Genomic DNA, 144179 nt, shown 5'->3' on the forward strand with positions numbered 1-144179 from the left:
TATTACAAAATCTAATGTATTTTTGTGCTTTGACCATTCATCTTGAAGTTTGGATAAAGGTATTTGATGACTATACCATGTGTTTGTTTGCCTTATTGAGGATATTATTTATATTGTGAGAGTATTATTATTAGCTTGGTACTTCTTTATTCCAGGTCCTCCTGAAGGAGTGGCTTTCCGTCTCTAATTATCTGAGTCCCTGTTAGCTCTTACAAAGATCTATCGGAGGACCTTATGGTGTGATCTATTGTAGAATTTCAATGGGCCAAACTCTGTGTTATTGTGAATAGTGTTGCTGAGGATTGAGTTTACGATGTGGTAGGTAGCTCATGTCTGAGTTTACAAAATGTATTTTCTATTTTTTACTTCATACTTGGCTTTTTATAGTGAGGTATTAAGTTGTGTGGGATTCTGAATGACTGGTCTTTTAGATATGCCTAGAAAGATTTGTAGAAGTGGACCATCTCTGGGATCTGCATTGGACTATATGATATGTCTTAGTTTGAGACAGATGTGTAGGTGGCATGCTTCTTGGGGGATGTGAGTCTTCCTGAGATAGGTATGGGGTTGTTTGTAAAGTGATTTGATGACTTTGTTCTTACTTGATATTAGAAGGTTTTGGAGCAGCATCTATCTGTAGGCAGACGAGCCAGAAATTTAGATCATGTAGATTCTCTGTTGGACCATGTTGTTAATGAGCAGGTCCTAACCATTCCTCTGAACTCTAAATGATTTCCAGTAGACCTGAACTTTGCAGGTAGGTAATTCTATTGTTTTGCATCTTGAACAGAGAAAGTAGTACCACCAATGTTTATTTTCCCGAATGAAAAAATTATTAAGCGCAGTGCCAACCTGGAGCTTAAGTTCCTGTGTTTGGAGTATTTGATGATTTTTGCTTAAATGAATTTTTGCCCTTTGCCATTTATTGCTCTGTGAATGATGTGTAGTAGCTTGAAAGAGGATCGACTTGCAACTGTCATCCTTTGCCCTTACACCTCCCACAAAATGTGGCTAGACAGGGGGGTTCCACAGGGCTCTTGTATGAGCCCCACTCTGTTTAATATCTATGTGTCCCCCCTTGCTAAAATCATGGAATCTTTTGGCTTTGAGATAATCTCTTATGCGGATGCCACTCAGCTGATGTTTACATGAGAGTCAGATCTAGCCACTACCAAAGGCGATTTACTTCGAGTATGCTAGCTATCCCAACTGGATGAATGACAATTATCTCCAGCGCTAAACGCTGACAAGACAGAGATCATGTTATTTGGTAAGGCCTCCTCTGTCTGGACAGATGAATGTTGGCCTTTTCAACTGGGACCTACCCCCATCCCTAAACAATTGATTAAGAATCTTGGGATGAAAGCTGATCAGGGTCTTACAATGAAAGACCACATTCTGACAACTGCCAGACTATGTTATCAGAACATGCGTCTTCTGCGCAGAATATTTCCCTATCTTCCTATTTCCGCAAGAAGATTGTTAGTCAAAGCCCTAGTAGTGAGCAGATTAGACTATGGCAATGCTCTCTTGGTGGCAGCTAATGATACACTGGTAGCCAAACTACAGGTAGTTCAAAACACGGTAGCCAGCCTAATTTTTACCCTCCCTGCCGGCACCTCCTCTGCTCCAATGTTAAAGGAGCTGTATTGGCTGAAAGTAAAAAAAAAAAAGGTGCATTTGTAAGCTCTGCAAACCTACTTATAACGCGTTTCGAGGCAAAGGACCAAGATAGCTGAAATTAAAAATCAAATCATACATACCCAGCAGAAGATTACCATCATATGATAAGGCCCTGCTGTGTGTCTCCCACACACTCGCCTCACAAGAAGTGGGGTAGAGCTTTTTCTTACTTTGCCCCCTTTTATTGGAATAAGCTTCCAATATATGTCTGCACTTGTGCTAGCTACTGCAAATTTCGGAAATTGCTGAAAGCCCACTAATTCCAATTCCCAATCTTCTCTCGCATGGACACTTGCTAACCTGGCTCAGCACCGAAATACCCATGGGTGAGTTGTGCACTATATAAAATCCAAATAATATAACATAACTGGGAGCCAGTGCAGAGACTTCAAGAGTAGAGAGATGTGGGTTCGCATAGTTACATTTCGGAGTAGTCTTGTTGCTGCGATTTAGATTCTTCATAGCCTTCTGGTAGTTGTGAGTGGAATGCTGTTGTATACTTCGTTAGCATAATCGTGTTTGAAGAGTATGGGAGATGTTGTCGATAGTTCCATGTGAGGAAATCTAAGATGTGTAAAGATGCATTTAAGTGTTTTCATTGAAAGATGCTGAGACAGTCTGTCCACTTGAGCATTCATGGAACGTTCAGATTCAAACAAGATTTCTCACTTCTTTAGCCAATTTATCTGACTTGAAGGATAGAGGGTCTTAATTTATCCATTCCCTATGGGTCAGCATATCAGTTTATGAAGTGTGAGGTGATTCCTTGTCATCCATTTATCTACAGCTAGGAGTCAAGTGTTGAGTTTTGATATTCCTATGTTCTTAAACTTTCCCAGTTTGACACTTATCGGCCACCTGCATAGTTGTAGCAGATATGTTTGAATTTCTTATACATTTTAGTACTGGTATCATGTATATGGAAAAAGGTACAGTTGAGGTGACGGATATTTGGGAACTCCTGTTTTTCTGTGGTAAGGATTTTAAAGAAAGGGGTGTGCATATCAAGTAGGACCTGCTGTTTAGGAAAGAACAAAGTCAACTGAGAGTGTACAAAGGTGCAGTCTTTTGGTTTTACCAATGCTTGCTTAAATATGTGACCTAGCCCAATGTCCAAGCTTTCATCTAAAAAAAAATTGTTTTAAAATTTTGTATCTCATCTCTCAGATTTCCGTTTCCTTTGTATTGTGTCCATACATGTATTTGCTAGTTAGCCTATTAGGCTTTTACACAGCCAATCATATACTATACAGTGAACTATCCTAGAGCCACAACACAACACTAATGCGGATGCAAAATAAAATATATACACTTTAATATCATTTTATGAGGAGCAAAAATATGAACAAGAGTTATCCAATGTAAAATACATTGAGCGATTTTTGGACACACTTGTCACCATATGCAAAATTCAAGGAGGCCTTTGGTTTCACAAGGCCGGTTTGAGCATAGCTCTATTTCCACTTTACGGCCAAGAAAAAAACACAAAGATCAAATGTGTTTTCTTTCCTGTTAAATTAAAGCTTAACATTGCAAGCAACCATTTTGACACCCATACAATAATAAATTGTTTTTATACAATGTTTAATACCACAGTTTATGCCCTTTGATTAACTGCAATTAACACGTGTTACTATTACCCAATTTATTGATATTCAATTTTTCACCTTTAGAAGGATGATAGGCTGAGCAGATCATTCTGGAATCTGAACTAGTGAATTATAGGTCACACAAATGTCAGCCATGAGCACCCATCTTGCTGAGCCATTTTGCCACGCCTGGTAGGATGTATGCTTCTTCATTACAGTTGTAAAGAAGGTGGCACTTTATAATCTGGCCTTGGCGGTGTATGGTCTGGAGAGACATCTTCCCATCCTTGAAGGTACAGACGGTATTAGCTACTCCGCCCACTGGGGTCAGTGCATTTTTTGGGGGGTAATTCACATACAGTACTGTAATAAAACTGGCCGGTATAACGTGAATTATACAGCTTTCCTGTTCATATTTGGTAATCATTGATGACACACACCACATTTGAAATAAACTGTAGACACAGAACTTTTCTGAAGATCCTGTTTCCTTATATTAAAAACATAAATCTTGTATTACTATTTTGACAAGTACTTTCCATAAAATATTTTACCGTTTTCTGGCTATATAAAAACACATTACACAGAGATAAATATTTTAAAATAAGCAGTTTCAACGACCACCCATTCCATTAGAAAAAAAATATATATATGCATGTATTTGTAGCATGGCATTTGTAAAAATGTAGCAATAACGAAACTGTTAAAGCTTTTTTGCAAAATCTTTGGTATAAAAGTAGTGCAGTTAACACAGGTTATTGAGCATCATTGATTTCTGATTCAGAGCTATTTGTCTGGTTACGGCTTTTTCTTTGATGTGTCCTCCACGTACGATATCAAAACATTTCTAACATGTCTTCCAAAGCCAATGGCAGAAAATCCCACAACTTTCTTCACCCCTGTTGCACTTTTATCTTCTGCAGGAAAAAAAGGAGCAATTGTCAGCATGAGATGGCAGATAGTGCCGGTAGTGCACCTAGCTTTGCTATGTTATGAATACTGTGAAAGCAATGTTGATCTTAAATACCTAATGCTCCCTTAGGCAATAAATAGCATTTTGAGATTATGATATATGGATTTCATGTGTGGTTCTTTACTAGAATGGCTGCTATCTCCTGTAATATTGATTATCCACCTATCACTCTGATTGGAAAAACCTAGCACTAGGGCCCAATTAGTCAGGTAAAGCGTTCCCATTGGGGGGGGGAGGGGGGGAGTCTATTTTTACTGCTGAAATCCAGACTACTTACACAGTCAGATTCCATTAATATAATTTTTCAGATCAATGTATGGACGGCATCCACAGGTATAACTTGGGATGCATTCAAAGCCTATTTTAGAGGAGCCCTGGTATCATTGAAGGCAAGAGGAAAAGTGAGAACAAAGATGTAAATGTTAGAAACAAATACATTGCACAGAAAGTAGTTGTCATTGAGCCCTTAAATAGCAAGGGCCACCTGGTGACAATGTTTTGTGGAGAAGCAGTGAAACTTCAGAGCTCAGATGATATACTACCAAAACCTTTCTGGTACAATATGGGATAGCATTTATAGGAAACCTTTTTAAATTGGAGCAGTTGAGAAAGTACTTCTCTGGGTGTGGCAGAAGAAAGTTCAGGGTGTTATATGTGATTACTTTGTGACAGTTGCCAAGCTGTGAGCATTTAATACAAATCTATGAACAACTCTACTCCTCAAACAAAATACAACACAAAAACTTTGACTCAAATAGAGACCGCAGTGCACCGCCTATAATGCTAAATTTGTGGGCACTATTCTAAAGGTGGTGCTTTCATATTTGCATGGGACATACCCCATGAAAATGTGGAGATCTCCTTGGCATTTGTAGAAGTCCCCAATATAGAATCATGCTTGGGGAAAAGAGGCTCTAAGGATTATTCTGCATCTCAGCACCTGGTTGAATGGGACTTTGTAAGGAGGGGTGATTTACGTTAGACCGTTGAAGGGTAGCCGAGGACCCCATTTGGGTGGTTCTAGTGTGGAACTAGCCCAGTCAGAGGAAGCACAGTGCAAATGATGGCTATTGGTGCTGATCCACGTCACAGTGCTCCCCCCCTTGTGTACTGTGGCAAGCATGGCTCCTTTCCATGTCTATCATGGCAGGCAGCACCAATTTCAGCATAGCACTGCCAGGTTGAGTACGCAGGTGCATAAATTGGTACTGTGTTTTGTAATAAGTCAAACATCCCTCGTCAGGGGTAACTTCAGCTTTTGTCCTTTCAAAGCCAATAACAGAACTACTGAGTGGAGCTGCTAGTTGCAAATGTCCTTGTGGCTCACAATGTCAACACAAGGAAGCAGCAAGGTGGAGTTCCTAAAGATGAGTTAAGCTTCAGGAAGCAACTAAAAACTTTGGGGCATATTAACAAGGAACAGGGAAAATTAACGCTAAGGGCGCTTAGCGTTAATTTTTTAAACGCCCGCTATCACTATCGCCTGGTTATCGCGTTATTAACAATGCTAACCGCCTAGGCGATAAAATATCCAGCGATAGCGGCATTTTGGGAGGTTATCGCTGGTAAAACTACAAGGAGAGGGATATCCTTGTTGATAGCCCATGGTGGATTTAGCCATGTAATCCACCTCCCATTGGATTACATGGCAAAGTCTGAAAATTAGCAGACGTAAAACAGCAGCGTTAACCGTGGTTAGCGCTGCTTTTTTTGTCTCTAACAGGGTTAGCGTAAAGCTTGATAATAGGAGAAATGTCGCTTAGCGACATTTCTCCTATTATTTTGCTCTGGAACGCCCACTTTGCATCTCATTAGAGATGTAAAGGGAAGCGTAGTGAAAAAGGGTGCAAACATACGATTTGGAATGTTAGCACCCTGTTGTTGATAGGGCGATATTTTTATCTCTGCTTCTTTGGCTTTTAAAGCCAAAAAAGCGGAGATAAAGCCCTTGTTAATATGCTCCGTTGTTGTTTATTTAACTCTGTGAGGATGTAGGTATTGGTATGATTTGTTAGCGCTGGGAGGCCCTTTGAGTAGCCAGGCGCTTTTGAAAAGCCAAGAATAGAATTGATTAGAATACAATAGTCCCCTGTGTGACAGCTTCCGCTGAAGAATGACTACTTGAGCAACTGAGAGGTGACGCACCGAGTTCTCATGGGCTGCTGCATGCTCCCTCATTCATATCCCTTTATTACTTTGCCATGCTTTATTTATATGGCAACCCTGTCTCTTAAAGGGGCATACCATGTCATAATTGCTCTTTGCAATACGAATGGTTTTAGAGATTTGCAGAAGGAACCATGTCTAATGCATGCTGACAAGGCAGGGCTTCTGTGAATCCTTGGGACCTGCCTGTTTGGGCTGTGCTGGACAGATACACAAAGAATTGACGACTTCACAATGTTAATGCTACACAAACACAGAAACGCGATGTGACCTGGGTAATAATACACTGGGCCCTCGATATATTGTCTTTTTTGGGACGCACCTATAACAGGTTTATGTGCACTGACTCGTGTACTTCATTCTCTTGATACTTTTAAAAGACAAAAACATGACGTACCTGGATTGCAGTAATACATCAAAAATGCAAGACCTGCAGCAACACTAAAGCAGGCGAGAAAGAACACCGGCCCTAGAAAAGAAACGCATTCAACACTTGTCAATTGTATACATTTTTGGTACTCCATAATATCCGACTTAATTAAAAACATAAGACATTTAAACGGAGATTTATTTTATATTCCATGCCTATATTTATGCCAAGTAAGTATCCAATTTAGTTCCGCTGAAAAACGTAATGCGACAAAAAATAAAATATGGCTTATACTACATGAACAAACCACGATATTAAACATGAATACATGAGCGCTAGCCCCACTTACTTTCCATTTTCTTTCTAATATGCATCCAATTAAAGTCATGATGATTGCACGTGTTTCTAGATTTATTGTAGGGTAGGTCATTTTATGTCAGGCAGTGCAATCACACACAACGCGCATCCCCGGGCGCCAGCTGTAATTGCACAAGTCGAGGTTCATAAATCTTGCATTTTCCCATTTACACAATTTTCTTGTACTTCAAGGCTACCGGCAGTAGGTAGACTATGGAAGTAACGCCAAGTCCATGCTACTAGCGAAGAAAACAGAGTAAAACTGAATCATCTTATGACTGTATGTCAAGTCTTTAGTGTCCGAGTAGTGAGTACACAAGTTATTTATTTTTTATAATTCTGATTGCATTTGTAGGGGCATATTAACAACACGTAGCGTTTTTTTCCATCGCCGGCTATCGCTGGATTTTTTCGCCATGATAGCGCTGTATTAACGCTTTGTGAATTGGCGATATAAAATCCAGCAATAGCGGCGAAATGCAGAACTATCGCAGGAAATCCAGCGATAAAACATCAGCGATAGGGAAATCCTTCCTGATAGGCCATGGTGGACATAGCCCATCAATCTACCTCCCATGGAAGAGATGGCTAAGTCAGAATTTTTGCAGGAGTTAAATCCTGCGATAAAGGGGGCTTAGCGAGCCTTTTCCTCTCGCATCGCGGGTCAGGGGAAGCCTTGTTAATATGGCGATGCAGAGTTAGCGAGTGTTTTCCATTTAGTTTTGCTAAGGTACGCCCACTTTGCATGTCATTAGCGATAATAATCATTGACATGCAAAGTGGAGAAAAAAAAGGGCTGCCAACTCAAGGAAACACGCGTTAGCGTGGCCTTGATAATTGAGCGATATCTAAATCGCCGCTTTTCAGCCGAAAACTGCTGCAAAAGAGGCGAAATTAGGCTTGATAATATGCCCGGTAGAGCGTTAACAACCGTTTGCATGCATCGTAGCACATTCTAAACGTGGGTGCTCTTTGTTGCGGGACTAAGAAGAGCATTAATGGACTGTGTCTGATGTTTGTTGGTGTTTGTGTGAAGGTGCTAGTGAGCACGCTCGGTGGTTGGTTTAGAAGTGGCTGTGCAGATTAGTGTGAAGCTAAGTTGCATTTCACCTTGGCAGTTCATTGTACATTTTATGTGTATGGGTGGGTGCATCGAAGGACCTTCATGTTTTTTTTGTATTGTACGGATGGTTGCCTATTCTTCGGCTGGAGTAGGTTGGATTCTATCTATGAATCACAATCACGGAAGGTGATAATGAAGTGGTGTTATGCGCATGGGATTGAGATGTGTTTATACTAGATTCAGTGGCGGCTCCTCCACTATGGCGGAGGAGCATGCCCCCCCCCAGCTGCCTCAAAACGTCAGAAAAGGACAAATAAAACAATAATAAACACGTTTTATTATCATTTTATTTGTCCTTTCCTATTGAGTCTTTGGGGGCTGGGCCATGCGGGGAGACAAGCACAGGCGGAGTGGTAGTGTTTTGTGATCAGTGCGCATGACGATTTGGCCGGCTGTCTCTACAAATGTGGAAAAACAACCACATGCAGGAAGCAGCAACATGGATGGTGGCCCAGTGGGATCAAAGTTACAGGGCCTCGACTGTGTGAAGCTGCCTTGCAAGCGTTGTGCAGCAGAAAGGCATATTCAGAGCCGCCAGCTGGGCCAGAATCACAGGGTTGGGACACCAAGGTATAGTGATAACAAAAAATGCAAAGGGAGGACGTGCAGAGTCACAGCAGGTGCAACACCGAGATGTTCTTTAGCAACTTCAAGAGCTTTGGAAGCATGCATGATCTGCTCATAGGATAACTGACCATAGGGTCGTTTTCTGTGGTCTAATAGCACATGGCTACTTGCCCCTCTGTTAAGGGTCTTTCTGTTAGTTTTTTAGCCTGACAGCTTCTACAATCACTAAAGAGTTTCCGGTTTCCTCTCCCGATATTCTGGGCAAACTCTCGTCCACCAGTTAATTTCATGAAAAATGTGCCCACTAAGATGTCTATTAGACAGAAATAGTATTCCCCTTTTTTATTAGAAAGACAATTTTGTAATCAGATTAACCTATGCTTTGTCTTGTAAGCCAATGTGACGAATAAAAGTTATACTCTTTTAGTAAATTATACTTTACTTACCTCTTTCGTTTAAGATATATTTTTCCTGGTCTGTGCATATCTTTGTAGACTCTGAGGTATCTTGGAAAAAAAGAAATAGACTCATAATGTAATGTTCATCAAAGGCACTCACATTTCTGCAGTCCAAACATTAAAACTATGATTCAGTGTTCACGACCCAGAAGTGGACCTTCTGAAAATCCATCGTCTAAGCCTGTCAAGTTGTCAGAACCTTACCCACTGCACTAGCGTACACATTTGAAATAACACATTTAAATAGACACACATTTTTATTAGATGGGCCTTTTTAATTCAGGTGTAGATATTTTAGAAAAACCGCAAAATAAAAAATCTATTCATATTTATTGTTCGTTTACAGACAGTAAACTTTGGCTGTGAGCACTGAGGGATATCCTGCGCAAAACCTGCCAAGGGCAGACAACCTCTGCTTTGCAAGTTCTTTGGCGCAGCAGGTGGTTGCTGCAGGTCATGGTCTTTGACTTTAAGTTTGTGGGCTCTTGTTGGAGCAGCTGCAGGTTCTGCCAACCCAGTACAGGGTCAGTTAACCCTGCGGGAAGTATGATAAGAGCCTACAAGCCTGTTCGGGTTTGCGGACCCTAAAGGAGGCCCAACATGGGTCAATGGGCCCTTGTGGGAGTTTGCAGAATCCAGGGAAGGATGAACAAAGCTTGGAGCCATGCTGGGGTCCATGAACTTGGTTCTAATTTTTTAATTTTTCATTTCAACTTCAGCTGGGTCCTTATCGGGCTCTCATACCTGAGTAAAAGAGCCATGTGATGCTTCCCCTGCCCCCCCACACCTCCGTGTGGCTCTTTTAATTTATTTTGCAGGATGTGGGGACCAAGGGCCAGATGTACGACCATTCCAAATTGCGACTCGTAATTTGCGCTTAATTGCGAGTCGCAATTTGGAATGTACAACGGTATCAGAGACACTGATTGCGATTACCAATGGGGCCGGGAAATGCGAGGCTCATGAATATTAATGAGCCACTCGCAATTTGCGACCGTATTGGGAAAGGCTTGCCCTCCCAGGGATGGTGGCCTGTAGGGCTCAGTAGAACTCCATGTCTGGGACTGCTTGCCAATAAAGCAGTTTTTTAAAAAATGCAGCCTGTTTTCCTTAAAGGAAAACGGGCTGAATTTTTTAAAAAATGAAACGTTTTCTTTTCATTTTTAAAGTGCAGGTAGTGGTCGTACATCTGGCCCCAAGTCCCATAAGCTCTAGTGGAAATCGCAACAGATTTTTCTCTGTTGCAGCTACTCAATATGAAACTTTGATTCTGTAGATCCTGATTTGAGTCTACATCCAAAACTGGATGACATAAAAAAAGCTCAGTCATCCAAACAGGTTTATTTATTTTAAACATTTAAACTAACAGACAAGCAAGCTCTAAAGGGGGAGCGTAGGCACGTACCGCAACAACATGGTGCACTAAACCTGAGCTCCCACTGAGGACAGTGAATCTGCCCTAATCCTGACTGATCCTACATGGGGAAGATGTCAAGGCTCCAATCAACACTCCCAGTGACTAGAGGAATAGATTGCCATGCCGGAGGACCCGTGGAAGTCAGATGCACCCGTGTCGGGTGCTGCAGAGAGGAATGGCTGCGTGTGCCACGTCGGCCGCAGAGACCGGGTCTTGTGGTGCAGGAAGGGCCCAGCAGACTGCCCGAGGCTGTGAGCAACTGAGACGCCAGCGTGTGGTCGGGCCCAACCGGTCCTTGGGAGTCGAGTGCCCATCAGCGTGGTCGATCAAAGAGCGGACCCAAAGACTGAGGTCTGCTGCAGTTGCAGACTCGGGGTCAGCGGCCCAGTGGCCAGTATATTGAGGAGAAGATAGCGTGCATCGCAGGTGACATGGATCTGTGCTACTCCCAGGGTGGCGATGACAGGAGATGGAGTGGCCCATTAAGGCGGCACAGCTACATAAGCCCTTGGAGGGACAGCCTAGTTTGACCGAGGATGATAAGCACCACATGGCTTGGGCCATGTAGTTTTTACCCCCACACAACGTTTTGTAAAAAGGGGGTGGACTGGATGTGCTGTGCTAAGCCACAGTGTGCAGGGTGCAATCAGGGACTGATGTTCCCTAACACAGATGTAATCTTGCTCCTCAGCACTGGACAATGTCTGGCCTTGATCAGATATAGGCGGAGTTTTCCTCCAGAAGGAGGTACCTGGCCCCCCGGATGGAATGAATGACCTCCAGGGTCTGATCCTCAGAGGCTCTAGATCCTGTTGTATGATACACCGGAGTACCCTGGGGATCTAGCTGCTTGTGACTGGAGGTCCGCCTTAGAGGCAGAGTGGGACACAATGCTACACTACAAAGGCGAGAAAGCACCAGCTTTGCACAAACTTCAGAAATATGCATTGCACGACCCATCGTTGGGGGATGACCAAGAGCATGGTAACCTCCCAAGGATCGTGGAGAAAGATACCCCTGAGCCCTCCATGAATCTTCTTGTTGGCCATGCGGGACACCAAATCAACTTTGGAATAGAAGATAGACACAGTAGCGGTGGACATCACTCTCCTGTGGGTGGACCTGAAGATGTCAATGCGGGTGGGGATGGTGGAGGCTGCAGTGGAGCCTTATGCCAGATGCAGTAGGATGTACAGCACCTCAGACGGACATCTAGCCACCTGCATACTCGGATGGAAGATGCGGAGGGGAGTTCGAGAAGGAATAATGTATGTCTGGGACGGTAGGAACATGGAAGAATTCGTTGAAAACTTGCTTCGCTCCTTTACACGACCACAACAGCTCTCTTCCCAGTTTGCAGTAGAATGGGCCCATTGCGTTCCAGGGGTGCCCCTTCAGCCAGGGGTGCAGCCTTGACTGATCATTGTGAGACTTTTGAACTATATGGACGGGGAGGCAAAGATGTGTGCTTTCAAACTGCATGGGACCCTCAGGGTTGAGAACAACATGGTCATGATCTTTCCAGATTTTACACAGGCGGGACAGGCACAGTGCAGAACATTTGACAAGGCTAAAGAGGAGCTGCAGACATGGAGTCTACAATACATTATGCTCTTCCCTGCAATGCTGTAAGTCCTGGTGGAAGGGAAATCCTGTTTTTTCCATACTCAAAGCGAAGTGTGGGATTGGCTGGTGGCCTGGAGACCAGTAGTCCGAGGACAGAGAGGGACGGAGACACAGAGGCGAGACTAGATCAACTGGATCCAGTCCCCAGCCTTGGATAGTGATGATTCGCAGATGCAGTCGGAGAATGGAGAGACCCAGACCAATGACCTGGAGGCGGGCATGTAAGACTCCTCCCAAGGTAGGAGACAGGCAGAGCGGGGGGGGGGTTCAGCAGAGTTCGGGGACTCTCTATGGGTGACACACAGACCCAGCACACTAACATACACAAGGGCTCAGTTCGTGCACTTTCTTATTGTTCTTTAAGTAGTAGTTAATGGAGAAGTGGTGACAGACACCTCGAGCATTGGGGGGTGTTTAGTTTGGACCCCACCACATGAGGTAGTAGGGTGGGGGGAGTTGGGTGGGATTAGGGGTTTGTAATGGTATCTAGAGGATGATCGAAGGCTGGGATGGGTGCAGGCAGGTTGGCTCAAGCAGGATGACAGACATGACAGGTAGGCCAGAAAGTGAGACTGGACCACTTGATTTGTCCTTTATATTCTGGAGAGTGAATGGGTTGGGCCACAGGGTCAAACGAGGTATGGTGTGTAGATTTGTGGCTAGACATAACCTGGACATACTGCTGCTATAGGAAACACACCAGAAAGGTAACAATTGTTCTTTACTGGGTCAGGGGAGATACAGGACGGTGCCAAACTATGGATTGGCATTTGGCACCAGGGGGGTGGGTATCCTGGTACATAAGTCTCTTCCCCTGATGGTGACACAGATATGGACGGACTCAGAGGGTTGCTATGCAGCAATTCTGGGGATGTGGAATGGGGAGACAGTTGTGCTATGTCCTCCCGGGGTTCATAGTCCCGAGCTCTGGAGCAGATGGAACTGTGGATCATTCAGGCCCCAACCGCATTGTTGTTTTATTGGGGGTGACCTCAATATGGCTATGCTTGCAGAACTAGAGAGACTAACTTTTGCGTATACTATGGGGAGGGACGATTAGAGACTACGTAATTTTACCGGGGTACTGGGGCTGCAGGACCTCTGGAGAGCTAGGTATCCTAACAGAAGGCAGTTTTCCTAAGCATCCTTCACCTCACGGGCAGGCTCGCGGTTAGACTACTTCCTGGTCCCACAGATTCAGGCACACAGGTATCGAGACACCACTTTCTTGCCAACAGGGGTTTCAGATCATGCGCCGCTCATGATGCAGACCAGGTTCTGCCATCGTCCCTGGTGTTTGGATTCTTGGTAACTCAAGGATTGGGACATGAGGGAGGGACTAGGGAGGTATAAGGAGAATTACTTTACTGATAACAGGGTCTCCGTGGTGTCGGCTGTAACAATGTGAGAGGCATATAAAGTAGTGGCATGGGGGTACCTGATCTCTAGGATCTCAGGGATTAGGAAGGAGGTGACTCCAAAACTGGGGGACGTGGAGCAAAGGCTTTTGCTAGCAGTGGAGGTCTATCTGGCCAGTCCGACTACAGCACTGGTGCATCGCCGTGAAATCCTGTGGGAGAAGAAACGGCAGATTGAGGAGGAGGATGCGCTGAAGGAGAAGGTTACTTTGGATAGGGCTCTTGAGGTGACAAAAATTATGGATGCAATATGCCACCTCAAAGGGGGGAAGCTCCGGGCCCGAATGGTCTGCCGGCAGAATTTATTTAATGTTTGGTACGAGAGTTAGGGGAGCCACTCCTTTGGATGTATCAGGCATCGTTGGCTGCAGGGGCCCTACCCCCAGACATTCATACGGCCCATATTGCCCTAATACACAAGGCCAGAAAGAAGCCAGAAGACTGTGCTTCCTATAGGCCTATCTCCCTACTACATATAGAGGCAAAACTGCTGGCACGGGTGGTGGCCACCTGTCTAAATGAGGTGGCGACAAATTCATAGGGAACAATCTGGGTTTATACCACTCCGTGCTACGAAACACAATCTGAGATGCCTGGATGGCATTCTTGGAACAGCGAGCACCATTTGGGAGTCGGTGATGATCTTGTCCTTAGATGAAGAAAAGGCATTTGATTCGCTCGAATGGCCATACCTCATGGCAGTGCTGGAAAAAGCGGGGTTTAGGAAGGATTATCTGACTTGGGTTCACCTGCTTTACATGGCACAGCTGGCTAGGGTGCGTGTTAATGGGACGTTGTGTAGGGAATTCCATTTGGATAGAGATACCAGGCAGGGATGGCCGCTATCCACCTGTTGTTTGTCTTGGCCATTGAGCCACTAGCGGAATAGGTCAGGAGAGATTCTCTGCTGCAAGGCTTGCGTTAGGACTCCGATTGAGAGGTTGTGAGCTCACTTTATGTTGATGACCTTTTGTTGTACTTGGCTGACTGAGGCACTCTATTCCACTGGTGTTGGGAATCTTCAATGTCTTTGAGAGGGACTCATAAGTCAGTTGTATTCTCGCCTTCGGATTGGCGTCTGCCGGAGTATTGGGATGGTCCCTGCAGTAGTCCAAGTCCTGTTTTCAATACCTGGGCATCTATATTACTATTGACCCTTGCAACTTTTATGCTCGGAATATGGAGAACTTACTTGGTGCCTACAGAGAGGATGTGGACCGATGGAGGAAGCTGCTGCTGTCCCTGATGCTAGAGTGGCACTCTGCAAAATAATATAATTACCTAAATTCCTCAATGTAGTACAGAATACACCGTGAACTTTCCCTTAAGGGTTTTTTTCAGGCGGTGCAATTGATAACTAGGACATTGCTATGGAATGGGGGCTGCCCTAAGACATTGCTGGACACCCTCATGAGAGAGCTTATGATAGGGGCATTGCTTTGCCCAATCTGAAGTTCTTCTACATTTGCAGACCAGCATGATCCAGCCTTTGTGGCGGACAGAGGGGCTCGACCTCGGTGGGGCTCTTTGAGGTTGCTTTACGGCCACACAGCGAGGTAGGAGGGTATGGCCTCCATGGCAGTGGTGAGCCAAGCACGGAATAAGGAGAACAAGGCGACCGGATGGGAGGGAAAATCACCATGGAAATGCCACTGTGGGATGCAGCCAGGTTGGGCGGGGGGTGGGGGGCTGGATGATGGGTGGGCCAGCATTGTGACTGTTGCCTGTTCCGAATGGGGCATTTTTGTGGACAAGAAGACTGCCAGAGGATGCCACGATATAATGGTGATTAATGTAATTTCTTGTACTATGTTATTTGCGAAAACAATGTTTACAAAAAAATAGAAAGCTCTAAAATGTTAAGCCATTTAAGCAGCCACGGCCCGTATAGGGCGTGCCACCGGGCGGTGACATGGGGCGGGGGAGGGGCAGGGGTTGTAAAATTTGGCAAACGGACGATTTCAGGTAAGTAACGGAAAAATAAATAAACTGAATTTCGTTGCGCGCGCTGCATTGCCAAATGCGATGCAGCGCGCACAACAAAATTCGTTTTTTTTTTCCCGTTACTTACCTGAAATTGTCCGTTTGCTGAATTTTACAACCCCCCCACCCAGCGCCTCCCCCGCCCCACGTCACCGCCCGGTGGCACGCCCTATACGGGCAGTGGCTGCATTTAAGTCCACCATGACGCCTCTTTTCTCTAGAATAATTTCTCTCAAAAGGGGCACTTCTTTGAGTAAAGTTCTACTTTCTTGTCAAATCTGGTGTAACTCCGTTCTGCAGTTTTTTTTATGTAGATGAAAACAAAGAATCACACGGGAGTTAAAACGGGAAAATGACTTTTTGACCCTCCCTCTCCCTTGACAGATCTACACAAAACTTGCCATGGTGAACCCAAATCGGATGAACGAACCTTTTTTGGGAAAATGTCGTCGAAAGTCCAAGCTTATTAAGAAAACTCTAAATTCCTTTTTAATGCTGACGTGCCTAATTACAAAGTCACTATTGCAGACTCTGAGAATAAAAGCTAAATAATAATTAGATCTGGCTGCTTGTTATTTTTTGTGGTAGAATTAGGACTTTTGTCTGTTTAATTCTCATTTTCATTTTTAACCTAGGAGGAAAACTGATGGATATTTTTTAACCAGAGTAAACTTGGGGTCGCAACTGCTTTTCTGTTTTTGTTCCATCAAATCTGCACAGTTCTTTTAATTAAGAATTCCCTGATTACTATTTTATTTTCTTTCCTTTCCCTCATACCTTTCTATTTTCATCATCTTGCTCCCAATTTTTCCATCTCTTTTCTTTTATTGTTATTTTCTTAGCTTTTTCTGATATTTTTGTATCGTATCTGAATGTTTATTAAATGTTCTTTTTCTCTTCTATTTTCCTCTACTCTGTCCGTGGGAGTGACAAGTAAAGGGTGTGATTGAGAACTAAAAGATAGATTTTGGGATGGGAATTGCAAGCAAGCAATATAGTCAATCAATCAAAGCTTTATTTCGACAACTCGTTTCATAAACGCAAAAAACAGGAAAGAATATAATAGAATTAAAAAGTATAAAAACAGGATACAAAAAACACTTAAAAGCACATAGAAAGGATGATCTATCTTTAAAAAACATGGGCTTTGGAGCAATATAGATGAAAGTAAGATTCATGAGTCTGGGGAGATGTCAGAGGCAGGAGTGTGGAGAAGAGGTGGAGAGGTTAGAGTGAAGTAAGAGTTGGAAGAGAGAGATGTAAAGAAAATGGGTAGAGGGGAGAACTGGAAGGAGTGTTGAGTGTTGGAAGTTAAAGGCAAGTGGTGGCGGATGGGGTAGTGCGATCACAAGGTTGGATACTAAACATGGATCAAGGCTGCAAGGTAAAACGCTGAGAGTGGGGGGGGAGTGGTGTTGGTAAGAAGAGTAATAGCTTAGAGACAGGACTGGTGATGAAAGGAAAAAGGCGATGTTGAGACAATACAAAACTAGGCATGGCTATATTGGAAGAATACAGGTGAGAGGCAATAAGCAGGAGGGTGAATTTAAAGAAGCACAGAATGCACTACCCACAAATTCTAAAAAGTGGAAATAAAGAGTACATTTTGAAAATAAAACATAGTCCATGCAAATGGCAAAATAGGAGCTAGTTAGTCACTTAAACATATTTAGACGGGCAATTTAATGAAAATATGATAGGGAATCTAGTTACAATATATCTACCCTTACTCCCTAACATACAGCATTCGAAAAAATAACCACCCCAAGGACAAATAAAGTGTGATTAGCTTTGGGTTTTAAGTCACCTCTCTAAATCTTTCCCAACTTCAATTCAAGACAATTTAAGACAATTTCATGTCTAAAAGAAGAGTAAACTTCAAAATAGCTATTATAATAATTCAAGTATAATATCCCACAAAAGGAAATACAATCCCAGAGTTAATATCATTTTCTCTTCCATCACATGCAAACCATACCGAGGGGTGGTTTTAGTCTGTGAGCGAAGACCTCAGTAAAGCATTATGTCACTGCGATATAGAACAATTTGTGATCCCTGCATTCATTATATTTCACAGACACATGCACACTTATGTAAAAGGGCACATGCTAATTAGTCCATCCAAAAAAGAGAATCTTACAGATATTACTTCTGACAACCTTAACTTAATTGGCTATGGCTTATCATGCTACTCTTCTTCTAGAAATATCACAACAACAACATCAGAGTAACTGACTTAAGTACAGTTTGTATTTTTTACAAGTAACTCCCAGCCCTGTTGAAAATGGTTTCAGATCTTGTTCACTGTCCCCTCCAGCTTTGTTTTAATCCTTACATAAAGTCGCTGCAAAGGGAGGTGAGAAACATGAAGTCATGTTTTAAAAGCGTCTTCTTTCGCAGAGGAAAATTGAATAGATACAGCGTGGGCGTGATGGGCCTTCTTACAGCAGCTGCCCCTGTTCTCCTTCATGGGGCAAGGGTTACACTTGACCGGCTGAGTAGGACATCCAGGTCCCCTATCAAGGCCATCCATGCGTTTGTTTAGAGTCCTGCTGCTATGCTATGATGTGCAGTCATGGACGTCAATACACCAAATAGCCATGGGTAGCGGAAGTGACATCACACACCCTTTGACCTCCATTTTGACTCACACACACATACTTACACATGCACACAAATTCACACATATACACTCTCTCACACATAATCACACACTCCCCCGCAAGCATGCACACAACACACATTTGAAAGCATTTTTTACTTACCAGAGCTGCCATGGAAGGACATATTCCAGCTTATTGTACTTCATTTTTTTACACTATTACTGAATAATGTATTTTAATTATTCACTATCAGTGTAATAAAAAAATGACAGAAAATAATTAGAGTGGAGCCCCAGCTGCCCCTGTGTTCCTGGCACTGAATTTGCCACCTCTGAGGCCAGGGGTCGCAAAGGCAGTGCTAGGTGTAGCAAAGGGCAAGCCAGGGGTCGCAGTTGCGACCCCTAAATGACGTCCATGGGTGCACTCAGAAGTCTTACGCGAATACAGAGACCTTTGTCAAGTCATTACAAGAATCACAGAATGGTGTTTGCACAATTTAATGTCTCCTGTCGATGACTGCAATAGACTTCAAGTACAAGCCATTGAACTTTGAAGATGTTGCTGTAATTAATCTGAACGTAAAAGGCAGCCATAGCAGGGTTCGACGACCTTTTTCGGGGTATACAGATTTCCTGCCAACATGCTGCAGAAAAGCCGAGGTTGTCTATAAGTATGTACACTCAAAACCTAACTTAGGCCACTTTCAACTGCATATTCGCATGGCAAAGTTTAATTCTGAAAAATAAACGCAAAAGATATGGGAGGATACACGACTAAGTGGTTTACTTCTATTTGTGTACTGTCAGAGGTAATGTTATGTGTCCTGTTCTGAAAACGAATACGTAATGCTGGCTATGCTTTGTTTGTTGAGGACCATTTCAGGCACATGGTCATGGGGCCATCTAGAGGACAATGGGAGAACTGCTGGAAGGAGGGAGATGCTTGCACTTACTCATGGTGTTCCTCCTGCTCGGTAGGATGATGTACAGCCAGTCGGCGTTGTTCTGTAGCGCTCGGTAGAACTCCTGGCACTCCTTGTCCCCCTTCTTCTGCAGGTGCTTCAGCAGGTCCGACAATCTGGTCTTCAGTCGGGCTTTGGGGTTCCGGAACTAAAAAAAGAAGCTCCGGTGAATCTTTGAGCTGCACTGTTCACATACACGTGCCTCATTCTTTTTGTTTATTGTAAACGCAATTGCATTTATGTAGCGCTTACTACCCCTGACGAGGCGTCGAAGCGCTTTTCGGGAAGTAGCGTGAACCAACAAATCATTAGATTCGATCATTAGTGGTTAACAATAAACAAATAAACAGTATTGGCAGTCACAGAAAACATAGCACTATGCTTGCCCTTAAGAACTGTAGACGCTAAATGGAATTCAAAATATCTGAAAAAAACATGGACGCCTTCCGTTAGTGCTTTGTAGTCTCTCTGCAGGAGGAAACAGATTATTAAGGTGTCTTCTCAGATCTTTAAAATCCAGAACCGTGAGAAAAAAAATTATTATGGTCAATTATTCAATCGTTAAGCTCCACCTCACACGAGAATATATAACATCCATCCATGTATCATCAGCCTGGTCTACATACAGCACAGTTTCTCTTCGTATGCTGCAACAGTCCAAGGCCATGTCATCCACAGAAGTGACAAATCACCGAACCTTCTAGGGATGCATTGTGTCAAAGAGCGACTTTCCAATGTATTGTGTGATGCAAGACTCGAGCTTCCCCTCACCCTGTTGTAGGGTGAGGGGAGGCTCCTGTGAGCTGGCAGAGTATGTGGGTTGAGATGAATGCTTTATATATTAATGCAGAACCAGTTCGGAAGGACAAGCGTTCTCTTACATCGCTCCTAAAATGTGGAACAACCTCCCTCTGAACTTTCGAGCCTCTTCCTCAGTTCTGCAAGAAGCTGAAAACCTGACTTTTCAATTAACCAGCCTACCACAGGCAGGGCTCGGCACAGACCGGCTCAGCACCAGGATACACTCGCGGCTGATAGTGCGCTTTACAAATACACATAACAGAAGTTTTCAAAACCAAAGACCTTACAGGAAACTTGTAGGCAACGTGCACAACTTTTTGTGGAGCTGTTTCAACCACTGGCATTAACTTGTAAATGTAAGTATTCCTTAAGAAAAACATACATATTCTGCTGTGGTACAATAATCTTTGCTACAGTGCCGGGTTGATAGCAAGGAAATGGCAGCCTCTGGGAAGTGTAGTTGTGCGGAATTGTCTGCGCTCTGGAGGTCCCGATCTCTTTGACCAAATCCCTGCATCCCCACTACTGCCATGTGTGAGCTATTCATTTATGTACTATCTAACTCTGCTCGTTTGAAACACTATACAACTGGGTTGACAAAGTATCCCAAGCACCGCTACACACAGATCTGTGTAACCTGATGACCCTCTTTCATTTATATTCAGAAGTTGGTATCTGCCCAGTCCTGCCCAATAGTGAATGTGTGCATTAGCCACCCACAAAGGGGATGCCAGTCACTGTGATTCTATGTGACTTCAAAGACAAGAAAGGTGAAGCTGGACTTACCCGTCGCGTCACTAGGAACCCGGGTCTTGAAAAACATGAACTTGTTCACAGCTTTCCATCTATTATGTTATCTTGTGTATGGGTTCCACAACCATCTGCTATCACTGTAGGTTTGTGATTTACACGGCAGGGTATTTTTCATTTTCTGAAGCTTTCTATGGAAAGCGTTATCCACTAAGGGTTTTTGTCCTTTCCTTGCATGGTAAAGAATGTTCTGTTTTGAACTGTGATGGATGTACGCAGGATGTATCAGGCTGCTAGCTGCATTGTTCCATTCAAATGTTTGTGTTCTCGCTATCGAAAGCTAATCCTGTCTGTTGTAGTCATTGTCACTAAATTTATATAGTCTTAGAGTGGACTTTGGGTCTTCTCCTTGCTCATGATTGGACAGATATTTCCAAAGTTGGATTGGTCTGTAGAGCACATTGGCCCTCTGGTACTGTCAGAAGAGCTGGCTTGAAAGGGCAAGTCATGTGTGAACCATTTTCTTTAAAATTATGTCATGGCCCATGGGACCAAAACAAAAACCTCTTTTTGGATGTTTCAACTGCCTTTTATCTTGGTTGGGAGAGTGCATGTCCTCTTTCTATCTCTCTCTCTCTCTCTCTCTCTCTCTCTCTCTCTCTCTCTCTCACTCTCTCACCCTGCCCCATTGTCTCTCTATCTGAGCCCCCTGCTGAAGCTCTGCTGCTGCTATTGGTTTTTAAGTTCTTGCAGAATTGTGGTGCAATCACTGAGAAAGCCCCAGCAACAGGCAGCCATCTTAAAATTGATTTAGTATGTTTTCAGGATGGCTGTAACCTTGTGTCTAGATGGAGAGTGACAGCCATCTTGGAATGGTACACTCTCTGGGAGTAAACATCTGTAACTGATTCCTAGTTACTTGTGTCGTTGTGCCTCATGGGCTGTTATGTGGAGGCACCTTCTCTAGTCACACATTCGTCACGGAAGGCTAGGATCCTACCCGTCCACTCTCAACAGTTGAGAGGGGATGGGTAGGATCCTAGCATGCATTTCTCCTTGACGAAGGTAGTTAGTAATTAACCCTAACAAATTCCCAAGACTGTAGTGTTTCCTTCCTTTCTCTTCCCTCGTGAGGGTTCTCGTGGGGCCTGTACCTTTCTGGTCGAAGTACTTCAATAAACTTAGTATTTGTACTTGTGCAGTCCGGATCTTCACTACAAAGACCTTTTTAGGCTAGGAGAAAGGGCAGAATCATGTTGGTTAAACCCAAGAGTATGCCAGGATCATACCATCCGTATTCATGCTCCACAATTACCTAACGGTATCTTTTAATCATACCCAGGGTACCACGCAAATACAAATTTGTAATATCTAAGAACTCCCTAAGGGCCAGCTCAACCAGAGGTTGAGTCTGCTGTGGTAGTACCACCTTACCAGGGTGGGACGCGGTGGCCTATGATGACGCATTTCAAATGAGTGAGCCCACTTCGTCCAATTTTTGGAATTGTCATCCTGAGTAGGAGACACTAGCATTACTATTTAGAAGAATGCCAAACAGAATATTCTGTACCGCTTCTGGGACTTTCCCCAGACGCTCCGGATATAAGGACAGCACGCCATCTTTGTGGTTTACACTAGGCAGGACTGCCCATTCTCTCCCCTCCTTATCGCCCTAGCGGTTGAACTACTGGCTATCACACTGTAACGAAGTGGTGAGGGTTGGGGTATCCCTCTCAGAGATGGAATGCATGCTGTATCACTCTATGTCAATGAAATCCTGATATATCTTAGGGACATTACTTCAGTCCCTAAGACCACAGCAGCGACGCTCAGCGCTTTTGAGGAGGTGTCAGGCCTGAGGGTAATTTGGTGTAACTCATGTTTGTTTCCCTTGCTCCCTACTATCCTGGAGATACACTTGAATATTAATAACATAACGTTGCAGTGGCAGGGCAGCATATTTCTGTATTTACCACTCAACCCAGCTGCACCCAGTCTGTAATGGCCTTCTATTGGAGAGGGTTTCTACCTTTGAATATCTAGAGTACACTCTCAATGAACTTTGTGGCTGGTCTCCCTAGATCAAAAAGTGCAAACTTAAACATATAGAGGGAAAGTAATACGAAGATCAAAATCCAAAGGACATACGCTATTATTTGCAAATTAATCTAATTTTAGCGTTACTATAGGCTGACCATCCATAAAATGATTCAGACATGTCATGCGGTCAAAAGCTAAGTATATAACAACCAACCATTAAGACAATAATTTGAATACAGTAAATAATTTAAAAGAAACCATGAAAACCAGTGTTGTTCACTGAGCAAAAAGGCCCTGAGACCCCTGGGTTTAAAATCCATTAGCAACTCCCACTGCCAAAGAATATTGTCCCATCATCTGGGTGGCTTACATCAGTATCATTTAGGAATATAGGGCTGAAGGGAATAGGATAAAATAAATTGTAATTGGTAGTGCCCGCGGACGTTCCATTTCCAGAAAATGAACCCATCAGCCAAAAGACATATGTGCGTGATTGCGTTCGGCTACATGCATATAGTTGTCGCAGTCACTCACAGTGCAAAAGTGCTCTCTGTTAGACGCCTTCAGTACTGTGGCAAGGAAAGAAGATGTTCGAATTCAGTTTGGCATGGTGTACAAGGGGCATCAACCACACCCTTGCACTTTGGACTGATGTTGTACACAGTGTGCTTGAGCCCGCTGCATCTTCTGAGACATGCCCCACCATTTCTGGGACGTCCTCGTACAACACAGCATTAACCAGTGATTAATATTTAGGACCTTGACTCGTTGTGAGGAGATGGCTTGAAGGATGTGGCCCATTAGAATGAATGTTGCACTGTGCCAGATTCTTGCATACATTAACCATTGTAATAATAATATTAATAACAGCATGTTTTTAAGTAGCACTTTGAGGCATATTCTGCTTGCCTCTGAGCTCTTTCATTAAACTGTTGCTAACATCACTAACATCACCCTACTAGATACTACTTATTTTTTCCACCTAAGATGGAAGGAGAGGCTGTTTGGGTCGAACAGGGCATTACATCCTCAAGTAACATAGGTCTTTGTAGCAGTTGCCTTAGGGCTGTCATCAGCTTAAGAATGTAGAAGCCACATGTACTAGAAGCGTGGTCACCAAAAGCAGTCGAAAATTGCTTGCCAAGATTTTGTGACCACAAAATTATTTTGCAAACTACCCTACGTACTATTAGGTCAGTTCATTAAATAACAATTCAGAGGGAGTCGCAGAATGACTTCCCTAATGAACATTCATTTCGGCAATTTCTGCTCCATCTGATTGGCTGCAAAGACAGGGATGGTGGCCGGCAAGGGGCAGCAGACCACCATGACGCTTTTGTATTTCAAAACTGAAAACTATTTTTATTTAAGTAGCCTTATTTCCTCAAAGAAAATGGAACTGCCTTAAAAAAGTCAGTTTTTAAAAGCTTCTGTAAGAGTTGGCAATGGTCCGCTGGACCACTGCCTACGCCTCCCGACGCTGCCACTCCAATATTCACAATGAGTAAGAGACCCCTTGGGAGCCTTTCCTTTTGAAAATGAGTTACTACCACAACTTGGGGGTTAGTAACCTAATTATGGTTTCAATGGTTGCAACCATTGATATGTAGGGAATAGGGAAAGGATTCGGAATTTGGAAGAGAGGCCCAAAACACACCCTTCCAAATACTGAATCAGTACAATTTCTAAACACGTTCAACAATTCAGAAAAAGGTTTTCTGAATTGTAAAAGATATTTAACCTATTTATAAACAGCTTTTTACCAGTCATGAACCCTCTTATTTTAGCAATTTAGAGGGTTTGCGACTGGTAAAAAGTTTAGTACATCTGACCTCTAGTCTGGTACCTAGTGTAGGAACCTGATGTGCCCTTAAGTTTTCTTTTCTGGTGTATAGATCCAGGTCTAGCTCTGGGGCTGAAGTAGAGCTCTGTACTTCATACATTGATGGAAGAACTCAGAGAACTTCATCAAGACACAAAAATCCTGTCAATAAGCATGCATAGGCAGCATGCTATTGTGCCATGGACATGAGAAGCTCTAAATAAGCATATTGTGAAGTGTGGACGGTTTTGGAAGGTAGCTCTTGCTATTTTCTAACTGTTGAAAAACATTTTTAGAAGTCAACACAAAAGCATGATATAAATTATAGTTGTTTTTGCAAAGAGTCGTGAAGCCAAACCTTTTGGAAGCAGTATTGTGGTTCTCCTGATCAGGAGGAAAGGGGGGACTGGAGGAATTTAAAACCACATTAAAATCCTTAAACTGGAAACTGTACAAGAGTAAAACTCCTTTATTGGTCACAATGTGATGCTGGAGTTAAGGAATCATTGAAGCAAAAAAACCCTGGCATGACATGGCTCTTTGGGAAATAAGCACATCTTCCCTCCCAATCGGACACATGTTCTTACTGTCCAATTAAGCATTTGTTGTGAATCCTCCAGTCTAAACAGCTACGTTGCAAGACTGCAAAACTGTAAAGTGTATGAATGCCTTGTTCCAAACCTTAGCACAAACATTGCAAGTCATAAGATTTTTATTTAGGTCTGTGTACGTTCAAGGGGTCATCAGATCTACTCAAATTGCGAGCAACCACAAACTCCGGGTTTGAATCACAGGGAGGCTTGGGCTGTTACACACAGAGTGGGAAATTGAGGCTTAAGGCCCGACATCCAGAGTATCGGTCTGACCGCCAGATAACAATGCCAGCAGTCAGAGCAATTTCCGCGTAAATGCAGATGGAAAGGGACTTTTGGGGCCCCTAGCAGGGCCCCAGTATGCCTCCACTATGGGGTAAGTGGGCACATGTGGTGCCACCCCAAACATCCATGCACCGTGTGCCAGGCTCCATGTGGTGCATGGATGTTTGAAAGCATTTTTCTATTGCAGCGTGTGCTGCAACCTGGGGTGCAGCACAAGCAGCAATAAAAAAAGGCTTGTTTACGACCGCCTGCACAGCAGTTGTATCATAATTGAACTGTTTGTCCCGCCAACTCCTTGTTGGACGGTCCCGTGCTCGAAATGATGTCCGACCGCCATCGTAATGAGGCCCTTATTGTCTAAAGTGTGGTACAGTGCCATGCAAGAATATGTGCAGCTTGCTCTTCTGGAGCCTAGTCATGCTGCAAAAAGACCGTGTCATGACATTGGCGTTGGTGGCTATCATGACAGCAATAATAAGATTGAAGCCTTTGAAGTGGTTTATAGCTCCTGTCATGGAATGAAATGCCGAGAAACAGGAATACCCTCAGGCCGGTCTGCATTTTGGTCTGACCTCTAACCTGTCCCCTCTCCTGTCTCTTGCCTCATACGCATGGTAACCAATACTTTCCATAACCGGTGCCACAAGATGTGCCTCAGGCACCTGTTCTGAACTACTTTCAGTGATGGCTTGCCGCCTAGAAATGATGGCTTTGAGCCATAAGTAACAATAACTGATTGATTGCTGCATGACGCATGGGGCAGATGTGTTATCACATCTGTGCCAGCCACTTGCACACTGCCTTATCGACCACCAGCTCTGCATCATCATTGATCTGAGTCCTTGTGGCCACGTGGATGGGTGGGATGTGGTGGTGCTTCATCCTGATATGGGGTCAACAACTTCATGGGTACCTGCCATTGCTAGACTAGGTGATGTATGTTCTTCCTTCCAGGCAGTTTCATTCCCATGAGACAGCTGCCCAGCAACCTGTGCTTGAACTTGAATGTATAGTGAGGCTCCAATCAGTTTGTACACGCATGCATACTTTAGTACATATGGGCTAAATATAGGGGCTGAACGTTTTGTGATTATGCAGTATTCCATTACTCACCTTCTGTAGCTAGTGCAACAATAATAGTCTCCAACTTCTACAGTGTGCACGTCCCCATGACAAATGTAGGGTATTCCATTGTGATGATCTTTGTAACAATTGTGGCTCTGTGCCCCCTGCAGTTGGCAGTGCCTAGATTTGGTATGTATTTCGTATCAGGATAGCGCAAACTAAGTCGAAGTGCATCTCAGCACAGTAAAGATTTGGGTTTTGTCATCTTATGCTATTTTACATGAGGTGATTTTAATATCTTTTCATACTGTCCATGCTGTTGGGATAAGAGTAGACAGTGTTTAACTAAGACTTCACATTCTCTCACTATGCGTCTGTTGATCACAGGGTTGCTTTTGTCTTTAGTCTCCAAAAAGCCTGGCCTTCTGCTCCAAAGTTTACCCTCCAGCACATGGAGCTTGTCATCAAAAAATATCATTGTATAATTTGTTCCTAGTTTTTCCATGTATTGAGTGTCTCAGTAGCAAAGGATTGTGGGTATATCTGCCTCCTGGTTGTTGGAGCCGGTTTTCAGAAGTAGTAAAGGGGAGTAGAGAGTATTTCCAGTCGTAGCCTGTTCAGGGACTGCAGATGATGCAGAGAGGTGTTGTTGTAGTCAGGATACACCGCAGCCTAGGGGCCAGATGTACGACCTGCTTTTGCATGCACAAACGAGATTGCAAACCTGTGTGAGCATGCAAAAATATGTTGGGCCATGTACATAGTCTATTTAGCGAGTCGCAATGTTTTTCAACTCGCTAAATAGGTTTAGCGACTCGCTATTTGGAAGGGGCGTTCCCTTCCAAAAAGCGAGTCTCAAAACAATGTACTAACGTTTTGCGTTGTAATTGTAAATGTATGCAAAATAATTATTTACGGGCAGGCAGTGGTCCCAGGGACCACTGCCTGCCCTTACAAAATTAAATGAAAACGTTTCATTTTTCATTTTTTTTTTATTCATCCCATTTTCCTTTAAGGAAAATGGGCTGCATCTAAAAAAAAAAAGCTGCTTTATTTAAAAGCAGTCCCAGACATGGTGGTCTGCTGAACCCAGCAGGCCACCATCCCTGGGAGGGCTGGCATTCACAATGGGCTCGCAAATTTCGAGAGGCTCATTAATATTAATGAGCCTCGCAAATTGCAACCCCATTGAGAAACACACTGTTGTACATTTCATTTAGCGCCTTGCAATTTGCGACTCGCAATGTGCCGCAAATTGCAAGGCACTAAATGAAAGGGTCGTACACCTGGCCCTAGATGTCCTCCTTGCCTTTGACATCATTAGTGCTGTCTGGATACACTAATAAAAAGTGTGTGATTTTTAGATCATTTGCCATATTTGTGAGGGGAAGGGGTTTCTGGCATAGGGATCTGTTTAGACATTCATAGTGCAATTACTTAAAACAATTGCTATTTGATCTTCACAGGGTCAGACAAGCGTGGCTCACCTGTAAAGCAAATTCATGGAATATTTCAATATTCTGTAGATGAGGTAGTTACTATTTTTCATGGGATTTTTCATAGGCAATAAAATAATACACTATATCTGTCAAATTAAAATAAGAAGCCCACAATGTATTATTCATTTTCTCAGGCAGTACAAAAGGAAGAGACTAAGGCAAAGATTTAGTAAGAACCTATGTGGTCCATGCTTGACGCAAGTCGCTGCATGGCAACGCACGCCCTTAACTGGGATTTAGTAAAACACACAAGGGGGTATTTGTGCCACCTTGCATGGCTTTGTACAGAAAAAGTAACATAAGGCAGCCTCTTGTGTTGCATTGTGTTACACAGTGTCTGGGAGTTTTTTCCATGGGTGGAACCTGGGTGTTCTCATGCATCCACCCATGGATGGTGGCCCATTCCCAGATTTATTAAAGCTAGTAAACCTAGGAATGTATCAAAATGGTACTCCATCCCCAGTGAGGTGTAACAAGAAGAAATATCTTTATTTTTCCATGTTGCTTCCTCTTTGTATGCGTGATGCATCTGCATCATGGACAGAAAAAGGAAAATGCATCTAAGGATTGTTCTTTTGCAGAAAGGTTTCTTTCCTCCGCAAACAAAAACTTCCTACCCGTAACGCTGGCACACTTGCTCTGTGGCGCAATAGTGCCTGCATTGCCGCTTGGCAGCACACAGTTCACAGTGCATGAAGACATCATATATGCTCCATATGTTTGCATGTATTGAGCATATCACTTTGGTTCTTAGACAGCCTGATTTTATATGTATTGTTTTGGTGACTATGTTTCGGATTTTCTGCATGTTTATGGGTTTTATTAGCTAATAAATTAAATTTTGATTGATTGATTGGAACATATCTGTTCTTTCCTTTTCACACACAGCAGCAAATTTGCTTTGCTGCCCTGCATTGTGTGAAAGATAAATATGCCCCTAAGTGTAGCCAGAGGAAATGCCTGCCCTAAAACAGCCACAGATCCATCCTGTAGGAAACGTCTGCAGTACTATGTACTATGTGTCAACCAAGCACATCTTAGTATGCTCAAGGTTCAACTATATTCTAAAACAAATCAATATTTGGACTAAGGCAGGTGGGTATTGTCCTTGGTCGACGCCTAGAACTCCGGCAAAAGTGTGTCCCACCCTAAGTACTAAGATGCACTTGCAAAGTCCACAGCCCTCTTCTCTCCAGAGTGCCTTGCTCTCCACTCCACTCGAGGAAGCTAGATGGATTGTTGGCCTTCCATGGCTTATGATAGCCCTCTTTGCGAGTTAAAAAGCCGGATCATAAATTGTGCTGCAAATTTATGTTTTTCAGAACGATGAAAGTTCCCCAATGCACATGCTTGCTAGGTTTTTAGAGTACATCCTGTAAACTGTGCAATCCTGAAGATGATCTCAGGCCAGTAATTGGACAGTGATGGGCAAGACCACAACATATACATCATATTTGCCTTTCATGATTCCGCAGCGGGGGCAGCAGACATTCGCTCCTGGAAAGAAATGGTTGATTTTGGCAGGTGATAAGTTGGGCCTTTGCAGGTTGATCATTTGTACAAATTTAAACCTAGCATTCATGAATATGACTTAATGATAGGCCAATATATTCTCCATTCCTTGTCGTATAATACCGTGCCTACTTCTGTCTCCCAACTGTCACTCTGAGAAGTTAGGGGGTGTACGTGTGCTTGCCTAAGGCTTTGGTTAGCCAACCAGTTAACCTGCGTCCGGCATCCATGGTACTCGATGAAAGTGTGTGTTCGCAGTTCCTGGGTTACTATGCACCAATGAGTCCAAAGGTTATATATCAATGCAGTGAATGCGAAGAATTGTCCCCTGAGTATACCAGGTTGTTCCATGTGGTCTTCGAATGACAAGAGTTGACCTAGTGAAATTGCTCACCTATTGTTTGGATACCTGATGCACTCCATCGTGGTAGAGGGTAAGGTAGTCTTTGCTCCCAAGAATGCCCAGTAGACTGGCTGTGGCATGTGGAGTAGTCTTTGCTGTAATACACAAACTTTTTCGTAAATACAGGAGTGCTGTGTTCACCAGGTATGAACTCAGGGGAGGCAGTCTCGGTGGTGGGCAGAACATTCAGAGCAGCTCCACCAGATGCCAAGGAGCTTCTGTTGTGGCCATCTCAACGAGTTGGTTGACCGCCAACCAGCGGTATATCCATTGGAGTTGAGCTGCAATAGTGTTCAAAGTTCGAGGCTCCTAAACCTCCTTAATCCACCGAGAGCTGCAATTTCAGCAGTGCCTCTCTACAATTTATCTTTGCTCCAGAAGCTTTTTCTAAGTAGGAAAATCAGGGAGCGAAAAAATTGTGCGGGAAGGTATAGTGGCAGATTAAAAAAATAAATGGGGATGCTTAACCATTTTAGAAAGTGCAATGCGGCCCATCACAAATAAAGGTGATGTTACCCAAAAGGCCATTCTGCTATGGAGTGCAGTCACGGCTCTTGTAACATTACCATCCAGTCGGTCTTGCTCTAGGAGGTAGATGTTGATCCCCAAATACTTTTTTGCTTTGACAAACATTATTTCAGCAAATTGCCATAAAAGCACATACAATAGGATACATCAGTATGATGAAACATTAAAACCTCTCAATAAATAATGTTAAGAAATCCAAAGGAAAAATATATAATAGCACAGAAAAAGTAGTAATCATTTATTGTCCTCGAAGAATGAAAAATAATTCATGCTTTAGCTAGGGATCCAAATCCATAAGACCAAACAGCACATAGTACATGTATTCACAGCCATTAAACATATTATACAACCAAGTCACCAAACCTAGTCTGATAACAGTAGGGCAACCCTTTTCTGCCTGCATCTCCACATGATCAGTAAAAAATGAGAGACAGCGAGAACAATTGGTTGAGCTGTGTTGAATCTTGGAATCCTTGAAATAGATCTAAAGTCCCTAACACCCATGTTGCGACAAAACGGCAACAGCCACGACCTTCAGGGAACCTGATATGGCGTACAAAATAATAGGACAGGGTCTAAGGATGCCTTGATCTCTGGCAGAAGGGGCAGCTCATCTCTGATTCTGAAGAGGGACAATGCCATCTGGCAGTAAATGTTTGATGTGGCAAAGTCCCTCTCCGGAATTTAATGTACAGAGTTCTAGCAGCCGAAGGCTCAATTTCATCCTCCAGGTGGTCAACATCTTTAAATTCTAAAAAAACTGGAGTCAAGGAGCCTACCCTCTCGGTCCTAAAAAAACCCACCATTTACTTGACTCCAGAACGTCCCCTTGAACATGGACTTGGATACGATACGAGCAGTCTCTGGGTAGACCCAGAGATTCTCATACCCAATCTCCATTAAGCAATGTTTAATATACCCCAGCTATGGGATCCTAGCAGCCCCGGGAAGCTTTAAGATTTCTTCTAATCCCACCCGATAAGATGTAAAGTCAACCAAGGACCAGATCCTCCTCCAGTACAAGGATCTGAGTCTAACTCTGTGGAGGAGAGATCTGATGCCAAGAGCTAGCCAAATCAGGACAAGTGAGGTGCAAGCAGGGAGGCTAGGAAGGAGACATATAAAGCGATTCTTCACCAGCTCCATAGCATTTACATTGTCATGGCCCTAAAGCTCCCTACCATATAGTAACCCCCCCAAGGCTTGTAGACTGTAGATTTGCAATGCAGAGGATACCGGACGGAAGCTAGAGCCTTTAGAACTCTCAAAATTCCTCCTATATGGCCATAAGTGTGCCAAAGTAGAGTTGCATCCATCTTGGGTCTTGCAATCTTATATCCTAATCTTCAGGGGCTGGATAAAAGTAAATATATAGAGGAAAAGTAATACAAAGATCAAAATTCAAAGGGCATATGCCATTCTTTGCAACTGAATCTCATTTTAGCGTTACTACAGGGTGAGCATCCATAAAGCGATTCAGACAAGCTGTGCAGCCAAAAACCAAGCATATAACAACCAACCATCATGACAATAATTTGAATACAGTTAATAATTTAAAAGAAACCATAACAACCAATGTTCTTCACTGAGCATAATGGCACTGAGACCCACTGGGGTTAAAATCCATTAGCAACTACCACTGCCAAAGAATATTGTCCCATCGTCAGGATGGCTTACATCAGTATCATTTGAGAATATAGGGCTGAAGGGAATAGGATAAAAAGATTGTAATTGGTAAGGCCCGTGGACGGTCCATTTCCAGAAAATGAATTCATTAACCAAAAGACATCTTTGCGTGTTTACGTTAGGCTGCTATATGTTTACTTTGATCCAGCCTCCGAGATGAGGATGTAAGATTGCAAGACCAAAGATGGATGCAACACTACATTGGCACTCAATGCCCTTATACTCCAATCCACTATCTGGAAAGGCCCTTTTCAGCCCAAAATAAAGGCAACATCAGGCACTCCTAACTTTTGTCTCAGCTCTGTTTTATAATTCCATTCTCTCTGCATGTGCCCTCATGTTGCAAAACTATTGTCGTCCAACCACCACTAACTACCCCACCTCAGCACTGATGTTAAACAAACCATTTTATCTCCCCAATCACTTCCTAGCACACCTAAGACTGTTATTTGGATTACCTATTGGAAAGCTGCAGTTGGCTTACTCTCCAGTCACTCATGCAAGAACAAATTACTTACCTTCGGTAAAGTCTTATCTATGGCTAAACAAGATCTAGCCGCAGATTCCTTACCTTTGATTTGCCCTTACACTGAAACACTTTATGTTGCTGCCCTCACAGCAAAGTGCACCGTCTCTGATGTCACATTCTTTCCCTTTGAGACTGTCACACCATGCAACTTGACAATAAACCAGAGTGTATTTTTGAACTTCAGTAGGCACCTAGAAAAGTTTGTCTTCACCACTGGATTACAGCAAGATACGCAGTAAAGAACATTCAAAATAACTCCCTTTATTCCCTTAACAGAGATTAAAAGCCTTCTCCAGTGTTAATAAGAAGGGATCAGGCATTTAATGGCTGGTACAGCCGCTCCGATGGACTGTATGGCTGTTAGAACACTCCCCCCATAAAGACAGAATGTCCTTACTACAAATAGCCTCCTCCAGGGAGACGCAGGGGGTTTAGAACCTATCACGCCTCTGAAGCCTCAGTACCTTTCACCGCTATTGCTGAGTGTGGCTGACAGCTGCTAAAATATGTGCATAGCAGGGGCTGGGAACGTGGTCAACAGTCCGCCCCCGATTCTCCTTGACCACCTCCAAAACTATCTTTCTTTATTTGACCGCTCCAAGGAACCAGGAGCTGGGGAGAGTTCCCCCTCCCTGCTTCTGAGATTCCTGTGACACTGAACGCAATGGGAGGAGCAAAAGGGTAAGGCTTGCTTTGTGCCTTCCTCTACCACCAGTAGCCCTCCCATTCCTCTGACAAATCCACAAAGCGCGTGGAGAGGCAGTGGAGACAGAGAGTCAGAGGGAGTGTATTAGGACATTGGTGCATTGACAGCATCATGTCTATACCAATGGTTATAGCCCAGTGCTACTTCCTTGTCTTTAGTGGAGAGATCAGGATACTAGAGTTCTGATTTACTTTTCATACTTTTTTGTTGGCCTACTATCCGTGTGTCAAATCAGTTTGGAAAAATAAATGCTTTAAAAACACTTTTAGTAATAAAACTGCATATAAACTAAGAGCAATTGAATGAAACAGCACTCACTATGCCCCATACTGTTAGTGAGGTACATGAATGCAGTATTATTAAGAATTAAAAGTTAATATGACATTAAAAAACTTGTATTTACAACAATAGCTTGCATGTATTACAATAAACAGAAATATAGTGCAATACCTTTTCCGCTTCCTTGTTGGAGAGAATCTGGGGGTACACTCTGTTCAGCTGTAGAATGATTTTATCCACCAGCTGCTCGTCCAGCCTGCCGTTGCTTGTTAAAAAAGGAGCATCTTGTACCAGTCTGTCATGGTAAGGCTGATCTAGGAAAGAAGAAGTCCAAGTCAGTAACCATGACCTTGTGTCATTTAAATCAGCATCAGACTTTTTTTTTTATTGTGCAAGTCACCTATGTTTACAACCACTAGCAGAGGCATTTAGTCTCGTCTTTGGCATTGCCTATGCAGACCTACTGGATCTGCAATTTTCTTGACAAGGATGACCAGCATCTGTAAACCACTGAACGAAAATACTTCTTGCTGATGCGGAACAGCATGGGCAAAAAAAAGGTGCATCATGGTATGCCCAGGTATGCCTCATGACACTACAGCGGACACCGAATGATGACGTATAGGCATGCATGTGTCATCTTGCATGCACACGCATATGTCACGACACACCAGCCATTTGTTTCTCTTAATTTACTCTTCCAAGATGGCAGGCACCAATCATGGAATGGTAAATGCTGAAAAAAAATATGCAAGCAAGTACATTAAATGAAAGGATTGCCCAGTGACAAATTGCAGCTGATGGGTTCCCAAAAATATGTTTTTATAGAAAGAGCGTGATAGGCAAGGGGTGGGGGAACAAAAGAAGAGCAAGCTGGGGTGGAGGCACTAAGGTGCACATGCATCAAAAAAGCCAAATGCGATTCTTTATTTGCGATTTTTAAGGCATCGCAATTAAAGAATCGCAATTGCCTATGCGTGTAGGAATTGCAAAAAAAATTGCGATTCCTACACATTCCTTAATTGCAACTCGCAAATTGCGAGTCGCAATTAAGGGATTGCTACCCATTCATTCCTATGGGCCTAGAGGCCCATAGCAAATTGCGCATGCAATTTCAAGGGTGAAAGGGTGCCAAAAGGACACCCTGTTGCACCCCTGAAATTTCAATTACACCACATGTTGCGCACACACATGCCCCAAGGGCATGTGTGTTTGTAACATGGGACTTTGAAAAAAGCACTTTAGTGCATTTTTCAAAGAAATTGCAAATTACCATCAACTTGAGATTGACGATAATTTATGATTCCTATTTGCCAAATCACAATTTGTTTTTGGTTAACTCATTGCATTTAAAGAATCGTAATTTGTGATTCCTTAAATGAAATCGCAATTTAAGTAATCGCAAATTTTGCAATTACTTAAATTGCGAGTTTTGCATCTGGGATGATGCATCCCAAATGCAAAAATACCGGTCGCAAAGGGGCAGTTTCTGCGAATCTGCCCGTTTGCAACAGTTTTTTTCGTTGATGCATGTGGCCACAAGTCAGTACGACCATGGAGGAGTGGGAGAGAGGATTTTTTTTATTTTTAAAGTCAGACAGGGAGGGGCATGTAAAGCAATGGAAAAGCTTTGGGGGTGAGCAATACTGAGAATGCAGGAGAATTGAGGGCAGAGGCAGAAAAATGGCACGAAATATTTCTTAAGATTTGCATTGCCACAAAGTTGCAAAAAGCCACCCAAAGTCTAGCAAGTGTATCAGCTTTCCAGCGCAAAAAGCTATTTTGCGCTTGGAATGTGCTCCTTTCTCCGAGCAAATAGCGCTTAGTGGAGTCGGGCAGCATGGAGAAGCTTACCTCTTACCTAGAGTTAGACTGTTTTAGGTCATCAGTGAAAGCACATTCAGAACTACATTCTGTTGTTTAGGGACAGTGGAGGTGTGCTGCACAGAAATTAGCACCGCTCCACTAATGGAGCAATCCAGAGAATGCTGGATGTTCTGCTGTTATATTACAATTTGGTAATACTGTTACCACAACCAGTTATCATGACATAACTGCAGATTGGAGATAATTTGCAAGCACTTTTTCTGTCTCTTTTCCCCCAGTTACTGATGTAAAATTAGTACCATCTTTGTGTATATGGTCTGGTACTAACAGGCAATACATTTGAAAAATAAATTCAACTATATCACACTAACTTCTTTTACACAAATATGCACTCTACACAGCATGCACTGCTTTTTGCTACTTTTCCCCATAATTGACAAAGGCACTATGACAGGCTTTAATGTGAATGTGATAAACACAACTTGTGCATAAAATATATCCGAACATCATTTGTGACTGCCTTTGTTTACATTTGTTGGTACATTAAAGCCAGACTTATTCGTTTAGCTAATTCTTGTTTTTTTCAAATATATCCTCATTGTTTTTTTCATTTTGCCAGATTTCACAAGTAATGTACAATGCATCACTGAACTTGCTTTATATAGAATTCGTATTAACCTCTTCAGTGCCCCGCCCTTTCCACGCCCTGTGCCGGGCGTTTCATTAGCGGGCGGGGTTCATGACGAGATAGTCTCGTCATGGGCACAGCGCAACCGCGCTCCATGACGAGACTATCTCGTCATGGGCACTGAAGGGGTTAAAACTACATAAATATCCCAATAAACAAACATTGAACTGTAACTTGGATCTTCTTTGGCTGTGCCCTTATTTTGTGTGCTATGTTGCTTCCACATTTGGTTTTATAGTGACTGTGTATTCAACGACATTGGCATATCCACACACAATGTTTAGGGAAGTTTAGAAATGGTAATATAAAAAGTGCACTATCTCAAGTGCCTGTTTGCTATTGTGAAGTGCTGCTACTTTCTCATTAAAAGTATTACACCCCAGCTGAGAAGTGCTGGTGCTCTTGCTTTCAAATTAACGAAGAAGTACAGAACCTCACAGTACCTACCTAATAATAGCATTGATTAGGGCAGTGTGTCAACATTGGTGTGCTTCTCTACACCCTTCTATACAAATCGACAAAAGGCAGACTAAGGGCTGCACATTCCCTATCGGGCATCGTCAGCGGCGGCCGGCATGGCTCCCGGGTGTTGGGAGGGGTGGATCGCAGGGGGTCACATGGGGGTCGCACATATTTAAAGAAAAATAACCTTAAAAATAAATAAATAAATAAACTTACCGTTGCACCGGTTCCCGCTCCTGCTTTTCTCCATCTTGGATGGAAGTACAGTCAGGCCCCAGTGACCAATAATAACGCTGCAATTGAATGTTATGATTGGTTTTAAGCATCCTGGTTGGATGCTCAACCAGGGAATGGGAGCCTGGGCTTGTTCTCCATGGAGACTGTAATGCAGCCTGCTTGCATGGAGAACTGGGAAAGTGCGCATGACTGGTTTGGGCGGCCCAAGAGGGCCGACCAAACAGTCATTGTGCACTTAGAAGTGGCAAACCACTCCTCCCCTGCTCCGACACCAGAGCAGCCAAGCCCACCCGCCCGCAAAGCAGCAGGAAGCATAAAATGATAATAACTTAAAGTTATTATCATTTAATGCTTCTTCTTCGCACTGGTTAAAAGCAGTCGGGCGACGCTCCTCCTCCATAGTGGAGGAGCCGCCACTGGGCAACCTACTTCTGCAAATTTATTTGCTCTACGAGCGGCTCCAACTGAGTGGGGATGGGGAGTTTCAATTCTTCTACATAAGTCGCCAATCTAAGTGGATCAAGTATCAGACCTCTCTGCTAATTCCAACAAATAGTGTCCCATGAAGTGACTACTGTGTGCCTCCCATGACAACGCTCTTGCACAGTTTTCACTGCACTCTCTGAAAAAGCCCATTTTCTCACCTCCGACAGGCCATCATTCACCTAATATCCTGTAATTCATTTGCATACTCACATCGGGGCAACAAACTACAGTTTTTGGGGTGGAGACCCGATCCTAACAGTCCCATGCTAGTTATAATCCACTGGGGCTGTTAATCTTCACTCTATAATAGTGGAGAATGTCAGGGCATGGAGGCTGGGCTACAATAGTATTGTATTGTATTGTATTTATATTTGTAAATCTCACTGTAACCCAAGGGCATCCTGGCGCTGCAGTAAGATACTTCTGCCGATCTGCTTACAAGCTAGCTAATTAATGAGCTAAAGTCTGCATCCTAGGGAAGAGCCAAGTTTTTATTTTTCCCCTAAACTTCATCAGATCTTGTATCTGTCTTAACTCAACTGGCAGGCTGTTCCAAAGGCGTGCTACAGCATAGCTGAAGGCTCTTCCTCCTAATTTAGCTTTCTTAATTCGGGGTATATTAATCAGCCCAGTCGAGGAGGACCGAAGGCTGCGGGTAGGGTTATACCAGTTGAACTTAGACTGCATCGGTATCGGTCCCATCCCATGCAGGGCCTTAAAGACGATGCACAGTGATTTGAACTGTATTCTCTGGAATACCGGAAGCCAGTGCAGCTCCGTCAATGCCAGGGATGTGGATGATTGTCTTGGTCTGGCTAAGGCCAGTTTGGCTGCTACCGTTTGGACTCTTTGGAGTCTCCCAATCAGGTACCTAGGGGTACCTAGGGGTACAATACTAGCAGTGCCGCTGCTGAGTACACGTGACTCAGGACAAACTCCCCTTACCCTTCAATGAATGAAACAAGAGGATAACAGGCAATAAAGCAGTAAAACATGGGATGGGAAGGGGAGGAAATAAACCCAAAGAGCATCTACAGGTCACAAATGCTGACAGGCCTCATGGTGGAATATTAATTCCCACCCACTGCTTACACAAGAATGGGTAGAAAGGTGGATTAAAGGAAAAAGATTAAGGCACCCCAGTTCTAATAGCCATGCACCGTTGGTTGGTGTGATATGCTTGCGGCCACGTAGGGAAGGAGTGGCAGATCCTTCCCCATGTCTGGACCTGTAAATCAGGTGTATCTATATTGCACAAATTAAGACTACTTGCATATTTACTATAGAAAAAAATCCCACCCTTTCTGCCCCATTTACCTTGTCCATGCCACTTAAGACCGACAACTTCTGCAGAACGTCTACACCCAAGAGTTTGTTTGCATGCTTATTGACTTTGGGTAATGTCTATTATGGGGTCCAACCCTGTTCTGGGACAAGAGAACAATACGGGTTGGGTAAATAAGACCAGGCAAGACCAGTGCTGCTGGGACCAGACCATTCCGTATTCTCTCACCTCATTTCAATGCAAGAGGAAAACATGAATCAAAACAATAAAGCCTGTCAAAAGAAGGAGAGGAAATGATGCCAGCGAGTTGCTGCACCAGCCACACCTGCTACTTACTGATCCACCTCTGCAACCAACGGTTGACCCATAGCTAGGATAGGATAACATTTATATAGCACACTAAAACCAGCAGGTGCCAAAGCACGATAGCAGGACAGATAGATAAATACGAGCAGAGCAGCAAAGAATCAAGGATTCTGAGATGAGATGGACTGGAAGGGGGATTACGGCATCCCAGGACATTTATTGTGCCAAGCATGCATTATATATGTACAAATATCAACCATCTGGTCTCATGGGGGAGCAGCTTTCAAAGGCGAGTTGGCACACTCACTCGCCCGCGACCTATCAGTGGTTGGCCTTTCTGCACAACTCTGCAACCACCTCCACCCTCTTTATTCATGGTGGCGTAGTGCCTAACTAAAACATCTTTTTTTAAAATATGAAACAGATTGGCAGAGATCTTTAAGGCAGTTAAATAAATATTGAAACTCCATGCAAAGTAGCCCTGTCAGGTGCGCATTGAATCCATGTGTCAAACATAACCAGTGCTTAAAATGATTTTTTCAACAGGAGATGGCATAAGATGTAAAGAAACCACATATAAATACTACTCACAGATATCCAAAACAAATCTGAGCCCATGTAGAGTAGCTCAGCTTCGTCATAGTTACATATTACCTTATACAACTTACCCGTAAAATAGATACACAGCGTAATTATGTTGCTAGTCCAAGGTTAAATTATGTTTTTAGCACCTTAATCTCTGCAATAAAGTTCACTGATCTCTAGCGTTGGATCTTTGCCAAGCCTTTGATTCCATAACATGGGGATACATGTTCGCGGCTCTGCAACGCTTTGGTCTCCCTCCAGACTATCTTAAATGGGTACGTTTACTATACACTAATCCCACCGCAAGAGCAGGCACCGGAAGTCATATTTCACGTGAATACACTATACACAGGGGCACACGACAGGGTTGTCCCCTTTCCCCACTGTTATTTGTCCTTGCTTTGGAACCGTTAGCGATAGCACTGAGGCAATCTGCCGATCACTTAGGGATACCGATCGATGGCACCTCCCACCTAATATCATATGACATCATCATATACCTACGTGACCTGGCAGCCCAGGCGGAGCCTCTTCCCAATATTTTATCCACCTTTGAATGTATCTCTGGCCTTGCTAGTAACGAAGGGAAATCGAGTGCCTTCTATCTCTGGGACAGACCCCACCCAAACATGCTCCAATTCGGTAATTATAATCTGCTGGTAGCACATCATACATTCAAATATTTAGGAATTCAAGTATACAGAACACAGTCTGACCAACTTGATGGTAATCTATCAAAGGCAATCACTGCAATACGCTAGAGTGTATCTTTTTGCACATCCCTGTCATTGTCAGTGATGGGGCGGATTGCCATCTCCAAGATGGTGGTGCTCCCCCGTCTCTTATATTTTTTTGTGAATCTACCTCCAGTGGTTCCGCAGTCCACCTTTCGTACTCTCGACACAATCCTATTAGAGCTCATTTGGGGGACAGGCCGACGCAGGGTGAACCTCAAGAAATTGCAGTTGGAACCTCACAAGGGTGGATTGGGGGTCCCTGACTTTAGGGCCTACTATTATGCCTGCCAACTCCAATGGTTGTCTTATTGGACAGCAGGCAGGAACCTGCAGAAAATAGGCTACGAAACCCGAGACTTAGAACGTGGAACCCTACATACTCTATTGCTACCAAAAGTAAAAATCCCCCTTGCTGTGCCTCCATTACTTAAGACGGCACTCCACTGCTGGAAGTAGGCTTTACTTTACACCTCGGGTGAGATTCCATACGCTGGTTATATCCCACTATTGGGAATACCAATCACCGGTGGCAGACTCATGAAGGCTCGACTACATGACTGGGCGGATGCCGGCGTGGAGGTGCTTGGATCTCTATTTGGTGATGGAACCCTCCTTGATCACGACACCTTTGTACAGACTACGGGCGTACCAGATCAACTTTACTTAATACACGCAGCAGTTTTTCACTACGTTAGGAAGACATGGGCACCTCAAAGCAATGAACCTCCGCAACATGAACTGGTCCGATCACTTAATTACATGGGGGAGGGCAGCCATCTTATCAAATGGTTATACATTGGTATTCGAACACAAGCGTCCATCTCACTCACTGACCTTAGAACAAAATGGTCAGAGGCCACTGACGCGGAAAAAAACGATAAGGCCTGGGTGAGCATTCTAGAACACCCCAAACGTGTATCCCGCAATGCCAAATTTAAATTTAAACAAACTATGGTATTACACAGATCCTATTTAACCCCAAAGAGAATACATCAATGTTCCCAGAAGCCCAACACTGCTGCCCATGGTGCAAGTCGGAAGAGGCGGGCTTTATCCACATGCTATGGGCTTGCCCTCGCGTTCGTGACTACTGGGAGGGGCCCGGAACGCAGTTGGGGAGATCACACATTTGCCAATCCGGGACAATATTCTGAAGTGTCTACTAGGTCTCTGCAGATGCGTGAGCACCTTGAAGGTCCAGCTGTGCTTCCTGGACCTTGCCCTTATACTGGCCATAAGAGTGATTACTATGAGATGGAAATCCCCTAGATGCCCTCCACTACCCGTGTGGCAGGAAGAGGTGAAACGATGGTGCAGTGCCGAAAGCGCAGCAATTAGGCGGGAGGAGGTGCGCGGATTACGAAAACATCCCATTTCTATGGAGTGGGATCTCATGCTAGAAGGTTTTCAAATGGTAGATCTTCTCCCTACACAAATCACTCCTACCCCGTAATATAACCAGTTCTATGTGGTACATGATCCACAGGGATATTACAGGTCCTATTCACATGTCCTCTGCACACTAGCAGTAACTTACAGAAAGTGGTATATACACGAATGCAACAGGTTTAGTGCTTCACAAGCAGCGGCAGGCCAGGAAGGGGGGGGGGGTGGGTTGGGGGGTTATAAGTTACTGGAGTTGTTTAGAACTACACTGTACAATTACTCTGCGAGATATTATTGCATCTTGTATGCATGCACTTATTGTTTCTTAGTCACAAAGATTGTCTTATGTTTCCTTGGCATATGCAGACAGACCATTTAGTCTGTACAAAGGTGATTTTTGTATACAATCGTGAAAAGTAAATGGCATGTTATATTTGCTATGACATATTGAATCTACATTGTGGCGCTCAATAAAGTTTGTTAAAAAAAAAAGTTTACTGATCTCTTTCCCCACACGGGAGCAATTTCAGTTACATAACATTTCATGCATATTTCTTTTGCATATTTTGTGAGCCCCACCTCTCATAAACAGTAAAGTGAGCATCTGAGAATATACTTTAAAAAATACCAAGAAACAGGAGAATAAAAAGCCCTATTCACAGATTTTTAAAAATCTTTACATCATAGATTTCTGCCTTTGATTTGCATACATTTCATAATTTTCCAGGTTGTACAGATTTCCAAGGAGGATACTACAGAAAGTATACAGGAAATGTTAATTTCCACATTTATTTAACATTATTTTATCTTCTTACGTGGCAACTACAAATATGAGCGTTCTGGGCCCTTTTTCATCCTATTTTTACACTTCATAAAACTTTTTCAGGCATAAAGATGAGAGGAGAGGAGGTAGCCTTACAGCTAGAGCGGTCAACTTTGATGCTGGGGAACCGGGTTCGACTCTCTGCAACGACGCTCAACATCCTGTGATTCTGGGCAAATCACGTAATCTTCCCGTGCCTAATAAAAACAATGAATGTGTCCATCTGTAACAAAACTGATGCTCATGTAAAGCCCCATATATAACTCTAAAATACATTTAAAAAAGGGGTGTACGTGAATTTGTGGCTGCTCACCACATTCACAATTACCACCTCTTCCTAGAAACACCAATGTTCCTACACCTAACTGTAAACATGCCTGCTAGAAATCAACACTATTCAAATCAGGGTTTCAGAATTATGACCCCAACTATTTGCAGACATCTGTACAACATTTTGTGACAGGTAGTCAGTAGGTGTAATGTCTGATTACAACCAGTGCAGACACTGGGTGAGCCGTCTCGTGGGAGCGAGATGTGAATTACAGAAGCCGATTCCCTATACCACCTAGAGCCCTGCAACCACCGGCAAATTAGGAAAAAACCTCCAAGTGACAACAGCACCCAGGGGAAAGGGGAAGTGGAGAAAACACAAGGATGGCGGTCCATGGTCCCTTGAAGATAACTGCATCAGTCCATGACACTAGAGGTCCCTTCAGTGTTGTATGTGCATTATGTGTCTAAAAGCAAAGTATAACAAATGTTTATAGCCTTCACCTCTAATGCATGAATAACTTAGAATAGCATAATGACTGGTAGTGTGTGTGTCTTACCTAAAACCTCACACTTTCTCAGTTGTATCTAGCGGCAGGAACCCAATAAATGCAGTGTAATCCTAAGAGAAGGAAGCAATACAGGATACTAAATTAATACGAATACCAAATATTCTAATTCTACGAACCCACAATAATACCCAAGAAAGTTAATTAAGGGATTTTTAACCCCTTCTGTGCCACGCCCTTTCCCCCTCCTGTGCCGGGCGTTGCATTAGTGGGTGGGGTTCATAACGAGATAGTCTCGTCATGGGCACAGCGCGACCGTGCTCCATGACGAGACTATCTCGTCATGGGCACAGAAGAGGTTAATGGAGTGAAATAGGACTGAAATGACTTCATTCCTTCAAGGCCTCTCCAAAATAATCCTTAATAACTTCAGTGATTAAGAATGGTCCCAGAAATGGCTCAAAGAAAAAGTCCTAGAAAACAAATAATTAACTTTCACTCTTAATCATGGTATTCAGCAGAAAAAATATCCATTAGCTGTCTTTTCCTTCTTTTGCTGACTGTAAATGTCAATATCCATTAACAGTCTTTGGTAGAATCGAAATGTCTATCAGGCACATGCATCAACGTAGACTTTTGCAATTCCTTAATTGCGATTATTAAGGACTCGCAATCAAGGAATTACAAAAGCCTATGCATGTAGGAATCGCTATAAAAATAGCGATTCCTACACATTCCTTAATTGCGACTTGCAAATTGCGAGTCGCAATTAAGGAATGCTGTCCCATTCATTCCTAAGGGCCTTCAGGCCCATAGGAATGAATTGGAGATTGCATGAGCAATTTGCGAGTACCAGTTGGTACTCGCAAATTGCACATGCAATTTCAAGGGTGCAAGGGTGTCAAAATGACACCCTATTGCACCCCTGATATTGATCTGTGCACATATGTTGCACACACACATGCTCTAAGGGCATGTGCGTGCGCAACATGAAACTTTGAAAAATGCACAAAAGTGCATTTTTCAAAGTTTTTGCAAATTACGATGAAGTTCAACTTCATGGTAATTTGCTCCCCCTATTAGCGAAAACGCTAATTTTTTTACTTTAATGCATTGCATTTAAGGAATCTCAATTTGGGATTCCTTAAATGCAATCGCAATTTAAGTTATCGCAATTTAGAGATTCCTTAAATTGCGATTTTTGCATTTGGGATGATGCATCCCATATGCAAAAATACCGGTCGCAAAGGGGCAGATTCTGAGAATCTGCCCGTTTACGACCGGTTTTTCCTTTGATGCATGTGCCTGTATATCTATTAAAGTCGTGGGATCCCAATGCAGGACGGTGAGTCAATATCCAAAATTATTTGTATGCATGCATTTTACCAAATTGGAAGATCAGTCAGCTGTTGGTAAATGCTTTTATGTCCTTGTCTCTACAGACATAATGAGAAAGAAAAACATCCCAAATATAGCAGGCAACCTGTACACACAACAGCACAGCAGAAGGCAGTGAAGATAACAACTGAACCTCGCCAAGGGTCGCAGGACAGAGAGCAGCGGGACCAAAGCAGAAGGTAAGTCAGCAGAAGCAAGTCCGTCAAGCAAACAAGGTAGTGTGGTGTCAGAAACACAATTACAGGCACCAACGGGTTCCAGACTGTGACTTTTATGCCGCTGCACTCAGAAACAAGACCATGACTAGTGCGACTTCCGGGAGGCGGACTGACGCAGGGAAGTGCAAAATGACTGGGCGGCGCCCCCCGCCTCAGTCCCTCTCCTCATTTCCAGGTTGTCAGTTGTGCTGCACGCCCAGAGCAGGTGATTGCAACCATGACAGTAGGCCCATAAACAGTGCACAGAATACTTCATTCACTCCAAACCTAGGAGTAATTCCAAGGGTCACATTTACAATATACATTTACAATGACTAGGGCCCTATGGCGAGATGACTGTCAGCTTCTTTTAAAGGCTTCCTTTCTTATGCAGGGGTCTAGAGCAGTAATGCTTTTATGTTTTTGCAGTGTCTCCTTTGGGTGAAGCTAGAGTTATGTATAGCAATGTCAACTCTTTCTTGTGAGGTCATTGAAATGAGAACCATTAAGGATTGGGCAATAGTGTAGGAAGAGAAACTTTGACAAAATGTACAACATTTCACAATTAAACACATGGTTTGGGAAAGCAATAAGACTGGATATTTTATATGTGAAAGTGCTACTTTAAGAGCTATGTATGAGTTCATGATGGCATAGAGAGTAAATGTGAGCATGAGAGCAGATGGATGACTGAGTGAATGACTTGATGAGTGAGAGCATGGATAAGCAACGAGTGAGTGAATGCAATGATAAATTGCTAAAAAATGAGTTGATATACAGAAAGATGACTGTATAAATGGAAGACCGAATGACTGATTGGAGTTGATAAACAGAATGATGACTTTAAATGGAAGACTGCATAATTGATTTGAGTGGATAGACAGAATGATGAGTGGATAAATGGTAGACGACATGACTGATTGAATGAGTGCTGGCATGGATGTAGACAGATTAAAACAATTTTACAGGCTCGGGTATCAGACAGCTGTAGTTGTAAAAGTAATAAAGGCAAGCAATTACCAATCTTATCTCAGTGCAATAATAACACCACAGCTGGGCACCATTGTGGCAGCAATGTCGAAAATATTTGAAAAATGACCACCATTATGAAACTACTACTACAGGGGGGTAAATCTAAATTTTTGGGACTGAAGCCAGAAAAACATATCTTAGCATAAATCAAATATATCTCATGGTCAATGTGAATCAGAAACCTTGCACTTACAATTATTAATAAGTTTTGGCAAAGCCAACAGGTCTGAACTGGCCCGTCAGGGGCACTCCTACATGAACACTGGTATGGATGAGTCATAAAAATGGTTGCGCCAGAAAAGTAATAGAGAATATGGATTGTAGAACCACAGACAAATACAAAATACCCCTTTGACTATAAACCATTTTATGTTTGTTTTCTTGAGATTTTAACAAAGAAATTCTTAAAAAACAGAGCAAAATGAGTCTTATTCCACATAGTTATCTTCAATGAGTTGATAACATTACAATGTTCTATTTAAGTGCAATTGCCTTCTGCTGAAGGTGTTAACGGATTTTAATTTTCCATACTGCAATCATGGGACAATATCTAATGAACAGTGCAAATAAGAGGCATTAGCAACCTTAGAAATGGACCATAAGGCCATTTGGCCCTGGTCCAGCAACCTCACTTTCTAACATACAGTTCTCTGGTCTCGGTTTTAGCCTTATCCATGTGTCATGTTCCAAGCAACTGCGCCACACCTGGTAGATCTCGCCTGACCCACGAGCAGCACAGATATAAAGACGATGGACAGGTGTCCCATGAACTCTCCTATGATGACCAAGAAAAGGATCCACATTAGGAACAGAAATACCTAAAGGAGAAGAAACTGTTTTTGGAAGCCCCTCCATCATTTCCCTTACTTTAGGTCACAAGTTATAGTTACTTGAGATGAGTAGAACTGTCGAATTTCGGTGGTTTTGTTAAATATAAAATAGTATGTTTTAAATTACATTTTGACCTAACTATAATGACCCCTTATCCTTTGTTTTTTTAGTGAATTTCTATGTACTTTTTAATTTAAATTAAGATATTATTACAATTTCTAACTAGAATTTCACTTTAATTTTTGTGAATTTTTATGTTTTTTGAAAGTAAAGTAAGCTGTTTATCACTGTGTGTGTCATGGGGTTGGGCACACAGTCCCTGATGCACACAGCCGTCGTCAGTGAGCAGTGTGAACCAGGCCCTGCACCCAAAGCCCACACGCGCCCTACTCCCTGACTCCGCAACGCCTTTGGCCATGTGCAGCGTGGGGTTAGGCTCAAGGCCTGGCCTGTGGTTAGGCCCTGCATCCATTCCCCCAGTGGCGCTTAATCCCCAGGGGGTGCAAAAGGCTATGTTATGTAGCAGTTTAAAGGGAGCCCTATAGGTAAGGCAGAGCGACTAACTTTGTCAATGGGTCAGAACACCGAAATATAAAAAAAGGTATTTTGCATTTATCAGGGGTTCAGCACATCAACGTATATATAAAGCAGAACTATTGTCTTTGTCAAAAAATCAACAAATACTATAATCAAATATATATTCTATAAATTCACACATTGCAAAGTTTAATAAAAGTGATTGTGATAAAATAGTTTCAATAAAGCTCTACTGAAAAAAAAATCAACATGACTTTTGGTTTTTTAAACATTTTTCATGCCACAAAATACAATCCTAGAAACCACCATCAGGGGTCCTTGCTTGCCAGCTGAAGAGCATACAGGTCCAACTTAGAGTGCTTTAAAATAACATGGTAAGTTCTCCTGGGAGCATGGATTTACTGGCCCAGGAGACGTACTGTTTTTTCAACATTGCTGAGGGGAAGCTGCACTCCGTGTAGCCCCCCAAAACATTAAAAATGGTTGGTGGTGCCACTGCCTATTCCACAAGAAAGAAAAAACATAACAACAAAAAGTCCAGGGGCATTATGGGATGCTCCTTGGACACTGCAGTGAATACTAAATGAACGGCTTCTGCCACTCAGTTGTTTTTAAGTCGGTGCCCTGGTGCCCACCCAGGGCACCCACAACATATCCAAATGTTGGGGTGCGAGAGGAAAGTCCCAAGGCCACTGTGGCACCTGCCAGCTCCCCAGACATCACCCTTACCAAGTGCCGGCAGGAGCAGGCGATTTTTTTAAGTGGGTACCCTGGTGCGAATCTCAATCAGATGTGTTAATTGTTTTTCACCCAATTGGAGTTGCAAACCATTCGGATCGTACAAACTCCTTAAAGGAGGTAGTAACAGATTTAGAAAGGGGAAGCAGCCTCAGTTGGACAACTTTCTCTTTGGAATCATGTTCGACTCTCACAGCAAACAGGTAGTGCTTCATCCTCCCAATGTGTGCGTTAAAGGGATTGTGTTTTTTATTTAAAGCAGAAATGGTGGCTTTCAGGAACTCGGGCTGTTAAAAAGAAAATCACATTTGGGAATGCAAACATAGGAATGGTGGTTTGCCCCTGCTTGCTTCCAGCATCTCTGATGTTCTGCAAAAGAATGACAATTTTTACGATGTGACTTATTAGTACATAGGTCGCAAAATGAAAGGCTGGTCGCATAAAGTCAGAGCGCACTTTGTATGCACTTTGTGCAACCAGTCGTTTGGCATCCGACCCAACATTCCACCATAGATTTTAATAGTCTTTCTTAAATGCCCAAGAGCCTTACTGCGAGACACCACAGGGCAAAAGTAACACCCATGGTTAGCAATTGGCAATTGGAAAGTCTGCATACTTCCAGTACTTTACAAAGGAGATTCTTATCAGTCAAGCACCTTACCTGTGATCCGTGCTTCTCTCCAAAAACGCCTCAACATGATACTGTGAACTACGGCATTACATGCTGCCCACCAGCCCTACAAAGTAAACAGAAAGCTCTCCTTTGTAAAAACATTCCATGAAAACATTCAGTCCACACATCATGATCTAAATATAGAGTCCAGGAGACTAGTGCCAGTCATGTACTGTTCATTGCATTTTACAGAGTAATATTTTTTTTATATAGTAATATTTTTCATATCTTTTCTGTGAGGCAGGTAGATAGAGTGTGATCACACCATGGCTTCACAAGTAATGCAAGATGGTCCTGAGCGGGTATCCCTGGGTGTGATCCACCCTGGAATATCACAAGTGCCCTAGTGTTACCACATCTGAATTATAAGGTGCTTGAATACCAGAAATTCTGGATGGTAAGCGTAGTTTGGTCCACGCTCAACTCTCCTTCGGTACAGGGAGTATGGCCTGCCACCAGCCTCCCCTGCTCTGGATGCCCTCAACATCACCACCACCATCCTCTGACCTCCAAAGATCCCGCCACTTCCATTTACTACATGCTCAAAGCAGGTGGTTAATGCAAGCAATATTTGGACTGGAATAGGAATGTGCATGCGATTTTTGACCTGGAAAACCCATGGTTCGTATGTTATTTCCCTTTCTGGCACATATAACTCATAATTGCCTAATGAAGTGGTAAAATTACCAGCCACATTTGAAAATTCCAGAACTGGCAATTTCAGCTCCATTGCACCACGAAACTTGTAATCAGAATCAGGCCCATGGTGATATAAAAGTGTGACACACCATGTTTACATTTGCTGAGAGAGACAGTGGTCCCTTACAAGGTAAATTAATAAAGTACCACAATTTCAAAATCAAGATTGGGTCTATTAGTGTCTCAATTGACTGTTCAGAATTTTATTCACAATTCAATTCCAACACAAAACACAATATACAAAAGGGGTGAGTGAGTGAGCAGGGCGTGACAGGGTAATGGGAAATCAGCTGATTTCCTTACACCAGGCAGGTGACTTAAAGGCAGGTGTCTTAAAAGTGACTTGCAATTTAAGAAATTATAGGTAAGCAGAAGTCACAATCAAAAGTACATCCCCTAATCCAGTAGGGAAACGTCGTCAACACTTGCATCTTCAACTGTATACTGGAAATTGTAATTATTTATGGAGTATAAAATGTACTTTTGAATGTGACTTCTGCTTACCTATAATTTCTTAAATTGCAAGTCACTTTTAAGTCACCTGCCTGTGGTAAGGAAATCGGCTCATTTCCCATTACCCTGTCACGCCCTGCTCACTCACTCACCCCTTGTCTTTTTTTGTACGCCATGTTTACAAGCAATGAACAATGGTACTGGCACTAATCAAGACATTGGTATTGGGGAAGTATACAAGACCAAAACTGTTGCTTAAAATGCCCTTTTGCTGTCTTGAACATAAGACAGTCAAAGAATTAGCAAAATCTAGCAACCATTCGAGAGTGTATTCAAAAACAATGGTGTCATGATGGAGGGAAAAAAGAAGTTCGAAGCTAAACGAGGGACATTTTCAGCCTACAAGATTGTGCAAAATACTCCCAATGCTATAAGAAGCAAATCGCATAATTGGCACAGTCAAGCGTGGCTGTAAGACTTGTGGCATGTGCAGTTTTGCACAAATGTGCCTTCCGCTAAAGCTTGGTGACACTGTGTGCAGCTTGAGGTCGATCTGGGTGTCACCTGCACAGGTGTGATGCCCGCTATTGTAAGCTTCGATCATATGTGCTTTGGGGGCATGTAGATATTGAAAAGGTTCTGAATGATGACTAACACTTATGTTCCTCCCCAACTGATGAGGGTTGGTGCTTCAACCACATTGGCGACCATTAGTATGTGGCTAAGCATCTCTTAGTAGGCAAAGATGTTCAAAGCTGCTGATACCATAATAGCATATGCGTGCCCCTTTTCTTGGTTGTATTACTGCTGTAGTCTGATACTCAGAAATTCAATTCATAAACTGCACTCCTCATTTGTGCCAGTGTTTGGTTCTTAGACCTATTTATTCAGTTCTTGGAGGCATTCACATCAGAGAGTTAAGAACATTGTAAACTCTTTAGCCTAGCCACATAACTTAAGCTTTTTCCTCAAAACTTTACCCAGAAAAAAATGACACAATTTACACTTGGGATACTGGCTAGGCTTCTGTGACCTATAATATTTTCTATTTTTAAGGAGACACACATCAAACAAGTAAAGGGGGATCTGGTACACCTGATCATAATCATACAAGAAATGGTTGCTCCAATCCGCATACATCTTAAACATTCACTGTAAGGTCTTCCCTTTCTGCAGAAATATGGGGCAGGGGAATACAACATTAGACAGTAATCGCACACCTCTGAATGTAAGCTTAAGTATAGAAGGCGTCTATAGTGGAATATAGGGGTACTGGGCGTAGGTAAACCCATCTTCAGTCAGGGAAGGACTTGAACGATTGATATGTACAGATTCCCAAACACTGGTTTTTGATCATATGGAATTAAAGTAGTGTAGGCACCTTTCACATAAGTAAGAGAGAGAAGGCTAGACTTTACTCCTTTTAGCTTCCTTCCCTTTTCAGCAAGAACAAACCACCAGCATTCAGAGAGATGGAAACATTTCAAACTCATGTCGATTCTCAGGTAATGAAATGCTTGCAATCCCCACATTTGTCCTGAGGTTATTTCTGATGACAGCGCAGTTTCATTATAGGGCTCTGTGAACTACGTACAGGCAGCGAAGGTACAGCATAGTGGATATTGGGGGTTCAGAGTGACGTTAGGGACAACTCAAGCTTCGTCTCTTTATCTATTTTATTTCACATAGAACTCCTCAGTGAAAAACATCCCAGTAACTCACAGTTACCCATCTATAATTCTATATGTTGAAACAAATACATATGAAAAATAGATATGAAAACTGACTTGGCATAAAACATATATGCATACGCGAAGAGTAGAATATTCTTTCTACTGGAAGAGGTGTGACGCAGCAGCCAGGGTGCCTGACTCCGGACCACAGGGTTCACGGTTCGATCTCCAGTGCCGGCGGCAGGTTAGCCCAGCACCATGTGACTCTGGGCAATAGCTTGCTTAATCTTCCCGACGGTCCCCAGCGCCGGGACACCTCTCCAGAGGTAGCTGCGTGCTTTACAAATGCTGGTATTTCATTTCATTACTGCCATTTTTAGGTCTCGCTGACCCAGCCCATGCGCTGGTCTGGAGAGACTTATTGAGAGGGCTCCAAAAAGTGCTACCGTGCCAGCCTAGAGCTACAGTGCATGTGCGCGGGTGCGCGCGCCGCGCTTGACTTCGATTACTGTCACTTTGGCGGCCGCTTTGATGTTTAAGCACGATCACTTTCGCGGCCGCACAGCCGCTTGGCATAGCCAATAGGTCTCGCTTTTCGGACCTTATAAGTATTTAGTTATGCAACTGTTGCATGGCTAAATACTTATAAGGTCCCAAAGGCGAGACCTATTGGCTATGCCAATGCTTGTTAATGGAGGAAAGGAGAATTAGGACCCACTCCAGGCTTCACCTCTCAGGAGTCAGGGCCCCTCCCCACACTGAGCAATGGCAAGAAAAGCATACTGCACTCTGCACATCTTCCTTTATGCATCTATTAAAAGATAGAAAGGTGGCCTGGAATTGAACAGCTAGGCTTTGTGATTGGGGCCTGGAGTGGAAAAGAATACAAGGGTCAGGCAAAATAGGAGTTTAGCTGCTGCACCATAAGTATGTGGTTTCCTAATGTCATTAGATGATGATAGAAAATAACGTCATCGCGGCGCTCATGGCAGGTTAGGGATTTCTAGCCCTTGCTTGCATAGAAATCAAGCAAGTAAGTACTTTTAACAGTGGCTTGCCAGTCAGACTTCAACAAACATTTTTTACCGCAGCTTCCTTTCACATACAAAGAAGGCCCTCACTTCGCATGTTATACATCTAGGGGCTTCTTCCTCTTCCAAAGGCAATTTAAAAGTATTTGTTCTATGGGAGAAGGTCTGTGTTCAGGAAAGTATCAACAGAAGCTGCTTTGATGAACTTCTCAAGAGACAATACAAATGCCTGAGAAATAAGCAGACTACAATAAATTGCATGTTTAAATTTAGGTGTGACATTCACAGGACCTGCACTGTGGTCTTACACTTTTTCAAACACAGTTCAGACAAGACTCTAGAACAGTTTATCTGGAGTTCATAACGTACCTTCCCTAGTTTGTAGTTTCATATGTCAAGTTGCAAGACAAACTGTAAAAAAATCAGCAATAAATAAAAAGTTGAACTGTTAACAAAGTTCTATTCATACATCAGTTCCCCCGTCCACATTTATTGTTCATGACTATGCAAGTCTGTAGGTGCATTGTCTGCAAACATGCGTGTCTGTATGTGTTGTCTGTAACTGTGCATGTCTGTATACGTGCTGTATGTGTACCTTTGAACACATGGGTCCCTGTGAGTGCTGCATGAGTGTATCTGTATCTGTGTTGTTTTGCTCGCGTGTGGTTTCCTATTTTAGCTGGCTTGTGAGTACTTGTAAGTCTTTTCGTCTTTTGTGCACAGAAGGCACAGTGCTTGGTCTGTACGAGTGCACAGGTGTCCTGTGGGTGCATATATGTCCATATGTCTCTCAGTGTGCATGCGCTGTAAAACAAGGTCACATCCAGTGGCATTGTCAGTGCTCGTTTTCTGATAGTGCATCACGATGTAGGTGTTGTTCACTCGGTTTTGTGGTTAAGCTCTGGCAAAACCACAGCAATTACAAAAACTGCAGCTCAAAATCTAATCACACGCTGTGCAGCCAAGCAGCGAGTCATGATTTCCATCTTGAAATGTGCTCTGGTCAAGAAGTGCCATTTGTATCTTCAAGATTGGAATCCTTTTGTGCAGCTTGAGTCTCTCCTTTGGAACTCTAAGTGAATATAACACATCGATAAATGCACCGAAACACACTTAAACATTGTTATTTTCTGGGAAAATCACTTGGTGGTGACAAGTAAAAATCTAGTGTTACAGGTGAAGGAAATGCGGACACCATGACGTAAGCATCCTTCCTGATTAGGGCTGGCTACCTTTAACGAAGAAGAAATAAAAAGCTATGTATGTAACCTATATAGGGTAAACAGATTTGGAAACCAATAACCGAACATTCTACATACCTAGAGGTAGGACTGTAATTCTGCATCAATAGAAAGTACTAGTGGTGGGAGTGGACTGAAAGGCAAGATGGCGCCACTATTTGTTAGAAGTCTTGCGCTCTGTGCCCTGCAATCAATCAAAATCCTGCCTTCTTTGATGTAGAGACCCAGAGCTGAGTTAGGAACGTCTCGACCTGCTCTCTCATGGCTGGGAGGAGGTGTGGTCTGGGCCGGTGACGGCAGTGGTTTTCTTGCTCACCTGTCCCACTTGCTGTAGACTTACTTGCAGTTTGGTGGACCTGTATTCTTCCCCAAGTCGGAGGGATGTGCTTCCCATGGATGCCACAACCTGGTGTTTCGGGTGGTGCATGCCCTTGGACAATTGATGTTGGGTGGCTGAGCACTGGGGCTGTGTAATTCCACCTTGTGGTTGCTGCCAGCCGTGAGGAGGCCTGGCACTGCAATCTGCGGGGGCTTGTCGATCTGTCACTGCTTGTAGGTGCCCCGTGAGACATTAGGCATTGGTGGAGCTCGGAACCCACTCTGGTCTCTGCAGCTTGGCACTTGTTGAGCCCGGCCTATATGGGTAGGGCAGTGAGGTGAATCCAGAGGTCTTGACCACATGGCTGCAGCTGACCGTCTTGCAGGCAAGTGCCAGGAGGAAGTTCCTCTGTGAAGGTGGGATTCCAAACACCCGTACTTGTGGTACCCTGGTGGGGTTGAACGTCAATATTTGTGGGATGCGGGGCAAGTGTGGACCTAATGGATGCTTGGCCAGAACACAGCTTTTGGGATGATCAATAAAGACCCGTGTGGTAAGTCTCCTTGGATTTGAGGCCGGATTCCAGTTCTCAGGGGCCTGTCTGGTGCCTTTTGGAGCTCATGTATATCCTACACTGATGAAATGGGACACTTGAAGAGTTCAGAAATAAGATCTATGGATTTTTTTATCTCTGTTACATCGGCTGCTCATTTCGTCCAGGCGTGAGGTTTGGTGGGTCGACTCACCACTCATCTATCAGGAGCAATGGTGAACGATAAAGGACTCCCCAAGCAGGGGAGAATGGACAAATGAATGACACAGCTGACAGAGGCATCTGAGACGCCCTCAATCAGGCATGCAGAGGAGGGAGAGGGCTCTTCTCTCACGTACCAATGTTATCCTGGAGGCGATACAGTCCTCCTGCCAGGTTATAGAGCTCAAGACTGAAGCGGTGGAGAAAAATGTTGTGCTCTTCAGCCAGGACCTCAGTAACACCACCAGCAAAGTGACAGAGGCGAAGTCCTGCATAGCCACGCTCAAGGACACAGTAAAAGACTTGTGACAAACAGTGCCAAAACTGGAGCACACTTCTTTAAAGACAGCAACCAGAGTGGAAGGTGCAGAAGGCCACACATGGAGAAATAGCTACTTTTTTGGGTAACCCTGAGGGATCAGAGGGCCAACATCCCCAAACATTTCAAGAGAACTGGTTGCAGACTTTCCTCTCAGAGGATCAATTCTCCTCCTGCTTTTTAATCAAACAGGGGCACCGTGCTCTCCTTGGGAGGCCGCCTCAAGGGCCCACTGCCCCCGGCCCCACCCCAGCCCAGTGATAGCCAGCTTATGCAATTATAGAGACAGAGATATGTAGTTGAGTATGGTCAGAAGACAGGACAATGTTCGACTTGATTCCCAAAACATTGCCTGACTACACACGAATGGTAAGCCGCAAAAGAAAACTTAAAACAGAAACTCAGAGCTATGGAATCCAGTAGATGCTACTGTATCCTACAAAATTAAAATTATCAATCATATTTCAAGAAAAGACACTTTTTTATTGATCATCCAAGCTGTGTTTGAGTTGAGGAGAGGTCACCAATTCCTGGAGATGTAATGGCCACCCATTAGGTGGGAGGAGGGACTGCTGCTCAGGCAACTGCGTGGTCGGAGGTGAGGCGGCGGCCATGCAGGAGGGGGCGTGCAGCAAAGTATGCCTTGCTTTCGAAATGCCGTGGCTGGTGATACCGGACTGGCGTCCACTGATACGAAGGGGGACTTTGCATCGAGGGTGATGGATTGTAGGATCGGCTGACTCTACTTAATGTTTTCCTGGCACTATTTTTTAACAGGGGTTTTATCCAGTGAAATGACTTCCTTTATGAACACAACATTAATATTTAGTTGGGGGTTTTGGGGGGATGTTTTATATTTTTAAATGTGACAGTTGTTTGTGGGTAGTAATTGTTGGAGGTAATATGATGGGGGGTTCTGTTAGGACAGCTTCATGCAACCATCAACACAGGGTGAATATTACTTCACCATCTTACAGTACTTCTTTTAATTCACACTGGAGATGGGCACACAGCATTACTGTAAACTCATTACCTGGAATGTCAACGGGCTGTTAGATCAAATTAAAAGGGGGGCTGTTATGTCCTAGGTTGGCCCCTCATGTTAGCCACTCACCGGATATCCTGTTTTTGCAAAAAAATGAATTACTGGGAACTAACTGTAGGTTCCTTGGATGTTATGGGTGTATCATGCAGTGTTTACCAGAAGTTCCCATGGCACTGCTATCATTTTACTCAAATCCCTCCCTCTAGTGGTGTCAAAGGCACATTTGTATGGGTTGGGCAGGTTTGTGCTGTTGGAGAGTTACAATCAGGGTACCCATGGTTGCTCTGTTGGGTCTAACAACCCGTTCCTAGAGAACATAATGCTGGAAAAGGAAAACTGACATTCTCTTGAATGCATCGGCTGGTATGTTAGTTATATGTGGGGGATTATAACACAATCCACTGTTTGACGCAAGATGTCGACTCTAGCTCAGCCAACCAGGTCGTAAGCACTGGCCAAATGGGTGGGCTCTCAGCACCTAGACAATGTCAAGTGAGAGTGGCACCCCTTTACGTGACAGTGCACAAATTATTCAGCACCACATAACTGTCACTCCTATGTGGACTATATTTTTGTTCCAGCTGCACATTTGGACTCCATGATTGAGGCTAAAATATTCCCTGAACTTCACTTGGTGGTGGGTCAGGTGGTTACCTTCTCAGGGGAAATAGCAGCAATGTTTGCAGATTTTTAAAGGGAGTTGTACTGGGTGTGAGCCCCAAGCGCAGAGAAGAACCCTTAGCCTCATGGTTCTGATAGGGCACTGGCTCTTCAGAGATCACCATGATTCAAAATTCAGGCTAGAAGTGAAGCCCTGCCACGCCCCGGGGTTTGGGCCTTTTAGAAGGGGCAGCTGCACCATGCCCTTAGTATGTTGGTGCAAACCCCTGAAAAATATCAATTGGCTACACAGGCTGACAAATCCGACCCTGTCTGGAAGGTGGCGTGACCAGGACACATGAAAGGGGAATCAATTCAAATGGTTCCTAGGAAGCAGACCTTGAATATACATCTTCTGTCTGCGAAATCCGTATAAAGATGGGAGGCCAAGACCTATTGTGGTTTGATGTTGTGGTCACTTCTACCGAGGGAGGTTAAATGCATTTAGCATTCAGGCAGTAGTTAGCAGCCGAGGGTTGGTATCATACTGATAACCAACTCCCCTTAGAAGAGGGAACATTGCCTGCAGTCCGATCTGAAGGAGAAATTACTGGACTGTACCTCGTGCCAAGATAAACTACTAGTGCACGAGGGAAGGAATTGCCAACCCAGCATGAGGGGCAGATTGTAGGAGGGCATGACAAAACTGACCCTAGCATTGGGTCTAAAGGAATCGGGGTACTCCTGGACCGATAATGCAGTCTTCATCATTTATCCCTGTTGTAGCTGCCATGGCATCTGGAGCTGTATGCCTCAGTGGTAGGCCTGACCTTAGCCGGGTATAAGAGCCTGCTGGTGGCCTGTGTGCCCCACAAGTTGACTGCAGGACTGCAGCACTGCTAAGTGTGTCTTTGGATCTGTACCAGTCCTGAAGACCACGTGATCTCAGATGCGCCCTTTAGGTGCCTTGTGAAGAATAAGCGCCATCCTCACACAGCACTGCATGCCAGTGACTGCCGCACCAAAGAACAATTACCTGCTTGCGTCTTGCTGTAGCGGTCAAGAAGCACCAGGTAATCACCGGAGTTCTGGAGTGAGTCGTTCTTTTAGCAGAGATCTATCACCAGCCACTCAGAAGAGGGCCAACGACAGAAACCTCTGATCCCACTGCGACTCTCCGAGTGTTTTGCTGCACAGCTGGCTGCCGCACAGCTCCCTTGAAGACTGAAATGTGTCACTTGGAAGCTCCATGCCACTAGAGAGACACTGCTGCCTTGGGATGCCGAATGAGACCTAGAATTGCTCCTAAGAACTGGGTGAGAGACTACAAGGGTATAGGCCCAAAAGACAGAGTGCTCAGACAAAATAGTTAGGCAGCACCTCAAGCTCTGGACCTGAGGGAGTGGGGTAGGCAGCAGGGGTGGAACCCAGTGAAAGGCGGTGAACAGTCGAGAGGCAGGTGGAGGGGTGGCATAGCTAGCTGGACAAGGCACCTGGAAGCATAAAGGCTCACACCCGTAAATCGAGCCGCCTTGCATCAATGTCTGCGTAGTAGAATTCTCTGTTTTCTGTGTAATAAGGTACTTGTCTTCTGTACAAAGAAGAGCACTGGACTCAACATTGATCATATTGCACTGCTCGGGGGTTGTGCTGAGTATTGAGCCTGAGTGCCCCCACACTATTCTCCCTGTGAAGGCTATGACTGCTCGCCATCGCTACCAGGGAGAGAGCGAAGTGCATGCAGGGGAGCACTGGTCCGGTTAGCAGATCCACAGGAGGACAAGGCCCCAGACAGAAGTGGGAAAATCCCTCGACCCCCAGTTGCTAGGCCCCGGTTGTGGCCTAGCAGCCCCTGCTCAATTTCACCCCCCCCCCCCCCCCCCAGCCTCCTAAACATGATCTGACAACAACATTAAATGCACCTTTTACACACAGTATCATCTGTGTTATTTAAATTGCTTTCCATTAAGGGCTGCTACCTAACTCTGAACTAGATAATATGAAAACTTACCTCCCTCTGTGTTCAGTTGACCCTTTTTAAAAACCAGGACACGTGCTCAGCAGGCGATAACCAGGGCAGTACTGTCAAATCTGGGACGCCTGGCCACCGGCATCATTAGCAGTTCATCGTGTCACCCTGGGATGCTGCAGACCGGACCCTGGGCCACGTTTCCAAGCAGAGGCGAAGGAGAATGGGAGAAGGAGGAGTTAAGAGGGAGGAAGGCGCCGTCGGATTGCTTAGGGATGATATATTGCTATTAGGACTTAATAAAAGTCATGATTATCATTTATTAATAATAATATTGAAAATAAATGGGACGATTGAACTGGGAGTAGACTTAGACAGAGACAGGCTCCTTATTAATGCATGATGCAATAAAGGGATGTTACATGCATACATGGTGTGTTTCTTCTGTCACCCTAAGGACCATTCAGGAAATGATGCAGTCACGAGCGTTGCAGGACATAGAGGCCTTGCAAAGACTCAGGGGTAGACTTCATCTGCCACTGGAGTTTAGCGCATCTTCAGGTACATTTCCTTGTGAATTCTGGATATGCAAACAAATGCACTGGCAGGGACATAACTTCGGGGGGGGGGGGGTATGTTACACCCCCCTAATAAATGATTTATTTAGTAAATAGTGGGGCACGGGAACTTTCAGTCGGGGATGGTAGGGTGGCTGTCAGATTTCACCTGGGATTTTAAATACTCACTCAGACAAAAACACACAAGCACACAAACACTCTTCTGTTTTGAAGGTCTAAAACATGCTTATTTTAAAAAATACTGGGGGGGCATATTATCAAGAAATGGCGTTACAATTATTGCCGCTTTAGCCGCAGAAAACTGCCGCTAAAGCGGCGATAATTAGCTTGATAATATGCCCCAGAGAATTCCCATAGAAGCACATGTTCTGGTGTGAACCTGGGCTTCTATGGGAATTCTCTGCGGCATATTATCAAGCCAATTATCGCCGCTTTAGCGGCAGTTTTCTGCGGCTAAAGCGGCAATAATTGTAACGCAGTGCTTGATAATATGCCCCTGTGTTTTAGGTACCCCTCACAATCTGTACTCCTTTCCATTTCCATTGGTCCTTAAGCCCCCCTCATGCGCTGCTTCTCATGTAGTAATTAACACGATATGCCAGCGAGATTGTCGGAAAATCTGAAGCTCACCCCCCCCCCGTCTTACTGACCAAGCTACGCCCCTGTGCCCTGGCCATACACGTACTCCCACCCCCAACTGCACCGTGAATTTGCAAGTCACATGCACTCGTCCTTACTGAGGCATGGCATGGTGCATTGCAGATTTTTTCAATTTATATTAGAAAAGTGCATGCACAAGTTGAAAAATGTGAATGCATCTAGTTGTTTGCAGGCATAGATAGAAGACAGGGGCATTGGTGTGTACCTACCTTTGTAAGGAGCATTCCTTACTGAATACTCAAGACTCACATTTAAGCTCCCTTCATTCGGAGGCCTGGGGCGTCTTCACTCACCAGGGAACTTTAACTGATGCACAAAAGCAACAACAGAGCAAATCCAAACCAAGCCCCATTTTTAAAATGAGAATTTCTACTCTGCTGCATCGCTCATCCATGATGGTAAACAAGACCCGTTTCAGAGCTAATCCCTGAGCTATTAGCAGGCTGCAGCCTCATTTTGTTCCTCTTTAGAAGCACAGTAGCCACACTGTAATCCTCTTAATCCTTTAAAGATCCTTCAATTCAGAGTCAAACCGCTAAAGAATGACGCGAAATAGGAATAGACAGAGCAATTTATGAAAGTGTTTTTAGGTCTGCTATTAGACAAGACCTTTTGTATTTTACTAAATTATATATTTAGGTCTGGTGTTAGAGAAGGCCTTTTGATTTGATTAAATTATATATATAATATACTTACAGGGTTTTTCAAGAAGCCCTCCTAATCTATTGGTCTAATATTGTGTGATTCACATGTTCCTTTCACCCACTAAAGCATGCAGCATACAGCAATGGGTCAGAACACTTCAGCCATTGGCTAACCTCATTCTGCATGTCAGCACTCTTCTCTCTCACTACAGCACATGCAAACAAAGTAGTTCCCTTCACTACCAGAAACTGCTATGACATAGTGTGGTTTGTGAGCCATGAAAATATTTTGCTTTTATCCAGTGTTTTTATACTGGCTATGGCCAGGTAACACCTCGAAAAATAGTTTAACAAAAAGCATTAAAAAAAGAAAACAAGCAATGACAAAGCCAAAAGGCTGGCGGCGAGCGTATGTTTATTGGTTTTCCCAATGCTTGTTTGAGTGTTTTTTTGCTCTTAGCCCTCTTTATGAGAGGGCCTTAATTTCTGGAGTGGTCAGTGACTTTTGTTTACGAACGCCGTTGTGCGTTAAGAGGTTGGTAAAGTAAACTCAGACCTCTCTGCCCTTCCCTGCAGCTGAAAGATGTTGAAAATTGCAGGGTGAAAACTGCAGGGCGAGAATGCGGAATTACCAGGTGAATCTGTCCTAAAAAAAATGGATTCATCAGTAAATTCCTCATTATTCAGGAAACTCTAGAGTTCAACCTAAATTTCCTGTCAATGCCACACCCTCAGATTTAACGTCGGAGTGCAGAATTAATATCCCTCGCACCAGGACCCTAGAAATCATTCACACGAAAAAATGGCACGGAGAAAACCACATGTTTGGCACTGTGTTTACAGTGAAAACATTTAATGAGTTTGCTGAACACAAAACGTGCTTTATGTTTTAAGGGTTATGACTGTTTGAGGTAGTTATCTCAAAAGAACAGTACTCTAATCCCGGCTGTGGCGCAACAGAGAAGGGATGGGCACAAGTGTCGTGCCTATAGTAGTGCAAAGGCTATTTTAGAATTCCAATTAGGGTAGTATTTTTTCAAAACTAGAGATTGTCATCATTTGTTTTTAGCAAAGATAGAATTTGAACTTCCTTCCAAAAAATGTAAAAAGAAGTGTGTGTCTGTAGTATGAGTTACAGCAAGTAGGGAATAGGCTAGTTAAGTGCATCAAGTGGGCTTTGACTGTCTTCAAAGCTTATTTAGAATTGCAATCTATACACCTGCTTTCATGCAAATTGTTCATCATCTGTATTGGTTATATTTGTTTTGAAAGTTCTAAATAATTTAAATATTCAATACATAGACTTAAACCACATCTGTGGTCTTCACAACCTCCCTTCTACTGCTAGAGTGTGCAGAGCTTTCTAAAAGAGAGGCACATCAATTACCAAGTAGTGACACACCCCACGTTCAGGGAAACCAACCCGAATAAGCCTAGCACAGTCACAATTTGTGTTTTTAATTATTATATTGAAAATGGTCCTTGGTATAGGAGAGCTCAACCTCTTTTAGCCGAACCTGATAGAAAATGGGTAGATGATACTTTTTCTATAGCGACATAATTACTGTGCAGTATGTATCTCGAGAAGATAGCTAGTTAAAGAGTAATACATGGAAAAGACAAAGTAAAAGTTCATTCTTGAGCAAACCTTACATTTATTTTCTCAAGAGGAAAGGAAATCGCATCATTCTTCTGCCCCACCACTGTTCAAAACACATTTAGATAAAATTCCTCAGTGTTTTTAAAGAAGGAGTAGAACATGTCTTTAAATTTCAGAAACAATTACATTTAATCTCAGAAGAGCAAACATGATATCGATTAATCTACAAGTGGCCGCTTTTAGGATATATCTGTTTCTATACAGGCACAGGCTAATATTTTACAGGTCATGAAGATACTCATTGTATAGTCTTCGCTCATGGATTTTTCAAACCTGTACAAACTATGCAATTATGGTTATATAATCGGATCTCTGCTATTTACTAGTAAAATATTTCTTAACAACTTCCTGTGAATTTATAATATCATCTATGTTAATAATGTTCTGTTTGTACTTTTTGGATGAAAAGTTTGTGAAGCAGCCTTAAGGCCATAAAATAAATTGATATTAGAAACAATAATAACTAGAACATAGTTTTACAATATTTGACTACCATCACATCCAACATAGTGCAAACAACAATGCTACACAATGTGTCATTTATAGTCAGTGGATTTCCCGAGTAATCAAATTGAGGTTGCACGGCGAGACTTACTTTAGGAAGGTAAATGTATCTGAGCTGAGCGTGAAGATATTATACTTAAATCTAGATCTAGGGCTTTTCTCAAGTACGGGCTTTGTGGGTATTAGAGACACCTGAATTTGGGTACAAGTTCAAAAAGATAAAGTATAGATCCTGTTAATGCATGATTTCAATGCATGATAGACACAGCAATGAGAGCAAGTCAATGGCAAAATGAGCTACCAAGTATTCACGTTAAGTCCTCGTGCCTTTATCATGCCTTTGATTTTTTTAGCATCCTTTAAATGATGCATTTCCATTCTCTCACAATTAAGCATTCCTGTCTGTGAAACATCTTTAACCCTGTCTAATTGTACCACATACAGAGCCAGATGGGGTGGAAACCCGCAAGCTCATTCATGAGGGAAGTAGGGTTCAGGATATGGTCCGGTGGTGGACACTGCAGCATCAGTTGGAGACAGATCCAGAGTCAAAGACAAAGATTCAGAGAAAGACTATGAACTGTGGCTTGAACCTTACAAGATGTGGGTTTGGTGAAAAGCTGGCTGTTTCAATCAAAAACAGACTGGATGAGGCAGATAGAAAAGGTTTGGTGTAGAAGGCATAGCAACGGCTGGGCCATGATGCACTTATTGTAGTGTCAATAGCATAATGATACAAACAGAAAATGGCCCTTAATAAAATGAGAAAAACAGGAAGACTGCCCTATAGGGTACCAAATAAACTAATAATACAAAAGCACACTGTTCGGTCGCATTCCTAAACTTTACAATGGGAGCATGCATTCTCAACGAAATGCATGCTCTCATTGTAAAGAGCAGAGTTGCAGTTCATCCCTGCACCCGGTGGCAGGCACCTCAAGGTGCCTGCCACCGGGTGCAGGGATCAACAGGGGGGCACCATAGGCGCCCCCTAGGCCGCCATTTGGCAGCCTTGCACCCATGGGGGCCCTGCTGTGGGTGCTCAAAGTCAGATTTCCACAGCCTTTCTGTGTCGGAAAGGCCGGCACAGAAATGTTGTGAAAATCTTCCATTGTAATCCCTCGGCCACAAAGAGCCGGCAGAGGGAAAACTGAAGGCTTTCCGAATGGTGGATGGGCTGTCCAAGCCCGTCAGAGGTCATTTGGAAATCCAATTCAGATTCCCTTCCGACCGACCCCATCAAAATGGGTTGTCGGAAAGGAATCCGAACAGCCAGTTGCGATGCAGTCTGAATGGCTCCGACTGATGGTCAGAGTCATTTCAGACCGCATCATAATTGGCCCCTTAGTGTAATTATACAGGAAATGATAAGAATGGCATTTGTATCACAATGATAAGTTTATTTAGGAAAAGTACAAACTCAGTACCACTTGGCTGCAATTTAGTGTAAAGAGTGTGCACTGAAATACTCTGTTAAACCAAGTTTATTTTAAATTAATTGGCATCAGATGCCAAACAAACAAATGATTATTGGACGAACACTCACACATTGCACTTTTTGAGTAGCCTCCTTTATGTTTCATGCAATACTTTTGATTTTCAAACGTTTCTAATACAAGAAAGGTTAAAACTTATATAGTCTTTCCGTGTTCTTGCTTTGAAGTTGCTTCATATGTGCCTCTATGAATGTTCTTGTATCTAAGGGGATCTAAGGGGATTTATACCCCGAATACTTAGTTACTAATAAACTCTCTTTTTTACTACTGACATGCACCAACAGGACTGTTGTTCTTTATACCATATGCCTCCCAGATCCCGAGGTTACCAGGGTTATCCCATTGTTGCTTAATTATTCATAATCAGGGCCATAAAAGGTTTGGGTGGGTGTACATTTTAAAAAGTCGGAAAGCTAGTGGTGAAGTTGATACTTAACAACTATGGCAAAAGCTTCCGAAAATAAGAGTTGATTATCTGTCCTTTGGGAAGAAAGTCCCCAGTGTGATGGTGAATAGTGCAACAAATGTATGTCTAGAGCACGTTTATGTTGATGAATTCCCATAGGTTAGTTAGAGGCAACTTCAATGCCTATGTGTGCTGTGCTTTGTAGTACTGATCACATACATGTCCCTTTTCCTTGATACTCCCTTAAAAGTGCATCAGTCACAGCTAGATGTGTGGTACTGTTACCTACTGGTACAGGCATATAGTTAAATCATAACCGGTCCACAATAAGCTGCCTACTTGACCAGAGGCCCTTCCAATGAGAGAATGGTTTCCAGAGATGGAGGTAGTGCACCCATCCCCACAGGAAATCATCACAGCAGTTGCATGTGTAAAAGGTGAGATTGTGAAAATTCCTACTCAGTGAGCATGAGCTATGAGGATGTCATCAACTATGACCCAGCCTGGGTGTAAATGGAACCGGAGATGCAGCGTTGGGGAACCACGCCTCCACGCTGCTAGGTGCGCTCGTGGTCCCTCCCCCTCTCCTTGCTGGATGCCGCGCTGATGGCGGGAGCCTGACGAGAACGCTCTACGGATCCATGCGAGAATAGAGTGCGGATGTGAGCGGGAAACTGGCGTTTTCTCTGCCGCCGTCTACGGAGTGAAAAGAACGGAGAATGCAAATCGGGTGACGACGCTGTTTTTGGGGAAAAATAAAACAGATGCTCTTCTGGTCCTGTTCCCGAGCCCGATGAAATAGCTCAACTATCAGCTGCCGCAGAGGTGTACCCGGAGGTGTACCCGGACGGATTTGTTTTGAGATAAAGGGAGCAGTTGAGCACACCCTGGCCCCGTATAAAACGTAAGGAGAAATAAGTTAAAATAAGTTAAAAAAAGGGGGAGTTGTCGGCTGGAGAGCTGGACTGTGCAGGCAGAGGAACATTTTCACAGGGGTGTGTTTCCAGTCTCCTCGGTTTAGAGACTTTTGCCGGGGGGGAAGTAAGCCTCCTTGGCTCCTAGAAGAGGATGGTGAGACCTCAGAGGGAGGGTGCTGCAAATTTTAAAGCGGCCAGAACCGAAGCACAAAAAGTGAAGAAAACCCGTCGCGCTCTTACCAAGATAGCGCGTCAAGCAGTCCGCAAAAGCGACAGGGGGGCCGTGCTATCTTCACCGGACAGTCACAGTTCGGCTGTCAGCTCAGAAGAGGATATATCCCTTACTATGGCTGTCGATAGTGAAACCTCGCAAAAGGAGATGCAAGGGGGACAATTGATCGCTAGCCTGGAAGGGGTTATCCCTGTAGGTCAGAACAACCAAGACCTCAGTACTGGGGGGAATAGGCAAAAGGAGGTGAAAAAATTTCCTTTATTTACTAAAAAACAAATTTTAATACCCCCTCACTCCCCTACACTTTTACAACCTACGGACCTTGGCGTGTTTTCCCCAGCAGCTGGATTGGATCCCACTGGGATGGGGCGAGACGCACCTGGCCTTGAGCACCCAAATTTGGTATCAAAATCAAAAAGTCTTGAATCTTGTCCCATAGGGGAAATTGGGTCTGGTGGACAGGCGAACACTCCAGTGCCGGTTCACGACTTGCCAGACCTGCCAGAATTAAGACAAACTTAGGATAACCCACAGGCTTCTGTGCCGCTACTACTAGATCAGTCTCCGAAATCGTGAGAATCACTTTTAACTTTACCATCATGCAGCGCAGAAACCTTACCGTCAGCGAAATTTGGCATGGAGAATCCTGAAAACTTTCAAATTGACATCAGAGATATGCTGAATTTAATTTTAGGAGAGATAAGGGAAATGAAAAAGCTTCAGCAAATCGAGATTAATACCCTTAATCAGAGGCTTGACAAAATCGAAGAGGCTATTACAGGCCTCCCCTCCAGACTCTCTGAAGTAGAGGCCAGAATTTCCACCATTGAAGATCAATTGGTGACGGTGATGACTGAGTCAAAGGAAGCGGATAAGAAGAAAAGATATCTTGAGAATAAGGTTGAGGAACTGGAAAGTCATTCTAGGAGATCTAATTTGCGCCTAGTGGGGGTGCCTGAAGGGATTGAGGGTTCCCAGACCCTCCTCTGGGTAAACACGTTCATCAAGCAGCAAGTGTTGCCGGATTATGAAGGAGATTTGTCCATCACTAGGGCACATCGTATTCCAGCCCAGCCTTTTCCAAATTCCCCTTACCCGAGAACGATTCTTCTCAACTTTGCTGACTTTAGAATAAAAGAGAAAGTTCTGGCAAAAGCTATTCAACAACGACAATTCCCCATTAACGAGACACAGAAATGCAGAATCTTGTCCGATATGACAGCTGTTGCAGCTCGAAGAAGAAAAGAGTTTGTTAAGATGCTACATCTCTTTAAAGCTCATGGGCTCAGGCCTCCATCGTTCAGCAATCAAAATTAAGGGTGTTGGTGAAGGAGAGATCTTTTATGTTCTCGGATGTTGAGGAGGCCCAGACTTGTTTGAAGGGGATATCTGGCCCCTCATGTGAAGTATGACCCTTAGTTCTATTTAAGCTTGGGATGGACGCCCTCGATTAGAAATGTATTAAAAAATTATTATTATTTTTTTTTTTTCTTCCTCTTCTCTTTTCTCTCTTCTATCTTTTTTCTTTCTGTTTCGTAATGTTTGGTTTGTTCTGATCAGGGACAGGAGGGGTTAGGGGGGCGCGCGACCACGATCGCCCAATGGGGTGTAACAACATGACACCCAGGAACAATAGTGGGAGGTGGGAGATGTGGCCTGCGTGGTGTAGGGGGGGGGGGGGTTTCCACATTTCCAGGGGAGGGGTTTTCTTTAGGGTGGTGGGGGGTTGGGTGTTAGCAGGAAAAAGAGCAGTAGTAGTAAGAAGGCCAGGATTGATTTATAGAGCAAAGAAATATGGCAAATGGTAGTTGCAAGATTCTGTCGTTGAACACCAATGGGTTATTAAATAAAAAGAAATATGGTGCACTTATAAGATGGGCCTCCTTTCTGGACCCCCATGTTCTCTTTCTTCAGGAAACCCATCTTAAGTCTAATTCCCCTAACTTGTTTATCCCTAAAAAATTCTCTAATGCTTTTTTTGCCTCTTCGGGGGCAGCAATGAGGGGGTTGCAATTTACTTCTCTAATAGAATGGATTGGGAGTTTCTTCAAGTACATAGAGATATTCTGGGAAGATGGATCTGGGTAATACCTAAAATTAGGGGTCGAATAATAAATTTCGTTAACTATTATGGCCCAATATCCGATAATGCCTTACCCTTGACCCAGATCCCCAAAAAGCTGATTAGCTCTCCTGGACAAATTGTTCTAGGGGGGGATTTTTACTATATTATGGATATTAGGAAGGATACCACTAATAAAAACAAAAGACAGTTGAAGCCCCACACCAAAAAAATAATGGGGACAATTATGGAACAGTTTGGGCTCGTAGATTCATGGCGAGATCTCCATCAAGAAATGGAATCCTTTACTTTCTACTCCCATCGCTTCTCTTCGGCCTCTCGACTAGACTATTTATTAACATCAAGGTCTATACAGGTGAAAAATGCATGGATCAGTAGTAATTCCTTTTCTGACCATGCGCTTGTTGGGGTTTCCTTGGTTTTGGGGGGGAGAGACAAGGAACGATCAAGGTGGCAGATGGATCGTCTCCTCCTTCAAAACGCAGATTGGATTACTGGATTTAGGGAGTGGATTCTACAATATTTTGAGGTCAACAATAATACCGCCATCCCCTTTGCTGTCTGGGGAGGTTTTAAGGCCGCGGCCCGGGCCCAAATAATAGCTGTTATGGCCGGTCAGTCCAAAACTCGGAGGTTGCAAATTGAGAACCTTCAGAATAAGGTGGATCAAGAATATACTTTAATGCTACAGCATTCCCCCAAATGCTTTAATAAAGCTAGTAGGGAACTAAGAGATTTTTTTATTCTGGAGGAAATATGTAACTCCAAAATCTATCAGCAGAAAATGTATGAAGAGAGTCAGTTGATGCTGAAGCTGCTAGCCAATTCCACCAGGAAAAAAATGGAATCCTCCCTAATCACTTCCATCAGGGACCCGGTTACAGAACTAGTTGTATTAGATAGGGATAATGGTTCACGGATTTTTCTTCATCACTACGGACAGCTCTATTCAACAGAGTATGCGGTTAACAACGAACAAATTCAGAAGTATTTGATTGATATTGATATTCCCAGGCTTTCAGAGTATAGAATCAGAGAATTAGACGATGAAATAATGGAAGAAGAAATTATAAGCGCAATTAACTCTATGGCAGGGGGCAAGGTATGTGGGCAGGATGGATTTCCCATTTAATTTTATAAGGTTTTTATTAAAGGGACTTTTTAATAACATCAGAAAGGGTGGAACTGTATCGAGTGAATTCAAGGAATCTATAATAATTTCTTTTGTGAAAAAAGATAAAAACCCATTAGATGTGAACTCTTTTAGGCCAATCAGCCTACTGAATTCTGATTACAAGATCTTGATGAAAGTATGGGCTCAGCGCTTCCTTCCTTCTGCGCAAGAAATAATCCATAAGGATCAGACAGGTTTTATAGCAGGTCGTTCGATGGCTACTAATACTCAATTCTTAATTCATGCCTTAGACTTTTTTAATACCAACGAAATCCCTGCTGCAATTATTATGGTCGATGCTGAAAAAGCCTTTGATCTTGTGAATTGGCAAACATTGTTTTTAACTTTAGGTCGTATTGGTCTCCCACAACAGATTATTAATATGTTGTGGAATATTTATCAGAGTGCTAGCGCTAAGGTGGTTATCAATCAAGTACAAATAGGGGAAATTACAATAAAGCGGGGAACCAGGAAGGGTTGCCCGCTTTCCCCGCTACTTTTTACCTTTTTTATTGAACCCCTGGTTTTAAAAATTCGTAATAATGCTGCTATTCTTTCTCCTATACCAGGGATGTCAAAAGTTAAATTATTCGCTGATTATATCATTCTATATTTAACCCCGACGAAAGGGAACCTAGAGTTAGCCTTTAAAGAGTTTCTCCTTTTTCAACAAATTGGTGGATACAAAATAAATGAAAAAAAGATTGAGATACTGGCTCTTAATATTGACCCCAATGCTCTTCCTAATAATTTGAGGGCCCAAGCCATGAAAACTGACCCGATAAGATATTTGGGTATCTATGTTACTAACCAATATCAGAAATTATTTGAATTAAATTATCTTAGAACTAAGCAGAAGATAAAAAATTCTCTCGAACAATGGTCTGCACTCCCCCTCACTATTTTAGGGAGAGCCTCTCTGGTTAAAATGTCCATTCTTCCCCTACTGATTTTTTTATTTTTAAATGTCCCTATTCGTCTCAATCAATCTTATTTTAATGAGCTAGATACATTGTTTAGGGAATTTATTTGGGCGAAAAAGGTCCCCAGAGTAAAATTAGCTACAGTTCAGCTGCCCATAAATCAAGGGGGTCTAGCATTTCCGCAGATACGGACATATTATGAGGCAGCCTTATTGAATCTAGTGGTGGACCTAATACATTATAAGTGCATCTATGATAGTTTTTTTTTTGATAAAATGATAGTAGAAGGGGGAACGCAAACGCCCGTCTTTCTAAAAACTGCCAAATTACCAAAGAAGACCCGCTACAAGTCTCTACGTGTAGTTCAATTTAGGCTTCAAGCAGTCTTTAAAAAAAATCACTCCTCCGGCTTTCAATATTTGGGTTTGGGCGAGTGTAATAGCATTGGCCTACATCTGCAACTAAGACACATTGAGATTTGGGGAGAGTGTGGGTTCTCTCAACTTAAACATTTCATTGCCCATAATAAAATAGTCTCTTGGCAAGAAATAATGGTTAGGGTAGAAGGTTGTAGAAAGCCCACATTTCTCGAATATATGCGGATAGCTCATTTCATTTCCAATACTGAGGGCATTTTGAATACTCCACATAATACCATGGTAGAACTTTATGATTCCAAGTATTCGGGACTTGGGAAATGGTATTCTGTATTACGGAAGGATGAACAGGCAAAGGGTATAGTGTGCCACATTGAAAAAATAGCCAGGGACACTGGATGCAGATTCTCTCTTAAGGAATGGGAACAAATGTGCCTTTTAGGGCACAGCTCCCTACGTGCTGCTAATTTTAAAAGAATGTCCTTTCTATCAAGGTGGCTCGCTTATTGGACCCCGGCTAAGATTCAGAAAAGATACCCCGACCATCTTAATAGGTGTTTCCGCTGCCACCAGGAGGAGGAAGGAGGATGGCTGCACATTTTTTTTTCCTGCCCGCAACTTGCGCAGTTCTGGGGGGAAATTTTTAACGATATGGGTGTAGTAACAGGTATGAGTGTTCTTCCCCAGGTTGAAACTGCATTATTCGGGTGTTCAAGGGGCGAGACTAACTTATCAAGCTCCGATATGGTTTTTATAGCTATATCTTGTATGGTGGCTCGTTCCTTGATACTTCAAAATTGGAAATCCAAGGAGATCCCAAATCATTTAAATTGGTTTAATAAAATGAAAAGGATTTGGAAATTTGAAGAGGCATATGCCAAGAGAGTAGGGGGTATAAGGAAATATGAGAAAAATTGGAAAAAATTTGAAGAACTACTTCTACTTAAGGATAGGTCGTAGAGGTGTCGCGGGTTTTTTAATTGTGGAAGAGTATTATATAATTTTTATTGGTGTGTAATCTGACAGGTTCAATCGTAAAACCACTATTGATCTCCAAGGGGACTGGGGCAACGATTTTCTACTTTTACAAGTTGTATATGATCTATAACGCACAATTTCAGGGGTCCAATGAAGAAAACTTTGTTTTTTGAATGTGATTTTATTATGCTATTTATTGGCAGCTATTTGCAATTGCACTTTATCTTGTTAATCTTATATTCTGCATTTTATGACAAATACTTTTAAGTGAATTTTTGCTGCTATTATATGTGCACTTTATGTGGTGACAATATTCACATTTGATGTTAATAGTACTGTATTTTACTAAGGTAATTATTGGCTGCTATTGCATTTGCACTTTAATGTAGGACTTAATTTACGTCTTAAATGAACCAAGGTGAATCTTATATTACAGTTGAGATACATGTGATCTTGTGGCTACATTCTGCATCTGCACTTTATTTGTTGGTTTGTTAATATCACAATAGAATGCCATGATATAGCATATAAAACACATAGCACCCTGAATGTTGCTTTGTAACCAGGTGTACATTTTTTTTTTTTTTAAGTCCCAGTTTGTGTTCACATACCAAGTATTCATGGTTTGTCCAATTGTGGTGGTCCATATGTTGCGTTTGAAAATGTGTATCCTGGCACCTTTATGCTCTGCTAAATAAAAAAATAAAAAAATAAAACTATGACCCAGCCACTCAATAGATGTTTCTTTTTAACAATCAAACTCGATCTATGTTGAAAATAAACTATCTCTTATGGAGAGCATATCAAAAATATAAATAATATGAGGTTGCATTTGAAAGACCTCCGAGCAGGTGGTATATGTGTGCATTAAACCCCACAGAACTGGGAATTGCTTTTGATTTTACAGCTTCTAAATCTGGTCCCGCAAAGTAATTCCCCATTTCTTGAGGTTAAACCTACAACTGCATGGTACTGGTGCGGCTTTACCGCACGGTAATGGTTATTCCCATGTGGATTTATCACCCTGCCAGGACCATGAAACACATAATCAGTCCTATGTCTACACTAAAATCTAATTCTTATTTGGCTTGGAACTCGAAATCAGGCTGTCAGTGTAGCTTGTACCAACTTACTCATTGCTAGAATTCAATGTCCAGTAAGGCACCACCTTACCATATACAATTGCAACTCAGGTAAGCATCAGGCAACCTGGAATGACATTGAAATTGGTCACAACCTCACCAAGTGACATCCCTAGTGTAGCCTGCCAGAGTCTGCATGTGCAGTTCCCCATCCCCTCCACCCTGCATGCTCATCAGGGGAGGTTTGGACAAGCATGACCAATAACTAAAAAGACTTTTTCGGTGCTTCCTGGGGAAGACAAGAGGTCTGACCCTCTGCCAGATGTAAGCAGGATTTATCTTTAGTGTCTCAGTGTCCATGGTATTATTATTAGTTGCTCCACTCTTGCTTCTTTGATGTACTCTTCATTCTGAGTTTTATCAGTAGTCCATTTTCGGCCTGTGCTGGTTCACAACATCAACCTACTTTGTGGGTGATCAAAGATTATATTTATTCTAAACTCACCAAGATATACAATCTAGAGTGAGACATCCATTTCCTACATCATTAAAATTCATTGATCAAGCGAACAGCACAGCATCTCCATGTGTATTTTTTTCCTACCAGAGTTATTCACAATTCAGATTATTTGGTTCTAAAGTTTTTCTGGATCAGAGAGTAATCAATAAAACAATATCCATACTATCATCTGTGTAATCATGTTACTTATCTGAGCAGGTGCAAGTAAACTTCATAGATAAGTTAAAATAGTTTATTCTTACTTCTCATAACCTGGTTTGATTAAACCTCATCGGCGACTAAGCCTTACTTCCATATTTCCTCTACTCCCACGTTTATATCGACACCTTTCCATTCATCAAATAAGGAACTTGGTCAGGCCACCACCCAAAAAAAACCCTCCTCAGAACAACACAGTTTAGACAAAACATAATAATGTTTTTGATATTCACCTGACCTTTTCTTGTTTGGACGGGGCACAATGGGCCAATGGAGTATATAGCCAATCAAATGGGTGTATCATTAACGGCACCGACATTTGAGGCGTTCTTGGGCTCTTTTTAATGGGAGCCAGTGATGCCATTCTTCTGTTATAACCTACATGGAAGCTTGCACCTCAAGACGCGAGGAGGGTCTCAAGGCCCCAATGAAGGTCTTGGGTTTCACCCACCACGAAGAGAGTCAAGGGCTAGCAGTCCCATCTGTACATAGAAATTGAGTGCAGGTTTATCACCAGCCCTTTATCCACATGGGCAAGTGTGCCAGAAAAATATATTAGCACATTAAACAGTTATTTTTCACCAGGAAACACCTGGGATGCGTGGGAAGTTCTGTAACCCATTGACATTATTATTTCATCCACTTTCAAAGTTTATTTACTTTTGCAGCAGAAGTGAAAAAAGCCACTGAGAAGGGATATGACCGTCCAAAAAGTAACTTTATGAGTGATTTGCATTGTTCCACCTATCCCCTAAGATCCTCCATGTTGTTGCCCCTTCCTCTACTAAGTGCTGTGGAAATCTGCCTTACCCGAAGATGTTCTGTGGCAATGAGCTCCTTTTAACAGGACAGTAGTGAATGGAGACTATAAATTATGTTTTGTGCACATAAAATGAACTAAGATGAAAACATTTTTTTTCTATTTTTGGCCATGTATAGAAGTGTGTCGAAGTTCTTTTGCCATGCTTCTGTTTCTATTAGGAGGAAGTGGCGGTAGTTTTTTGCCCATCCTCAAAGTGTAGCACAGGCAGCACAGATACTCTACAGTCCTGGTTGCACCAAATGAAAGATGCCTTAAACTAGTTTGACCATTACACGCGAGCGTGCAATGACCGCTGAGCAGCCCACACTGGTCGCAAGGCGAGCAGGATAGAATTATTTTTTTGATTTAAACTTTACAATTAGTCTACAGTGGAAATACAAACAATTCAAAGAGTAGATGAATAAATACGGTATATAAAATTAAGTAAAGCATATACAAGATTACACATTATGGTATTTTTAAATGCCAGAAGCTTATTGGATACAACATCGAATTCTAAAGACAGAGGTAATACCATGCAAACCTTTTTTTCCCTCCTCTATCGATCCGCTGTCCTTCTGAATCCAAATAACTCACTAACCTATCCACCACTCAAATTACTTTTATATTTCACTATACTAATTCAACACTAATCCTTTATGGGTTCCGGAGTAGCATGCTACTCGCCGAAAAAGCGATTTGACGCCTCGTCAGGGTTAGTAAGCGCTACATAAATGCAATTACAATACAATACAATGTAGTAACATTATGGCTGCTTTGCGGTTTTACCATTGGTTTGGCATGAGTAGCTAAACTGACCCAAAAGTGCACCAAATTGGTGTAGTAAGCAAACAAATATTGAGTTATCCGAAGGTTATAGTTCAAGTACTAGACACAAGACGCTACTAGCTTCCAAGAAGCTGTTTGCGGCATGAACACGGTTGGAGAAGGTGAAAAGCCCGGGGACTTTTGCACAGTTTTTTAAAGTTTACAATGAGAAGTGTGACAATTATGTCATTATTGTCACAAGCAAAACCACAACGTAAAATAAAATATGCATGACTGGCACTGTAAATTTATATCTCCAGGCGCAAAGTTAAAAGCAAATCCGCCCAGGAAGGGTGAGTGTCAAGGAGAATGCAATTTGCATTCAGGAATGTTGTATACATACATAGTGCAGCAGAGTTCAACTCTCACCAACGTCCCTGGAAGCTGCAAATCAGATAAGAGATGTTTACACGCTCTGATTGCTTTATAGCCCTGCATACAGGGACACCTGTAGTAAGCAACAGTGTGCAGGGAATCTAAAATAGACCTCAACCGCACACCCTAGGTGAAGACAGGAGAAACAACGAGGTGAGAGCTCGCCAGTCAGTCCCTTATTTAAATAAACACTGACAAAGCCAACAGCTCTGGGTTTAATATGCCAGCCCATGAAAAAGAATCATTCACAAACGTCGTGTACATGTGTTGCTTGTTCTAATGTTGTTCATATTATTAAAGTCTGCCGCCTTGGCTTTGACAATGATGGTGGAAAAAATAACCAAACAGGATATAGTTCTTAATAGAGTGCAAATAGGAGATAAACAATTTAATGTGACAAGCAGCATAATAATTGAGTGTATTTTCAGATGTAAAATAGTCCCTAATGCATTCCAATGGGGGCACTTCCTGCAACGCAGAATGACACACCAAATAGCCAATAGCATGAAGTGAGTAAGAAATATTCCTCTGGGCGGAGCCAAAGCCCCCTCTAAGCATATTTTGAAGAACGGACTAACTCTTACAGACAGATGCAATGTCAACCCAAAGGTAAAAAGGGAAGGCAATAATGAGACTGACCTCCAAAGCACCCAAATGCGTAGCTAGCTGGAGATATTGTGATCATGCGGCCTCCCAACATTGCATCCATTTCTGTGATTCTCATGTAAGCATAGTATTAAATTACAAAAAGCTATTTATTGTTCAAAGAAAATTGCAAACGACAACATTCCTGCATACCTGGCTAAGAAGTTGATGTCACCATAGATCGACCAGCAAGTGAAGTCATAACTCATCTAGGGCAATCTGGACCCAAGATAACCAGGTCTGACTGTCGATCCTGTCAGCGCCACTTCAATTCACTGTTTGAGTTCTCTTGCAGCAGAATAACAACCAGTATTTGGGTGAATGCCAGAAGCATGCCACCTCAAACAAAATCACCTCTTAAAGCCTCTCTAACATGAGATATTGTGCTTTGGATGAAACAAAACTCTACAATCTACCAGAAATACCAAAGTAGAATGAACATGCAGGTAGCTGGCTATTACGCTATCCAAAACAATTTAATATCAGCAGCTAAGCAGCTACTTTCTGCACATCTGCCTGGCAGAGGGTACCCATGCCAACTACGGAACTATGTAAGCAATTTTGTACAGTCTTACAGTTTCACCCATCAAATAAAAGTTTTTAAAACTGACACACTCCTCATACTGATGGCACACATCCACAAAACCAAATCATACTACGGTGTGCAATGAAAACAAATGGAAAGAGCTACTATGGATGGCCAAAAATTGCTGCAATGACATTCTTATGGCAGGCTATGTGTCATGCAAGTGTTATGTAAAATAACCAAAAGTCAGCGTGTTGTGACAAGCACAAACATTGCTACACCAGACACGTCACCTTACGAAACTAACATGAAGGCAAACTACTACAAGAATATTCTTAACTACTTTCCTGCCTCCAAAATGTCATACTGTTGGACACAACCACCTTCATCTTCTTTTCTACACCGCAGTACCCATTATGATAACCTCCCAGCCTTTATAACATCTCCAACCCCTCTTTTTAGGTTTAGCCACGCATGTACTGTCAGCGAAAACTATGGTTGTTGAAAAAATAAAAAAAGCTTTCAAGGGGATTAAACCTGCCGATTACTTACCTATACTGACCATTGGTAGGTTCGAGGGTCACTCTCGTTCCCTTGCTTCCTATTGGATGGTGCCTCTGGCTTCCTCCTGTGCTTCAGTCTTCATCCTTGCCATGAGGCATGGACCAAGTACTGCCCTGTGTGGCCAATGTCCTTCCACTGGCTATAGGCTCCTTCAGGTACTCTTTTTTACTGTTCAGACTAAACCCCCCCGTCATTCTCTATACACACTCACCCCACCATCTTTGTTTCCCACCCTCCTCCCTCTTGTTTTTTAAAAAGTTTATATAGCGCAATCTTGACCCAAAGGTACTGGAAAGCTATACATGAGCACCAGTTACATTACACATTCATGCACGGGAAGTTTAGGTGATGTGCCCACAATCACAGGACGTTGAGCAGACACTCAGATTCGGACCTGGCTCCCTAGTTCCACATTCGGCAGTTCTGGCCATAATGCCACATCCTCTCCCCAGTGGCGAGAGTTGCTTACCACCAGAAACCCCAGTGCTATTTTAAGGCATACTGCAGGTCGGTATGCGCTGCTGTGCAACATGTCTTGAGTAAATAAAAACAAAGCACTATGAAGTGGTCAACCCTGGCCATGTCTTATCGCTTTGTTTTAATTTACTTTGAGTTGTGTTGCACAGCAGCTCGCGCTGCTATGCAACATATTAAAAACATTCCCAAAACCAAATTGCTCCCACAGAGCTATTTGGCTTTGTTAATATTTTTATTTGCTTTGAGACATGTTGCACAGCAGCCCGAACTGATGTGCAACTTTTTAAAAACCTCTGGCAACAGAAATAGGTCTCGCATAGATGAAACCTATTGGCTTAGCCAATGCTTGTTGCTTATCTGTCAAAGGTACTGATCATCTTCACTTCTTTCCTGCCTGCACTGAAAATAAATATTGCACACCTAAAAAATTGCATTACGTGCCCTCAAGCTCTTTTTTCAAATCTATTTGTCTGCATGCTTGTCGTTTACCTCAATGACCACGTTACTTCAGTATGACATCACTTCCCTTGACCACATAGAAGCACGCTCTGTCTTTAGGGCATCTTGTCTGACCTACAAAGCCATTACTAACATTATGCTTGGCATTATGCACACTCTGTGTACAAGGACACACTTTGCCTGGAGTTTTCCAAATTTGGAAATTAACAAACACTTGAGTAGCTCATTGTCTCTCCAATCTGAAAAGCTGATCTCCCATAGTTAATCTGGCCAGTTGTAAGTGCCTTGATCTTGCACAGTTCAGAAAAGATCTGAAATAATTAGTTTTTGTAAAAAAACACTCAAGTTACTTGTGATCCACTCTTACACGTATCGCTGTTGTTTTCACCCATAGATGGTGTACCTAAATGCTGGCTAGTTATTTCAAACCTAGTATAGATATCTAGCTCAAAACACGGCACACAAAACCCCACAAATTAAATGTTGGAATGCGAAATTCTGCACTGCGCCCTTGTACTTCTGCAACTCAAAGGATCACATGTGCTAAGGTTACTGCACGTGTAGGGCTTCAGTTATTACAAAATGATGCAGGGTGGCGCCGCAAGCCATTTTGCTGTGCCGAGCTGCGCAATTTTAAAAGCACGGGGATGCATCGTATTAACAACAATACGATACATCCGTGTGTTTTCCCCTGCGCTGGCGCACAATTGGCTGTCATGAGCCAGCGCAGGCACCCTTGCTTTATGTTGCAAGGGTGCCTGTGTTGCGAGGATGATTGTTTTTGTGCAGGATGGTATCCCCTCTTGCACAAAAACAATCACTGATGGCATTTTCCTCTTTTTATGCATACTGCAGGAGGCAGCACATATAGAAAGAGGAAACAACTAGGAGAAATATAAGTATTTCTCCGTGTTTCACCACTCCTACGCCTCCCCTGGGAGGCGTAGGATTCTGACGCATTCCCAGCTTTACACAATGTTGTAGATCTGGGAACATGTCTGGTTTCATGGATGTTGAGTGGGAGCACCCATGGAATGCCCCTTTCATGCAGAGTAATGAGTGGAAGGGGCCCATATTTACAAGGCCATGAAAAGTCACCTAGGGTGACTTTACGCGGCCTTGCAAGTATGGGCAATCCTAGTCAGCCACTGGTGCGTTAAAAAAGTGACCCACCGGCTGAGCCGCCCTTGGCTTGCAAAGGAAGCCCTTAGTGCCTATGGTAATGGTAATTCAAATGCTTTCTTAGGAGACACTGTTCAGTGGAATTGATGCTTTGCCACTGCATAGGATGCAACACAACACATCTTTTTGTGGATAAGAAGTTCATGTCTGTTGTGCCTAACAGTCCAGTCCCAGCCAGACCTGAAGTCTAATGTGATGTGATGTGATATGATGTCATCACTGGAATGATGGAGCTGGTGCAGAAGTGAAGGACAACGCAGAAGCTGCACCTTGTTCGTCAGTGAACCCTGAAGATGTATTGTCCAGGTAGCCCCTTCATGCTTTGCAATTTGGTGAGCGGCAAGGAACCTCGCTCAGGCTTACACAGGAAGAGGTCCAGGTTCCTTAAATCATAAAGTGTAGTTCGCTGAACCACACTGCCTTGCTCAGTGAGAGCACTACTGGTTAAGAGGCGGAACCCTGAGGTAACACTCGCCTATCAAGATTCCATTTTTTGGCAGCGTTGGAGACAACTGAGTCTTACGATGGGACAGATGTCACTCAGGTAGGAATGATAGGAAGTGGAAATGGGAAATTACTTAACTGCATGGGGAGGTGAAATTAATTAAATGAAAATTGTTTTTGTATAGCGCATTACTGCCCGAAGGCATCTAGGCACTTTCGCTGTGGATGGAAAAAGAGACGGAAAAGATTGTTGACAGGAGGTCCCGACATGGGGAGGAGAAGAAAAAAAACTATTGATTAAAAAGCCATGTTTTCAGGGCATTCCTAAAGCAACGTAGATCTGTACATTTCTTCAGATAAAGAGGAAGGGAGTTCCATCTCTTGGCTGTACAGTAGACGAAACTCCTACCACCCCAATGAGTTGTCTTGGCTGTGTGGAGCAGCACATCGAGGGCCGAGGAGGATCGGAAGATTCTGGATGGGTGGTACCAACTGGATTTCTGTTTCAGACATTCATGGCCAAGGCCATTCCAAGCTTTAAAAGCGATGTAAAGTGCCTTGAAATAAACTTGCTTGAGAATAGGTAGCCAGTGGAGCTGAGCCAAGGCTTGAGAGCTGGAGATGCCTTCAGGTCTTAAGTATCATGCGCGCCGGGGCATTCTGCAGGACTTGTCATTTATTTAGTAGTCTGCTGCAGATTCACATATAGTGCACTACAGTAATCAAGTTTCGATAGCACAAGTGCGGTAAACACCGGCCTCTGCATATCTTGTGGAATGAATGGAAAAATCTTCCTCAAAATTTTGAGAACAAGAAAAGATGAGGAAGTCACTGCATTGATGTTTTTATCAAATGACAGTTTTTTGTCCAACATAATACCCAGGTTTTTGGCTTTGGAAACCGGTGTGAATGAGGGTTGTCCCTGTGAGTGCATTTCCTTGCCCATTGAAATGACACGAGATGAACCAAGAACCCAGAAAGATTCTAACTCACATACAACTATCTAGTTAAGTAACATTTATGTATTCACAGCAGCGATGAGGAAGAGACACTTAAGAAGTTGGATTAGTGATTTCTCACTTGCTCAGAGTATTATTTACAATGCAGGGCATACATTATGAACTAAGATGAATTGGAGTTCAAGAAGAAATTACTATACTAATAACCAACCAAGATCAGGTTGTTCCAATTAGATGTTTTTAATACTTAAAAAATAAGCATGGGATGGTCCTAAGTTGATCGAATACTTTTAAGAGTTTAGTCAGCAGTGAACTGTCCTTGCACAAAGTCATTTGCATGTGCTATTCCGTTAGGAACAGAAACCAATACTTGAATATGTGGGATCCTGAAATAGGAAGTGGGATGCTCAGAGTATCATTCACTGTGTACAGTGTGCGGAATGTTCTCTTCTTTTGTAATGTTGTGACTATCTGTAGGAACAAATAAATTGGTCATCTTTTTTTTTTTTTTTATAAAGTCGCCTGTTTTACAGTTCATGAATGGCAAACTTTTCCTGCCACTTGTCCAGAATTATCTTCAGAGTATAATACACTTATGCAGTCGTGAAGAATGGGTGCGGTCAACAACGCCACTGGACCCGCCCCCTGATTCTGAGCATGAAACATACTTTTAATAGGAGGGGCACAGGACTGAATGAAGCCACAGCTGAGGGGATCTCTCAGTTCCTAGTGGTAAAGTAGATGGTGGTGAGACCAACCAGATCACAGCCAACTTTGAAGTTGCATTTCTTCTCTCTAGGACCAAAAACATGTTTGAAGCCAGGGCCTGTGGAATGAATGTGCTATTGGCAAACTGTTAAGAACAATGACACAACACCACCAAGAAACTCCTTAGAGTGTTTACTTGCTCTTCAAGAAACTTTGTTACATAACTTTTAGCGCTATTTATTTATTGGTTCCTCAGTAGGGATTTGTATGTAAAGAGAAATGTAAAAGTTCTAAATGCCGCTGGACCAGCTTGGCTTTCACCTTTTCACGTCAGATAAAGTGAGTGGCATGGAGATGTAGAACAGCATGCCTTTTTCTGGATGAGACCCATGCTTGCGCAAGTTTATATGCAAATATGCAGAACACCCGAAATAGAGGTGGAGTTGTTGAATGTTCTTCACTGAGGCGGTCGCTGAGTGACTAGTCGGTTAAGGAAGTACAATTAGATATTTCTGGCAGGATAACAAGTCGATTCTACTAAAAGACAGAGGAGTATGGGGCTCTTGCATCACTGGCATAACGAAACTTGAGGGGGCCCCCCTGCAATGCACATGGAGGGGCCCCGTCCGGACTCACTTAGGAGCTTTCCGGACAGTGTACTGTGCGGAGGGGGCCCCCTGGAGCTTGCCCCACCCCCGCACATCGGGGTTTGCAGGGGCCTGTGTAATACCTCTGCCTTGCGTTTGTGCCCCAGCAGAAGACCGCCCATAAAATCTACAAAAACCATTGCAGCAAATGGAATTTCACACACGATGAGCCAGTCACCATTGTTTTTTGACCCATTTGACATTCCCTTTTGCTTTTCAACAACCCCCAAGGTAGAGAAAAAAGTATCCATCACTCACAATTTGCGCTGCTCATCAGGGACATTTTTATAAGCCGTGCATGATGGTCCCAGAGTGAAATGTCAGTAGTGGTAGCCCTGTCCAAACAGGTCGAGGCTCCCACTGCTGCTAAGTCAAGGGTTTCTGATGCTGGACCCAGCTGAGCCTTCACCATCGGAAACCCTGCAGATTCCCCCACTTAACCATTGATAATTTAGGGCTGCTTCCTCTGAACAGGGCCATAGCTATCAATAATACAACCGGTGCAGTGGTCTCGAGGGTAAGGTATGAGGGGCGTATTTCACAGCATGGCTGCTGTTTACTACCCACACGTGGATAAGTTAGCCTGTTTTTCATATTTGCACAAGGGCCAAGGGTTCCCAGATTTTCCAGGGTGTCGTTGTAAAAGACTGACAAAAGGGCGCGTACCTTTAAGAAACATTCCCTAGTATGAATCCCAAATATGTAAGGAGAGCACAAGCTTAAGAGTCAAAGCTTCCAGGTCATTCAAAACTATTTGATTGACCCAGAAGACAGTAATTAGCCCTTACCTCCTTGAGCCCCCTGTGAGTATTGAACAGGACTAGTGACCCTTTCCAAGAGACTTCAAGCCACTGTTGTGCTTTACGAGAGAGGAGTACTACTGCCCCCTCCACAGAACCATCTCCCGAAAGAACTGACGGCCATTCTTACTGAAGCACCTAGAACGAAGGACGAGTCCATCAAATCACAAACACAATTGCCCACATAAAGTATATTGTGCTTGTAAAATAAACATCCAGAGTTCAAGAACGTGTGTTTCAACAAACTGTCACTGCAGAGATCAAGAACTTGTGTTTCTACAAACTGTCGCTGCAGAGATCAAGAACTTGTGTTTGTACAAACTGTCGCTGCAGAGTTCAAGAACTTGTGTTTCTACAAACTGTTGCTGCAGAGTTCAAGAACTTGTGTTTCTACGAACTGTCACTCCAGAGTTCAAGAACTTGTGTTTCTACAAGCTGTCGCTGCACAGTTCAAGAACTTGTGTTTCTACAAGCTGTTGCTGCACAGTTCAAGAACTTGTGTTTCTACAAGCTGTTGCTGCAGTGTTCAAGAACTTGTGTTTATACAAACTGTTGCTGCAGAGTTCAAGAACTTGTGTTTCTACAAACTGTCACTCCAGAGTTCAAGAACTTGCGTTTTTACAAACTGTCGCTGCAGAGTTCAAGAACTTGTGTTTCTACAAGCTATCGCTGCAGAGTTCAAGAACTTGTGTTTCTACAAGCTGTTGCTGCACAGTTCAAAACCTTGTGTTTCTACAAGCTGTTGCTGCACAGTTCAAGAACTTGTGTTTCTACAACTGTTGCTGCAGTGTTCAAGAACTTGTGTTTATACAAACTGTTGCTGCAGAGTTCAAGAACTTGTGTTTCTACAAACTGTCACTACAGAGTTCAAGAACTTGTGTTTCTACAAACTGCCGCTGCAGAGTTCAAGAACTAGTGTTTCTACAAGCTGTTGCTGCACAGTTCAAGAACTTGTGTTTCTACAAGCAGTTGCTGCAGTGTTCAATAACTTGTGTTTATACAAACTGTTGCTGCAGAGTTCAAGAACTTGTGTTTCTACAAACTGTCGCTGCAGAGTTCAAGAACTTGTGTTTCTACAAGCTGTTGCTGCACAGTTCAAGAACTTGTGTTTCTACAAGCTGTTGCTGCAGTGTTCAAGAACTTGTGTTTCTACAAGCTGTCGCTGCACAGTTCAATAACTTGTGTTTCTACAAGCTGTCGCCATGTTGTGTCAGTGTCTGTTTCTCAAAGCCACTTCTTATTGCATGTCCAAACATACTTGAGACACTAGCCATCCTTCCACAACTTGGCTAAGAGTTCCTGAGTCTGGAGTTCTCATGAGTTGAACCACACACATTGCTCATGGCGGTCATGATGGCAGTGACCATCCCTTTATTCTGGACATCTGCCAGCGTGAGCCAACTTAAGCCTATGGCGGAGAGGGATCAGCTGTTCTCCAGCAGCCAGGTTTCAAAATGGGTCACAAAATAGAGATTACAAGGTACAAAGCCTGTCATTATCACCTCCCACAAACACAAATGAATGCACAAGGAGCACCATTTCCACAAACAACAATCTCCAGGATAAACAAAACAGGTAACAAGAATAGACAGCATCCATACATAGAACAATGTATGCCTCATATATGGAATATCAAACATAAAGCTCTTGCAGACATACACTCTCAGACAATATACTACAGGAACGTGGTTCCTGAACACACTCAGCAAACTTACTGAATACATCCTGGGGATTCTGTTCACAGATAACAAGTGACTCACAAATCAATTACAGTTACGTCTAGAGTTTGATATAGGCAGCGAATACGAATATTATGTGTTCACACAGATAAAATATGAAACATGGTTATGAATAACTTATCTTAACCCCCACAAAGCATGTTGCTTTTGAGGTAGCGTTTTACGCTCACAGTGATGCAGACAAACATTAGACCACTCAACAGGTGACCCAATACGTAATTTATGTTTAGGTGAACATGAAACTGTGTTAATAGTGAAATAAAAAAAATAAAAACTTTTGATCCGTTCGCATTAGGAAGAAAGATATGTTTGTTAAAATCGGTAAATTAAGAAAGAGACGACAGATTAAGTGGCAAGTGTGGCAAATATACACTTACTGACTGCTCAAATACCATTTTTTCCAGTGATTGCACACATTAAAGTAGCCATAGGTGCAAGCACAATGAATACACTTTGAAACTACCAGTGAATACAGCACCTCACTGGTTCCCAGCAAAGCACAGATCTGACTTCCTCTAAGGGGACAACCAACCTACCATGAAATTATGAGAACGACAAAAACCTCACAGGCAATACCTTAGCCAAAACTATGCTTTATAGGATCAGCACTCAACCCCATCACACCCAACCATCAGAGGGTGCGACAGGACCCTTCATTCGCCAAGAAGAAAGACAAGGACAGACATTATTAGCAGTGTACATAAAACTGGACCAACCACAAGACGCCATCACGCCCGCCCCAACGCCCCACCACCTTCCAGACAGGGGCTACAATCTCTCATTTAGCTCCGCCCTCTGGACCTCCATTCAGAGCCAGAGCCGAGCAGAGTTCTTTTGAAAGAAATGCGCCAAATGTGCTCGGGAGAGACAGGAACATATTAGAGTGATCAGGATACTTCAATTAATAAAGGAAAACAGCCCCTAAACAATAAACAAACCATCTGTGTGTGTAGACACACTGCAGAGCATCTCCCGCCCAGCGAAGGTGTGGCATACCAACAAAGATGTCGACTTTGGAACTGGGAAAACAGGTTCGAATCCCAGTGCCGGCTCAGCATCCTCTGATTCTGGGAAAATTGCTTAATCTCCCCATGCTATAAAAAAAGATTCGGCTTTGTGTAATTTAATCTGGTGCGCAATTAAGGTCCTTTAATGCCCTTGGGGCAAATTTGCGCCATATAAAGCTACATGCATTAAAATTCATACACGCAAATATACAGATGTGCACACACAGTGTGTATCTCCTCCCATTTGTTGATATAACCTACAGATAATGCATGTAAACCGTGCAGAGATGTCATCCTGACAATGTTGCGTGTTTATATTTTGTTGTTTAAAAAATCCGTCATGTTAAGCTACAGGTTTACATTAAAAAATAGACTCGAGACAACTCCCAAACCAAAAAGCACATTTGCGAAACACATAAAAGCAAGACTTTTGCAAGTGGTGTGTAGGCAGATCTCCAGTTCGAGTCTGGTTCGTAGGCCTTTTGGTAGTTTTCTCAGAATCTCATGTTCCCCCCAGACATGTATTGCTTCTGCATTTGCTGGGAGTCTGGTGGGTCTCATGGGAGGGTCTGCAGCTCGACGAGTTGGAATTTAAGACTGGAATGTCCACAATGTGGGGTCAGGGCCCTGGACCTTCACTCTTGAGACTAGTAAATGGCCCTTTAGCTTGATTGACTGCGTGGGGGGTCCGTGTTGACATCCGTCAATCTAAGTTTGCACCCAAACTTTGCAAACAAAAGTTGCTTAGAAAAGTTTGTTTCCTATCTTCCAAAGCAACAGAACTGATCTGATGAATTTACTCCACACAGTACTTTGAAGGACTTAGCTACATTTTTCTTTTAGCCTACAGGAGACCATTGTATATGGAGTTAAGATCCTCATGTACCATGTGACTATAGGTGTGCTAACCACCCCTGGCAAACTTACACAACAGCCTGCATACAAAGACTTACTATCTGGTGATAGAAGGTGTACCGAATACACAAAACAGGATCGTGTGCATGCACACCACAATCACAGCACAACACTCACATAAAATAAGACTCACAGCATATACACAAACATGTACTGGTAAACAAATGTATACTAATGAACCACAAGAAATGCACCTTCAGCAACTCATTCACAAAGACAGCTATCCAATGTACATCATCTATACATATATAACATACGTGCTATTGTACACAAATACAGCTGGGTTTACAATCTGACTCATACACAGTCTCGCTGACTTCTGCCACAGGTAAGGTATCACGATTGCAACCAGCCAGGTCACTGACAAAGCCCCCAAGTGCCTCAACAAAGGCGACCTGTGTCTCCTCATCCTCTTGGAGTCATCCATGACCTTCGGCACTGTTAGTGGTCCACTGAAAAAACAAGGATAGTGACCAAACTGTCTGCACATTGCTTCATTCACTCCTCTCAGACAAACAATAGAAGGCCAATTCTTACAGCTTTTTGGCCACCCATGAAGAAATTTGGTGGGCAAAAAACTTTGCACGTGTTCTTTTATCCTTTGCAAAAAGTATATTTTCTAATACAGCAATTCCATCAGGCTAGTAGAATTTCCGCCTACACAAATCCATTGTTAGTGGTGGATCTGTGGTCATTTTTGGGTCTCGTCTTAGAGCGTATGCGCTGTCTGTTGCGAAACATTTTGTTAACTTAGAGTAGGCTTAGAGCCCGCCCATTACTTACTAGTGCTTGGCTTCATTGTCGCTCTTATTTGCTTACTTCTAATTCTTTGGCACATGTGGGCTTCACTTCCTCTTCTTGGATTAACCCACCTCCCCCCAGAAGCATGGACCCATTACTGGTGTCCTTCCACAACTCTTTTTTAGGTGTTACTTTTTTCTTTTTGTTTAAGCACTCTATGAGAGTTGTGTGTTTTCTTGCACTTGCCCATGTACACATCTTGCTCACTCCCTGGGTGCTGCCCCCTACTGTTGTCTTCTTTTCCCCCACCTTCTCAGAGCACATTCTCTTGTTCCTTTTCTACCCCCACATTCCTCTGTCACTCCGTCTGCACCCTCCTCTTGTTCATTTCTTGCACCCTTCATGTTGCTTACCCCCAACCGCATCCCCCTGCTGTTGCTTTCCCCTCTGTCACTCCCTCTCTGTGTTGTCGCCTCTTTTGTGCTCCCCTTTTCCCCACGTTGCTTCACACATTTTTTTTAAAGATTGATGATGCTGATGCCAGGCAGGTTTTCCAAGAATAAAGTTTTGCAAAAACCATGATAAAACAAACAAAGCTCAAAGCCAAAAAACTTGCGGTCAACACAGGACCTATTAGCTTTGCCAATGCTTGTTTTTGGTGGGTCCACATGTAAATGCTGATGCACGGCCACAAATTCATACGTTTGTGGTATTCACTAAAAATTTACTAGTGCTTGACCCTAGCAACACATACAAATGTTCTCCTGAAGAGAGCGCAGTTAATTGTGTTTTAAAATTTGAATATGGAGAGAGCTCCCTAAAATTGTTGGGCGAGTGGAAGCGCTTCCTTCAAGAGCTAATAGAGAATTTGAAAATAATATAAAAACAATTTTACACCACATTGCTACCTGCAGAAATATACACCCAATCTTTGCCTCGTGCTCCAGCGTCCCAGCTAGGCAATCAAGGAAATTCAATACACCACTGCACCGATGCCAGTTAGAGATGTCCTCTACTGAAGACACCTTCACATACAATCCACTTTCAGATGTTAGCGGTCTCCTGAGCAACCGCAAACATAGACCGAAGATTAAGACGTGGCCACCAACATGGCGCTCACAGATGTTTGACCATCTCCTTGTGCCAAGTCCCTGAGCCTCCGCATAGAGTCACTCAAGACTCCAGACTCAACAAGTCAACACCAAAACCCAAGCAGACCGGCATCAGATCAGTCTTCTCAGTTTTTTTTCCCCTCCTTCCTAAGACCTCACAATACAACACAAATCGGGGGGGCCCTGCCAGAAAACCATAGAAATAACATTCTACATCTCCCACAAGAGCAACTCTGGAGAGCTTCTTATTACCTCACATGTCCTACTAATTCACAGCGCCTAGATACCCCTAGGGGGGGTTAGTGCTGTGAGGTGTGTATTTTCTGTAGTTTGAAGGGAAGAGGCCAGAAGTGGAAAGGTTCCTGATGTTTACTGCTCGCTAAAACATTTATACAAATAAATGAATCCAACATACACGCAATACATACACTAATGTGCTTCAACACACTTTGTACATACACCACACACGACAGATGTAGACCAAATTATACACGGCTGTGGCAGCAGGAGAATGAGTGCCCCCGTTGGAGGGCATTGGGTTTTATCAGGCAGATCACCGTATCTCCAAATCCCTGGGACCCCTTCTCTCCCAAAATCAGAATTTAGAAAGTGGCTAAACTCCAGGGTAGCAGGAACAAGGGGATGTTCTTGTAGCGCTTCTGTCTCAAAGAGCTTGGGCCTGTTATTGTTGGTTTAATGTTTACAGTATATAGTTTGATCATGAACAAATTGCTGCATTATATTTTAAAAGGCCGTTTATGAGCCAGTCTATAAGGAACTTGCAGAACTTCTGCGATTGGATGAGCCTGCGTGTACCATCTCCCATTGGATATTAAGTGACCATGATTGTACAATAAAACGTGCCCTTTGTACACTGAACAATGCATATATAAAACATGGCTAGACTACTGGCATGTTACAAATGCACGCATGAGGGCCGTCTACCATATAAAACATGTGAACCAATGGTGAGCCCCGCAGTCTTCATCACACCTCTCACCCAGGGTTCTTTCGGCCCTCGGGTGTACTCTACCTCACAGCCGCTTTCCACACACGCAAGGGCAAGTGACGTACTTTACATAAGATGGTCTCAACCAATCGGCGCCGGACTCCCAAGTGGGTCTCACCTCTGGGCAAACTGGGTGTCTGAAGAAACGAGGAAGCCAAAAGTCAAGAAGCGGGGGGGGGGGGGGCGGTAAACAGCATAAAAGCCACCCTGCCACTTCAAATCCCGACAGAAAAAAAGATACAAGCAACAATAGAAAGGCCTCGTGGGCGAGATTATTTGGAAAATGTTTTCATATTTTGCGGAATGTTCCAGTCTTGGATTCCCGGCTGAAAATCTCGAGGGCTCCGATACTCAGGGTCAGAGAACTCGGGGACGCCCCGTGGTTTCTTCTTCACTCTACAAACTGATGACACATCCCTTCGAGGTTTGTTAGAGAGCAGTAACCTGGCAACGGGAGGGAGCCGGGCGCTATTCTGGTCTGGATAGGTGGTGGGAGCAGGTGGACGCCACAACTGACCAGGAGACGAAGCTGGCCCTGTTAGGACCAGGAGGAGTCAGGCACGGCCAGAAGAACCGGTTTCAAAAGTGGAAGGCGGGTGACATGATCGGAGTGGGATGGGTGGATGACTGTCTACCTCTGTCTAACTGTAGAGAAGGCTGGTTTCTTGTGGACGAGGCAGGCACTGCCCGAGCTTAGCCTGGGTGGAAATTGACCCTGCCATAACGTGGCACCGGTTGAGCTTGGCCTGGATGGGGGAATGATTTGCGGCTTGGATGCAGGAAGCGGGCACTGCGTGAGCGTGAGTGACAGGACAGAAGCCGGCCGAGGCTACGCTTGGCTTGAAAGTCTGCACTGCTCGGGTCGAGCTGGAACCAAGACAGGCATGACCTTGACACATGCAGCGATTAATGCCGGATCCAGGGTGTGGACGGGTTCAGTTGACACCAGCAGCGCGTGGCTGTGAAGGTGGCACCGCCTGAGCATATCTGCGAAGAGACTGTTTGCCAGTGAGCGAGGAATGGCAAAGTAACTCTTGCCTGAAGCTGGGGCGTAGCGGAGACTGGCAGAGCGCTGGCTGGCAAGTCACCTTGCACAGCTGAGACAGGGCATTTGGCAGTGCCAAAGCAGCGTAGGCTGACAGTTGCCTGGCACAGGGCACATTCCACATCCAGAGCCTGGCTCGGTAGGGGCAAGTGCCTGCCACTGTCTGCAAACCTGCATTAGACCCCAGCATCTGCCTCTGTCTCCTCTGAGCCTGGCTGGAACGAAACTGTCACTCAGTGAGTCCAGTGGGAGTGTGGTAGGTGCTGTTGAGTCAGGCCGGTGAGTGACTGGCACTGCCAGCGCCTTGAGACATATGCAGCAGCCCGTGCCAGCGCCTGGAAGGCTGCTGGTGCAGACTTGGCAAAGCTGGGCCAAGGGCAGATGGCACTGCCCGACGGCTCTGACAAAGCTTTGCGGGGACGTCAGTCCGGGATGAAGGCTGCCTGCTGCTCCCTACTTGCCCTTCCCTCCCCTGCAGTCGCTCCCTGCCCTGTGAGTTTCACTGACCTGGCATGGCGGGTGACACGCGCTGTCTGGGGGTCCCGAAAGCGCGGGGAGGACTTTTGTTTGCAGAAAGCTTTCAGCATCGGAGACTTCCTAGTGTAAGAGACCAGCGCCGATCCCTCCCATGGCGGCGAGTGGGCCGTGACAGAGGAGGCGGAGCCCCGTCAGCCCGCCGCCACGCCCGCCCCGCCTCGGGTTTCATGCTGAGCTGTCAATGCCAAGCCACGGAGCACTGCAGGCCTCCTGCGCCTCCAGCTCTGTGCTGAGCCTGCCTCAGATCATGGGTGGCGCTGGTGGGACCGCCGGCGGACCCTGCGACCTCACAGCGCTCATTCTCGGAGGAGGAGTTACAGTGCCAAGCAAATACAGCATCATGTGGGGCCTCCAACCGGCGCGTGCCACACAAATATAGGGCCTCATTTATGAAAAGTGACGCATCACTGCGTGAAAACAGTGATGCGCCACTTTTCACTGCGCCCTCCCTGCGACTCCAGTGATGCGTCATATTTACAGTATGACGCATCATGTCGCAAGGAGTCACAGATACGTCAGTATTTCTGACGTATCTGTAGGCGCAAAAGTGACGCATCGCTGGAGTGTGTCACAAAAGTGACGCAACTCCAGCAATGTGTCCTTTCACATGGGGCAAGCCCCATGTGAAAGGGCCTGCGTCAGTCTTACGCCTGCCTTGAGGCAGGCGCAAGAAATTGACGCATTTGCACCCTAGAAGTGGCGCAGTGAAATCTCGTAGATTTCACTGCGTCACTTCTACGACCCTTTGTTGCGTCAAAACGCCCCCCTTGCATACATTATACCTGGCGCAGGTATAATGTGGCGCAGGGGTTTACAAAGTGACGCATCTACCTAGATGCGTCACTTTGTAAATATGGCGCAACATGGCACATGTTTTACGCCACTGGTGCGTCACAAAAAGTGACGCACCGGCGGCGCAAAAGTGACGCAGGGGCTCATAAATGAGCTCCATAGTGCTTAGGATAACTTGTGAAGTGCTCCTGAACGTGCAGTCATAGCTTGCAATAATTAGAGGTCGGTAAATCAAAACATTAATAGGGAAAGTCGAGCCAGAATGGAGCCAAGGGTCTGGCTGGGATCTTGGCTCAAAGAGCCCTTGCACGAGCCGAGCCATGAAAATGCTTGGTTTCAGAATTCCAAAAAGTGTATTGCTTTAACAACATGCAGAAGCGTTTCACCATAGCACACCCTATCATATCACTGCTTTCAGAGACGTATTAAAGTGATAGTTTGACCGTAGAAGTTAGACAAATTCATCACCACGCCCTGTCGACAACCTCATTAGTGAACAAGTGAAGGGGTAAGTCAGTTGTCATGTGCACCCTATTTAAAATTATACATGGAGCAACGTCGTAGTATATTAAATCAAGCACACGAGCGATAATGGCCTAGCGTCACACAATTTGGGCAAGCAGGGAAGCCAGGATTGATCCTACTTTCCTGGGTTCACATTGTGCAGATCGTCTACTGACAGGTCTCTCCAATTCTCTCCTTTTACATCAAAGGTTAATGCTTTGTCCTTAATTCTTTGTGCATGAGAGGGGTTGCAGGGAGGACCCACGTGAAAGTTCGGCTCGTTTTGGGCTTGAGGGTCCAAATGGGCCTGGAGCTGAGCCAGAGCCAAGCATCTGTGTCAAGAATAGCTAAGGCCGTCAGTGGATCACCTACCTTAAGTGATACTATTAATCCCACTATTTATAACAATCCCAGATGCATAAAAGTTGTGCTATTCTTGTCATAGACACTTTATCTTTCAGAACCCGATTCTGTAAATATGTCTAATGAGACATAAGCCTGCTTAATGTTTAAAAAAAAAAAAGATTTTCTATGCTGAAGTCCAATACTCTCCCCATGACGTTTCCACACCCTTCCCCCTTCTCCGTGCTCGATTTTGAAAGCTTTTATGAGCAGCATTTCACCTTGAGATGCTCCTGCGGCAATAAACATGTTGTTTGTAAAGCGCCCGATGCTCTTTAGAGCTGGTAGCGTTCTGATGGTCTTGAGTGCTGTGGTCGCGCTATATCAAATACCCACAATAAAATATAATCGAATGTATTATTACTATCAATACTTATAGTTATTATTGTAATTATTACTGATGATATTAGTATTATGATTATTACTATTATGGTACACAAGGCGTAGACAACAAGTGCAGGTTTCTTGTCCAGTGCACGAACACACTGTTGTGGCGATGCCAATGCTTATTTCTAGGGAGATTTATACCCCCCTTTCATACATGGTGTCCTATTCTTTTGTTCTGCACTTCTAAGCAGTGTGCACGCTTCAGTGTACATGTAAGTCTCTGTACAGTTCTTGAAGATTAGAGGTGGGGCAGGGCCCAGCGTGGGCATTCTATGGGCAGTGGCATGAGCCTTGATAGTTTTATATCACGGTGCTTTGGTCTGTTGTTGACTTCAGTGATGCGCCTGGCACTGCCAGCCTTCTCCTTCAACACGGGGTGTGTATGGAGACACTTGTGCAGGAAGTTGGCGCCTGTGATGTCCTCCGTCTTGTGTATGGAACACGTGCTTTTAAGCATCAGTGCTTGTCCAGCTCGAAGCCAATTGAGCATTGTTTCAGTTCAGTCCATTTTGAATTTTTAAGTTCTCAAAAGGCAAAATACCTCTAAAATATGAGCCAGGAACATAACATCTTCCATAGATTTCACTTCATTTGAAAAATAAATTCCAGATTTGGAGCATGGGCAGTATTTGTAAACTGGACGACGTCCTGTTTGTTTCTTTCAACTACTTCTCGGTTCCCTACTTCCCCATTTTATGACTCTTACACATCCCATTGGCTGCTCTACTTCCTGTTACTCTCAGAATGAAAAACACATGGCAGCACGAATCTATTTTTGCCATGGAAATAATATGTTTCCAGATCTTCAGGCTAGAAAGAATTTAAACTGCCAAAAGAAGAATGACTTCCAAAATAGTAAGGTGTCTGGTCACAAAGGCATATTGGTGTACTGGATAGCCCCATTTTGCTGCCTTTTTTGATGTTTTGGGTCTAATTCAGAAAGGCAGGTAAGAGTACATGGAGCTGTACTACAGGAGGACCTGTAGACACAGTCTAACACTGCTTTGTGATCAGGCTCTTAATGTGGACTTTTATGACTTCCTCCCTTAAAAGGTAGCGGTGGCAGAGTGATGGGCCAGATTTCCCTTGTCCAGGCACAGCTTGCGTTTGACTCCCCTGGAGGCTTTGCGGTTCATTTTATGGGCATCAACGTAGACTAGTTTCCAATTCTCTGGTCAGGACAGAGCCATCGTTCTTGGGATGCCTGCTCAATGACTTGCATGCATCATACGGCCTCTTAAGCATGACAGGCTTGTGGTTGGCGATTTTAACAATGGACAAAATGTGCTGGGTGAAGGTCAGGTCAATACTGAAGCATAAGATTCGTTTTTTCTTTACTTACAACTGATTGATCTTCCAATGGATCTTGGAGCGACTGAGCACCTGTGCCTCTTCTCACTAGAATCTTTGTTTTAACGCCCTTTAGACACAGGAAGCCTCCTTTAACCAGCAGTAGACATATAACAGACTATTAGTGATTTGGGGCTAGATGTACGACCATTGTGATTTACGACTTGCAAATTGCGAAAAATTGTGAGTCGCAAATCACAATGTACAACAGTGTCTCAGACACTGTTTGCGATTCCCAATGGGGTCGCAAATTGCATGCCTCATGAATATTAATGAGGCACTCGTAATTGGCGACCCCATTGGGAATGGCTGCCCCTCCCAGGTACGGTGGCCTGCTGGGCTCAGCATACCTCCATGTCTGGGACTGCTTTTAAATAAAGCAGTTTTTTTAAAAGCCAGCCCGTTTTCCTTAAAATGAAAAATGAACCAATTTTGCTTCATTTTTTAAGGGCAGGTAGTGGTGCCTGGGACCACTGCCTGCCCCTAAAAATATTTTCCCCTGCATTCACAAAGGGGAAATGGGTCCCCTGGAGACACCTTCCCTTTTGCGAGTGCTTTACCACCCTTCTGAGAAGGGTGGTAAACTGCAACTGTTTGCGGCCGCAAAACAGTCATACATAGGTCTCAGACTCGCTAGTAGGAAGGGACGCCCTCGGAATGCCCCTTCCTAATAGAGGGGGCAAAAGAGAATTAGCCTTTCGTAGGCGAGAGGCACTTTGGATTCTTATACTGCATAGCACTGAGATAGGGCTTAATATAGACCAGGAGCTACATTATTTTCTGGGAAGATAAATGCATAGAACTGCTTTACTCTGTGCTTTCCAACTGGTCTTGGTGTCATGAGGGTTTTTTTAGAAATGAAAAAAGAAAATTTTCCGTTAGCCTACATTCTACATTGAGACATTTGCCTGGTATTTTTAATTGTTGCTTTCTGTACATTGTATTCCGTGATTCAGTTTTTTTCTTCTTCCATTATATATAATTTGTATTGTTCTATCCATACATAAAAAAATTAATATTCCAATACCATGAGGGGATGGAGACATTTAGTGCGAATGATCACGTTGAGCACATCTCACTCATGGTTCATAGCACACCTTGTGAAAGAATCACTATAGTCAATTTACCCGGACACACGGTCTGAAAGGGTACTTTAACTACTTATTGAGCCTTTTTGATTAGCTTAGGTAACCACATTCGTTAGAGAAACACGTTACAAGATGGTGCCCAGTGGAGTTTATATGGACATTTGTTAATATATGCCCTGTGTAATCAGCGACACGCCTGAAAATAGGTTTTACTTTGAAATAACACTGTGTGTAATATGGGTTGGGGGTTTTGGGGAGCTGTATAATGAGTACAGAGTTCAGAGTAATGAGTTTACTTTTGTACATCAATATTTTAAGATGGCCACCAAGAAGTGGGACATGGCTTTAGTCCTTCGTCTAATTTGATAATCAGGTTGTGTGAATGAGACTTTTTTTTGTCCTCTCTTCATTTCAATGAATTGATAAGGGGAAGTTTGTATTTAGGTACGTGACTTTGGAAGGAACTGATTACTCTTCAGTTCGGCGTTTTTCTACCCTGGAACAACAGCGATTGTACCCATCCGAGCTCTTTCTACAATTATTAGTTCACCGATGAGATGACTCACTTGCCTTAAAATTGGATGAATATCCTTGGAGAAAAGAGATGTTTGGTGGATAGAAGAACGGAAACCAGTCCGTGATCTATTGTGTTTTTTGTGACTTTAGCCCTGAGGAAGCCTATTCGGGTGAAACGCGTTGGCTGTTGCTGTGTATATTCCTCATCTTTTTGAACAATAAAGAAGTCTCTACAACGAAGATTGTGAAGATCTATTTTTTTTGGGCATATTAGATGCCATTTACCCAGTGCCTCTCTGTGCTTTGTTTTATTCATGTCTATATATTAGGTCTTGTGGCAGCGGACCTCAGAGGTGGGCACGCATTGTGATAAAGATTTATTTGAGTTACATTAAGTGATTAAATGGGTAGGGTGGCTTTAATTATCCCTTGCTGCCCCTCTCTCCTGTTGAAAGTTTGTATTTAAGCAGCTTTGTATGGCTTCTTTCTGTGTTCTCGTACTCGAGCTACACGGAGAGCGACATTTGGGACGAGACCGTCAGACTCATGGTGAGAGTGGGAGTAGATTTGGGTGATGTGTTTGTCTTGTAGTATGATAACTGTAAAGCCATTTTCGGTAACTGATTTGGCGTGTAAGCATTTGAGATTGAATGGTGGTTGACACTTAGTATGCTGAATAATGATGTGGCATAGAGTACAAGATTATCACTGTATTAGCCATCACGCCATAAGCGGTTTGGCTCTACTGTACATGAACTTTGATTGTGTAAATCGCATATAATGGAATGCATTGGTTTGAAGAGTCTGTGATACTGTGAACGTATATTACGGAGGACACATTTTGAAGCAGTGTTTTATGTTGTAGAGGGACATAAGAGATATTCTGGTCACAAAATTTGGCGAAAGAGATAACGAACGTAACGTGATATGTATTACAGTGTGTATGGAATGATCTGCCAGATGATTCTAGCGAGGGCTGACATGTTGGCTTACTGAACAGGCTTGGCAAACACGAGGATAGGTGTCACGTTGGAGGAAATTGTGCATTTGGAATGAGCACGTACTTTTACTCATATAGAACTGGTTACATTGTTTTTGAAAGGATTTTACACATTGAGACATCCCCGTTATTATTATTTTTAGAGCTCAAGATTTGGGGATAAAATAGGATCCCTCAGATGCATGGACTGCCTTATTGAAGTAGCGCAAGATACTGAATCCCTTTGTGGGTTGGAAATATCACCACAAAAGAAATAGATGTCCAGATTGTGTGTGGGAGTTGAGTACTAGAGAGTGGGCAGCCTGTTTTTATGGTCTGCTAACTAGTGGTTGTTCTTACTTTACAGAGGTCTTTATAAAAAAAGGACATAGGTATTTATTGAGTTTCCACAAATTCACTGTTTGGGGTTACAGAGGTGGATACTGTAGTCACCCTTCCGTCACCACTGGGATGCACCTTATATACGTTTGCCTGACTTTCACTAGTCACGGTCACGGGATAGGCTTTGTGTGACTCACTATATTTTGATAATGGCTTTTCACATGGAGGTAAAGCAGCCATCTTGGAATGATACTTAGGTTCAATGTCACTTGCTTGTCACTCTTATTTTCCTCTCTTACCGCATTAGGTATTTGGAATCTTTTGATCTTATGATATTATTTGTTGTTCATGGTATTGGGCATTTCTTTTGGCTCATGCTCTGTATTGCCCACCCTGTGAATGCTATTACATGTCTACTTGGAGTTGTTTTCCACTTCTGACACGGGGAGATTTCAGAATAATATAATTGACACCTGAAAACTTTGTAAGGTGTTACATTGGCCTGTGTTTTGTTTGTGTTTATGCAGCCTTGAGAAAGTCGCTGGACGATTTCCCTTTGTAAGCAACGAAACACGTGTTGGCTGTCTGAAGCAAGATCAAAAGAATAAAGAAAGAAAATAAGAATTGAAATAACTTGTGTATAATCTGTGCTTACATCGTGCACTTAACGAATTGTTCATATCCCTATGACGTGTGCTGAGGATTTCCTTGATAAATTTTGTTGGCTTTGGCCGCTATTTTGGGGAGGTTGGTGGTTCTCCTCACCTTACAGCACCGTCTTCCAAATAAGTGGTTTTATGTACAAATACATGTGTTCTTCTCCTGAGTGGTGCCACTATACCTAAGCATTATACCACTGTTCATTAGTATTTCCTTTAGAGACCACGCCTATAAATTTCCTAGCCATTAAAGCAGAAGAGCCAACCTTTTGACTGCTGTTGAAGAAGAAGGAATGTATTCATGTTACAGCTGCTCCTGTTACCCAAGTTCACTTTTTTAAGAGTTGACATGCTGAGATGTATAAGGACTCCTGGATGGTTTGAGTAAAGTGTAATACGTGGGGATGCCCTTTATGGATGCAAAGGCCAATCCTACTCTCCTGAAAATCCTGAATCCTGTTCACTGGTGGTGGAAGATTTCAGGCTCTCCATAATGGCCTGAAGTTCTAACCTGACCCCCCATTCTGTGCTTTTATGATCTTGCTTGGCAAAGGGAGCATTGGTGGACAACATCTTTCTGGCACACCAAAGATTTTTTTTTTTTTATAAGAATAATGCATACTAAACCTTTCAAGCCCGTAATATTCACTACAACTATGATATTTGCTGGGAGTCATGTGTTCATTTTAAACAATGTGTAGCATAATTGAATTAGAAGATTTGAAAACTGATCACATGACCATGGAACTCACAGGTATAAGCTGCAAGGTCTATTGACCGGTGGTGGGATGACAGCCCTGAACACTCACTTGTCAAGAGGATCCTGATTAGGAGAGTTTCTTTTAATTTTTCACTGAAATAATGTGAATAGATCCTTTCAGAGTAATGCACTGGAGCAAGAGGAGTTTTCGAGGCCTCGGGTTGTGTGATTTTGCAATAAATATTTAACGGCTTGCTCATATGGTTGTTTGCTTTCATTATTCCTGTTGAATAAGGAACCTTTTGCAAAGCAAACTGCCACGTGGTGTGTTTTCAACAGTTCTTGTCCTCTGCTCTCTTAGACTTTTTCCACTGCTGCGCTTTTATTAGTATTTTATTTTGCATCACTTCTACAGTGCAGGTTCAACCACTAGGCCCATGCTGTATATTGTGTAGAGAAGGGGATTACTTCGCAGTCCAGACTTCCTCTGGGAAGGTGTTCAGACAGATCTAGCTGCACACCACAAACCTCCACAGAACCAACCAGGTCTGTGATGGAAATGTTTGGAAGTCATACCGCAGACTTAGAAAAGGTGTTAAAATGCCATACTAGTGGCAGACTGTGAGCTATACAAGTGTTAATTAACAACAGTAAACAACATATTTGGAAAAGGTCACAACACTCTTTTTAGGACAACGCCTACCAGACAGGGCAGCTGTCTGGTTTGCTGAAGACTTCTGAGAGATTCTCTTGGAATGCATTCTGCCAATTGCTTACCATTGGCTTCGTGTTTTGTAATTCGCAGTTGCTTGCTTTCTATTTGCTGGCTTTATTTATTTTAGGCTATGCAGTTTGGGTTAGTCCTGTGAAACATTGCCTATTTGCCATGCTTCTTGTATTCTTCTACCAGCACTTGCTTTCTGTAAACAGGCCTTTGCATGTTGTTCTTATCTTGTCACATTTGCTGCACATTCAAAGACAGAGGTCAAATGTCAAGCTCTGTCCTCCAAGATAGATTAGTGTTTACTTTTCCTTCTCTGACTTCAATGTAAGAGGATGTATTTGACAATCAAGCTTTCTACTGGGGTTGTGAAAGGAAAAGCTTTCTTTCTAGCTCACAACAACATTTAAATGTCTGTAAATAAACTCTGCAATTATTTCAGAATATATCTGAATTAGGAAAGCACAAATAAAGCAAATGTTTTGTAATTCTAAAGTGTGGTGGAAACAAATTTTTAAATAGGATCAAAACAAATCAATACACTACTTGATGCAATGTTCTACACATTCACGTTTGTTCACTGTGTTGTTTTATCAGTAAAACTGTGTGTCTGTGCAAATGTAATGTTCATTTCAATTGAAAATGTGTTGTGGTTAATGGCAGCGCTCTACCTAACCATACATTCTCCACAATACGCCACTCCACTCTACACCACTCAATTCTGCAACACTCTACTCCACTCTATGCTACTTTATGCCCCTCCTCTCCCTTCTACTTGATGCCACTCTATGCCACTCTACTTCACTCTATGCCACGCCATGCCATGCCATTCCATTCCACTTTGCAAGACTTCACTCACTCTACAACACACCATTCCCCTCTAAGACATGCCACTCCATTCAAATTCATCCCACTCCACTCTATACCACTCCACTCTACGACCCTCCATTCTATGACATGACACACCACTCCACTCCACTTTATGCCACTCCATGCCACTTTGCTGTACACCAGTCAAAGCTACTTACCTCTACATAACTCCACAACACCCTACGGTACACCAGTCTAATCTACGACATGCCACTCCACTCTACGACACACCACTCCATTCAAGGCCACTTGACTATGCAACTTCGCTCTACACCGCTCCATTTTATGCCCCCCCACTCTAAGAGACTCTACGAAATGCCACTCTGTGACACACCACTCCACACAACTTTACGACACACCACTCCACTCTACACCACTCTACACCACTCTACTCTATGCCACTCCACTGTACGCCACTTTAATCTACAACATGCCATTCCACTGTACGCCCCACCATTCCATGCCCATCCACAAAATGCCCTTCCACTCTACACCACTCCACTATACTCTACAACACACCACTCCACTCTAGGCCCCTCCACTCTACGTCCCTCTACTCTATGGCACTCTACTCTATGCCATTGCCATTTCACTCTACTGCATGACACTCTACGCCATGACACTCTATGGCAAAACACTCTACTCCACTCTACTCCATTCTACACCACTCCACTCTACGGCACTCTACTCCACTCTACAACACTTTACTCCATTCTTGCTATGCCACTCCACTTTACTCCGTGGCACTCCACTCTAGCACACTTTACTCCACTCTACGCCACTTCGCTCTATGTCCCTCCACTCTATGTCCCCCCCCCCCCCTCTATGCCACTCCACTCAATGCCACTCCACTCCACGCAACCCCACTCTACAACACTCTACTCCACTCTATGCCACTTTATGGCACTCTACTCCACTCTACCCAACTCCCTCAATGCCACTCCATGCCACTGTACTCTATTCTACCTATGCCACTCCATGCCACTTTACTCCACTCTACTTTACAACACACTAATCCACTCTGTACTAAACTATACCAATTAACTCTACGACACACTATGCCACTCCACTCTGTGCCACTCTACTACACTCTACTTCACTCTACAACACTATACTACAATCTGCGGTACTCCACTCTATGACACTCCACTACTCCATGACACTAGTCCTCTCTATGACACTCCACTCTATGCCTCTCCACTCTACGACACTATACTCTACGGCACTCACTCTATGACAATCTACTCCACTCTACTCTATGAACACTCTACTCCACTCCACTCTACTATATGACACTCTGCTCCACCCCCACTCCACTCTACGACACTCTATGTCACTCCACTCTACGACTCTCTATTCCACTCCACAACACTCCACTCCACTCTACTCTATGACAATCTACTCCAGTCTACATCACTCCACTCTAAAACACTCTATGACACTCTGTGACACTCTGCGCCCTCCACTCTCTTCCCTCCATGACAGTCTATGACACTCTATGCCACTCCACTCTACGACAATGTACTCCAATCTATGCCACTCCACTCTATGGCAATCTACTCCGCTCTACGCCACTCTAATCCACTGTAAGCTAGTCCCTCTACGTCACTTCACACCACTTTGTTCCACTTTACGCCACTCCACTCTACTCTCCAACACACTACTTTACCCTACATGACTCCACTCTATGACACTCTATGCCACATCCCTCTACTCCACCCTACAACACTCTACTCCACTCTATGCCACTCCGTTCTACTCCACGCTACGCCCCTCCACTCTATGCCGTTTCACTCTACTCCACTTTGTGACACTCTACTCTCTCCACAACACTCACTTCACGACACTCTATGCCACTCAACGACATTCCAAACAACTCTATGCCACTCCATGACACTCTACTGTACTCCACTCTACGCCATTCCAGAACACTCTAGGCCACTCCACAACACTGAATGTAACTCCATGTCACTTCACTCTACTCCACTCTATGCTGCTCTCCTCTACGACACTAACTTATAGCCATGTTGAACAGCAGCCACGCTCGTGGACAACATGGCTAAAATACATGGCAAAGCCAATAGCTTTAGCATAGGCAAGACCTATTGGCGTTGCCAATGCTTGTTTCTCTTGATTGCTGAAAACACTGTTTAATATTTCAGAGAGGCCGTTGCCTATTGTCTCTGTGTTTACCGGTTTCTACAATGAAGTCCTCTGCTTTTTTTCTATACCAAAATCTGAAAATATGCATGCATTTAAAAGTATTACTCTTGGTGCTAAGAGTACAATAGTATTGACATTTTTGACCTTGAAACAGTATTCTATTTACAAATTTGCACCAATGAAATTTCATCTTTTGTTTTCGCAGATCTGTTTGAACAATTCTGCCTTGACTTAAATACATCCGGGCAGTGAGTATCGGAGAACACCCTTGCGAAAATAAATGTGAAAAAACTAAGGGTCATATTCTCAAGCCCCTATCGCCACGGGATCGTTACTTTTTCTTACGTTCCCGTGGCGATAGGGCCAGTGCCTTATTCTCAAGGAAGCGTTAACCCACTTAACATGGCTTTAAGCCACGTTAAGTGGCTTAACGCTGCCTTGAGAATAGGGCCCCTTTCATGCTAAACTTAGCGCGAAAGGGGCGTGCAGTGGGTGCTGCGGTGGGCTTACAACGGCAACACCCATTGAATTTGAGGCTGCTACCTATTATCAAGGGCGGCGATAATAGGTGGCAGCGCCGAACTTAAGACCAGAAAAATCCTGGTCTTAAGGTGGCGAAACGAGGAGAAATGCTTAATTTCTCCTCGTTTTTGCTATTACCATGTGGAAATAGCAAAATGCCATGGTTTGTTCATGTACCCTTCCTGTACATCGCCAAACCTTTTTTTAAAAATGCAGTTTTGTAATTTCCATGTGTGCTGCATGAAGCAGCACACATGTAAGTTACTAAACGGCATTTTAGGTTTGTTTATGTGCAGGAAGGGACACCTTCCTGTACATAAACAAACTTCCCCGCTTGCAGACACCCTTGCACTCTGGTGCAATTGGCGTTAAGTCGTGAGACATAGCGCAGTCGCAGGGAGAAACGCCAGGCTGCACCACATTCTTGAGAATAGGGTGCAGCCTGGCGTTTCCGACGTGGCGGTGAGAGGCGTTAAGCCAAGAAGGCTAACGACACGCTACGCCACTTCCTCGTGAATATGCCTTTAAAACTCTAAAAATGATCAGAGACTCTATTCAGGAGGGCCCTGCTACTGAATCATGTTTACTCTGCTATTGACCACTTGAAAAATGTTAGGTAGTGCTCCGTTTCACTCATTGCCCCAAACAATACTGAAAATGTATTGAGACATTCACGATACAGCATTCCTGACCTGTTCACGAGTCATTTGGAACTAATGTTTAACAGTATAAACCCGTCCACCACCAGGTCACTAATATCAGTGCTTCTGGATAGGAAGCAGCTGTCGAGTCTCACAAAAGCGAAAGTATTATGTTGCAGGAGAAACGTGACCACAGCTTCTTCAGTCAGAGGGCATGCCTGGAACACCATTATATAGTGCGTTACTTTTTATGGCACGTGGCTCTCTCCCGGTGAACCTGGCTTTTCTATCGCACACGCACTTGCCACGTGTCTTCTCTTGTGCGGACTGGGACAGACAATAGGACCATGTACCACAATAAGAGTGGCCCCATTAGTGAATGAGATCCCTAAAAAAAAAGTGGCTCATGCTTGCACATTTCGCCTGTTTTGACCTTGTAAAAACTCTCTGCATAAGTGTTTTGAGAAGTCTGAAAAACTGCTTGGATTTGAACTTGCTCCAAGTAATGTTTGTTTTATTGTCAGGGAAATTAACAGTAAAAATCTGCCCAACAGACCATAAAAGAGACCCAAGAATTGCAAAAAACGGGCCACACATTGATCTGTTAGACCAGTCAAGGCGAACTAAGAATGCAAACCAGCCCTGGCAATTAAGTCAGACTGGCGGGTGGGAAGATGCAGTGATGGGGTGGGGGGTGTTGGTGGGAAACACTGCTGCTGCTGCTTTTGTTTCAGGGGGCCACTATTGCAGCCCTGCTCCAAAACATGCCAGTGGCGGTTGCCACATACAAAAAGGTAGTGGGGCGGGGGGAGGGGGTCGTGCATGCGGCGGAGAGCGGGAGGGAGAGCGAGGGGGAGAGAATAAAAAAAAAAAAGAAACAAACGTGCCTTAGGTTGACAGCTGCGTCCCAGGTCGTGCACTGCCCCGCCCCTCCCTGCACACACTGGCTGATCCAGCTGCTTAAAAATAAAATAATAGTCATTTTTTTGCTGCTGGCTCTGCCAGTGGGGGGAATCTCCTCTGCCATTGCAGAGGAGCTGCCCCTGAAACCGGCCCCCAGTAACAAACACGGCCCCCACCAGTCCAAAACCTGCTACGGCCAGACCGGACCAGAGACCAGCCCATCGGGCACTGACTGATTGCCCTAGTTGTCAGTCCGACAATGGCATCATGGCGTTACTGCCGACTCTTTTTCAGGATGAAGCTTGCAAGAATGGAAGTGGTGCATTGTCAAGTGTGCCCTATATAGGAAGCATTTGCTGCCACGCATCAGGGTTAGAGGTGTCCTGGGATGATGCTGCATCAACCTCGGCACTATGACCTAGGTGGGATCATGTACATTGAAAGGGAAATAATAGAGTAGTAGTTGTAGCTTGCTCTATGGCCGAAGAAGGGCATGTTTGCAGTTGTCGTGTCTGTGGACAATTGTGTGTTGTGCATGAGGGTCAGAGAGTTTCAGTGCTGTTTGAGGAGTTGCAAGAGAACAGTCATGTTTTGGTAGCAAAAAAGTGACACTACACAGCTTGTCGAACGGATGCTATTACTTAGAAACGGCATAATATATCCCATTATGACTTGTTCTGCAGGAAGGAAGCTAAACCACTCGGCCTCATTCTGTCACCCAATAACCCAAGTTTGGTCTTGATGACCAAAAAAGGAATAAACACAAATCAACAAAAACCTAGCTGAAAATCCATATAGAAGCCAAGTGCAAAGCTTTGGAGAGCTTCAATCCAGCTGGCCTCCCGGGCCTTTTTTTTCCATATGACCATGGCCACAACCCTATTTATAGACCCTCACCTACCAGAGCGAAGAAGACTATTTGTCATGGCAAGAACTGGTGTCCTTCCGCTGATGTCTTAGGTTAAGAAAAGGAAGCTGGCAGCATCAGAACAGTGCATTTGCGGACAAATAGATTTATTCAATTTCTTGTTGACCTGCCCCATTACAAATAGATGAGAGAAAATATGTTCAAGTCAATAGCAACCAAGGAACTGCTAGAGTTTAACAATGAGACTCTATTCTACTTGCTCTATGCAAGGCAACAAAGAGGTTCATGGGTCAGTTTCTGAGTCAAAAGCTGGGACATTAAAGAGAAAGCACGAAGAGACCAGACCTTAAACTGAAACTTAGCTCAGTAGCATACGGATCGAAATCCAAGAATCTGAAAGAACTGTGAATAAATCCATTTCTGATTTCTAAGTTTTTTCCATCTTTATCCTTCGTGCTTTCTTTTTGTTTTTTCTTTTCCCACTCCTTTCTCCATTCTTAGGATAAAAACATAAAACAAGGGAGCATATTTACAAGCCCCTAGCGCGACTGAAGTGTCACTTTTTCTGCTGCTCCCATGGCGTTGCTCCATACCCCATATTTACAAGGTGCCGTTAAGCCCATTTCTGCAGCAGTCTGCAGCAGCAAATGGGCAGGCGATGGGTGTTGCAGTGGGCGTTCCACCGCAACTTCCATTGCTTTTTGATGCTGCGCAATATTTAAAAGGAAGGGCAGCGTCAAAAACTAAGGCCAGGTAAAACCTGGCCTTAGGATGGCGATACGAGGAGAAATTATTTATTTCTACTCATATTTTGTTCTCTCTATGTGTGCTGCATTTTTCAGCACACATAAAAATAAAATAAACAGCAAATCGCCCCTGCAGCGTAGGCACCCTTGCAAAATGGCACAAGGGTGCCTCTACTGGTGCTAGGCAGCTTTATTAGCAACAGCGCTAGGGGTAACACAAGGGTGCGCCATATTTTTGTCAATACGGCGCATCCCCGTGTTTTGAAAATGTCAGAGCGCTACATTGCGAAATTTGACGTTACACCCCGCTCTGACATTTTCTTGTACATATCCCCCAAAGACTGAAAAAGAACATTGAATGAGCCCATTTCGTTCGACATCGAAATTTTCTGAAATTGTTCTTTCTTCTTCATCCTTCTTTTTTCTTTTTTACCTTCTTGCTTACATGTATGTTTTAGACATTTACTCATAACTGATGTTCATTTGCAAAAAGCAGGATAGACAAAAGCACCTTTAATAAATTAAATCAAATTAAATCAATTACTGTCATGATATTTACCCATTTTGTGCAAGACGTTAGCTAAAAGTCAATTAAATATGCATTTCATATTTCTAAAAAGGAAATTTATTTTTTCATATGCCTTAGTTACCTTTATAATACATGGGAGCTTAAAATCCTTGTATAAAAGTCTGTCTCTAATTTCCTTACTACAGACGACTCGTGTGACATCTCTAGTTGTCTGTAATAAAGTAATCACGTAGTGACTCACTGTAATAAGTTATTACAGTTGAGTTGTTGCATAACAATGTCTGCTGCCAGAGCCAGCGGCCAAGAGGAAAGGACACATAGCTTAATTAAAGATGCAGTTTAAACAATGAAAACGAAAACTAGCTTTTCCTTCTGATCTGTTTTTCTAAATGAAGAGTGACCAGCAGAAAGGAGATATTTATGGCAACATTTTTATTTTTTGCACGCTTTAGGTAACTATGTGAAAGAGAGAATCTCTGTGAATGATTCTACACATTCTTAGCTAGAGTGTTTTTTACATTTGGCTTACCTTAAGCTTTTTGCAACAAATATCTTATTGTTTTTTGGTTTGTTTAATTTAGCACTACAGGTTCATCCTGTCTCTTTCCTATGAAAAAGCAACTCAATAAGGATGGATTCAAGCAGTTTGTGGAAAGGGTGGAGTCACCATCAATTATACGGCATGAAGTACCTCCAACATTCATTATAAGGATATTGCAAGTCACCTCACAGTTCTCTACCTTACAAAGGAACTCAGCATTCGGCCTTGTTCTTGTATATGGTTACGGAATTCCTTGTGCTTTGCAACCTGATTAAAATACATGGCAGGGTTTCTTTATCATATTGTGTAGGAGAGTAGGATTGCCTCTTATGGTTACCCCCACTTTTTGCTGGTGTTTCACTGTTTTTCGACTTTAGTCTGGCTGGGGCCCTGCTATTCAGGACCCCTGCCTAGCTGCTTCCTCTCTAAAATGATTGCATGTACTTTAGGTACACTCCAGATTGGATTCTGGGGTACCCTTGTGAGTCCCTAGTATATGGTATGGTATGTACCCAGGGCATAGGTACCCCAGAGGCCTACCAGGGGCTGAAGCATGTATTGTGCCACCCCTAGAAAGCCCTTCAAAATGACACCACAGGTCTGCTACTGCAGCCTGGGTAAGGTGGTGCATACACCCCTTACTGAGGTTCACTATACCTCACCTATCACTGCACATAGTAAACTATCAGTCACCCCTATAGCAGGCCTTATCAATCCTGATGGCAGGGTGCTTGGTTATATGTGAGAGGGTGCCCAGGCATGAGCTGAGCCCCACTGCAGCCTTCAAAATCTCTTCTCCGGGGTTGTCAGTGGTGCAGCCGGACCATATACTCTTAATTGCATTATATCTTAAATGGTTAATGCTAACTTTGGACTGGCTGCATGGAAACATGTTGTGTTTGGTGTCAAACACCTTGGAATCATACACCCACATCAGTTCTTGATGTGAGGATATGATCCCACCCTTCTAGAGGGAGAGACATGGCAGTACTGGTATACCCAGTAGAAATCTAATAGAGCCCTGGCATCACAAAATGGATGCTGCAGCCACAGACACGGGTCTGGCCTCCTGCTGCTGACCGAAACTCTGGCAGGGGAGGCCTGGACAATAGGTTTCTTTTCACAGGGAGGTGTAACCACCTCCCAGACAGGCTTATGTGTATTGGGGCTGGGCGGGAGCACTCTCAGAGTGTTTTGAAGTCCTGCACTGGGGCACATTTGGTGTCCCTGTGCATAGTCCAGCTCAAACCGGTTCAGGGGCTTATAGCCCCTGCTCTGGCATGAAACTGGACAAAGGAAATGAGTGTAGCCACCCCTCTTTCCAAACCCTCCCATAGGTGGGTCCCCAGAGCTAGTCCAGCCCCTTCCTTAGGTATAAGTAAGGAACCTCTGTAACCAGAACTTTAGATATCCCTGGACAAAACTCTGAAGCTGAATCCTGGAACTTCGACGCTCTACTAAAGACTAGAGGACTGAAGAAATCTCCCTTGGGGTCAAGGAGTGACTCCCCTGCTTGGCAGGCACCAACGAAGCAATTTGACGGTCTGCATCTCCAAAGCTCCCGTCGGACTCCGAAGTAATTGCAGCCCAAGAAGAGGATTTCCAGACATCTCAGAGGCCAACCCGAGTCCCCAGCAAAGCTGAAACCCGCAGCCCTCATGAGTAGCGTGGAACCGGAACTCCTGGTCACTGTGCAGCTTTGCAAGTGCATTGACTTCTCGACGTCTCTTGAAGTTGTGCTTGGGGTTACTTGTAGACCCCATGTCGAGCAGAGAATCCACTGAAGATTGTTGGCCTAGTCAACCTGAGTGACCCGTGAGCTACCATTTTGTGTTTCCTCTCGAGGTCCCTTCGCAATCCCTGGTCTGTCGACTGGTGGGTCCCTGAGGGGGTATCTTTGATTTTCCTTGGGCTTCCCTGGTTGCTGCAGACGTGCCCCGATACCCAAACAAGTGGTGAGTCCCTCAGACCTTGCTGGTCTGCACCGAAGCATCTTTCTCCTTTCTGCGTGGGTTGTTGTTGCCAAGGCTTGTTGTGTCCAATCTGGACACCGACACTGCAGCACTTGACATCCTTTATGGGACAGCTCGAATCCAGCTCCTGGTTGTCCTCGACGCCTCCTTGTCCTCGAGGCTGAAGAGTCAAGCTTCACCTTCTTCACCTGAAATCACCCGACATCAGTGGACATCCGCCTATCGTCCTCCTGGTCACTGGCAAGTGACCCAGACTCTGTCCCCTCTGCTTTCAGATCTTCGATCCAGGCTTGGATCTCTTTTGACACTTCGCATCTTCCCGGCAGCAGCACTTCTTTGCCAGCTTCCTTTGAAAACGACGACGCGGCGCAACACCATTTGACACCTATGCACACAGCTTCCCTGGGTAAGGTAACACGAGTACTCCGGTGCTCCCGTGGGTTTTGACCCTAGAACCTCCTAAGTCCCAAAGGGTTTGGTCCTGAGTGTGCAGGCCTCCCCGGCTGGAGTTTCAGTCAGCAGCAGGAGGCCAGACCCGTGTCTGTGGCTGCAGCATCCATTTTGTGATGCCAGGGCTCTATTAAGTTTCTACCGGGTATACCAGTGCTGTCATGTCTCTCCCTCTAAACGGGTGGGATCATACTCCCACACCAGTTACTGATGTGGGGGTATGATTCCAAGGTGTTTGACACCAAACACGATATGTTTCCGTGCAGCCAGTCCAAAGTTAGCATTTACCGTTTGGTTATAATGCACTTAAGAGTATATGGTCAGGCTGCACTACCAACAGCATCAGAGAAGGGTCTCCGAACGTTGCAGAGAGGCTCTGCTCATGCAGGGGCACCCTCTCACATAGGAACCAAGCACTCTGCCTTCAGGATTGATAAGGCCTGCCATAGGAGTGACTTATAGGTTTATATGTGGGTATATGGTGAGATATAGTGAACCTATATCTCAGTAAGGGGTGCATGCACCACCTTACCCAGGCTGCAGTAGCAGACCTGTGGTGTCATTTTGGGTGGTTTTCCAGTGGTGGCATAATACATGCCTCAGCCCCTGGTAGGCTTCTGGGGTACCTATGCCCTGGGTACATAGTATACCATATACTAGGGGCTTACAAGGGCACCTCAGTTCCAATCTGAGCTGTACCTAAAGTACATAGAATCATTTTAGAGAGGAAGCAGCTAGGCTGGGGGCCTGAATAGCAGGGTCCCAGCCAGACTAAAGTCGAAAAACAGTGAAACACCAGCAAAAAGTGGGGGTAAACATGTGAAGCAGATCCTACTCTCGTACACAGCTTGCTATTGTTTTACCAGATAATCTCAATTGAGTAACTAACTGAAAACCACTAAAGGTACCCTAGGTACATATAATACAAGCTTTAGAATACAGTAAGTTGTACTGAACTTAGAGTTGTGTGCTAAGGGCTTAGGACACCCTTTCTACAACTCAAGAGGGTTTAGTAGGCCACACTAGAGTAGGTAGTGCAATACACCACTCCTCACTAGTAATGTCTTCAAGGGAAGGAACAAGTGGGTCCCTGCCAGAAGCCAATGGGCTTCTTGTTTCCAAGTATGATAACCTCCCATTCATGGAACTGAGAGCATTATGCACTACTAGGAAACTGAAGACAGGCAAAAGTCCAACCACCCAGCATCTCATAGAGGTACTCAGGCTGGATGATCTCAGAAGACCTATAGGGTCTGAAGGGGTAGGCAGAGTGGGTGGGACAGCACATGAGGAAGGGCCTAGGGGTGAAATTCCCCATGACCTGACCTCTAATGCTGACCAGGAAGATGACAATGATCTTGACCTGGAAAATCCAGCTCCCCTGGAAGATGAGGGGGAGGGCCACAATGGCCCCTCTTTGTCCCTCCAGGAAGAGTTGGTGGTGGGCCTAGAAGGTCTAGATCCGCCTCAGTGGAGTCTAACCATTCTGGTTCATCTATAGGGACCTCTATTTCTTCTCAAAGGAGGGAAACCTCACAGGAGAGGAGGGAGAGACTGCTGAAGTATGAGGAAGCTCAGCTTGAAATCATAAGAAAGCAGGTAGCCCTAGACAAAGATGCCCTAGAGCTCTACAGAGCTAGGAAAACATTGGGACTAGAATCCCATGGTGGCAGCAACATCCCTAGAGATAGGGAGAGGCCTCATGACCATAGAAACCTAAATAAGATTGTCCCTCCCTACCAGAGTGGGGATGACATGCACAAATGGATAACTTCACTGGAAAGGACCTGTAAAGGTCAAAGGATCCCACAGGAGCAGTGGGCAGCCATCTTATGGCTCTCCTTGGCAGACAAAGGTAGAGATAAGCTCCTCACTGTTAGAGAGGAAGAGGCAGATGATTATAACAGTCTGAAAAGTGCATTGATTGAAGGGTTATGTTATGTTATGTTAGGAGAAATTTGTATAGCGCACGTACACCCAAAGGTTTCATGGCGCTGATTGTCACAAGAAGACGCGGCGGGCGGACTAGTTTTATGCAAGTGCAAACAGCTGTGTTTTCAGGACCTTTCTGAAGCTCAGTAAATTTTCCTGCACTCGGATGTCCAGAGGAAGCGAGTTCCAGAGGCCAGGTGCGAGGTACAAGAACCTACGCCCTCCCTGGCGTTTCCGTTTAATGGTCGGAGTAGCTAGTAGCATGAGGTTACCAGACCGTAGAGGGCGGCGTGGTATGTATTTCACAATCAGGTTGATAAGAAATTTAGGGCTCTTACAATGCAAGGCTTTGAAAAGAAGGCAGCCGGTCTTAAAAGCTGCACGTTGTGCAATAGGGAGCCAATGTAGTTTAGCCAAAAGGGGGCTGGCAGAGTGCCATTTGGGTTGCTTAAGTATTAATCTGGCTGCCTGGTTCTGTACCATCTGGAGACGTTTGAGCAGGAACATGGGCAGGCCGAAGTAGATAGAATTGCTGAAATTGAGACGCGATAGTACAAGGGCAATCACTGCCTGAGTAAGAGCAGAAGGGGTAAGCAGGTGAGCGATTTTTTTGAGTTTCCTCAACTGGAAAACACATGAGGAAACTACAGACCCCACTTGTCCCCTGAGTGAAAGGTCGGCGTTCAGAGTCACTCCCAGGCTTTTTACTGAATGAGAAGGGGAGGGAGGTGGGCCAAGGTTAGCAGGCCAGAAGTGAGGGCCCCTCATGGTTGCGCTAGTACCTGCAGGATTAGCTCAGTCAGAGATTCATCCAGCGCTGAATGTGTAACATGGTGGCTTGAAATTCAGAGGCTGAGTTTGGCCCGTCTAGTGTGAAAATAAGTTGAAGGTCATCTGCGTAATTAAAAGTAGTGACCTTCATATTTTTTAAGGAACTGATGAGGGGTCTGAGATAAAGATTAAATAAGAGAGGGGAGAGTGACGAACCCTGGGGGACTTCGCAAGAGGAGACCAACCTGGGGGCGGTGAAAGTGCCTAGACGGACTGCCTGTGTTCTGTCTTGGAGAAAAGATTTGATCCAGTTGTAAGCAGAGCCTTGTATACTTGCTTGTTCGACACGGGATAATAAGATATGATGATTCACCGTGTCGAACGCGGCCGACAGATCAAGGAGGATGAGAGCCTGGTGATTACCTTTATCCGCTTTTGCTCGCAGGGTGTCTAGTACGGCGAGAATAACCGTCTCAGTGGAATGTGCAGGACGGAACCCGGCTTGATTGGGTTCCAAGTAGTCGGTTTGTTCGATGAAATTCGAGAGGGACTTGGTGACGTGGGCCTCAAGAATTTTTGCTGAGAAGGGAAGCAAGGAGATAGGGCGATAGTTGGAATGATTCAGAGGGTCAGCCCCGGGTTTTTTTAATAGTGGGACCACTATCGCATTCTTAAAGGCAGAGGGAACCTTACCTTGGGTGAAGGATTCATTTAAGAGAGGGAGTACAACATGGGGGAGGACGGATAGAACCTCTTTCAGGATATAGGGGGGACAACAGTCGTTAGGTGACCCAGATTTGACTCGGACCAGTAGTTCTGAAAAGAGCATGGGGCATAAAACTGGAAAATGATCCAAGGTAACAGGATTAGTCGTGACCAGATCAGTGTGGTCGGTGCAACATATGGCGGGGATACTGGCCTTTATCGTGGATATCTTGTCCAAGAAAAATTAGTTCATAGAGCTGCAAAACTCCTGAGTAGATGGCTGATCAGGGTGAATTCTATCTGAATTACACAGATCGTTAATAATGGAGAAGATCTCTTTAGATTTATTTTGAGCGTTAAGAATTCTAGCGGAGAAGTGTGCGGCTTTGGCTTCGCGTATAGTCTTTTTATAGTCGTTGCGAGCTGAGGAAACCTGAAGTTTATCCTCCAGAGTATAGTGTAATCTCCATTTTCTTTCTTTTTGCCTTAGCTCAAGCTTCTGTTTTTTGAGCTCCGTGGAGAACCACTTATGAGCGTCAGAGTGGCGGGAACGAGTAAATTTAGTAAGGGGGCCATGAGAATCGCAAGTTTTAAGTAGCCAGTCAGAAATAGCAGTATTCATGACATCAACATCTGAGTTGAAGGGGGGGCTGGACCTGGCTAGGGCGTCGAGAAAGGCGTGTTTATCAATAGAGCTCCATTTCCTCGAAATGCCAGCGCCTTTGGAGGCAATCTTAGGATTAATGATAGCGGTGAGCGTGAAATCAATGAGGTGGTGATCGGACCAAATGCAGGGTGAAACAGTGAGCGCTGAAAGGGTAAGATTTGAGGACCATATTTGGTCCAAGATGTGTCCTTTGGCATGGGTAGGTGAGGAAACGTTTTGATTAAAGTTTAAACTAGCAAGCAGTTCTGACAGTTCTGCAGCATGGGGCCCACCGCGAGCGTCATTGAACCAATAGTTCAGGTCGCCTATTAGCATAATACTAGCATAGTTGGTAAATAGATTAGCCATTTGTTCGTTAAGAGCTGCGGGGAAGGTGGGCATAGCAAGAGGGGGTCGATATAATAACACCAGGACGATAGAGCCGGTAGTGGCCTCTAACTTAATCACTAAATTCTCCACCTCAGGGAGGATCAAAGAGCTAAGGGCAGTAAAAACGTGATTCTTATGGATAATAGCAGCCACTCCACCACCGTTTTTGCCCTGGGGTCGATTATCGGCTAGAATGTAGTATTCCGAGGGAAGGGCTGCTAAAATGTCAGGTGCAGAGTCCTGGGTGAGCCAGGTCTCCGTGAGCAGGAGAATATATGGCTTCTCGAGGCTAATTAGCAAAAAGATGTCCGTTTGGTGTTTGACCAAAGAGCGAGTGTTGAGGTAAAGTATACATAACGTGGTAGGTGTTGTGGGTGCAAGGGAACCAGTGATGGGGGATTGAGAGCTGCGGGCAGGGGGGTGCCATGATCAGGGGAATGAGCATAGATATTATGTTCCCTGAGGCGGTTTATAGTGGATTGGTTAAGGGGTGAGCAGCGATTAGCTAGCGAGCGCAAGTAATTAGAGGAGTACATGGTGATTTGGCCAGAGTCTATGGCCCCGGGGCCCGTCTGGGCGCGGCCGGGCGCAGAGGGGCTTGCCTTAGGCGCGCCTCCGGCGGGCCGCCGGCGCTACCCGCTGCGCGCGTCCGCTACGCTCCCGCGCTGCCACGAGCATTTGAATCAAAGCCCCGCCCTCTTGCTCCTCCTCCTTGCAGGCGATTGGATAGGGCCAGGGGAGGGGAGTGTCAGGGAGAGACGAACAAAGTGAAATTGGCTAAACGCCTTGAAAGTTAAAAAGTGGCGATTTTATGAAGCTTTCTGGTAAGTTTGGCATAACCACTGAACAATACAGGTTAAAGTTCAGGGATACCCAAAAGGCATAGAATTAAGACTGGGTAGACTTTGTAGATTGTGCTACTAAGGCTCTGGAGGGTTGGTTACTTGGCAGCAAAGTGCATGACTTCCAAGGATTGTACAATTTGATTATGAGGGAGCAGATCCTTAATAACTGTCAAAATCAGCTGATGCACCAGTACCTGGGGGACTCAGATCAGACCTCTCCCCAAGAATTGGGAAAGAAGGCAGACAAGTGGTTCAGAACTAAGGTTAGGCAGAAGGTACAGAACCAAGGTGGTGAACCAAAGAAGCAAGATCCTAAAAACTCTGACAAGGGTGGGGAGAAAGGTAAAGACCAGAAGTCTTCACAAGGTCCCCAAAAATCTTCTTCAAATGGGGATTCACAGTCTAACAAGGGAAAAGGAAAAAAAGAAACCATGGTGCAAAATCTGTAAACAGAAGACTCACTGGACAAGTGATTGCACCAAGTCCAAAGACTCAACTCCAACCACCATTGCCCCTAAGGCAACTGTTCCCCCTAGTACAGCTACAATTGGTGGTGGTAATGTTCAGAATAAGGGTGTAGTAGGGTTGACGCTGGATACTGAGGTGGACTCTGGCCTAGGCAGAGTTCCAACTCAGGCTGTCCTGATCTGTGGTGGAGGCATGGATATGTCCTCCTTTGTGAGTTCCAGTAATTTGGGCAAAAACAGACAGCAGCCTTTGATAAATGGAAAAGAGGCTTTGGCATTCAGGGACACAGGAACAAGTGTCACAATGGTGACAAAAGATCTTGTGGATCCTGGGCAGATTATACTTGGTGAAATGTACCAAGTGACCAATGCTAGCAATGTCAGAACAGACCATTCTGTGGCAGTTGTTAACTTCTCCTAGGGAGGGGTAACTGGCCTTAAGAAGGTGGTAGTAAGTGCAGACCTACCAGTTGACTGCTTGCTTGGCAATGATCTGGAAACTTCAGCTTGGGCTGAAGTGGAGCTCAGGACACATGCAGAAATGTTAGGGATCCCTGCTCATGTCATTGCTGTGACTAGGTCACAGGCCAAAATGTCTAACACTGGACAGGCCCTGGATTCTGGAATAATGGACCAGGTGCCTCACAAGAGGAGGAGCAGAAGGGTTAAGGCAGAGCCTTTCCACCTGTCTCATGCTACTGATCAGTCTCCTCAGGGAGATGAATTTGAGCCTGAAGAAGGAACTGTCCTAGAGGTGCTTGAACCTGACCAGATTGAGTTCTCTGGGTCAGGGGCCCTTCCAGGGCAGATCTGAGACAGGAACAGAAAACCTGCCCCTCTCTTGAACCCCTCAGAAAGCAAGCTGCTGATGAGGCTGCTGGGAATGCTAGTGGCACCCATAAAATGTATTGCGATGATGGACTCTTTAATTCAGAGTGTAGAGACCCCAAGCCTGGTGCTTCCAAGAGGTTGGGTATACCTCTGAAGTTTAGGGGCTTCCTATTGACACTAGCCCATGATATTCCCCTAGCAGGACACCTGGGCCAAAACAAGACTTGGGACAGAATTGTCCCTCACTTTCACTGGCCCCACATGTCTGAAGACACTAAGGAGTTTTGTCGATCCTGTGTAACCTGCCAAGCCAGTGGCAAGGCAGGTGGAACCACAAAGACCCCCCTGATACCATTTCGTGCAGTGGGGGTTCCCTTTGAGAGGGTAGGGATTGACATTGTTGGTCCCATGGATCCTCAAACTGCATCTGGGCACAGATTTATCCTGGTGGTGGACCATGCCACTAGGTACCCAGAGGCAATCCCACTTAGGACCACGACAGCACCTGTGGTGGCAAGAGCCCTCTTGGGTGAATTCTCAAGAGTGGGCTTTCCTAAGGAGGTAGTATCTGACAGGGATGCAAACTTCATGTCTAGTTACTTGACTGCAATGTGGAAGGAGTGTGGAGTGAACTACAAGTTCACCACACCCTATCACACACAATGTGATGGTTTAGTTGAAAGAGTCAACAAAACCTTAAAGGGCATGATCAAAGGTCTCCCAAAAAAGCTTAGGCACAGATGGGATATCCTTTTGCCCTGCCTTTTGTTTGCCTACTGGGAGGTGCCACAAAAGGGGGTTGTTACAGCCATTTTTAACTTTTGTTTGGCGATCCTGTTAGGGGTCCTTTGTGTCTGGTGAAGGAGGGATGGGAGTTACCTTCCAAACCCCCTAAATAGGATATAGTGGACTATGTACTTGGTCTTCGCTCCAGGATGGCTGAATACATGAAAAAGGCAACTAAAAACCTTGAGGCTAGACAGTAATTGCAAAAGGCCTGGCATCACCAAAAGGCTGTACTGAATGTCTACTAGTGTAGGAGAGTAGGATCTGCTTCACATGGGCACCCCCACTTTTTGCTGGTGTTTCACTGTTTTTCGCCCTTAGTCTGGCTGTGGCCCTGCTAATCAGGACCCCAGCCTAGCTACTTCCTCTCTAAAATGGTTTGCATGTACATTAGGTACATTTCTAATCGGATTCTGGAGTGCCTTATAAGCCCCTAGTATATGGTATACTATGTATCTAGGGCATAGGTACCTCAGAGGCCTACCAGGGGCTGAAGCATATATTATGCCACCCCTGGGAAACACTCCAAAATGACACCACAGGCCTGCTACTGCAGCCTGGGTAAGGTGGTGCTTGCACCCCTTACTGTGGTATAGGCTACCTATATCACTACCATTGCACACACATATAAAACCTATAAGTCACTCCTATGGCAGGTCTTAACAATCCTGAAGGCAGAGTGCTTGGTTTTTATGTGAGAGAGTGCCCCTGCATGAGCAGAGCCCCTCTGCAGCGTTCAGAGTACCTCCTCTGATGCTGTTTGTGGTGCAGCCTGACCATATACTCTTAAGTGCATTATAACCTCTCGGTAAATGCTAACTTTAGACTGGCTGCACGGAAACATGTCGTGTTTGGTGTCAAACACTTAGGAATACTACCCACCCGCCAGTTCTGGTGGCGGGGCTAGCATTCCACCCTTCTAGAGGGAGAGACATGTTCACACTGGTCTGCCCAGTAAAGACTTTCTAAAGCCCTGGCATCACAAAATGGATGCCACTGCCACAGACCACAGACACGGGTCTGGCCTCCTGCTGCTGACCAAAACTCCGGCAGGGGAGGCCTGGACAATAGGTTTCCTGTCCCAGGGAGGTGTAACCCCCTCCCCAGACAGGCAGATGTGTATTGAGGCTGGGTGGGAGCACTCTCTGGTGCTTTGAAGTCCTGCACTGGGGGCACGTTTGCTGTCCCTGTGCATAGTCCAGTTCAAACCGGTTGAAGGGGCTATCTGCCCCTGCTCTGGTGTGAAACTCGACAAAGGAAATGGGTGTAACCACCCCTCTTTCCAAACCCTCCCATAGGTGGGTCCCTAGAGTATGTCCAACCCCCAAACTTTGTATAAGTATGGGAACCCAGTCCTTGAGACTTTTGGTTACCCTGGACGAAACTCTGCAACATATATCCTGGACCTTCGATGTTCTATTTCAACTAGAAGACTGAAGAAATCTCCCTTCGGGTCAAGGAGTGACTCCCCTGCTTGGCAGGCACCAAAGAAGCAACTGCCGGGTATGCAATTCTGAAGCTCCTGCTGGACGTCAAAGTCTCTGCATCCCCAGAGGTAGATTTCCAGACTTCCCCGAGGCCACTCTGAGTCCACAGCAAAGCTGAGGCCCGTGGCTATCGTGGGTGACGTGGAACCATGACCCCTGGACACAGTGATCTTTTGCTGATCCATCATCTTCCTGGTCTTCCTCGAAGTTGTGCTTTGGGCTCCGAGTAGCCCCAACCTTGAGCACCTCCTGCACTGAAGATCTCTGGCCTCCACTCCACGAGTGACCCGTGGGCCGGTTTCAAGTGCGACTGCTTGAGGCTCCTTTGCGATTGCTAGCCTGTTGGCTAGTGGCTCCCCACGAAGGCGTCTCCTCTTCTGATTGAGCTTTCTTGGTTGCTCCAGACATGCCCCAACTTACCCTTGCTGGGTGAGTCCCCCAGACCTTGCTGGTCTACACCAACGTCCTTTCTCCAAGTGACTTGCCGTTGCCAAGGCTTGTTGGGTTCAACCTGGTAACCGACACCGCAGCACTCGACAGACTTTGTGGGACAGTTCAAATCCAGCTCCTGGTCATCGTTGATGCCTCCTGGACTTCGTGGCTGAAGAGTCAAGACACCCATCAACTCACCTGAAGCACCCTACATCTGTGGGCATTGGACTATCGTGCCCTTGGTCACTGGTAAGTGACCCAGACTCTGTCCCCTCCGCTTTCAGGTTCCTTCCATCCTAGATCCAGGCTTGGATCTCTCCGGACACTTCACCTCTTCACGGCACCAGCACTTCTTGAGCAGCTTCCATTGAAAACAGCGACGCGACCCGACACCAAAAGACACCTATGCACCCGGCTTCCCTGGGTGAGGTAACTCGAGCACTCTGGTGCTCCTGTGGGTGTTGACCCTAGACACCTCTAACTTCAAAAGGGTTCGCTCGTAGTCATCCTCTAAGTGTCCTTAAACTCTTAATTTCCAACCGCGACTTTCCCCATAGAATTTAACAGCGATTCGCGGCTGTGTTTTCACACTGCACGCGTCCCCGTGGGTTGCCTGTGTCACTACCTTTGGTGGTTCCTTGTGGTTCAAGCACTTCTACAGGCTCTAGTCCTTGTGTCTAGTTCAGTCGTGGTTCTTATACCACTTTGTTGGTTTCCGTTTTGGTACGCCCCTAGGGCCCAAACGTGTATTTGTGCTTTTACTGTTGAATACTGACTTGTTACTTAGGTACTTCGAACTCCAGCCTCATAAAGAGACTAGAGGGGTGTGTTTTATCGTAAATACATTTATTTTAAATATATACCTGGTGTGGCTGTCCTTTCATTTGGTCATTCAAGAGATTATAGATTGGTAAAACAAGCTGCTTTACATTTCTTCAAGACTTAGCCTGAAGGTTGCTCTCCATAGCTACCACTAGGATAGCTTTCAATAAAGGTTGTCTTTAACCTATCACTATAAAGGGTTGTTTGGACTGATACAAGGTGCCCACTATAACTAGTGTACAGCATATATCAGGTCAACTTCTCACAACCAGCCAGGACAGAAAGTGTGGGTGTTGGAGCCTGGGGCCCCAGCAGCCCTCCAGGACAAATTTAGTGGTCCCCATACCATTGTGGAACAGAAAAGGGAAGTCACCTACTTGGTAGACCTTGGAACCCCTAGGAGTCCCCACAGGGTGCTTCATGTCAACAGACTAAAACCATATGTTGACAGGGTAGACATGGGCTTGCTCATGGCTACAGATGAGGGACAGGAGGAGGAGAGTGACCCACTCCCTGACCTGCTCTCTCAGAACCCTAATGATGGATCAGTTGATGGTGTAGCCTTGGCAGGCAGCCTCACTGTCCAGCAGCAAACTGACTGCAGAAAACGCCTCAGCCAGTACAGACATATGTTTTCTCTGACTCCAAGTCAGACCACCTGGTGCACTCATGAACTGGACACTGGGGACAGTCTGCCTGTGAATAATACGCTCTGCAGGCAACCTGACCATGTCAGGGACTGTATAAGGACAGAAGTCCAAACGATGTTGGATTTGGGAGTCATTGAACCCTCAGATAGCCCTTGGGCTAGCCCAGTATTCCTGGTACCTAAAACTCACACCAAAGATGGCAAGAGAGAGATGAGGTTTTGTGTGGATTACAGGGGCCTCAATGCAGTCACTAGGGCTGATGCTCATCCCATCCCCAGGGCAGATGAGCTGATAGATACTTTGGCCTCAGCCAAGTTTCTAAGCACATTTGACCTGACAGCTGGCTATTGGCAGATCACACTAGCTGATGATGCAAATCCAAAGACAGAATTTTCTACTCATAGTGGGCACTATCAATTTGTGGTAATGCCCTTTGGTTTGAAGAATGCACCTGCCACTTTCTAAAGGTTGGTGAATCAAGTCCTTACAGGCCTGGAAGACTATATTGCAGTTTATCTAGATGATATTGCTGTCTTTAGCTCCACCTGGGAGGATCACCTGGTCCACCTGAGGAATGTTTTAGAGGCCCTGCGAAAAGGAGGCCTAACTATCAAGGCTACTAAGTGCCAGATAGGGCAGAGTCCGGTTGTGTACCTGAACCACCTTGTAGGTGGAGGCCAGGTTCAACCATTGCAGAGCAAAATCCAGACCATAATGGACTGGGTTGCTTCAACTACCCAGACTCAGGTGAGAGCCTTCTTAGGCCTGACTGGGTACTACAGAAGATTTGTCAAGGGATATGGATCAATAGTGACACCCTTGAATGACGTAACCTCTAAGAAAATGCCCAAAAAGGTTCAGTGGACAGTTAGCTGTCAAAAGGCATTTGATGACCTGAAGCAGGCCATGTGCACTGCTCCCATTCTGCAAAGTGCTGACTACTCCAAAGAGTTCACTGTCCAAACAAATGCATTTGAGTTGGGGGTAGGGGCTGTACTGTCACAGTTGAATGATGAAGGTCACGATCAACCAGTAGCTTTCATAAGCAGAAGGTTGACCCCCAGAGAGAAATGTTGGTCAGCCATTGAGAGGGAGGCCTTTGCTGTGGTTTGGGCTCTGAAGAAGTTGAGGCCATACTTGTTTGGTACTCACTTCATTGTTCAGACAGATCATAAGCCCATCTTACGGCTAAAACAGATGAAGGGTGAAAACCCCAAACTTCTCAGGTGGTCCATTTCCCTACAGGGGATGGACTATAGAGTGGAACATAGACCTGGGAGTAACCATGCCAATGTAGATGGACTCCCCATATATTTCCACTTAGAACATGAAGACTCAACTGGTCAATGTTAGTTTAATGTCCCTGCGTTTGGGGGAGGGGGTTGTGTAGGAAAGTAGGATCTGCCTCTTATGGTTATCCACACTTTTTGCTGGTGTTTCACTGTTTTTCAACGTTAGTCTGGCAGGGGCCCTGCTATTCAGGACCCCAGCCTAGCTGCTTCCTCTCTAAAATGATTGCATGTACTTTAGGTACACTCCAGATTGGATTCTGGGGTACCCTTGTGAGTCCCTAGTATATGGTATACTCTGTACCCAGGGCATAGGTACCCCAGAGGCCTACCAGGGGCTGAAGCATGTAGTGTGCCACCCCTGGAAAGCCCATCAAAATAACACCACAGGTCTGCTACTGCAGCCTGGGTAAGGTGGTGCATGTACCCCTTACTGAGGTACAGGTTCACTATACCTCACCTATCACTGTACATAGTAACCTATCAGTCACCCCATAGCAGGCCTTATCAATCCTGAAGGCAGGGTGCTTGGTTATATGTGAGAGGCATGAGCTGAGCCCCTCTGCAGCCTTTGGAATCTCTTCTCCAGGGTTGTCAGTGGTGCAGCCTGACCATATACTCTTAAGTGCATTATATCTTAAATGGTTAATGCTAACTTTGGATTGGCTGCGCGGAAACATGTTGTGTTTGGTGTCAAACACCTTGGAATCATACCCCCACATCAGTTCTTGATGTGAGGATATGATACCACCCTTCTAGAGGGAGAGATATGGCAGTACTGGTGTACCCGGTAGAAATCTAATAGAGCCCTGGCATCACAAAATGGATGCTGCAGCCACAGACACAGGTCTGGCCTCCTGCTGCTGACCAAAACTCTGGCAGGGGAGGCCTGGACAATAGGTTTCCTGTCACAGGGAGGTGTAACCACCTCCCAGAAAGTCTTATGTGTATTGGGGCTGGGTGGGAGCACTCTCAGAGTGCTTTGAAGTCCTGCACTGGGGGCACATTTGGTGTCCCTGTGCATAGTCCAGCTCAAACCGGTTCAGGGGCTTCCAGCCCCTGCTCTGGCGCAAAACTGGACAAAGGAAATCGGTGTAGCCACCTCTCTTTCCAAACCCTCCCATAGGTGGGTCCCCAGAGCTAGTCCAATCCCACCTTAGGTATAAGTAAGGCATCTCTGTAACCAGAACTTTAGATATGCCTGGACAAAACTCATAAGCTGAATCCTGGAACTTGGACGCTCTACTAAAGACTAGAGGACTGAAAAAAATCTCCCTTGGGGTCAAGGAGTGACTCCCCTGCTTGGCAGGCACCAATGAAGCAATTTGCCGGTCTGCATCTCCAAAGCTGCCGCCGGACTCCGAAGTAATTGCAGCCCAGGAAGAGGATTTCCAAACATCTCAGTGGCCGACCCGAGTTCCCAGCAAAGCTGAGACCCATAGCCCTCGTGAGTGGGCTGGAACTGGAACTCCTGGTCACCGTGCACTTTTGCAAGTGCATTGACTTCTCGACGTCTCTAAAGTGTGCTTGGGGTTACTTGTAGCCCTCACCTCGAGCAGAGAATCCACAGAAGATTGTTGGCCTAGTCACCCTGAGTGACCCGTGAGCCACCATTTTGTGTTTCCTCTTGAGGTTCCTTTGCGATCCCTGGTCCATCGACTGGTGAGTCCCTGAGGGGGTAACTTTGATTTTCATTGGGCTTCCCTGGTTGCTCCAGACGTGCCCCGACTCCCAACCAAGTGGTGAGACCCTCAGACCTTGCTGGTCTGCACCGAAGCATCTTTCTCCTTTCTGCGTAGTTTGCTGCTGCCAAGGCTTGTTTTGTCCAATCCGGGCACCGACACGGCAGCACTCGACATCCTTTGTGGGACAACTCGAATCCAGCTGCTGGTTGTCCTCGATGCCTCCTGGTCCTCGTGGCTGAAGAGTGAAGCTTCACCTTCTTCACCTGAAATCACCAACATCGGTGGGCATCCGCCTATCGTCCTCCTGGTCACTGGCAAGTGACCCAGACTCTGTCCCTCTGCTTTCAGATTTTTCTCATCTTTGATCCAGGCTTGAATCTCTTCGGACACTTCGCATCTTCCCGGGAGCAGCACTTCTGTGCCAGCTTCCAATGAAAACGACGACGCGACCCGACACCATTTGACACCTATGCACCCACCTTCCCTGGGTGAGGTAACACGAGTATTCCGGTGCTCCCGTGGTTGTTGACTCTAGAACTTCCTAAGTCCCAAAGGGTTTGGTCCTGACTCATTTCTAAGTGTCCCTAATCTTTAAAAATCTAACCACGACTTTCCCCATAGAAGCTAACGGGAGTTCGCGGCTCACACTGCACACGGCCCCCGTAGGTCCCTTGTGTCACTACCTTGGGTGATTCCTTGGGGTCCCAGCGATTCTACAAGCTCTAGGCCTTGTGTCTAGTTAAGTATTATTTTAGGATATGGTTTGGCTCGCCCCTAGGGCCTGACGTATATTTGTGCTATTTTACTGTAATATTTGAAGTGTAACTTATGTGTTTTGACCTCTAGCCTCATAAAGAGACTAGGAGTGTGTGTTTAGAAATTAATACATATATTATATATATATATACCTGGTGTGGTTGTCTTTCATTTAGCCATTCAAGAGATTATAGACTGGTAAAACAAGCTGCTTTACATTCCTTCAAGACTTAGCCTGAAGGCTGCTCTCCATACCTACCACTAGGATAGCTTTCAATAAAGGTTGTCTTTAACCTATTACCAATAAGAGGTTGTTTGGACTGGTACAGGGTGCCCACTATAATTAGTGGACAGCATATACCAGGCCAACTTCTCACAAGAGGGGAAGAAAGAAGAAAGAGAAGTGCAGGAAGAAGCAACAGAGATGCAGATAGAGGCAATAGGGGTGCATAAAGAGGCAAGAGAAGTGCAGAAAGAAGCAACAGAGGAGCGGAAAGGGGCAAGAGAAGTAAAGAAACAGGCAGGAGAGGTGCAGGAAGAGGGAGCATGGGTGCAGAAAGAGGTAAGAGAGGTACATAAAGAGGGAAACGTGTGCAGAAAGAGGCAAGAGGGGTGCAGAAAGAAGCAGGTGAGGTGCAGAAAGAGGCAAGAGGGAAGCAGAAAGAGGCAAGAGAGGTGCAGAAACAGGCAATAGAAGTACAGAAAGAGGCAAGGGAGGTGCACAAAGAGGCAAAGAGGGGTGCAGAAAGAAGCAAGAGCGGTGAAGAAAGAAGCAAGAGAAGAGCAGAAAGAAGCAACAGAGATGCAGAAAGAGGCAAGGGGGTGTAAAATAAGGCAAGAGAAATGCAGAAAGAAACAACAGTGGAGTGGAAAGAGGCAAGAGAAGTGCAAAAACAGGCAGGAGAGGTGCAGAAAGAGGGAACATGGGTGCAGAAAGAGGAAAGAGAGGTGTAAAAAGAGGGAAGAAGGGTGCAGAAAGAGGCAAGAGAGGTACAGAAAGAAGCAAGTGAGGTGCAGAAAGAGGCAACAGAGATACAGAAAGAGGCAAGAGAGTTACAGAAACAGGCAATAGAATTGCAGAAAGAGGCAAGAGATATGCTGAAAGAAGCAACTGAGGTGTAGAAAGAAGCAAGAGAAGTGATGAAAGAGACAAGAGAGTTACAACACAAAACAAGAGAGGTGCTGAAAAAAGCAAGAGAATTCCACAAAGAAGCAAGTAGGTGCACAGAGAGGCAAAGAGAGGTGAAGAAAGAAGCAAGAGAAGTGCAGAAAGAAGCAACAGAGATGCAGAAAATGGCAAGAAGGGTGCAAATGAGAGAAGAGAAGTGCAGAAAGAAGCAACAGAGGAGCAGAAAGAGGCAAGAGAAGTTTAGAAAGAGGCAGGAGAGATGCACAGAGAGGGAACATGTGTGCAGAAAGAGGTAAGACAGGTACAGATAGAGGGATGAAGGGTGCAGAAAGAGGAAAGAGGGGTGCAGAAAGAAACAAGTGATGTGCAGAAAGAAGCAAAAGAAGTGATGAAAGAGACAAGAGGGTTGCAAAAAGAAACAAGAGAGGTGCAGAAAGAGTCAAGAAAAATGCTGAAAGAAGCAACTGAGGTGCAGAAAGAAGCAAAAGAAGTGATGAAAGAGACAAGAGGGTTGCAAAAAGAAACAAGAGTGGTGCAGAAAGAGGCAAGAAAAGTGCTGAAAGAAGCAACTGAGGTGTAGAAAGAAGCAAAAGAAGTGATGAAAGAGACAAGAGGGTTGCAAAAAGAAAAAGAGAGGTGCAGAAAAAAGCAAGAGAAGTGCAGAAAGAGGCAATGGAGGTGCACAATGAGGCAAGAGGGGTGCAGAAAGAAGCAAGAGAGGTGAAGAAATAAGCAAGAAGTGCAGAAAGAAGCAACAGAGATGCAGAAAGAGGCAAGAGAGGTGCAGAAAGAAGCAATAAAAGTGCAGAAAGAGGCAACAGAGGAGCAGAAAGAGGCAAGAGAAGTGCAGAAACAGGCAGGAGAGGTACAGAAAGAGGGAAAATGGGTGCTGAAAGAGGTAAGAGAGGTGCAGAAACAGGCTATAGAAGTGCAGAAAGAGGCAATAGAAGTGCTGAAAGAAGCAACTTATGTGTAGAAAGAAGCAAAAGAAGTGACGAAAGAGACAAGAGGGTTGCAAAAAGAAACACGAGAGGTGCAGAAAAAAGCAAGAGAAGTGCAGAAAGAGGCAAGGGAGGTGTACAACGAGGCAAGTGGGGTGCAGAAAGAAGCAAGAGAGGCAAAGAAAGAAGCAAGAAGTGCAGAAAGAAGCAACAGAGATGCAGAAAGAGGCAAGAGAGGTGCAGAAAGAGGCAATAGAAGTGCAGAAAGAGGCAAGAGAAGTGCAGAAACAGGCAGGGGAGGCACAGAAAGAGGGAAAATGGGTGCTGTGCTAAAAGAGGTAAGAGAGGTGCAGAAAGAGAGAAGAAGGGCACAGAAAGAGGCAAGAGAGTTACAGAAACAGGCAATAGAATTGCAGAAAGAGGGTAGAGAAGTGCTGAAGGGAGCAACTGAGGTGTAGAAAGAAGCAAGAGAGGTGAAGAAAGAAGCAAGAGAAGTGCAGAAAGAAGCAACAGAGATGCAGAAAATGGCAAGAAGGGTGCAAATGAGAGAAGAGAAGTGCAGAAAGAAGCAACAGAGGAGCGGAAAGAGGCAAGAGAAGTTTAGAAAGAGGCAGGAGAGATGCACAGAGAGGGAACATGGGTGGAGAAAGAGGTAAGAGAGGTACAGATAGAGGGATGAAGGGTGCAGAAAGAGGAAAGAGGGGTGCAGAAAGAAACAAGTGATGTGCAGAAAGAAGCAAAAGAAGTGATGAAAGAGACAAGAGGGTTGCAAAAAGAAACAAGAGAGGTGCAGAAAAAAGCAAGAGAAGTGCAGAAAGAGGCAATGGAGGTGCACAATGAGGCAAGAGGGGTGCAGAAAGAAGCAAGAGAGGTGAAGAAATAAGCAAGAAGTGCAGAAAGAAGCAACAGAGATGCAGAAAGAGGCAAGAGAGGTGCAGAAAGAAGCAATAAAAGTGCAGAAAGAGGCAACAGAGGAGCAGAAAGAGGCAAGAGAAGTGCAGAAACAGGCAGGAGAGGTACAGAAAGAGGGAAAATGGGTGCTGAAAGAGGTAAGAGAGGTGCAGAAACAGGCTATAGAAGTGCAGAAAGAGGCAAGAGAAGTGCTGAAAGAAGCAACTTATGTGTAGAAAGAAGCAAAAGAAGTGACGAAAGAGACAAGAGGGTTGCAAAAAGAAACACGAGAGGTGCAGAAAAAAGCAAGAGAAGTGCAGAAAGAGGCAAGGGAGGTGTACAACGAGGCAAGTTGGGTGCAGAAAGAAGCAAGAGAGGTGAAGAAAGAAGCAAGAAGTGCAGAAAGAAGCAACATAGATGCAGAAAGAGGCAAGAGAGGTGTAGAAAGAGGCAATAGAAGTGCAGAAAGAGGCAAGAGAAGTGCAGAAACAGGCAGGGGAGGTGCAGAAAGAGGGAAAATAGGTGCTAAAAGAGGTAAGAGAGGTACAGACAGAGAGAAGAAGGGCACAGAAAGAGGCAAGAGAGTTACAGAAACGGGCAATAGAATTGCAGAAAGAGGGTAGAGAATTGCTGAAGGGAGCAACTGAGGTGTAGAAAGAAGCAAGAGAGGTGAAGAAAGAAGCAAGAGAAGTGCAGAAAGAAGCAACAGAGATACAGAAAGAGGCAAGAAGGGTGCAGAGCGAGGCAAGAGAAGTGCAGAAAGAAGCAACAGAGGAGTGGAAAGAGGCAAGAGAAGTGCAGAAAGAGGCAGGAGAGATGCAGAGAGGGGGAACATGGGTGCAGAAAGAGGTAAGACAGGTGCAGATAGAGGGATGAAGGGTGCAGAAAGAGGCAAGAGGGGTGCAGAAAGAGGCAAGAGAGGTACAGAAAGAGGCTGTCATGACCCGCCAGAGAGGGGGCAAGCGAGCTACACGATAGAGGTGGAACTACAACTCCCATAAGACAGCGGGAGAAGCACACGCGGCATATAAGCCCTGCCCCCAGGTTACACCGCGCTTGTCACTCTAGTACCTTCATGGATACCTGAGGTTGCGAGCCGTTCCTGTACGCTTCTACGGATTTGCCCTCCTGTTTCAATTCACCGCAAGAGACAATTGCTGAAGTCTTCCGTACTACCGTGAGCGGAGGCCAAGGCTCACACTTTTACCCGCGAGAACCGCGCTTCTGGTCCGAGTGACGCAGAGGCATTCAGGAAGCTCCAGATCGCCGCAGGAACACTTCAGTCCTTCCACGGTTCCCGAGAGCAACAGGATATCGAGCTGCCTTCGGCGACGACACAAGACACTGTGAGCTGACCGCTTGTGGATTTGTCAACTCCCAGCCTTTCTCGTTGATTCCCCGACGGTAATCTCCAAGACGCTCCTTGAGTCCGCTCGTTCCGAGATTTTCCAAACCGAAGTGCTCGGAGTCTTCTGGGGTATAGTGCCTGTACCCGGAGTTGCTCTACAAGAACGCGCTAGTGGAAGCGCTTGCAAGGGTCTTGGAAACCGCAATTTCGCCCCGGAGTTTACCAGACAACCTAAATCCTCTTTTCAACGCAGCAAGTAAGACGTTAGAAAAGGGACAGGACAAACGCTGCCAGAAGTCTTTTCCTTTCCATTGTCTCCAGAATCCCTCGGAACAGAAAGAAGAAGATACGACACAAGCTAAGTACATTTTCATGTTTATCTTCGTGACTGCTTGTTCCAGCTGGTTACTTGCTAAACTCGCTTCTCTGTGCACAGCCTCCTGAGTAACTACACTAGTGATGCGCACCATTTCATGTGAGTGTACCCAGACAGCTGAATAGTGAGGGGGTGAGAGGGTGATTGCATTACTACGTTGATATTGTTTATTATATCTCCATTACAGGGTGTGTGAGAGTTGAGAGCAGGAAAGACGTGTTCCCCACCATCTTCTTTCATTTCCGCCTGCTGGAGACATCACTGTTTTTGTTTCCTTTGTCCCGTTTTACCCTTTCCCCGGTAGAGGTGTCATTTGTGACGTGTGATACCTATCACGCGCAGATAGTACCTCTTAGGGGTAGGGATAAGCTAGCATCGTTCCTGCTGTACCCGGCTTCCAGGTTAGTGGCACTGTCAGTTATCCCAGATCCTGACAGAGTGACAAGCCCACGGATATATACAGCCTGAACGATGGACACGAACACCGTCCTGACCTCGGTGTTAGAAACCCTAACCGCATTACGCATGGATGTAGAAGCTGTTAGGGGAGAGAATCTAGAGTTACGCAACACACTAGGTTCCATGAGACGCGAGGTAGCGGGACTATCCCGCCCTAGTATCAGTGAGCAGAGGGGCGCACAGTATATTCGCCACTGGACCCTACCCCCTCCAAACACTAGTAGTGCGCCTACCGGACAGACTACCCATGGGGGAGGAGGCAGTATAGGGCCATCTACTATACAAGTACTTCAACCAGCCAACTTGCCCTTAGCCCCTCCTGAGAGGTTTCATGGGGATCCCAAGAAGTTTGGTATTTTTCTGGGGCAGTGTAAATTGCATTTTATGTGCAAACCAGCTATCTTTCCTGATGACCAAACCAAAACTGCTTTTGTAATGTCCTATTTGGGGGGAGATGCGGCAAGCTGGTCGTTTCCCCTCATCGAAAGAGATGACCCAGCCTTGCGTAATTTCGATACCTTCTGTGAAGAAATGCGCAAGTTATTCGACAGGAAGGCGCATTTGCTCTCTTTAGATCGGGAGCTCATCACCTTGAAACAAGGCAACCAAGACCTGCTAACATATATTACCACCTTTAACCGACTGGTGTCAGAAACAGATTGGCCCATAGAAAAACGTACGTCCTTATACTACCAGGGATTAAGGAGTGAGTTAAAGGATGTCCTGGCCCAGGTGGTGCATCTCCCGACCGCTTGTGATGAACTCATTGACCTTACGGTCCAACTGGATCACCGGCTACAAGAAAGACGTGGGGTCAGAACGCAGATGGAAACCCGCTATGCTACACCACGGGCACGTCCTGTCAGTACCGTTCCTTCTCCCGTTATGGAAGGGGTCGAACCTATGCAAATCAGTGGCATCCGAGGCCCTTTGAATTCCGAAGAGAGAGAAAGAAGACGAAAACAACGATTGTGCATGTATTGCGGAAAATCTGGGCACTTCATAAAGGAATGCAAGGCTAGGACCAAGGCCCCCTACCGAGAAGCGAAAGAACCGCAGAAGGTGAACGCCACAGAATATTCGGCGGAAAACTAGCATGCCCAAGCAAGAAACAGACCACTTGTTTGCGGCCTCCGGAAGAAGAGGTCTGTCCAGCCATCATCAATACCTTACAGAGCGCGGTAGCCCATATCAACGTATGCGTTAAGTTAACTGTGAGAGACGTTGGTTTAGTATCCGTCCACGCCCTGCTGGACTGCGGTGCGACCGGCAACTTCATGGATCGCACATATGCCAGGGAAGTAGGCATACAGAGTGTCAAGAAGGAAGTACCTGAGATGGTTAAGGCTGTGGACGGCACGGACTTAACATCGGGACCTGTGGAATATCACACCCAACTAATGCAGATGAGGGTGGGAGAAAACCACTGGGAAGTCATCCAGTTTGATCTAATAGACGCTCCTCAATTCACGTTGATATTGGGCATGCCCTGGTTGACTCTCCATGACCCTCACATCCAGTGGGCAGCCAGAACAGTCAATTTGAATTCCCTTTATTGTTCCGAACATTGCACTCTGGAACGGATGGTTGAAAATACAAAAACAGAAAGTCCGGCGGGATTCCTGGCTAGCGGAGATGGTCTCACAACCATTGGCTGTACTTCCACGTTACCCCCGGAATATCAGAAATACAGCGACGTATTCAATGAGCAAGAAGCAAATAAACTACCTCCTCATAGGGCATATGATTGCGTAATAGACTTAGAACCCGGAGCCAGTATACCCTGTAGTCGCATCTATGCCCTCACTGAAGCCGAGACCGTCTACTTACAGCAATACCTCAGCTCGCTCTTGGCCAATGGGTTTATTCGGCATTCATCTTCGCCTGCGTCCTCTCCTCTATTTTTTATACCGAAACGTGAGGGAGGCTTGAGGGCATGCATTGATTACCGCGCATTGAACCGCATTACCAAAAAGAATAGGTATCCTCTCCCACTCATACCGGTCCTCCTAGATCAACTGAAGGGAGCCAAGGTCTTCACAAAATTAGACCTCCGGGGAGCCTATCACTTGGTTAGGGAGCGGCGGGGGGATGAATGGAAGACGGCATTTAGAACCAAGTTCGGCTTATATGAATACCAAGTAATGCCTTTTGGTCTTTGTAATGCCCACGCCGCCTTCCAATACTTCATGGATGAGGTTTTAAGGGGCCTTCTGGACGTCTCCTGCATCGTATACATCGATGACATCCTGGTGCACTCGTCATCCATGGGAGAACACATTCAACACGTGGCGGCAGTATTGGATCGGCTACAGAGATACTCCCTCTATGCCAAACTGGAAAAATGCTATTTTCACACGAACAAGGTAGAATTCCTCGGATATGTTATTGGGCCTGAAGGGGTGTGCATGGACACCAAGAAAACACAAGCCATCCAAGAGTGGAAGACACCTACAAGCGTTAAGACCTTGCAGAGTTTCTTGGGCTTTGCCAACTTTTATAGAAGATTCATAAAAAACTTCTCCTCTCTAATCCAACCATTAACTTATCTGTTAAAGAAAGGTGCTACCTTTAGATGGTCATCAGAAGCCGAGGAAGCCTTTTGCGCCCTTAAGAAGTGCTTTACCAGAGCTCCCATTCTGAGACATCCAGACGCTTCCTTGCCATTTCTGCTGGAAACAGATGCTTCCTATTATGCTTTGGGAGGTATTTTATTGCAGCGACACCCAGAAACAGGGCAGCTCCACCCTGTGGCCTTTTTCTCAAAGAAACTCACTAGCTGCGAGATCAACTATAGCACTACGGACAAAGAGTTACTGGCCATTAAGAGAGCTTGTGAGGAGTGGAGGCATCACCTACTCGGGGCGAGACACACCGTAGAGATCTACACAGATCACCGCAACCTTCTGTTCTTAAAGAGCGCTCGAGCTCTAACTCCTCGTCAGTTGCGATGGTCTCTGTTTTTCGCGGATTATGATTTTGTCATAAAATTCCGTCCAGGACCGCAAAATGGAAAGGCAGATGCTCTATCCCGACCTGTCCCATCGCGCCCCTCAGATGCAGAGAAGGAAGAAGAACCACCCATCATCTTAAACAACGCGCTCTTCCCTTCTAAAACAACGGCCTCCGTTTCGTCTCAACTCTTCCTTTCCGAAGTGAAACAACAAACAAACAACATAGAAACAATCTCCTGGATTCAGGAAGAACCGCAACAGAGAAGGCTGGAAGAAGGACTGTTGTTCCATGCCAACAGGCTGTACCTACCTAGTGAACCTTTGCGCCAGCAGGCCTTCCACTGGATCCATGATTCCCCCTTGGCGGGTCATTTAGGGAATCAAAAAACCGAACAAGCTATGTCACTTTATTTCTGGTGGGAAGGCATTCAACAGGACACTGCCACTTATGTTGCTGATTGCGCCATCTGCACTCAGGCAAAAACGACTCATCAACGTCCCAAGGGGCTTTTAAGGCCGATTCCTACTCCCCCAGCTCCCTGGCACACCATTTCTATGGATTTTATTGTAGAAATGCCACCTAGCCAAGGGAACAACACTATTCTAGTCATCATAGATCATCTAACCAAAATGGGACACTTCATTGCTCTTCCTAAATTACCCACCTCTTCAGAAGTAGCAATGATTTTTTTGCAGCAAGTCATACGTCTACACGGAGTTCCGGCTGTCATTATCACTGATCGAGGAACCCAATTTACCTCCAGATTCTGGAAAGAACTATGTGTGATCATGAAGGTGGATGCGAGATTATCCACCAGTTACCATCCTCAAACGGACGGCAAAACTGAAAGACTTAACCAATCTTTAGAACAGTATCTCCGGTGCTTCACGCTAATGCACACCAATGACTGGAGTACACTCCTGTGGACTGCTGAGTTCGCTTATAACAATGCTGACCATTCCTCCTTGGGGTGCTCTCCTTTTTATTGTCTCCACGGGTTTCATCCGAACATGTTGCCGTTTGAGCATCCCATTACCTCCAAACTTCCTACCATACAAGAACACCATTCACATCTCCGCTCTGTCTTAAACACGGTTAGAAAACACCTAGAAGACACAAGGGCAAAAGAGAAGAAACAGGCAGACAAAAAACGCTCCCCCGAGCCTGCTTATTGTGTTGGGGATAAGGTATGGTTAAGTACAAAGAACCTAAAACTTAAAGGCAACACTAGGCTACAACCGAAATATCTAGGCCCATATCTAATTGAGAAAATTATCAACCCTGTGGCCATGAAACTCTCGCTGCCGGTCAACTGGCATATCCACCCAGTGTTTCACGTGTCACTCCTAAAGCCCTGTAGGCCCAGCTCACGACTCATTAAAAAGCCCCCAGCTATAGAGGTAGAAGGGGACGAGGAATATGAAGTGCAGGCTATCCTAGATTCCAAGATACTAAGAGGCAACGTCTACTATCTTATAGATTGGAAGGGGTATGGGCCAGAAGACAGGTCGTGGGAACCAAAAAGGAATCTGCACTGTCCAGCCTTAGTTAGAAAGTTCCATACACTACACCCCTGTAAACCTGGGGGTCCGCCGGGACGGCGGACATTGAAAGGGGGTTCTGTCATGACCCGCCAGAGAGGGGGCAAGCGAGCTACACGATAGAGGTGGAACTACAACTCCCATAAGACAGCGGGAGAAGCACACGCGGCATATAAGACCTGCCCCCAGGTTACACCGCGCTTGTCACTCTAGTACCTTCATGGATACCTGAGGTTGCGAGCCGTTCCCGTACGCTTCTACGGATTTGCCCTCCTGTTTCAATTCACCGCAAGAGACAATTGCTGAAGTCTTCCGTACTACCGTGAGCGGAGGCCAAGGCTCACACTTTTACCCGCGAGAACCGCGCTTCTGGTCCGAGTGACGCAGAGGCATTCAGGAAGCTCCAGATCGCCGCAGGAACACTTCAGTCCTTCCACGGTTCCCGAGAGCAACAGGATATCGAGCTGCCTTCGGCGACGACACAAGACACTGTGAGCTGACCGCTTGTGGCTTTGTCAACTCCCAGCCTTTCTCGTTGATTCCCCGACGGTAATCTCCAAGACGCTCCTTGAGTCCGCTCGTTCCGAGATTTTCCAAACCGAAGTGCTCGGAGTCTTCTGGGGTATAGTGCCTGTACCCGGAGTTGCTCTACAAGAACGCGCTAGTGGAAGCGCTTGCAAGGGTCTTGGAAACCGCAATTTCGCCCCGGAGTTTACCAGACAACCTAAATCCTCTTTTCAACGCAGCAAGTAAGACGTTAGAAAAGGGACAGGACAAACGCTGCCAGAAGTCTTTTCCTTTCCATTGTCTCCAGAATCCCTCGGAACAGAAAGAAGAAGATACGACACAAGCTAAGTACATTTTCATGTTTATCTTCGTGACTGCTTGTTCCAGCTGGTTACTTGCTAAACTCGCTTCTCTGTGCACAGCCTCCTGAGTAACTACACTAGTGATGCGCACCATTTCATGTGAGTGTACCCAGACAGCTGAATAGTGAGGGGGTGAGAGGGTGATTGCATTACTACGTTGATATTGTTTATTATATCTCCATTACAGGGTGTGTGAGAGTTGAGAGCAGGAAAGACGTGTTCCCCACCATCTTCTTTCATTTCCGCCTGCTGGAGACATCACTGTTTTTGTTTCCTTTGTCCCGTTTTACCCTTTCCCCGGTAGAGGTGTCATTTGTGACGTGTGATACCTATCACGCGCAGATAGTACCTCTTAGGGGTAGGGATAAGCTAGCATCGTTCCTGCTGTACCCGGCTTCCAGGTTAGTGGCACTGTCAGTTATCCCAGATCCTGACAGAGGCAAGCGAGTTACAGAAACAGGCAATAGAATTGCAGAAAGAGGCTAGAGAAGTGCTGAAGGAAGCAACTGAGGTGTAGAAAGAAGCAAGAGAGGTGAAGAAAGAAGCAAGAGAAGTTCAGAAAGAAGCAACAGAGATACAGAAAGAGGCAAGAAGGGTGCAGAACGAGGCAAGAGAAGTGCAGAAAGAAGCAACAGAGGAGCAGAAAGAGGCAAGAGAAGTGCAGAAAGAGGCAGGAGAGATGCAGAGAGAGAGAACATGAGTGCAGAAAGAGGTAAGACAGGTGCAGATAGAGGGATGAAGGGTGCAGAAAGAGGCAAGAGGGGTGCAGAAAGAAGCAAGGGAGGTGTAGAAAGAGGCAAGAGAAGTGCTGAAAGAAGCAACTGAGGTGTAGAAAGAAGCAAAAGAAGTGATGAAAGAGACAAGAGTGTGGCAAAAAGAAAAAAGAGAGGTGCAGAAAAAAGCAAGAGAAGTGCAGAAAAAGGCAAGAGAGGTGCACAATGAGGCAAGAGGGGTGCAGAAAGAAGCAAGAGAGGTGAAGAAAGAAGCAAGAAGTGAAGAAAGAAGCAACAGAGATGCAGAAAGAGGCAAGAGAGGTGCAGAAAGAGGCAATAGAAGTGCAGAAAGAGGCAACAGAGGAGCGGAAAGAGGCAAGAAAAGTGCAGAAACAGGCAGGAGAGGTGCAGAAAGAGGGAAAATGGGTGCTGAAAGAGGTAAGAGAGGTACAGAAAGAGGCAAGAGAGTTACACAAACAGGCAATAGAATTACAGAAAGAGGCAAGAGAAGTGATGAAAGAGACAAGAGGGTTGCAAAAAGAAAAAAGAGAGGTGCAGAAAAAAGCAAGAGAAGTGCAGAAAGAGGCAATGGAGGTGCACAATGAGGCAAGAGTGGTGCAGAAAGAAGCAACAGAGATGCAGAAAGAGGCAAGAGAGGTGCAGAAAGAAGCAATAAAAGTGCAGAAAGAGGCAACAGAGGAGCAGAAAGAGGCAAGAGAAGTGCAGAAACAGGCAGGAGAGGTACAGAAAGAGGGAAAATGGGTGCTAAAAGAGGTAAGAGAGGTGCAGCAAGAGAGAAGAAGGGCACAGAAAGAGGCAAGAGAGTTACAGAAACAGGCAATAGAATTGCAGAAAGAGGGTAGAGAATTGCTGAAGGGAGCAACTGAGGTATAGAAAGAAGCAAGAGAGGTGAAGAAAGAAGCAAGAGAAGTGCAGAAAGAAGCAACAGAGATACAGAAAGAGGCAAGAAGGGTGCAGAGCGAGGCAAGAGAAGTGCAGAAAGAAGCAACAGAGGAGTGGAAAGAGGCAAGAGAAGTGCAGAAAGAGGCAGGAGAGATGCAGAGAGAGGGAACATGGGTGCAGAAAGAGGTAAGACAGGTGCAGATAGAGGGATGAAGGGTGCAGAAAGAGGCAAGAGGGGTGCAGAAAGAAGCAAGGGAGGTGCAGAAAGAGGCAAAAGAGGTACAGAAAGAGGCAAGCGAGTTACAGAAACAGGCAATAGAATTGCAGAAAGAGGCAAGAGAAGTGCTGAAGGAAGCAACTGAGGTGTAGAAAGAAGCAAGAGAGGTGAAGAAAGAAGCAAGAGAAGTTCAGAAAGAAGCAACAGAGATACAGAAAGAGGCAAGAAGGGTGCAGAACGAGGCAAGAGAAGTGCAGAAAGAAGCAACAGAGGAGCAGAAAGAGGCAAGAGAAGTGCAGAAAGAGGCAGGAGAGATACAGAGAGAGGGAACATGGGTGCAGAAAGAGGTAAGACAGGTGCAGATAGAGGGATGAAGGGTGCAGAAAGAGGCAAGAGGGGTGCAGAAAGAAGCAAGGGAGGTGTAGAAAGAGGCAAGAGAGGTACAGAAAGAGGCAAGCGAGTTACAGAAACAGGCAATAGAATTGCAGAAAGAGGCAAGAGAAGTGCTGAAGGAAGCAACTGAGGTGTAGAAAGAAGCAAGAGAGGTGAAGAAAGAAGCAAGAGAAGTTCAGAAAGAAGCAACAGAGATACAGAAAGAGGCAAGAAGGGTGCAGAACGAGGCAAGAGAAGTGCAGAAAGAAGCAACAGAGGAGCAGAAAGAGGCAAGAGAAGTGCAGAAAGAGGCAGGAGAGATGCAGAGAGAGGGAACATGGGTGCAGAAAGAGGTAAGACAGGTGCAGATAGAGGGATGAAGGGTGCAGAAAGAGGCAAGAGGGGTGCAGAAAGAAACAAGTGATGTGCAGAAAGAGGCAAGAGAGGTGCAGAAACAGGCTATAGAAGTGCAGAAAGAGGCAAGAGAAGTGCTGAAAGAAGCAACTGAGGTGTAGAAAGAAGCAAAAGAAGTGATGAAAGAGACAAGAGGGTGGCAAAAAGAAAAAAGAGAGGTGCAGAAAAAAGCAAGAGAAGTGCAGAAAGAGGCAAGAGAGGTGCACAATGAGGCAAGAGGGGTGCAGAAAGAAGCAAGAGAGGTGAAGAAAGAAGCAAGAAGTGAAGAAAGAAGCAACAGAGATGCAGAAAGAGGCAAGAGAGGTGCAGAAAGAGGCAATAGAAGTGCAGAAAGAGGCAACAGAGGAGCGGAAAGAGGCAAGAAAAGTGCAGAAACAGGCAGGAGAGGTGCAGAAAGAGGGAAAATGGGTGCTGAAAGAGGTAAGAGAGGTACAGAAAGAGGCAAGAGAGTTACAGAAACAGGCAATAGAATTACAGAAAGGGGCTGAAGGAAGCAACTGAGGTGTAGAAAGAAGCAAGAGAAGTGATGAAAGAGACAAGAGAGTTACAAAAAAAGCAAGAGAGGTGCTGAAAAAAGGAAGAGAATTCCACAAAGAAGCAAGTAGGTGCACAAAGAGGCAAAGAGGGGTGCAGAAAGAAGCAAGAGAGGTGAAGAAAGAAGCAAGAGAAGTGCAGAAAGAAGCAACAGAGATGCAGAAAATAGCAAGAAGGGTTCAGAACGAGGAAAGAGAAGTGCAGAAAGAAGCAACAGAGGAGCAGAAAGAGGCAAGAGAAGTTTAGAAAGTGGCAGGAGAGATGCACAGAGAGGGAGCATGGGTGCAGAAAAGGTAAGACAGGTGCAGAAAGAGGGAAGAAGGGTGCAGAAAGAGGCAAGAGGGGAGCAGAAAGAAGCAAGTGATGTGCAGAAAGAGGCAAGCAACTGAGGTGTAGAAAGAAGCAAAAGAAGTGAGGAAAGAGACAAGAGGGTTGCAAAAAGAAACAAGAGAGGTGCAGAAAAAAGCAAGAGAAGTGCAGAAAGAGGCAAGGGAAGTACAGAAAGAATCAACAGAGATGCAGAAAGAGGGAAGAGAAGTGCAGAAAGAAGCAACAGAGGAGTGTAAAGGGGCAAGAGAAGTGCAGAAACAGGCAGGAGAGGTGCAGAAAGAGGGAACATGGGTGCAGAAAGAGGTAAGAGAGGTACAGAAAGAGGGAAGAAGGGTGCAGAAAGAGGCAAGAGGGGTGAGGAAATCGGCAAGAGAGGTGCATAAAGAAGCAAGAGCTGTACAGAAAGAACCAGCAGAGGTGCAGAAAGAGGCAGGAGGGGTACAGAAAGAGGCACAAGAGAAGTGCAGAAAGAAGCAAAAGAGGTGTAGAAAGTGGCAAGAGTGGTGCAGAAATAGGCAGGAGAGGTACAGAAAAAGGCAAGAGAGGTGCATAGAGAGTGAAGAAGGGTCCAGAAAGAGGTAAGGGGATGCAGAAAGAAACAAGAGATGTGCAGAAAGAAGCAACAGAGGTGTGGAAAAAAGCAAGAGAAGTGAAGAAAGCGGCAAGAGAGTTGCAGAAAGAGGCAAAGGAGGTGCAAAAAGAGGCAAGAGGGGTGAAGAAAGAGGGAAAACAAGTGCAGAAAGAGGCAACAGGTGTGCAGAAATAAACAAGAGTGGTGCAGAAAGAAGCAAACAAAGTGCAGAAAGAAGCAACAGAGGTTCAGAAAGAGGCAGGAGAAGTGCAGAAAGAGGCAAGAGAGTTGCAGAAACAGGCTAAGGATGTGCAGAAATAAGCAAGAGAAGTGCAGAAAGAAGCAACAGAGGTGCACAAAGAGACACGAGGGTGCAGAAAGAGGGAAGAAAAGTGCAGAAAAAGGCAGTAGGGGTGCAGAAAGATGTAAGAGAAGTGCAGAAAGAAACAACAGAGATGCAGAAAGAGGCAAGATAAGTGCAGAAATAGGCAAGAGAGGTGCAGAAAAAGGCAAGAGGGGTGCAGAAAGAGGGTTGCAGAACGGGGCAAGATGGGTTCAGAAAGAAGCAAGAGAGGTACAGAAAGAAGCAATAGAAGCTCAGAAAGAAACAACAGAGATGCAGAAAGAGGCAAGAGGGGAGCAGAAAGGGGCAAGAAAAGTGCAGAAAGAAGCAACAGAGGAGCGGAAAGAGGCAAGAGAAATCCAGAAACAGGCAGGAGAGGTGCAGAAAGAGGGAGCATGCGTGCAGAAAGAGGTAAGAGAAGTGCAGAAAGAAGGAACAAGGGTGCAGAAAGAAGCAAGAGGGGTATAGAAAGAAGCAAGTGAGGTGCAGAAAGAAACAAAATAAGAGATGAAAGAGACAAGAGGGTTGCAAAAAGAATCAAGAGAGGTGCAGAAAAAGCAAGAGAAGTGCAGAAAGAGGCAAGAGAGGTGCACAAAGAGGCAAGAGGGGTACAGAAAGAAACAAGAGAGGTGAAGAAAGAAGTAAGAGAAGTGCAGAAAGAAGCAAGTGAGGTGCAGAAAGAGGCAAAAGAGCTGCAGAAAGAGGCAAGAGAGGGGCAGAAACAGGCAATAGAAGTGCAGAAAGAGGCAAGAGAAGTGCTGAAAGTAGAAAATGAGGTGTAGAATGAAGCAGGAGAAGTGATGAAAGAGACAGGAGAGTTGCAAAAATAAAAAAGAGAGGTGGAGAAAAAAGCAAGAGAAGTGCAGAAAGAGGCATGGGAGGTGCACAGAGAGGCAAAGAGGGGTGCAGAAAGAAGCAAGAGAAGTGCAGAAAGAAGCAACAGAGATGCAGAAAGAGGCAACAGAGCAGCGGAAAGAGGCAAGAGAAGTACAGAAGGAGGCAGGAGAGATGGTGAGAGAGGAAACATGGGTGCAGAAATAGGTAAGAAAGGTACAGAAAGAGGGAAGAAGGGTGCAGAAAGAAACAAGTGATGTGCAGAAAGAGTCAAGAGAGGTGCAGAAAGAGGCAAGAGAGGTGCAGAAACAGGCTAAGGATGTGCAGAAATAAGCAAGAGAAGTGCAGAAAGAAGCAACAGAGGTGCACAAAGAGACACAAGGGTGCAGAAAGAGGGAAGAAAAGTGCAGAAAAAGGCAGTAGGGGTGCAGAAAGATGTAAGAGAAGTGCAGAAAGAAACAACAGAGATGCAGAAAGAGGCAAGATAAGTGCAGAAATAGGCAAGAGAGGTGCAGAAAAAGGCAAGAGGGGTGCAGAAAGAGGGTTGCAGAACGGGGCAAGATGGGTTCAGAAAGAAGCAAGAGAGGTACAGAAAGAAGCAATAGAAGCTCAGAAAGAAACAACAGAGATGCAGAAAGAGGCAAGAGGGGAGCAGAAAGGGGCAAGAAAAGTGCAGAAAGAAGCAACAGAGGAGCGGAAAGAGGCAAGAGAAATCCAGAAACAGGCAGGAGAGGTGCAGAAAGAGGGAGCATGCGTGCAGAAAGAGGTAAGAGAGGTGCAGAAAGAAGGAACAAGGGTGCAGAAAGAAGCAAGAGGGGTATAGAAAGAAGCAAGTGAGGTGCAGAAAGAAACAAAATAAGAGATGAAAGAGACAAGAGGGTTGCAAAAAGAATCAAGAGAGGTGCAGAAAAAGCAAGAGAAGTGCAGAAAGAGGCAAGAGAGGTGCACAAAGAGGCAAGAGGGGTACAGAAAGAAACAAGAGAGGTGAAGAAAGAAGTAAGAGAAGTGCAGAAAGAAGCAAGTGAGGTGCAGAAAGAGGCAAAAGAGCTGCAGAAAGAGGCAAGAGAGGGGCAGAAACAGGCAATAGAAGTGCAGAAAGAGGCAAGAGAAGTGCTGAAAGTAGAAAATGAGGTGTAGAATGAAGCAGGAGAAGTGATGAAAGAGACAGGAGAGTTGCAAAAATAAAAAAGAGAGGTGGAGAAAAAAGCAAGAGAAGTGCAGAAAGAGGCATGGGAGGTGCACAGAGAGGCAAAGAGGGGTGCAGAAAGAAGCAAGAGAAGTGCAGAAAGAAGCAACAGAGATGCAGAAAGAGGCAACAGAGCAGCGGAAAGAGGCAAGAGAAGTACAGAAGGAGGCAGGAGAGATGCTGAGAGAGGAAACATGGGTGCAGAAATAGGTAAGAAAGGTACAGAAAGAGGGAAGAAGGGTGCAGAAAGAAACAAGTGATGTGCAGAAAGAGTCAAGAGAGGTGCAGAAAGAGGCAAGAGAGGTGCAGAAACAGGCTATAGACATGCAGAAAGAGGCAAGAGAAGTGCTGAAAGAAGCAACTGAGGTGTAGAAAGAAGCAAAAGGAGTGATGAAAGAGACAAGAGTGTTGCAAAAAGAAACATGAGAGGTGCAGAAAAAAAGCAAGAGAAGTGCAGAAAGAGGCAAGGGAGATGCACAAAGAGGCAAGAGTGGTGCAGAAAGAAGCAAGAGAGGTGAAGAAAGAAGCAAGAGAAGTGCAGAAAGAAGCAACCTAGATGCAGAAAGAGGCAAGAGGGGTGCACAAAGAGGCAATATAAGTGCAGAAAGAAGCAACAGAGGAGCGGAAAGAGGCAAGAGAATTGCAGAAACAGGCATGAGAGGTGCAGAAAGAGGGAACATGGGTACAGAAAGAGACAAGAGAGGTGCAGAAAGAAGAAACATGGGTGCAGAAACATGTAAAAGAGGTGCAGAAAGAGGGAAGAAGGGTGCAGAAAGAGGCAAGAGGGATGCAGAAATAAGCAAGTCAGGTGCAGAAAGAGGCAAGAGAGGTACAGAAAGAGGCACGAGAGGTGCTGAAACAGGCCATAGAAGTGCAGAAAGAGGGAAGAGAACTGCTGAAAGAAGGAACTGAGGTGTAGAAAGAAGCAAGAGAAGTGATGTAAGAGACAAGAGAGTTGCAAAAAGAAACAAGCGAGGTGCAGAAAAAAGTAAGAGAAGTGCAGAAAGAGGCAAGGGAGGTGCACAAAGAGGCAAGAGAGGTGCAGAAAGAAGCAAGTGAGGTGCAGAAACAGGCAATAGGGATGCAGAAAGAAGCAACAGAAATGCAGAAAGAGGCAAGAGAAGTGAAGAAAGAAGCAAGAGAAGTGCAGAAAGAGGCAAGAGAGGTGCAGAAACAGGCAAGAGACGTGCATCAAGAGGCAGCAGATGTGGATAAAGAGGGAAGAGGGGTGCAGAAAGAGGGTGCAGAAAGAAGCCAGCGAGGTGCAGAAAGAAGGAAGAGAAGTGCAGAAAGCAGCAAGAGAGGTGCAGAAAGAGGCAAAAGAGGTGCAAAAAGAGGGAAGAGGGTGCATTAGAAAGAAGCAAGAGAGGTGCAGAAAGAAGCAAGAGAGGTGCAGAAAGAAGCAAGAGAGGTGCAGAAAGAAGGTAGGTGCAGAAAGCAGAAGTGATGTGCAGAAAGAGGCAAGAGAAGTACAGAAAAAGGAATAAAGGTTCAGAAAGAGGCAATAGAAATGCGGAATGAGGCAAGAGAAGAGCAGAAAGAAGCAATTGTGGTTTGCACAACATTAGTACCAATTTAACACCCACATTTAGCAATAAGTATTAGGTGACCATCCTAAGTTTGCAAAGGGCCTTCCACCACACTGTAACACTTGTTGCTGCATTTTTGACCTGTTTAAGCTAGAAACAAGGATTTTTTGTTCAAATCTGCAGATTACGTAGCAGATGGTGGATTTTGTGGCAACTGGGGAAAATATATAATTCTGCGAAAGTCGGTGCAGGCAAACAGTCTCATAATTCCAGTGGCCCTGCTTATACCACTGACTAGGTCCAGAAGTGTTCCTCAGTGGTTCCTTCTTTTTTTGCCTCATTGAGTTTATAGTTTAGCTTCTATGGAAATGAGGAAGACTAAACCTGAGGTTACCACTCCACAACACAGACATTCATATCACATAATTACTCTCATCACACATAATCCCACTCTACATAATTCCTATACACTAAATCCCACATACTTTCTATAATTTCACTGCACAACATACCACATAATTTCACTACACACAACTTACATCCACTCCACTCCCAAAAATATTAGAAAAAAACTTTTACATTTATAACGCCAATAGCTCTAACTCTCGCAAATGCGAGACCTATTACATTGCAAATGCTTCTTTAACTAGTAGTCGTGTTTTCAGAGTGGTGGAGACAGGAGGCTGGGCCTCCGACCAGCGCTCAGGAATTCAGCTGCGTAGGACTTACAGACGGTACCAGGAGGGCTTCTTGGCCCCCAAAGTCCCTCAGGAGTAAAGTGGACTTCATCCCCCAACCAGTAGTGTGCCAGGAGGCGCGTTTGTACAGTGGTGGAGAAAGGGGGTCATGGCCTCTATAGACCTCTTAGCAATCTCAGTGTGTGGGATTTACTGGAGGTAACAGGAGGGGTAGTTGGCCCCAAGGACATTCTTGGGAGACAACTACCCCTCCTTTACCTCCAGAAAGTCCCACACAGCAGGATTGCTATGTTCTCACAGCAGGCCATGCCCCCTTTGCCCACCACTCTGCAAAAGCGCTCCCTGGCACGCTCTTGGATGGGGATTGAAGTCCCCTTCACTGCTGGGGGTCCTTATGGGCCAACTAGCCTACCTGTTACCTCCAGTAAGCCCCACACAGAGCGAATTGCTGAGAGGTGGACACAGGCCATGCCCCCTTTCTCCACCACTCTGCAAACGCACCTCCTGGCGTGCTCTTGGTTGGGGATGAAGTCCCCTTGCCTCCCGAGGGTCCCTGGGGGCCAACTTGCCCTCCTGTTAGCTCTAGTAAGCCCCACACAGCTGGATTGCTGAGAGTGGTCATAGGACACACCTCCCTTTTACACCACTCTGCAAACACGCCCCCTGGTGCACTGCTGCTTGGGGTATGAAGTCCACTTAGTCCTGAAGTCCTCAGAACACAAGGGAACCTCATCGCCCCACCACCAGTGGCCGAGAGGCGTGTTTGCAGAGTGTTGTAAAAAGGGGCGTGGCCTGGGACCACCACTCAGCAATTCCACTTTGTGGGGCTTACCAGAGGTACCTAGTGGGCTAGTTGGCCACCAGGGACCCTCAGTAGCGACAGGGACTTCATCCCCCAACCCAAAGCATGCAAGGAGGCGCGTTTGCAGTGTGATGCAGGGGGGGGACAGGGCCTCCAGCAAGGTGCCGGTTTCTTTTTTTAAATTTTCTTTTAGGAAGAGGGGCTGTGTTGCACCCTATCTCATGACAAT

The 144179-nt window shown here is 44.7% G+C and overlaps 1 protein-coding gene across 3 annotated transcripts; it reads right to left on the reverse strand.

Moving 5' to 3' along the window:
* Nucleotides 1-2976: 2976 nt before the first annotated feature.
* On the reverse strand, nt 2977-91092 carry CARD19 (caspase recruitment domain family member 19). Of its 3 annotated transcripts, XM_085624592.1 has the most exons (9): nt 90826-90922; nt 48788-48863; nt 43445-43506; nt 42711-42811; nt 33964-34106; nt 19286-19442; nt 9275-9334; nt 6809-6880; nt 2977-4189 (listed from the first exon to the last, which is right to left on the reverse strand). In XM_085624592.1, the coding sequence occupies exons 4-9, from the start codon at nt 42772-42774 to the stop codon at nt 4071-4073; spliced, it is 615 nt and encodes a 204-aa protein (XP_085480718.1). In that variant the 5' UTR covers nt 42775-42811; nt 43445-43506; nt 48788-48863; nt 90826-90922; the 3' UTR covers nt 2977-4070. The 3 variants fall into 3 exon arrangements, with proteins under 3 accessions (XP_085480718.1, XP_085480719.1, XP_085480720.1); XM_085624593.1 differs by lacking the exons at nt 42711-42811; nt 43445-43506 and having other exon boundaries at nt 90826-90972; XM_085624594.1 differs by lacking the exons at nt 42711-42811; nt 43445-43506; nt 48788-48863 and having other exon boundaries at nt 90826-91092.
* Between the last annotated feature and the right edge of the window lie 53087 nt (nt 91093-144179).

The sequence above is a fragment of the Triturus cristatus genome, chromosome 9 (genome assembly GCF_964204655.1).
Source record: "Triturus cristatus chromosome 9, aTriCri1.1, whole genome shotgun sequence".
Lineage (NCBI taxonomy): Eukaryota > Metazoa > Chordata > Amphibia > Caudata > Salamandridae > Triturus > Triturus cristatus.

Bases quoted from the DNA above. Each gene is read 5' to 3' on its own strand.
- CARD19 (XM_085624592.1), bottom strand. From the start codon at position 42,774: ATGTTGAGCGTCGTTGCAGAGAGTCGAACCCGGTTCCCCAGCATCAAA. The intron at 34,107-42,710 runs GTAAGGCTACCT...CTTCTTTCCTAG, and splicing joins CAAAGTTGACCGCTCTAGCT to ATCAGCCTTACCATGACAGA. The intron at 6,881-9,274 runs GTAAGTAAAGTA...TTTCTTTTCTAG, and splicing joins ATATATCTTAAACGAAAGAG to GGCCGGTGTTCTTTCTCGCC.